The sequence below is a fragment of the Callorhinchus milii genome, unplaced genomic scaffold (genome assembly GCF_018977255.1).
Source record: "Callorhinchus milii isolate IMCB2004 unplaced genomic scaffold, IMCB_Cmil_1.0 Scaffold2, whole genome shotgun sequence".
Classification (NCBI taxonomy): domain Eukaryota; kingdom Metazoa; phylum Chordata; class Chondrichthyes; order Chimaeriformes; family Callorhinchidae; genus Callorhinchus; species Callorhinchus milii.
The window spans coordinates 34,196,102-34,340,280 of NW_024704743.1; the positions used below are offsets into that span (position 1 = coordinate 34,196,102).

The following is a 144,179-nucleotide window of genomic DNA, read 5'->3' on the forward strand; positions in this document are numbered from 1 at the left end:
AGAAAACACAACAACAAAATTACATTTGTATAGCGCCTTTCACATCAGGAGGACGTCCCAAGGTGCTGGACAGACAGAGTTACGGACCTAAAGTGGGGGTCGGGGTGGGGAGCAGGGAGATCGAAGTGTTGGTTTGTGCCTCAAGCATTACAAATTGTATATGTTTTCTACTAAAACAGTGGTGGCCAACCTTTTTGACTTAACTACTGGGTGCCCATCCTGATGTCCTCACCAAACATCAACACTGGCACGTCCTCCAGCAGCAGTCTCTGGTTAAGATTAGCGGTCAATTGTAACATCCTGGCTGACATCAAACAACTGAGCACTGACCAGGGAACAAACTCGGTCTGCAGAGTCCAGCTGTTTAATGAATAAACTCGCTGAGTCATGAGAAGAGCTGACCGCAGCACAGATTTTTTAAAAAAGTAAATGCCCTCCTCTTCCCCCACCCAGGGGCTTAACTTGGTATTCGGTCAAAAGACAAGGAAATCTCTGGCTTTCCTCCTCTAACAGCTAACAATTAAGGATGTGTAGTGCAGTAATTGAAAACAAAGGATTCTCCACAAAATAGAGAATTAAAGTAAAACTCTCAGTCAAGGTCAAGCACACAATCCTTTCACCTCAGAATATCTAGTCTTTCTGAATTTCTATTCTGCTTATAAATTACTGATCTTCTTTCATGCTTTGAAGCCTTGTTCAGTCAATGGAAGAAAATATAATCAGTTTAGTGACCAACTGAAAAAACACACATTAGACTCCAACAGCCAGGTACGGTTGAAATCATCTCCTCACTCCCCATTAACATTATTAGGAGAAATCAGGATATGCCATGTCCAAGTTATCTTGCACGTCTTTTGCATTCCTTCGTGTGACCCTGTTGCCAAACATTCAGTCTAATGCTGCAGATGTCAGAGGTATTGGCAGTTTAGCATCAGTAATGTAAGCAGCTAAACAGAGTGACCTTCTTCCACCTGAGCAAAGCTCAGTAATTGTCACTACAAATTCACAGTAATTACTTGTGAAGCGCCTTGAGACATTTTCAAATATTAGATTACTCTAAAAAGCAGTTATTTCAGGTTATTTCTTTGAAAGTAGAGTGACAAAAGGCCATTTCGTCCATCAAACCACGCATAATCTATCCAATTCACAGGATCTCTAGAGACTTCCTGGTGGCCAAAGACAAGCAAGTAAACCCTTCAGAATATTCAGCCATCCCCTCAACTCCACTAAGCACTCCGAAACCCTACCCCATGAAGGGCAATATATGAATGCAAGTTGTTGTTGTGAGGCACAACCTCCACCCCAGACAAAGGATTCCATCGGGGCTCTTTCTGTGTTTCTCACTGTAAACAGTTCAGAGTCACACAGGTGAAGAAGTGTAAGAGCAGGTGTCTTACACTTTTCTCCCTTTTAGCCACAACAATCCCCCAGATAAGATTAGTCATTCACTTCACGGCTGATTGTGGGACATGCTGTGTGCAAATTGTCTGCAACGTTCACCAAAAAAAAAAGCATAAATCACTATACTTTACAACAAAATCAGGCATCCTCCCACCTCTCATCAAATGCAAGGAAATTTATTATTTTATCTTCATGTCACAGGATCAATGCCTTTCCCTTTTTGATGCATTGTTGTATCATTCTTTTAAGTATCAATAAACAGCAAGTGAGGAAACAATAAGTGTATAACAAGTCTGGGCCTTTCAGACAATGTAAAGCTCCTGTCAACAAAATGAAACAAGTACCAGTCAACACAATATTCAAACCTTTTCAGAAGGCAGAAATATCATACAATTGATTTCATACCAGAAGGCTGAGTTTCATTTAAATGACTCTCTTTATTAGTCATTAGATCCACCTACTCATCAGATTTGTTCACCACACAGTCATAAACTATCCTGCACTTATCGGTCAGTTGCCTAATCCCACCACAATCTCCCATGAAATGAAAAAATGACTAACACATTATGTTTTACCATTTGCATTGCATGTCTGTATCAAACAACACTTTTGTTACAAGATACCTTGACAAGATATCACATCTCAACAAGGATTAGAAAGGGGGAAGGAAATATAAGGGAGAAAAAATCTTTTTTTTTCTTTTTAAAGGATCATAAGGTCTTATATGCAGCATTTCTCAATATCATTGAATTTGATATTTCTCAATTAAATTTTGTCTGATGAAATTCCTCATTAAGGAATCTGAGTCATGCAAACAAGGATTCTTTCCAGTAACTGGAAGTATATCATTCAGACCCACAGGAACTCCAGGGCTGACATCACCCGAGTTCCCCTGAATTGAAGGGAAGTATTGTTAAGAAATACTACTAAGAAATACTGGAAATTAGACTTTGTTCTGTCAGTAACTGCAGAAATTTTTCTGACCTTCTCATCTCAAAAAAGCAGTGACCACAAATGGTCTGTTACCATGGATATTGGTAACTTTTAGCCACCTTGCTCGAGGAGCAACTTTCAGGTTGAGCATCGACAGCAGTAGATAGTTGGGTGGCGACAGTAGGAAAGATTCCAGACTCGAGATCCTGTCCTCACCCAACCTCCACGCACGGACACTTCCAGTAGAGTTTATTTAATGAGGAGTTAGAAACCTGGTTATTTCTCCCATCCTAGACAATGAGGTTCCAAACCCTCAACATGGCTGACAATCAGTGACCCGGTGCCTTCCTGGTCGGTATGCTAGGCAAAGCTTTCAAGCAGCGGTAACACTTCAGAAGCGATACCCTGCATTGATTTCAATCATTCAGATTAACACAGTACATGAAGGGGAAACGTAAACATTCAGGATACAACTCAACCCAGCAGTTATTTGGCTTAACTTTTAAATATACTACATGGGTTAACACTTTGCTATCCAAGCAACCCTTATGGTACAGCACATTACTCTTGTGTTAAAAGCCAATGGTGTTAGAATATAGGTTCGAGCCTTGTGATTCCCTGTGTGCCAATTGCTGAGTCTTCATCACAGCCACTCGAGGTGGTAAAAGGAAGAGGGTGCAAATAAATTTGCAGAAAATAAGTGTAATGAACTATTCTGAGGTTGCTCTAAATTTCAGCCCTTGGAACACAGGTCCCCAAGTCTGAGTGAAATAGAGAGCACTTCTTTAGCTTGGCATGACCCATTTGAACATATGAAAAGCTAAGTAATATAGAGAAGAGTATGATGCAATTTCTTACTAATTTGCAGGGTACTGGATTGGTTATAATGATGTGCTGCTGCTTCCAATGATCAACTGACCGTGGGGCCCAGCATTTCAAAGATTTGTTCCACCAAATAATCAAAGGCATTCATGAGCGAGCCAAGTCGGGCCTGGTCTTATGGCACAGTGCATTACTAGGGGAAAACACATTCACAAACTGTTCGATAATAAACTGGATGTTTGATACGTATTCGCCAACATATAAGAACAGAACAACAATATAATGTCAGTTGTAAACGGTTCCATTACTCCTGCACTTTTTCAGCTGAAAGAAATAGGTACATACCACATAGGTGCAGCTCTTCAGCGGGAACTCATCAGAACACAGCCCTCTGCGGCACGTCCATTTGATCGCAGGCCTGCTGTATGTGTCTCAAGAACGCAAGGCAACAAATGTCTGGAGAACACGAAAAGAGAGAACACTGATTATGCACAATTACTTGGGCGATGATCATTGAGTTACATTAAATTTTCACTATAATACTGATTGTATATTCAACACTGACTTGCACCCGTGCGGAGAGAGAGAGGATGCCAATATTTTCCAAGTTTTCTATTCAAAATAAGAGCAAACTTCTCTGTGTTTTTTTTCTTGTCCACAATATGATGCTATTATAGAGAACTGCTATTATAGATTGCTTAATAAAGTACGATTGAAATTGTACAAAAATGTACACATTCCCGCTTTGCTTGTCCCATGCTAGCCTTGAAAAGATAAATTCCAACCTTTCCCTCCCAAGGGTTTTAGTGGTTAAACATTGCTAGGGCAAATAGACCAGAATCTCACATGGGCTTCAATATCAAAATTTAAAAAACGTGTTAATTAATTGACTTTACAGTATATCCTATGAAGCGCTTTGAACTGTCTCAATGACGTGATGAGGCACTATATCAAATGAAAGGATTATCATTATACTATTATCAGGAAAGAGTTAGCTGATCTCAGTAACTAGGGTTGCTGCAGTTGCTCCCAATGCCCCTGAGTTGATCATTAATTACCCAGCGACTCTACTGGAAGGATCATATTTGGATGAAGACATGGTGGGCTTGGCTGGATTCTCACACGGTCGAATACCCTGTCAACACTCACTCAAGGCTCATACATAAACAATGAGCACGCAGGCGAGTTACAGGAAGGCAGACAACACCCATAGAACCGCACACCAGCAGCAAGAAAAAGTAGGCAAATACCTTCAGAAGAGGAGAGAATTGCTGGAGAAGTAAAGTACCAAAAACAGGGTAAATCTCAGCACCACCACAGAAACAAAATTGTTATACTACCATCCATCATCTTTACAGATGTGCAGCACAAGCTAAACGTTTGGTAAAGAGCTGGATTTTGGTGCTTTACTTTAAACAGGAATGCAGTTGAACCCTGATAAATGTACACGTGGTTTTGCCAAGACATTTTATGCTTGAATCAGAACTTTTAGAAAGTAAAAATCAAACGATTTGCAGTTCTACATAAAACAGCCCATATAATCATTTATTCTGCAATTCAGCCTGAACAGAAGTGGAAAACATCGTTACAGAAGAATATAAAATTCTCTCTCTCCAGGGAAAAGCAAAGAACCAACTACCCTCTTGAGTTCTCTTGAGGTGTGCCCTCTTGAATTTTCTGCTCTCTTGAATTATCTTCCCAAATCCCTTCATCTTGAGCTTTTCATGCTGCCTTCAAAACCATTTTAAAACCTATTTTTGACCATATGTTTTGTCAAAACACTTAAATTCCCCCGCTTCACCTGCCCCCTGTGATACCCCATCATCATTGTGAAGCACTTCAAGACATCTATGCAATGTGAAAGTCCAAGTTTCTGCAGTCTAACCTCAAGGATTTATACTTCACTAAATGGCATATTACCAATCCATCAACAATTTGTATTTATATAACGCCCTTCACGCCAGACGGTAAATGCATATTTCCAATCCAAAGTTCTATATGAACCACAGTAAATATTATTGTAAGGATCACTTACATTTTGCTGACATGAACTCGCACCATTATCTAAAACTAATCTACTAAACTGTCTGATCATTTGTCCACAATATATCCAAAAGCATTGAAGCTTTCTGTACAGAAAAGTTATCCGCTCTGAAAGCAAAGCTGCAATGCCTCACAAGAACTGAAATTCACCACAATATCAAAGCAACACATCTACGAGGCACAGGCAAATTCTACGTCTAGAGCTAGACTTTTTTTTAAATTCTCTGAATTAATCACTTGAATCTCAAGAGTGTGCGGTTTGCTTTGGTTCTGTGCTTCGCAAGTTCCCACTCACTTAAGTTGCCTAAAAGACGGACAGCAAAAGATGTTATCTTATTCTGGCTATTTACTCCAGACACTTGGGGAGGAGGAGGGGTAGGGGGAAGAGGAGTCAGTGCAACTTTTAATTCTTTCAAGAACCCCACACACATCGTCAACCACACAACCCAGTGCTGAATTGCATCTGCCACATAGTCATTACTGGCCGACACCACAAACGACAAACAAAGGGCATGTTCATCTACACCCACTTTAAAAGTTACTTTCTGTCCTGCTATATTTTAAGATTCCAGATAAAAGAAATGAAGCTGCATTTGGGATTAAAAACAGGTAAAATCTTCCACAACCCTTTCAATTCTGCATGAATAAGTCTTTTTTTAAAAAAAATGCGAAGATTGTTATTGGATTGCAGGATCGGTAATCCAATGATAACAACAGCCACCTGCTGCAAGATATTTTATTTAAGTAAAGAGTTTAAGTTAAAACATAAAGTGCCACTGCCCTTTCTTCTAAAAAAAACAATTCACACTGCAGCTGATACAACACTTACTACAGTGTAAGTTTTTCCTACAGACCAATTATAGCAGCAATTGAATTGAGTTTTCAGAGTAAACCATCACAGGAACTCAAGCCTTCCTGTAAAACTTCTCAAAATTGTGTGTGTGTATTTGGTGGGGGGGATACACGGACAACGCCCCTTTTAACCAGTGATCCCTCCTCAGTCCAGGACAAACTTCAAAACTGCAGTGTGTGTGAGATTCAGACAGCCAATCTCCCTGACAGTACAACACTGCTCAGCTCTGAGCAGTGTGTTTACTTTTAATTCAACATTTTAAAGCAGACACAAAACAGAAAGCACTCCGAGAGTCTGCCCCGCGTGAATGCCACTATATAAATGCAAATTGTTGCCCTGGTCAGACAAAGCATCCTGCACTATAAGAGAGGTGTGTGTACAACAACAACAACAAAATTACATTTATAGAGCGCCTTTCACGTCAGGAGGACGTCCCAAGGCGCTGGACTGTCAGGGGTCAGGACCCAAGCATGGGGGAAGGGTGAGGGAGAGGGGAGGGGAAGGCAGAGAGGTGGGAGGGCGACTGAAGGCACGATCGAAGAGGAGGCTCTTGAGACCCGGTCTTGAAGGAGGCAAGGGAGGAAGCGATGCGAAAGGACCATGGGATGGATTCCAGAGTGTGGGGGCAGAGAGGCTGAAAGCCCGGCAACCGATGGTAGGGCAGGTCGGGCGGGAGACACGGAGCAGACCGGAGTCTGCTGAACGGAGGGAACGGGCAGGTTGGTAGGGAGTCAGCAGGTCAGAGAGGTAGGAGGGGGCAAGGCCATGGATGGCCTTGAAAGTGAGGATGAAAGTGTAACAGTGGAAGCATATTACTAGCAAGTCCCGAGCCATGGACATACCCTTAAACAAAGCATGGAAGCTAACACCCTTATAATGAAAGTGGAGCATAGTTTTCATCTGCTTCAGGCATCTGCTTTTATTCAGTTGCAAAGGTAATTTATCTTGTCCTTACCTTTAATCCAACATTTTAAAACAGACATAAAACAGAGAGAAACTGAAAAAAGTCCAGAGGGTTGTTGCAGCACAGGGAGGGGAGGTGGTGGGGGGCACAAAAGTGAAACAGAGTAAGGTCTATTTACTCATTTTTCAGAACTTACTGCATGTAATACTTCAGATGTTTTAGCTTATAACGACAGACTTTAGCTTGGCTGGCGCTTATCTCTACCAATAAGTTTTAAAACACACTTTCACCTCCAGAGCAATAGTTGCTCTTGAAACCCCTTTAAAACCGTTCTGTCCCACACCATAGTCAAAATCTAATTTAAGATCTGCAGAAATGTAGTTATCCACAAACAATTTTTATTGAATAAAAATCACCCCCCCACCCAAAAACAATCTACCACCTTAACGTAAAACAATCTTGGATAACATCCCAAAGCGCTGCACCCTTCCCAATCAGGTTACTCAGCAAAATAGCATGGTTAAGGCCCAGGGATACAACAGAGACCAGTGATTCTCAGCGGCTTCAATAATCTGTACCAAGTCATGAAAAATGGCATGTGCCAGTTCATCATGAAAAATAGCAACAAGTACCAGAAAGTCACTAAAGTAAGACAAATGCAGAAGCAGGCATGGCTTCCTCGGAGATTCAAGCTAAAACTCGAACTTACTACATACAGTACACAGCAGCTCCTTGCAATGATTCATTCTTCACCATAGTACAGCAATCATCTGCTCAGCTGCTGTTACAACTCTTCAGTGATGTAAACCATTTGTGAAAAGTCCACCCCAGAACAGTATTTCAGGACCCGGGAGTGGTGCCTTGATATCTCATTTTAGAATTTCTCTTAAAACTTTCTCCCCGAGCTTTATTACAGCTTGTTGTACGTAGTTCAAGGTCATTTCTAAGGCACTTTAAGTAGCTATTATTTAAGCCAAGCCATCCTGCCAACATTTCTGAAGTTGCACCATTAGAAAACAGCACTTAATTGGGTCACGGAAGTGTGTTAAAACACCACCGATGCTACTCAAGCAACAATCAGGGTGAAAACTAGTTCAGCCAACATTCCCGTTAGGATTTTTGACAGTATCTAAACAGATTTTTCTTTCTGTGTCTTAATAAATGCAGTATATTTGCCCACAAAATATACAATCAATTCACTTGATAATATATTCTGTGAAGCACTTTGAGATGTCTCGAAGACGTGATAAGGTGCTATATTAAATGCAAGAATTAATATTCATTATCATGTGGATTAAATGACTTACTTTTTTACTACATGACCTCAAACCTACCACAGAAGTGAACAGTAAAGAGTACCTCTGTAACAGGAGTCACACATGCGGCTCTCCATTTGTCAGACTGTTACATACACTATAATTTCTCTTCCCCCAACACAGAAAAAATCAACGTAAAACAGTCTCAGATGACTCGTTTGGTTTGGAAATACGACGATTAAATATATGTTTTTCTATGCGTTTTTTAAAAAAAATTAAAAAATCAGACGGTTGATCTTAAAAAAAAATATTTTTCCAGTCACACTACATCTGAATATCGAAGGCAACAAACACTCTGCAGGTCAAAGGTAGTAATTTCTGGTGTTTATGTGGCTGAAATAGCAAAGCAACCTCACTCCCAGCAATAGAGCAATGCAGAGAGAGGTTGATTCACATTGCCCACTCTACATCAGACCATTTAAAAATAACTAACCCCCTATTTTAACGTTGAATTGGCGGTTACATTTCTAAACACGGTCAAATCGGGTTATTACCTCATTTGTAGCATTTAAAATGTGTTTATACTGTACTGCAGAGGGTGGGGCAGTATTACTCAACAACACCTACCTCCAGGTGCAAGACACAATCCACACTGGCTCAAGTCCCAGTGTGTACTTTTAGTTCCAAAGATCACTGTGACGGTCTGCCAAACATCCAGAATAACACAAACTTTGAAAATAACAGGATGCACCTTTCGGGTGCATTGTGTGAAACACCTATACATAGGCATAGGTGTCAGTATGGCTCGACTAATAGCGCTTTTGTCTCTGGCCACAAGATTGTGGGTTCAACCCTTGAACTCCAGTGTAATAAAATGCCATGTATCCTTACGCTATTTATCGGCAGTGTGTTATACTATACATAGTAGTGTGCACTGTTGCCAATTTATATTTTCTACATGTCCTATTACCGACAGTTTGTTTATCTGAAAAGGGGCAGGTCCCGAGTAATGTGGACAGTAGTCTCTGGGAGTGCTGAAACAAACAAACCATTTCTATACTTTTTCTTGGTACTATTTGGCCTGCGTACAAGGGAGAAAACAATCACTGATAGAAGATTATATTGTTTCGATCATTTTATTCCTCGCCCCTGCATTATTTTTCACTCTATACGCTGCAACTTCACTTGAGCAAAATGTTGTTGCCTCCCCCACAATGAGTCAGAACATGCACTGCTATCTATTGAAACAGCAGTGTTAATATGTGTGGGCTAAATGATGCATTGGATTAAGACAATACTTCAGGAAACTGCTGTTCTCTCGTTTCTCTCTATCTCATCTTATTTGCCATTTTTCTGATCAATTGGTCTTATCTTGTTTCATTATTTCCATCTTTACTGCCCTTCATGTCCTTTCCAACACCATGTTTATTAGTATAAATTACAGATTCTAAGGCAATAAATACTTCATGCAGTCTTACAGATGCTTAAGACTCAATTTCTGCCCAAAGATTTAGCTTTTCAAATATATTTTATTTTAGCAAACACCAGCACACGTGACTGCAACCTTTATTCTTCAGGGATTTATCATACTAATATATTTTTTCTGTTTTCTTGTTCTGACATTAGCATATTTTAGCATTATGATGCACATTACCTTCCTTTTAACAATATTAAAATAAATCAAGTCTGCTGTTGGTGAGCATCTCATGCTCAATAATAATAATCCTTGCATTTGATATAGAGCTTTATCACATTGAGAAGTCTCAAAGCTTGTCACAGAATTTATTGTAAAGTGAATTGTCTGTATATTTTGTGGCAGCCAATTGCGCATAGCATTGTCCCGCAAACGTTTGCGCAGGAGATGTAGACCTGTTCAGGTGGACGCCAAAGATCCCCTGATACTATTTGAAAAAACAAGGCATTTCTTCCCGCTGCCCTGGCCAACAATCTTTTAGATTAATTGACTGTCGAACTCATGCCTGTTTGTGAGATTGTACTACAGTATACAAATAGCTGCTGCGGCTTAAGCCGCTAACACTGACAGTAATTACTTATTAAGTACTGAAACTTCTAATGTGATAGGGTGCTTTAAATATACAAGTGCTTTCTTCTTTCTCTTATTAATAAAAATACTATGACCCCAGGACCAACCACTAGAGGATTTTGCTCGTCACAGCCTTGTAATTAGAATTATAATGTTTGATCAAATCATTTGCTTCCTTTCATCCTGCCAATTCATTATCTCATTTACACCTTCCTCTTTCATCCCGAAGCATTTCCTTTAACCACAAACCTTGCTGAAACCTTGTGCATCAATCACATCAACTTCATCCAACAAGGATTGTTACATTCTCAAAGAATTGCCATGCATTTGTTAGGCACAAGCTCTCTGTCTTCCACAAATCCACACTGCTTTGGATTTACTATGTTTCTTCTCACTGGATTTGTGAGTTCCTTCCCTTGCAACAGTCTCAGTCTCTTATTCCCCTCTGCAGTTTTTCAAGGAGCAAACACATTTCCAAGGATAATGTTTAGACCCCTTTTATGTAAAAGAATAGAATAATTTAGCCTTGTTTTGGGGTACTGTTCATGTTGAATAAGCTTTGCAGTTTTCACCACAACACCTCCTTAACAACTACACTTCTTTTAAAACATCCAGATTTATTCTGTTGGTACCTACTCTTCATGAATCTTGAACTTCTTCACAACAAATATGTTTATAAATATAAATCAATTTGAAGCGCTTTGAGACATCTAGAAGATATGAAAAGCGCTATATCAAATGCAAGGATTATTATTATTATTTTTATGACATGCCTCTCTGTCCCTCCACTCCCCCCGCAATAGAATTCAAGATTCTTGTGCCCACTTTCAAATTTTCGACAGCATCCCGTCTGTAACCTGACTGATAAAGCCACTCGCTCTGCTCAGCTAACACCGGTCTTCTTTACATTCCCCCACCTGCTCCTCCCCAACATCAGTGAGTGAGCCTTTAACTGCCCTGTTCTGCAACTTATCCCAGAGTCTCTCCACCTTCAAAGTCCATCTTGAAATCCATCTCTTTGACTGCGCATTTGGCCACCTTCCCCTCCCCAGATATCCTCCTCTCATCTCCATCCCAGGCTACCAGTCATTTACATGAAACGCTATGAGGCATTGGCCCAACGTGAAAGGCTCAATATTATGCTCCAAGACCCTATCCAGCGAAGGGAACTATAAATATGCAAGTTGTATATAAACATAAATCAATTGAACAATGATGTCATATACCTTTCTCACTGTCAAAGAATGTCATTTCCACTTAACCACACACACTCCCGCTCTACCCCCACTCCCCAATAAATTCTTTTTACATAATAGTTATTAGAATTTGGTTTTCCAAGATTGACCCATCCATTCATTAACCAATGAACTACTTTACTACACAAAAAATATGGGAAGTATTCACCCCACTATAAGCTTCTGGAATTTCACCCCTCTCTTTACACGCAGATCAACGTGATTTTAAATGCTTCTGCACAAGCATCTCACAGCGATACGCTTTTTTATGCAATCTAACAGCAGCTGCATTTTTCCCTCAAAATAGTCACACTCCTGATGGTTGTAACATTTACCACACAGGATGAGAAGATTGCAAAGTCTTCCAGTCTTCAGAATTTGCAAACAGAGAACTCTCAAGTCAAAAGGGGGGTGGGGAGGGAGTTAAGGAATTGGGTTAATTACAGTATCCTATCAAGTAATCTCTGCCCAGCTGGTTTTGTTCATGGTGCTGGTGGAAAGCTTTTGGTGGTCATTCCTTTACAATAGAAACACGGTGTGGCTGGGAGTCAATGGAGCTGGATGCTTTCTGCTCACACATGGAAGCATTGACTGGCCATCGCACCCGTTGAAAAGCTGGTTGGTATTTTACGCCCCCCAACTACTGCATTGTAACAGAGCCCGGCTGTACTATTCAAAAAGAAACGTTTCTCCTAGTGTCCCAACTAGCCACCTTGCAGATTCAATAATCCACCTGTTTGTAGGACCTGGCTGTGAGCAAAATGGCTGTCACATTTTCCCCATATGGAACAGTGACTGCACCCAGGTTAAACTCTGCTGGTATGCCATTCAGACACTGGTTTCATTTCCGATCACATGAGATGAGGCGATGTGATGCCTGGCAAACATCAGCATGCAAGCAAGTCATTGTCAGACGCATCCAGGTAACGGAAGGATTCGAGATCTAGAAATGCTTTACTGAATCATCACATATCAGAGATCAATGCACAAAATGCCCTGTCACATTTGAAAAAAATGTCTTAAGATATGGAAGACTAACGACATCAGATAAAATGGTTCAAGGTTGACTAAATCTTCAATAAGCCTTAAAGTAGCATGATACGATCATGACAAGTAGAAACCTGACATTATTTAAGGATATTAACAATTATTGATTTCACTGTTGAGTATTAATGTTGTATTGAGTTACCATTGGTAAAGAAATATAATTGTAAAAAGAAATTACAGGAAAATAAATACAAAAAAGTCTTGAACAACAAAAACAACTTGCACTTTTGCAGCACCCTTTCTGGTAGGATAATGTCACAAAATGTCTCACAACGATAATGGGGAACCCCAACAATAATGGGGATGGGAAGGCGGATTTTGAGGAAAGTGCTCAAAAGCACGGTCGTAGAGATTGGTTTTTAAGAGGGTTTAAGGGCAGTGAGAGAAAGTACAAAATAATTTTGAAAGTAAGTTCCAAAGACCAGGACACACAGCGGTTGAAAGTTCGGCGGCCGATAGTGGGATAGAGGGACTGAGGAACAAGCGGGAGAACAGAGCTGGAGGAGCAGAGGATACAGGCAAAAAGATAGGGTTGGAAGATATTGCAGAGGTGGTGAGGGGTAAGATCATGAATGGATTTGAAGGTTGTGAATCTTGATATCAGTCCACTAGGGAATCGAGAACCGTTGTAATCTGGCGATAAAGGTTGTACGGAACCTGTCATGAGAAAGGTTGAGGGGTGCAGAGATCTGTGAGAGCCAGAATATGCCTCATTGAATATGGCTAAGTTTTGCTCTCTATCAATCATGGTCTATCCTCAATTTGGCAAGAGAGAAACCACAGACATCTATTTCTTAATGAACACCACATTTTAAAATTCCACAACATGTTGAACAGATTCAACAGTTAATATAGAAACTAAAATACATCCTGTGCTGTGCTGAATGTGTAGTACTTTTAGTGGAGCTTATCTTCAAAAAGTAGCATTTGTGACCAGCACAGGATAATGAAGAAGATTTACACTTAAAATTATGCAAACTTACTGAATGAAATCCACACAAATTGAAAACAGATCAGACACAGCTGCTTTCAAAAAGGAACAGGATGGTTGGTGTATGAAACGAAAGGTAGGCCCAAAAAATGAGGCTGGAATTTTAATTTACATGCAGAACAACAACTTGCATTAATATAGTGTCTTCACGCAGGATTGCATCCGAGTGTTGCAAGGTGGCAGGATTGAATGCTAGGGAAACGGAGGTGACCATAGTCTCGGTCAAGGGGCATGTCTTAAGGTAGGATTTAAAGGTAGATAAAGAGGAATCAAGGTGGAGGGATTGAGGCAGAGAGATTAGGGCATAGCGACTGAAGGTATGGGCACCGGTGGTGGCAGGTAGTGATCGGAGCACACTAAAGCAGAATTAATGAGAGCTTTTATAGGGGATTAGACAAAAATTTGAAAAAGAAAAATATAAAAGGGTGTAGGAAAGAAAACTAGGGAAGATATGAGGAAAAGAAAAGGCAGCAATGCTCAGATAAACCTCCTTCTATTCAAGCAACTTTTCTACTGAGTTATTTTACCAGCAAAGATCAACACAGTACAGTTGTTAGAGCAAAAATTGCAAACCTCCAACTCCCACTTGTTAAAGGCAATCTTCATTGCTGGAGTTTATGGTTAAAACAATCAATCCAACAAAAAGACTGAGTATCCAAAGAAAAGTATAAACCACCTTTTGTCAATAACGTCTAGGCCTTCCTTAGAGTCTATGAAAATACAGATAAACAAATGATCAAAATATTCCTAAATAACAACAACAAATTGTGGCAAGAAATATCTGTGAAGCATTTTGAGACGTTTTGACATGATGGGGCTCAATAAAAATGCACGGTCTTGCAAATCATGCCATTGATGTAACATTTATATAATACTTATAAATATATTTATACACAAATTATATAGTCAATTCATATTAGTGTATTCTGAAGGTCTATAATCAAATGCAAAGACTTTTTTTTAGAAAACAGGAGAATTAAAAGGCAATTTCCTGAAATTAAAATTAGATTTGAAGAAACCTAAACTGGCATCTAATTTCTTGGTGCCCAAACAAATACAATTAATCACACTTTAGAAACTCTACCAAATCTTTAAGGAAGAAACAAAATACCTTTTCCCTTTAATTTAAATCCTTCTATTTTTTCTCATCGCAACAGCAATCCGTATCATCCCACAATAGTTTATAAACTGCAGTGCTTTTCCTTTACAATCCATTTGACAGGAGATAAGATAGATAGTAAAATGGTTCCTAACAATAACAAGCGTGGGTAGTGAATTGTTCTTTATTGTTTTGTACAACTGCAGAAACTCCATGAAATTGTGAGTAAAGCCTTAGGCAATCTATAACTTTTTATATAACAATCCTTTATCCATGAAACACAGAAGCAATTAGGGCCATATATGTCAAGAAAAAAAAACACGCCAAGACTCACTGATGGTTAAATTAGAGGGGCGTCAATAAATTTCCACTGAATGCATGACTGAAAGTTGTTTCCACTATGTTTAGGTGCTTTTGAGATTTTATCTTAAGTGAAAGGTACTATATAACAGCAACTTATTGGAGTGTTATAAGGATTACCATAGGAAAATAAATGTGGAGTCCTGTAGCTCAGTGATTAACTGGGTTCAATTCAAGGCAGGGCGAAACCTTGGGCAAGTTTTCTTACTCCACACGCCTAATAATAATCCCTCCAAAAAACAAACTATAATAAATTGGTCATTTTCAATCCACGACTGTTTGTGGGACATTGCTGTGCGCAATTGGCTGCCGCGTTCGCCCAAAAATATACAGTCAAATCACTTTACAGCATATTCTGTGAAGCGCTTTGAGAAGTCTAGAAGACGTGAAAAGCGCTATATCAAATGCAGGGATTATTATTATTATTAAATAAATAATAATTTGGTCACTTAATCAGCAATTGGCTGCCGCATTTTGGCCCACAAAATATAAAAATAAAATAATTCACTTTATAATATACTGTGAAGCTCCTGTCAAAGACACGTCCCAAGGCACTTCCCATATCAGATGCAAGGATTATTATTATTAAAACAAGTACAGGAGATCGCCATTCGCCCCATTGAGCCTGTTCCGCCACCTTATTATATCTTGGCAGATCTTTTAATCCTAATGTCTCGACCTTTCAGTATATCGTTTCTACTACTGAAATATCCATCTCTCTTTCAAACATCTTCCTTCATTCCACCTATATAGTTTCTAGGGCAGAGCATTCCACATATTCGCAACCCTTTGTGTGAAGAAATGCTTCCTGACCATAGTTCTATCAGTTTTCATTTTGTAATGGAGCCCTTGATTAGAGGGAAGAGTCATTCAACTATCCAACCTCAATCAAATCTTAACCTCCTCTGCTATATGGAATATAATCCCAGTCTACCAAGCGTCTCATCACAGCTATTAATCCAAAGTACATCTATTTGTTCAGTTGGGACATTAAAGAACGCATGGCACTCTTCAAAATGAGAAGAGACTTTTTTCTCCCAGTGTCTGGCCACAACTCTAAAACATAAAAAAAATTAATCATTCTCTTCATGGCTGTTTCTGAGGGAAATTGCTGTGCACAAATTGGCTGCTGCATTCACCCACAAAATACACAGTCACTCTGCATTACAGTAAATCTTGTGGAACGCTTTGAGATGTTCTCCTGGCATGAAGGACACAACAACAAATATAAGATTGTTTTTTTTATTATGTAGCCATATGGTCCCACTCCTTTTATACTTTTCTTTTTCAACTACAGTATCTGTGCAATTCTCTTTAAAAATCTATTAACCTCAAAACAAAATCTTTGGTAGAGCATTCCATATCCTCAGAAATCTCCTAACCACTGCCTTTTTTGATGATATGGCATTCATCCCCTCTAGTTAACTGACACACCAAATAGCTAAAATAATTTGTCTCTATTCACCTAATCAAAAACCGTCATAATTCTGAACAACTCTGTCTTGTTTTCTCTCAACCGTCTCTGGTGTCCTCTGGATAAGGATGATTAAGTTATTTTCAAACAGTTTTTCACCAATAAATTATTTAGTGAAAGCCAAATGGTAAGAAAATATTCTCCCATATTTGATTTAAAAAAAACTTTTGAACTAGTAGTGAAGTAGTAGCATAGTAGTTAATGCGCTTGCCTCACTAGCAAGAGGACCCGGGTTCAATTCCTGGACAAGGCAAAACCTTAGGCAAGTTTCCTTACGCCACACGTCTCTGTTCATCTAGCATTAAGTAGGAACCCTGTTGTCAGTCGCTTAGTAGATTGCTTTCCTTGGGTAATATCAAATACAAGTCCAAGTGGCACCGAGAGAGAGCAAGTGGCACAGCGAGAAAGACAAACTGAGAGAGAGAGAGCTACAGCGAGTGAGAAACAAAATGAGATAAGTGATGGCATGACATTAACAATAAAAATGAAAAATACGTGTGATTTTACTTTGTGGATAAAACCTAAGTTGAAAGGGTTCTTACCTATAGGATAAACATTAATCCATCAATTTGCTTTTGGGTACAGATCTTACACAGATGACCGCACAGATACTAGTGCATTACCACATTTTCACACCAGAACTGAATAGAAGGAACAAGCCTCTATTTGGGGAACAAAAGTGCTGAGAAAAGTCAGCACTTCAATTTTATCTCAGGGTTTTTCCTGTCTTTGACAATCTTGCTTCAGCAGCAGCCTGGCCGTCCCATGACGCATTGAGAGATGCACGACTACACTCCAACATATTGGTTTGGATCATCTGAAAAACGTCATGGTGACATTCGCATGATCATATTCATCATGGAGATTGTCAGTTTATGTGGTTAGGAAGTTTCAAAAATTGACTAGTGCGTTTGATCTGAGGAACAAAATGAAAAGATGAGACATTAAACCGAAATCCCCTTGCCTGTTCTGGTGGGTGTTAAAAGACCCATCGCATCACTTGAAAAGAAGAGTTTCTCCCCTTGTCCTGCTCAATAAGCCTCCATATAAAACAACAGCAATGCAGGTATTATTATTATAATAAATAACATATGAGCATTGCTTCTGCTACCCCATCAGTCCCAAACCCATGCAGAGTGCAACACACATTTGCCCTTGACCTTGTTTCTCAAACAATAGTCACTACAACTGATTTGGGAGGTGGGAGAGAATGGGTTAAGAACGGAATGGGTTAAGGATAGAATGGGTTAATATTGCATCAGACTAACCAACAAAAAAAACAGACATGGTTTTGACAGAAATAATGTATGTTTAACAGAATCAATAAAATGTAGAACAAGGGGGGCGAGGACTCAAGCTCAGAAGCGAGAAGGTAAACAGTACAGTTCAAAGTTAATTACTTTACACAGAAAGTGGTGAATATGTGAAAGTCACTAACCAGAAAGTGGTGGAGACTCGAATAGGATTTTTTTACTCCGAACTGCAAAGGCTTTCTAGTCCTGTGCATTCCTATGTAGCCCTCAGAGGAATTGGGGAAATTATTTCATTTAATTTATCTTAAAAAAACTTCTGAATGGTAAAAGTAATTAACTTTTTAAAGATATTTAGAGCATATTTTATCTGAATTAATTTTGGTTACTATTTATATCGAATCACAGAGAATGCACCCCAAAAAAATTATCTTAGTTTAGCATGGCACAGCATTAGCAGCTTTAACTAGTCAGTGCAAAGCAAAGCAAGCACTGTATGCATGCAGTTACAGCACAACAATGAAATTCCCCCTCACTGAGACAGAGTGCACAGAAAGAGGAAATGAAAACTATCCATTTTAGCTGCCCCACTTGCACTACTGCAAGTTGATGCTGTACTGCACAAATGTCACACTTATCAATCGTGGTTTGTTGAAATGCACTAGATTCATGAAATACTGCATTGCGTAAATAGTTTTAGAGTACAATGGCACTAGAACATCCAGCATGATCTATACAAACACACAAAAGTGAATGCAAATAACGTACAAACAATAAGTAATGTAGTCCTTTCTGGGGGTAGAGTTACATACATAGTGATCATCAAAATAGGGGCAAAAAGGGAACTATAAAGGATGGGATTCAGAAACTAACAAAAATGCACTGGAAATGAAGTTTTAGACAAAACTTTAGTCTGCAAGAGCGGGATGGACCATACCTCAGCTGATAACCTTTCGACAGAACTGAAACAAGTGGGCTGGAAGAGTCCCTTCAGAGGATACACAAGACCAAGAAAGTAAAAACATTAGAAAGAACTTAAAATGCATTCTTAATGTCTGTTTTCTAGCTTCTGTTGTATAACCTTCCCAGGAACAGGGGAGCGGGAGAACGAGAGAAAAATTTCACTCACAAAATGTTGTTAATTTACTTTAAAATATATTCTGTGAAGCACTTTGAGACACCTCAACCATGTGATAACATAGAAACAAAGAAACAGGAGTAGGCCATTCAGCCCTCAAGCCTGTTCTGCCATTCTATAAGATCGTGGCTGATCTGTAACTCAAGTCCAATTATCCACCCTTGCCCCACATCCCTTAATACCTGACCTAACAACTGTCTATCCATCTTAGTCTTGAAAATGTGAGTGAACCAGCATCCAATTAAAGTTAGGGGAGCCTTTTGGGGGAGAGTGTTCCAGATTGCCCTTTGAGTGAAAAACTGCCAGCTAATGTCATTCCTAAATTGCCTAGCTCCAACTTTAAGATTATACCACCTTTTTCTGGATTCCCCTACCAGAGGAAATAGTTTATCTGTAGCTACCCAATTGAATATCTTTTTTAAAAACCTCGATCAGATCGCCTCTCAGCCTTCCAAACTCAGAGGAATAGAGACCACGTTTATGCAAGCTGGCCTCGTAATTTAACCCTTTAAGTCTCGGTATCATTCTGGTGAATTTGCGTTGCACCCCCTCCAAAGTCAATATAGACTTCCTGAGGTGTAGTGCGCAAAACGGAACGCAGTATTCCAGATCTGGCGATCTGATTGAGGTTTTTAAAATAATAAAGATGGGGTCTGACCAAGGCTCGATACAGTTGAAGTGCCATTTACTCTCCTTTTATATTCCAGCCCCCTCGAGATAAAAGGCCAAAATCCCATTAGCCTTTTCGATAACTTTTTGTACCTGTGACCTTATTTTTTTAGTGATTTGTGTACGTGGACAGGCAAATCCCTTTGGTCTCCACAGTTCTTAGTTTCTCACCATTTAGAAACTATTCTGTTTTGCTATTTTTGGATCCATAGTGGATGACCTCACACTTCCCCACATTGAATTCCATCCGCCAGTTTTGCCCACTCACTTAATCTGTCTAAATCCGTTTTAACTTCTAGCGCTCATCTACACAATTTACTGTGCCTCCTAACTTTGGGCCATCTGCAAATTTTGTTCTGAAACTCTCTAGTCCTTCATCCAAGTCATTTATTTGGAGTTCTGTAGCTCAGTGGTTAGAGCACTCGCTTTGCAAGCGAAAGACCTGAGTTCAATTCCAGGCAGAGGGCGAAACCTTGGGCAAGTTTCCTTACTCCACACAGAGCCTAATAATAATCCCTCCAAAACCAAAAACAATAATAAATTGGTCATTTTCAATCGACGACTGTTTGTGGGACATTGCTGTGCGCAATTGGCTGCCGCGTTCGCCCACAAATATACAGTCAATTCACTTTACAGTGTGTTCTGTGAAGCGCTTTGGGACGTCCTCCCGACGTGAAAAGCGCTATATCAAATGCAAGGATTATTATTATTATATATATATGAATAGCTGAGGCCCCAGTACAAACCCCTGGGGAACAACACTCGTCACATCCTTGCCAACCAGAGAACGTTCCCTTTATCCCTGCTGTTTCCCGCGAGGTCGCGAGGTCACCTCCGATTCCACGCACAGAACCTCTCGCCCGGAACCTTATCAAATGCCTTCCCGAAGTCCGCGCAGACAACATCCGCGGACACTCTCTTCCTTATCCGCCATGTCGGTGACCACCTCAGAAAGATTCAATCAGGTTCGTCAAGACGCGACCGGCCCTTCGCAAATCCACGCCGATTCCGCTTGATCAGCTCCTACTCAGTCTGAGCGCTCAGTCCCCCGCGACCAAAGTTTTAAGATAACCGGTCTGTCGTGACCTGGTTTACTCCCTCCCTCGCTCGCTCCCTCCCTCCTTTCAAGTAACCGAGTGACACTTGTGATTCTCCAACCCGAGGCGCTGCACCAAATGCAAGGATTATGATGATGATGGTTATTAGGATAGGATCTAAAAATGAGGCAATGGGGGCTGCAGCTGATAAGCGTTTCAAGATGACCCCCTTTTACACACTCGTGTTAATCGAGTACAGCCGCCGCTTCACAGCGGAAATCGCCACGAAGCGCTTCTGTGAGAGGGGTTTTTTTTTTGGTTTTTTTGGTGACACGAGAGCCGCTCCGATCCAAATGCGCAACGTGTCAGAGAGTGGAACTGCGGAGAAGGGACGGACGGTCGGACGGTCGGTGCCCGGCCCCGGGTTTTGGCGGTTGCGAGGTGGGGCCAATTTTATTTTATTTATTTATTTTTTAAAAAAAATTCTTGTAAGAGTTCAATCCCAGTCTGAAGTCGGCTCTCTGTCAGGTGGTCACACGTCCGACGGGTCCCACTTTTGAGTTTGAAAGTTATAAAACTCCCCCCCACTCCCTCCCCCTCCCCCCCCCACTCCCTCCCTCCCCACTCCTCTCCCTCCCTCCCCCCCCCCCCCCACTCCCTCCCCCCCCCACTCCCCCCCCCCCCACTCCCTCCCTCCCTCCTCCCCACTCCCCCCCCCACTCCCCCCACTCCCTCCCCCCCCACTCCCCCACTCCCTCCCTCCCTCCTCCCCACTCCCCCCCCCCACTCCCTCCCTCCCCCTCCTCCCCACTCCCCCCCCCCACTCCCTCCCCCCCCCCCCCCACTCCCTCCCCCCCCTCCCACTCCCTCCCCCCCCCCTCCCCCCCCACTCCCCTCCCTCCCTCCCTCCCACTCCCTCCCTCCCTCCTCCCACTCCCCCCACTCCCTCCCCCCCCACTCCCTCCCTCCCTCCCTCCCCACTCCCTCCCTCCCCCCCACTCGGGCTGCGCATCACATATCAGTGCAGAGAGCGGCTGCGGCGCCTCCCGCGCCCGGACGGCGACCGTTATAATCTTCCCAAACAGCTCCCGCAGCCGCCGCCGCATCCGCGCGCCTTGAAGACCCGGAGCCATGGCAACCACAGCCCGACCCCACCCCGCGGCCCCCGGTACCAACCAACCAGGCAACCAGGAGGCCGCCGCCACTGCGGCCCCTTCCCCTCCCTCCCTCCCTCCCTCCCTCTCTCCCCCTCCTCCTCCTCCCACCGGGTCCGACACTCAACAGCCAGAAAGTTTCGAACCTGCGTCTCGGTTGGTTTCTGCTCCGCCGCTTCCTGCTTCCCCGCGGGGCCACCATCTTCCTCCCCGTGCGCCCTTCAATCCGCTCCGGGCGGAGTCCGAGCGCAGGAAGATGGCGGCCCCCCCCCCCCACCACCGCGCCCCGGCCTGGCTCAGCCCCCCCCCCCCCCTGCTGAGCCAGGCCGGGGGGGGAGGGGGCTGAGCCAGGCCGGGGGGGGCCTGAGCCTGGCCGGGGGGGGGGGGCTGAGCCAGGCCGGGGGGGGAGGGGGGGAGGGGGGGGGCTGAGCCTGGCCAGGGGGGGAGGGGGCTGAGCCAGGCGGTTGGGCTGAGCCTGGCCGGGGGGGGGGGGCTGAGCCAGGCCGGGGTGTGGGGCTGAGCCTGGCCGGGGGGAGGGGCTGAGCCTGGCCAGGTGTTGGGGGGGAGGGGGCTGAGCCTGGCCGGGGGGGGGAGGGGGCTGAGCCAGGCCGGGGGGGGAGGGGGGCTGAGCCTGGCCGGGGGGGCTGAGCCAGGCTGGGGGGGGGGTGGGGGGCTGAGCCTGGCCGGGGGGCTGAGCCAGGCCGGGGGGGATGGGGGGGGCTGAGCCAGGCCGGGGGGGATGGGGGGGGGGCTGAGCCAGGCCGGGGGGGGAGGGGGGGGGCTGAGCCAGGCCGGGGGGGAGGGGGGGGGGGGCTGAGCCAGGCCAGGGGGGGGGAGGGGGGCTGAGCCAGGCCGCGGGGGGGGAGGGGGGGCTGAGCCAGGCCGGGGGGGGGGGGGAGGGCTGAGCCAGGCCGGGGGGGGGGGCTGAGCCAGGCCGGGGGGGGGTGGGAGGGGGCTGAGCCGGGCCGGGGGAGGGGGGCTGTGCTGAGCCAGGCCGGGGGGGAGGGGGGCTGAGCCAGTATTTTTCTTTAATTAAAAATAAAGTCCTTTTTTATTTTACTGCTGGGGTGGGATGTGTGAATGAAAGCCTCGACTTTGTTATTGTTTTCACTTTAGTTTATACAGTATCAGCAGAGCTCAGGCACGGTTGCCCTCGCCACCTAGTTTGGTTTTAGACACAGGGAGAAAGATAACAAATTATTTATAGGTTTCTCACGTGTTACCCAATGTTTTCCAATTGCAAGTTAGCATAACGGTGCTCTGGGAGAGATTGAGAATAGCACTGAGGTGAAATCAAATCCTCCCAACTGGTTCTGAACAGGGACAGTGAGAGACAGTTGGACAACATTTGCAATTCACATGGAGCTCTACAAAATAGTGCAACTTGAAGGAAAGGAACTGGTAATAGAGAGCCTACAATAAAATATTTATGAATCATTTCTTCACAATGGTATTTAAATCGAGTAGTTACTCCTAGAAATGTATGCTTTCATTGAAAAATACAAATTGTGGTAATGTTGCGAGGTCAGCAGCCTGGAGTGCCCAGCCAACAGTTTTGGGTGTTTTGAGATATCTTACCGACGTGAAAGGTGAGCAATAACTGGTTGTAAATGTAACTTCTATTGTATTATGACAATATAAACATTTTGTTCAGAATGGAATAAAATTGAACCCCAAACCAAGAAATTCATCCTACAGCAGCAACACAATTTCTTGTACCAGGCTAATTTTATTTTACTACTTAAGATCTACTTCTTTTACCTTCATAACAGGCATTTTGGTTGCATTTCAATTCTCTTCCCAGCCCCCATATAATAGAGATCTTGAAAACAAGATACATGAAACAACAACAAATTACATCTATAGAGCGCCTTTCGCATCAGGAGGACGTCCCAAAGTGCTGAAAAAACCCATAAAAATTATACACAGATGAGCGAATGTTGTAAACTAATCCAGGTAGGAAAAATGTGTAAAACTCAAAAGTTGTATACAAGCGGGATTCTGTGTAAATAAGATTCATTTTGAGCATCATTTTATTTATTGCTAAAGAAGCGACCTGATATCTGAAGATGCATTCTGACAACAGATACTATTCAGAGATGCTTCTGAAAACACAATACAATTCATGAGTGTGCATTTCATATAGTGCTGTCCTACTTGAACCTCCTCTGATGATTCATTGTTTTCTGATGTAAAACGTTTCAACACTTGACCTAAATTACTCAAATTTATATGAATTTGTGTTTCAAATGTTAGACATGATTACGTGCACTTTAAAGAGTTTACCCCAATAAATGAGTAACAAATATCAATTCACTGCACCACAGAAATCCCAAGTGACCCTTGATTTTACAGTTGGCTCGCGTGTTTGTTGATAGCCTGTGATTTTACAACTCAGAATTCTCATAAATCCTCACTTGAGACAATCCACAGGAGACCTGGAGAAGTAAAACCGCTTTGGTCACCCTACACTCACATGCAAATAGAGAGAGAGAGAAAACAAACACGTATATAAAGTGGTGGAATAAAATTACTACCAAACTTTTATCAGAAAAGCACCTTAGCCATAAAAAAAATTACTTTGAAGCAATGCATTGGAACGTATGAAATGGGAGGGTACAGGGAGAAGTCCAAAACAGTTTACAGAACATGAGGAGGTCATTTCAAAGCCATGCTTTGAAATGAGATGTGAAACCGAGGTCCATCTAACTATTCAGGTGGTTACTAAGTCCCATGACACTATTTCAAAAGAGAAGGGAGTTTCTTTACGTGCAAACTAACAACCTTTACATAAATTGGCCATTCACCTCATGGCTGCTTGTTGAACAAAAAGCTGAATATTTATCCATCCCAAATAGTCAATGTTGATCTGTTTCTCTCTACAGATAAATCTTCTTATCCCTAAGGTGTAGCAACACAGAAATTATCATGTTCCTATGAGTATTTGTTCATCTTAGATTCAATCTGCATTACAACATGGCTTCCGAGCTGATACTCAGTGAGTTTATCTTTGAAGAGATTAACCAATGCAGCTTCAACTGTGTTCACTGGGAATCTTCTGCACATATCCAATACTTTGTGTGTGTGGGGGTGTTGAATGTCTAGTCTTGCTTGGGTCCAATATGTAAACTATTATATTTGCCTGCATTAAAAACAGCTATTATTCCTTAGTACATCTGCTTAATTGATCCATGGGGTTTCTGGCACATGTAGAAATTCACACCATGTTTAACAATATCCAAAGCAAACTACTGAGAGGTCTACCAATGTGGTTTCCGTTTGTCTGATATGGAGTGTGCACTTTTTCCCCAGAGGAGGCACTGAATCCCACAGAGTTCAGGAGCAGGTTGGCAAGAGCCAAGGCTTGGGGACCCTAGAATGTGCCTGAGGGTACTGCTGGAATTTAACCAGCTAAACCCAATTCAACTTGTAATTGCAAACATTGGTTGCAAGTCCAGGATCACTCTACCCATAGGGCTTTGCCTTTGCTGAGTAAACAACAAATTAATTTATAACGTCTTTCACATCAGCACAACATCTCAAAGAGCTTCACATAACTTAACAGGAGAAGATGGGAAGTATCCTGTGACTGGTCTGCCTCTCCAAGTCTTGCTAATCAGCCAGTAGCTCGTCCACCAACAATAGTGATATTCATTCATACAACTTGTTACTGAAAGAAACTATTATAATATTACATGCTCATTTCCAAGCAATTTATGAATGGCAGAAGAAGGTGAGGAACCAGAACAGACCTTTGTGGGGCTCTGCTCACGAAGGAAGTCCAGAAAGAGCTTTTCCATTTATCATCCCCTCCACTTCCTATTGCTAAACCAGCTTTTAATCCAATGACCTAATTTGCCATTAATTCCATTGAGCCTTTCTGAAACAACACATGCATGAGACCACGCAGCTTTATATATTGCTCAGGTCTTGATAGGAATAGCAGCACATATAATATTTGTAAACCAGATTTTTGTTTAAAATAACTTAATTAGCTTGCAATTTTCAGGTACACGTCTACATTTTTACATAACGAACATTAATAAATTAACATCTTCAATATATTGCATGGTGTTGCCAAGTACTGACCCACAAACCAACAACAACAACAAATTGCATTTATATAGCGCCCGTCACATGTTGTAGCGTCCTGGAACACTTGCCAATAACATCATCAATTGTACTGAAGCAATAAAAGTTCTCACCTTCTGTACGCTGGAGAGAGCCTTTACCAGGCTTGTAAATTTGCAATGGCTCGTAAATAATTATAAATTATAAGTTAAAGTTAAAATATTTATAAATTATACATAAACTATTTTTATTTATAGAGCAGTTGATTCTAATCAAGCTTATTAACACTTATCTTATGACTTAGTTGGTAATAACCAGCACCCAATATGTAATGGGGGTATGCTGACTGACAAGGTCCCAGTTTGGATCTCTGAGCAGTTATAAGTTAACTGAGCTACAATTGGCCTGTACGCCTCTGTGTCTCGGGTTGGGCAGGAAGACAAAATACTCCTGATCCTTATGCAGCAACCTCTGCTGGAAAGAATGTTGCATGTGGAAGTCAGATGAGAATAGGCTCAGGCTCAGCTGTATCCTATCCCAGTCAAATAGTTTACTAACTCACCACATCTAACAGACACATGAATAATGGCCACTTGGGCAAGGCAACTCTCAGTGTGCAACTAGGTAGCCCAACAGAGCTACCTAATAACCTAATAATAACCATTATTCCTGGTTTCAAATGTTGACACTTACGACATAACAGCACTGTAAGACCATGACTAAAAATAACTAATGATCGTAGATCGCTTATGCATCAATTTGAGTCATTGTAAAACTTTAATAAATGTCAACTACTAGATACATTAGTATTAAAATATTGGATACAAATAGTGCTATAATGCATATTTGCATTATAGTTCCTTGCAAACCAGTTTCCCTAAATGTCATGAATCTTTAGCCTACTTAAAATCAGAATCTGAAACTGCATTTTAACACATTAAAATATGAGATTAACAGACTAATGAGCTTGGGTAATCATGACAATTGTATGAAGTTAACTGAAAAAGTGAGTAAGATAACTAATAATGTATTCATATCAGAACAAAGAAACATTGTACTTCTTGAGCAACAGTAAGATTAATGGCATTGCAAAGTACATTGATTTTTCAGTGTATAGAAATGTGACATGTAATTACTGCATCGTCAAAAGAATTATATTGAAATAATATGAGGCATGAAATACTTATTTTCTCAGGAAAGCTGCAGTCTACATTATTAGTTATTTAAATCATTGCAGTGATTCATCTCCTCAACAATTACAATGCAACAAAGCTCTTACTTTGAATTACAACACAATGATCCCATATACTGTGCACTCGTCACCAAGTTTCCCAGCAACCAAGTACCAACAGTTTCTTGAGAACCTAGCAGCAATCACATTACCAATTGATCCTGCTGCTCACCACCTTGTGTATCAAACACCTTGAGTGCACTACCAGTCACTCCCGATAGTGTACGTATCAAACAAAAAAAATCCGGGGACCAAAATTCCATCTGGTCTTAACTTCTAAGAGTATTTTGTTTTTACATACAAGATTGTGCAGAATTGTGGAAATGTATTAAAATTTAATTTAGCTTCCAAATTAAGACTGAATTGAATTTTCCACAATTTTGAACAATCTTACATTTTATGGCAAAAATGGCTTTACAGAATAAAACTGGATGGGGTTTTGGGCCTCTGATTCCAAAACCAAACAAAGCTGCATGATCAAATATATCCCATTTAGAGTCATAGGAACATAGGAATTAGGAGCAGGAGGAGGCCATTCGGCCCCTCGAGCCTGCCCCGCCATTCAATAAGATCATGGCTGATCTTCTAACGTAACTCCATCTGCCCATCTTATCCCCATATGCCTTAATCCCTCTATCCTTTAGAAACCTATCAATCTTAGTCTTGAATATGTTCACAGACTGAGCATCTATAGCCTTCTGGGGTAGAGAATTCCATAAATTCACTACTCTTGAGTGAAGAAGTCATAGTACTTCACAGTGCCAAAGAAGGCTGCATGGCTCATCGTGTTAATCAGGTAGACTCTTTGAAAGAGGAATGAATTCATTTCCATTTACCCTCCTTTTCCCCATACCCCTTCAAATTACTCCTTTTTAGATATCTATCTAATACCCTCATGAAAGATAGTATAGATCCTACCTTAAACAATGCTCCACATTTTAATAACTTTCTGTGTAAAAAAAAATCCTCATAATCTCCCCTTTTGCTTCTTTGGTAATCATCTTAAATTGATGCCCTCTAGTCACTGACTCAAATAATTTCTCCCTATCGACTCTTATGAAAACCACTCATAATCTTAAAGAACTCTATCAGGTCTCCAGTTTTCAGTAACATAAAAGTCTCCAGTCTCATACTTGTACTGATAAAAGGTTGATAACAGGGTCAGTGATTCAACCCTGGTATCATCCTAGTAAATCTCCTCTGTGCCCTCTCTATGGGCCTGACATGGTTACCAAAGTGGAATGAATATTTAAACTTTTTTTTAAATATTATGGAATGACTTAAAGGCAATCATCTATCTGGTTAGTCTCAGTGTTCTGTTATAAAGTGTTCGCCTTCAGTCACACGATTTATGGTTTTTATTTGGAACTCTGGATCAAACGTTGAGTAGAAGTCAAATCTGTAGGTAGCTCTAGCTAGGTATAGGAGAGGGAAAGAGGAAAGGTAGGGGCTCATATGGAGTATAAACACAGGCACAGATTAGTTGGCCAAATGGCCTGTTTCTGTGCCGAACCATTCTCTGTAATTCAAGCTCAGTTCAGAAGTCTTGAATTCAGTGCCTCTTTGCTAATATTTGATCTGAACCATTTCAATTTTCCTCCCCCACCCCACAAGCTCAAGCTCCCAGGCAGCTGTTTGAAGCATTTGGAGATGCTATGTAAATTGTTGTTGTTGGATATAATGCTGCCTTTTAATTATTCACAGCTATTCATTGTTATACAATAATGCTTGCATTTGATATAGCGCCTTATCATACCGTCAAGACACTCCACAGGATATAATGCAAAGTGGATTGACTGTGTATTTTGTGGACGAAACACAGCAGATAGATTCACATAGCAATGTGCCACAAACAACCATAGAGTCAGTGACCAATTTTATTTGGCGGATTGTTGGCCATGCACAGGAGAAACACCCTTTTTTTTGAATAGTGCCACAGGATCTTTTAATATAATAATAATAATATAATAATAATATCCACCTGAACATGCAGCCGGGACTTCAGTTTAACATCTCATCTGAAGGATGGCATCTCCAACAACGCAACACACTCCCAGCCTGCATTGGAGTGTTATCTTAGTCTGTGTAAATTCCAAGTCCTGATTTTGGACTTGAAAACAACCTTCTGACTCAGAGGCAAGAGTGCTACCAACTGAGCCGGACTGATGGAATTGTTCTCCATGCAATACATAAAGACACAATGTTTGAGAGATTTATAACTAGATTTATAATTTATAACTGTTCAAAGAGATATTATCACAACATAAAATGGATGAGGCTAATGGTAACAGTACTTGTAAATAATTAAAACAAGAAACCAAAACAATGCAACCCAGTAGTTGTTGGTTTTACGCAGTTCTTTTTATAGCCAAGTACAAACATCTGGTATGTTCTGGTATCTGATTTTACTCCCAGTGTGGGTACAAAACCTATTATCCTTACACTGCAGAATAAACAGGAACTGCATATGGTTGACACAACTAATGCTGTGACAAGCACTATGAAGGGTCGAACAGTCGGCTGCCAGTATGTGAATAGAAACCCAACACTGAAAACTGTTCAATGACCCTTCAGTTTCTCAGATAAAGGAATATAGTAAAATAACTGACTGTCAAGCACAAATTTGTTTAGATAAAATATGTTGTTAGAAATTCAACTTTAGTCAGGTTTGCTGAGTCAAATCTCATTTCAGAAGTCTCGAACTCAGTTCCTCTTTACTAACATTGCTGTGTTGTCAGAGGTGCCATCCTTCAAGTGAGACGTTATACCGAAGTTCCATCTGCCTATCCAGGTGGATGTTAAAGATCCTATGGCAATATCAGAAAAGAGAAGGGAGTTTCTCCTGGTGTCCTGGCCAACACGCCCCAAATAAAATTGGTCTCTCACTCCTTGGCTGTTTGTGGGCATTGCTATGTGCAAATTGCTGCTGTGTTCGCCCACAGAATACACAGCTACACCATTTACAGTATATCCTGCAAAGCACTTAGAGACATCTCATCAACATGGTAAGGTGCTATATCAAATGCAATGATTATTTTATTTGAATTGAAAAATGGGTCAAAAGTCACATATAGAAGATGGTAAAGATAGGACTGGTAAAGGAGAAATGGTCATGGTTTTTAAATGTCCCTGGGTTTTTATTTTCTCTCCACATTTCTTTGGGGCCTAATACTACATACAATTCACCCAGTGAGAAAATAAACAGTCCAGGAAACCTGCCCTTGGGCCTTTCCAATGTGCCTTGTGACCAGGGAACTAGATGGCAGGGCTTTGACTCATCATCTGATTTCTTCATTCTACTGAGGAAGTGGTTCACTTCCACTCAGCGATTTCTCTCTCCCAGCTGCGTTCAGAAATTCATCATGTTGCTTAAGAGTACGTCACTGGTGTTTCATTTTTCTTGTTCTTTATTTGAAATGATGAGACATGATCTAATACAGTCCATTAGAAAACATTAGTTATCCTTCCATTGCATCTAATCAAATCTGCTTAACATTATAAATTTACCCATTGCATAACCTGAATTCACATTCTTCCTAGATGTACAAAATGTATGTTGGCAATTCATAGAATAGTAACTCAAGCACAGAAGGAGGACACTTGGCTCATTGAGCTACAGTTACTCTATTCCTAATTTTCTGCACTTTCCCCAGTACCTTTTTAAACTCTTCAAATTTGAATGACATGAATAAAGATGTACAATCTGTGGAAAGCACTGGAGGCACATGGACACTATTCTACCATTATAAACATTTCTAAGTTTCCCATTCCAGAATTTTGTTAAGAATCGGCGAGACATTTCACTACAAAACTACAAGAACCTGTCAATGCAATCTAAATAAACACTTTGTATATAGCACATTGGAATAGTCAAGTTACAGAAGTTCAAATGATGACACTGAATATGTCTTACGAGCACTTTGACTACAAGGATTTCCAAACAATATGGTGAAATGGATATGGTGTAATATCTACACTTTATCATGTGCATTGAATATACTATGGTACTTAAACAGGAAAACACTCCCATTACTATTTATTATACTCTGCGCTGACTAAGCAGATACTTAAAAGCCATTACATCAAGCTCTTCATCTTGTTTGTGAGCTGCACACTGACATTTATTGTCATGACATCATCCTGCCTGCACAATAGTTAATTGCAGTCAAATAGGTGATTCCTGTGCCAACGGATTGAGTTGTTGAGGTCTTATAAATGGTTATGGATTTAAGACTATAAAGACGGTGGCCCTCACCTCTCGGCATGAAAAGTGGGCTGTGGTTTTGTTGAACATCGTTTCTGAATATCCAGAAATTTCTTTCATAGCCTGAAATTTATCATGTTTTTAGCCTTAAAATTGAAGATCTGTCAGAATTGTGGAAAATTCTTAAAGTTAGTCTTATTTTGGAAAAGGGGTTTTCGTAGTTCTTAACATACCTCTCCCACATCCCTTCTAGCACTCCTATGGATGTACAAGTACAGTCTAATGTTTAAGGCTGACAATTTCCTGGTCTTTATGGCTCAGTGTATTTAACAACAACAACTTGTAGGGTAGCATCCTGGAGCGCTTCTGGAACACGGAGAAAGTAAAAGTAGTTTCAAGTTGGATCAGAGCACTGGAGGTTTTCTAATTTCATTTTCAATTATAGCAACATAAACTGCACTGTATGTACATGGCAGATGTAATAAATAAAAATATTAATCCTCGCATTTGATATTGCGCCTTAACACATCGTTGAGACATCTCAAAGTGCTTCTAAGAATATATTGTAAAGTGGATTGACTATATTTTGTGGGTGAAACATGCAATGTAATGACAACTACGTGCACAATTTCTTTGTTTTGGTTTGGAAGATTTGAGAATTGGATCCTTGGAGAACTGAACTGAATCACTTCTAAAGTTCTCTTACAGATAATGCGATGAAATGCTGTATAATAAAACAAATGAGATATGGTTGTGAGGTTTTAGATTTTACTTTAATTGCATTATGAAGCAAAGAATTACTTGTGCCATGTGAGTTTTATGCTATATATGGGGAGGACAGGATAGCTTGTCTCTTGAGGCACCACATATCTACCTCATTTTAGCATGTAAAATTAATTTTTTCTCTTAAAATTGAAAGTTGTCGAAAATTGTGGAAAATTCAAAAATTAAGGCTTAATTTTTTAGCTGCTTTTCCCTAATCATTTGTAAAATTTTGGCTTCCAAATTAAGACACAATTTCAGAATTGTCTACAATTCTGCACAACTTAAAATTTTATGGCAAAGGTTTTTTGAGACGAGGTGGAATTTTGGGTCTCTGTTCACTCGCATTCAAAGAGCAAATTCCCCCAAGATAATGGAAATAACAGTTATATGTATACTCAGTCAAACAAACAGTAAAATACACAGACTGAAACAGAAATACACACTCAAACGAGTGCTGTAGCTCAGTGGATAGAGCACTGGCCTTGCAAGCAAGACCTGGGTTCGTTAGCTGGCCGGTCGAAACCTTGGGCAAGTTTCCTTACTCCACACACCTGGTAATAATCCCTCAAGAAAAAAAATAATAAATTGGTCACTTCAACTCATGACTGTTTGTGGGACACTGTTGTGCGCAATGGGCTACTGCGTTTTGCCCACAAATATACAGTCAATTCACTTTACAGTATATTGTGTGAGGCGCTTTGAGACGTCTAGAAGACATGAAAAGCCCTATATCAAATGCAAGGATTATTATATTACATACTTAAACAGTGACATAACAACAAACATAACCGTCTGAAAAATGCCATGTGACACAAAAGTTTTATCATTGACTGCTGACTCATTGAAACCAAAACAATTGAGGAAGTGACATCAGTGGTAATGAATAGCGATAAAACAAAGTGGATGAGGCAGTTCATTGTGCTAACGGTTGCCATGCAATTCAAGCCAAATGTAGAACAATGCTATACATGGTTACTTTGTGTTTAATGCATTCAAATATTGCCTCTTGGATTTCAGAAAGAATCTTGCGTGTGTAGTAATGCCCTGAATTTTGGGTACTGTGCACGATCTTAGTCTGGAAACCGATGGCTTGAAATGCAGCCAGTAGCTATGTTGCAGCAAATGCATATGGAATGTAGTTTCCTGGATGGATGTATTTACAATGTGCAATCAGCAGGATGGGTATGGATAAGTCCACCAAGCTCTACAGCTGGAAATCACTGACTTGTCAAATCGCCTACACATTGATACTAGCACTCTGAGACGCTGCCTTGCGTGAATGCAAGTTGTTGTAGTATAGAACCAATCATCTACTTAAGCCAAACAGCAACAGGTGTACTAGTTACTATGCCTAAGCCTTTTATGTCTGCCTCTTCCCCTTTTATAGTTGAATACTCAGTCTAGACTGTGAGCGCAAATTTCTGAAGTTTGTCCTGAGACTTGAACTCATAACCTTCTGACTCAGAAATGAGTACGGTACTACCAACTGAACCAGGTTGTTAATAAGGATAGTATGTTTTTTTGTCAGAATATCACAGTTCAGAGATTGCTGGTGTTCAGTCATTATACTCACCATCAAACTACAACTCACTGTTTTATGAACTGAATGGAGAAAGCATCAGAACGCAAAGAGTTATTTACCGTAAAATTGCAATGACACTGTTCACAATTACAGCAGTAATTGAGATGTTGACTGCCAGAAGCTACTTGAAACGAGCATTTGATGGAATGCAAAGCCTTCCTGTCTCTGTGGAGTTTCAACCAGTTTTGAAACATTTTTTCCTTTTTACAATTGACCTCCTGCAAGTCATCCTAACCTCATTGGGTGGAACTGGATACGCACAATCCTCAGGAGGAACTAAACTTGCATCCCTCCCCCACCATCCCCACACGCACACTATCCTCATGGCTCAAGAAAGTTTTGACTGATGCAGTGGCCTTTTTAAAAAAACATTGTTTCTCGGGATATCTTACAAACTTCCATTCTATGCAACACCCACATGACAAATATTCTTTTCGTGAAGAAATCTAGGATTATCTGATCTCTAATCTCAGGGCATTAGAGTGGGATGGGGGGGGAGGTCACCGTTGAGTTCACCTCAATGCGTTTGGATACTAAGAAGGAAAAACAATTGCTGTTTAGTGACCTCTGTTATAAAATCTGTACCTGTCCAGGACATATTCCATCCTGACCACATACCGTTTCCTCATTTGAATACCCAAGAATCATCACTTTGATAAGTAAGGGACAACCTGTACTCTTAAAGGATAATCTGTGCTCATAGAACCATAACATAGAATGAGTCAAAGTCTTCCGGCCAGCAGAAGGGAAAAGAGGGATAAGAAACGATGTGTGACCTTCTTGGCATCAAGTCTATCGTTGGTACTCTTCCACTGGAGCTAACTAATCTAGGGTGTCAGCTTGACTTCGTTTTTGAGTCAGAAGATCACAATTTAAGTACCACAATAGAACCTTCAGCTCATGGTCAAAGGTGAGATGTTAAATCGAGGTCCTGTCTGCCTATTCAGTGTGTGTGGGGGGGGAAGAGTTAAAGTCCTGGACCCGGTCAAAAATCCCCAGATGAAAAATTGGTCCCTCACTTAATTGCTGTTTGTTGGTCATTGTTGTCTGCCACATTTACCTACAAAAAACAAAGTAACTACTACACTTTAGAGAAAAACATATGCTACACCAAATGTAAGAATTGTTATCACCCCAAATCCCTGCTCTTTTCCCATACCTTATCAGAGTGTTCTTCTTCAAATATCTGTGCTTGTAAGTTCCCTTATAATTGCTGTTTAGCTCCTAGTTTCAATAGACATTTGTGACAGAATATTAGATGTTCTGATAATCTCTGACATACATGGGTATATTACTGACCAATATATATCACAAATGTTGTACATTTAAACTGTTTGTCAGCGTCCAATATATCAGCCAGTTTGAAATTAACCTGTCCTGGATTACAAAGAGTTTTCTAAACCCTCCTTACAATAGTCATTTGATGCAATCATTCATGCTAAAGCCAATTGTAACACTGGCGCTGAGGCGATGTGTTTTCTCTTTCAGTTTCTGTCCCAGTTTACTGCTCAGATTTTAACCTATAGACTTCAGCTTTCATCAGTAATTTTGTTCTTGTTAGCTTTTCTAAAAAGAAACTTCTGAATCTGTCTAGATAATTAATGTAGGTGTATCTCCTACATGAACAGTACTCTGTTGACTACTCTGCACTGAAATATAGGAATAAATTACTGGGCTTTTGGAACACATTATTCTGCACTATGAAATGCACCAGATTTCTTACCATCTGATAATTCTCACCAGGCTGCTGTCAGAGGTGACACCCTTTGGATCAGTTGTTAACCAAGGCCCTGTCCGCTTGTTTAGGAAGGTGACACTATTCGAGAAGAGAAGAGAATTACTTCCAGTAATCTGGCCAGCAATCTTCCAGATTATTATTCACTTCAAAGCTCTTTTGGGGGACATTATTTTGTGCAAATTGACTGCCACTTTTGCCTACAAACACAGTCACTACAATTTACAGCAATTACCTGTGAAGTAGCTTGAGACATTTTGACAATATAGGTGTTATATCAATTGCAAGGATTATGCTTATATTTAATATTTAGTCTTCAGTTGGAATCTTAGCAGGCTCTAAACGTAATTCCTTTGGACCAGTTCACTCGATAGGACTGACAGATTTTTTTCAAACTAAAACTTAACATGACACACATTGCGGTACCCATATTTTAATCAGTTCAATCTATCTTTGTGATTTATAAAGCAAGATGTTTGTGGTCACACATTGGAAGACTGTATTTGGAAGCTCGCCAAAAAGCACACCAAAAAGTTAAAGAAAGTTTTTGTTTTTCATTTTCTCTCCTCCCCTCCTTATATTGTTCTGTGTGCTTCATTGCAATGTTGTGCTATAAACTACGTGCAGCATGGGTGACTTGGAAGAAGGCACAAAAGCACTAGCTGGGAATTGGAATAACCCTGTCATTAACCCATTATCCAAACCTAGCACCAATACGTTCAGACTTGGTCAAATGTCTAACACCAAGTCCATTCTAAACATCCTTTTCTAAACAATTATTTTTAAAAAAAAATTAAAATAAAATCAAACTTGAGATTTGTTAAAGCTCAAATCAGGATGAGACCTCAAAAGTCTTCACTACAAAAACAATTACTTGGGTTTATTTATATAGCGCCCTTCACATGGGGTAGTGTCTCGGAGTGCTGAACTTGTTTTGTTCAAGAGACAGAATTGCACTTTTAGATTGCAATGAGACCCGGAATAGGCTGACCGCACTGCAATGCCCTAAAATAATTGAACATTCTGGTTTAGGGTAGCATTCATCTCCATGTAAAACCTCAGGCTGATATCTGTGTAACACAGCAAGCAGAGGGGTAAAAAAACACTGGACATCTCCATGACTCTTGGAAGATGGGTAAACCCAAAACAAAAAAGCACTGATGGAATATTGCCCCAGCAAGCCATTCTTCCTGAGAAAAGTGGTACAATGCGCACGCTACAAGAGAATTAGACAAAAAGCAAGCTCCTGCTGAAACAATTAAAGCATAAACTTTATGAGGACAAAATACCTTAGAACCAGAAGATAATTAACGTAACTTTGTTATTTGTAGGAATGTTAACTACCCCATGTGAGATGGGTATGAATATCCGAGACTGTACAGTAACTCACATGTGTTTGGACAAACTACATCTTATTTGTGTAATGCAAACCACAATGCAAACATCCAGCAATACGTCCAATACATTATTATTTGTTGTACTTCATCTTGAATCATAATCATAGAATTGTACATGAGCAACAACTTGCATTCATATAGCGTCATTCGTGTAGGATAATGGCTTGGACATTTCACAAATGTCGGGTATATAAATAGAGTGTATTTAAAGAGAGATAGGGAGGGGGTGAGTGAGCAGTGAGATGGAGGGGTGAGACGGAACGAGTTCCAGAGGTTAGGGGCATAGAAGCTGAAAGCACTCAGAGACTGTACCCCTCATGAAGGATGCTAGATAAATACAAATTATTATTGTTGGTGTTAAAAGATCAGGCAACAATAATGGTGTTCATGGGCCAAGCACAGAGCATAGAGGGTGAGCAGGGGAATGGGTAGAAGATTAGTAAGAAAGGGACCCATCATTTGACCCATCATGTCTTTGCCAGTGTTCTGAAAGAATGATACATTTAGTCACGCTCTCCTACCCTTTCCCCTCCTTTAATATTTTTATTTTACAAAAAAAGTGTACAATTCTCTTTCAAAAGCGTTCATGGATTGTGCTTCCAACCACTGATTTTCATAGGCCTTTCCAACCCTGAATAACCCTGTGTAGGTAAAAAAAAACAGTTCCCTTCATTTTCGGCAATGATCTTAAATTTATGCCCTCTGGTTATCGATTCACTAGTTTTAGATTGCACAGGGAGTGATGTATTGCACAGGTGCAGCGACAGCACTAAGGTATGTAAGCATACTAATCTGACCTGGTTAAATCTTAGGTGTGCCGTTTGGAGTAAACTTCAAGTGGGCTGTTGACGTTTTTCATTGTGAGAACAACTAGAAGAGTGGTACATCACTTTTCATAAGGTTATTGCATTGTGATGCTTCTACTGCGCTCATCTCTTTTGACACAAATTTGGTTGATTTACAACAGGTGGTGACAGATATTGGAGAGAAAAATTACGATCTGCCAAAACAGTTTCAATGACGATGACAATAATAACTTGCATTTATATACAACAACAACTTGGTACCCTCCACACCAGACAGCGCCTCAGAGTGCTTCACAGTAACGCATCCTGGGGCCGAGCCAGTGGGGGGGGGGGGGGGGGTAAAAAGGTGACCAAAAGCGCAGTCGAAAAGAAAGGTCTTCTGCCGAGATCTGAAAATAGGAAGAGAGGGCGTGAGGTGAAGGGAGAGAGGAAGGCAGTTCCAGAGCCTCGGGGCATAGTGGCTGAAGGCATGGCCGCCGATGGTGGAACAGAGGATTCGGGAGACAAGGAGGAGGCCAGACCCAGAGGAACGAAGGCAACGGGTACTGTTTTGAGGAGAGAGGAGGTCAGAGAGGTAGGGGGGTGCAGAGGAGTGGAGGGATTTGAAGACAAGAGTGAGGATCTTGAAGTTGATCCTCTCTGGGATAGGCAGCCAATGCATCCTGGCAAGGATTGGGGTAATCATGGACCGGAGTTTGGTGTGGATGAGAATGCAGGTGGTAGAGTTCTGGATGACCTGGATTTTATGAATGGTAATGGAGGGGAGACCGGCGAGGAGGGTATTTGAATAGTCCAGCCGAGAGGTGACAAAGGTATTGACCAGAATTTCTGCGGCTTTTGGGGTGAGGTATTGGCGGAGACAGACGATGAGTCGGAGGTGGAAGAAAGCGGTGCTGGTGAGGGACTGGATGTGGGGGAGGAAGGATAATTGGGGGTCGAACCTGACGCCTAGGTTGCGTACGGGTTCAGAGAGTTTTAGGGGAAGGTCGGGTAGGTGGAGGAGGTGAGAACTATGCGATGTAAGACGTTGATGAGAGCCATAGAGTATGGCTTTCATCTTATGAACATTTAGCCGAAGGAAATTCACACTCATCCAGCTCCCGATGTCTGACAGGCAGGCTGACAGAACATCAGGGGACTGGGGGTTGCAATGTGAGGTGGAAAAATAGAGTTGGGTGTCGAGGCGCCCTTATAGTGCCCTTCACACTGGACGGTGTCTCTGGGGAGGGAATGCTCCCTTAGCATTCATCTTAGATGAACTCATGCTCACTCTTTCCTCTAGTGACGCACAGAATTGTGTAAAAAGAGTTACAATATCTCAGTGGATCTTGCTCCAGTGCTACTGCAACAGGAAGTCACAAAGCTAGTTTGCTTCTGCATAAGTATGTGGTGACAATATTAAGCCAGGCAGTCTTTCAAAGTGGTGCAATCTACAGGCGCAGACTGAAGCGAACGGCTTCCTTTGGTAGTGGGGAGAAGTGTCATTGCAATCAATGGGTGATCCAAATGGATTAATTCTATTGAAGAACCCTTTGAAGATAAACAACAAAACCTTGCATTTATATAGTACCCTTCAAGCAGGGCATCACCTCGGAGCGCATCAATCTGTCAGCAGTGATCCCCCCCCCCACTCTCTCCCAACCAGAATGTCAAACAGGTGTGAGAAAGATGTGAGACATCATATTATCAGTGGCTGAAACTTTCAAGAAGAGACAAGCAACCTGTGAGGAAGACATTAGACAAGACCTCCCATGTCTGTCAGAGGGTTCTGAGGTTGGATACAGTCTGACAGAACCTGCTCTCCTCCGCCTGGGCAGAGGGCACAGTTGTCAACCTCACCACCTTCCAGCAACTGCTTCCCAGCCTGAGGGACTGACGAGAGTCTGCTCTTCTTGGTTGTGCAATCCATCATTCAGTCACTAGTCACCCATTTGTTCCTGTGTTGTCAAGTATGATGTAGAATCCTGGTGACAGCATGCCTCTTTGAATGCAGTGTGATGCAGCCAGAGTAGTTGTCTAGTATTCCTACACACCAGAGAAGTCACTTCATTGGGCACTGCGAGTTGACGGTTTCTGGGGAGCTGAGCTGATTTATTTTGATTCTTTGTTAACAAGTAGCTCAAGCAAAGATTCACTGAATTGATCGTGCATTCTGCAAGATAAGCCTAGTGAATCCTCGTCGACTACCTGAAATGTTAATGAGGTTGCACCCCTGAAAGTGCAATAAAAATAATAATAATTCTTGCATTTGATAGAGCGCCTTATCATGCCATTGAGGCGGCTCAAAGTGTATTGAATGTACAGAATGTATTGTAAAGTGGCAGAAACTGTTTATTTTGTGGGAGAAACACGGAGCCAATTGCCCACAGAAATGTCCCACAAACAGACATGGATTGAGCGACCAAATTATTATTATTATTATTTTTTTGAAAAGATCCAAAGTCACAGTGCACTTTAGCGATGCTATCTGGGTACTGCTCGTAAAAGCACCAAACTGCCCGTGCAGAGAATATTGCTGAAGGCTCATGTGTTAAGATACGCACAGAACAAGTGAGGTTAGCAGCGCAGTGCCCAAGTGACATCATTGGAATGTCAGTCAGGTATCTGGGCGGCAGGTAATCTCAGCCAAACAGCCTCATGCTTCCCTGAGTTGACAGCAGTAGCTGACTGAAGGGGAGGAGCATTCACATCTGTCAAACAATTAAGCTAACAGAGTGCGATGCAGGAAGGTAGGTTAATTTCGCTTGAGCCTGAAATTGTCAGGTAGTTTAATGGTTCAATGTCCATACTGCACAACCACAGTGTAAGTAAGATCATTCCAGTTTTAATTACTCTGAATTTCATTTTTGGTAATAACTAAATGAACGTGAATGTTTACTTGTCAAAACTCAAGAGTTCTTTTGTGTTGCCTGATTGATTTGCTTATCTATAATAATAATAATCCTTGCATTTGATATAGTGCTTTGCACGTCTTCTAGATGTCCCAAAGCGCTTCACAGAATATACTGTAAAGTGAATTGACTGTATATTTGTGGGCGAACGCAGCAGCCAATTGCACACAGCAATGTCCCACAAACAGTCGTAGATTGAAAATGACCAATTTTTTTTTTTTTTTTTGGAGGGATTATTATTAGACGTGTGGAGTAAGGAAACTTGCCCAAGGTTTCGCCCTGACCTGCCTGGAATTGAACTCAGGTCTCTCGCTTGCAAAGCGAGTGCTCTAACCACTGAGCTACAGGATTCCGAGCTCCTGAGCTCCAATAAAGGTTGTTGCAGAGGGAGCTCTTCTCCCCAGCTACTGTGTGAGTGTGGAGATTAAACAAAGTTCCTGTATTTGTGATGGTCTGTCCCATGATTTTACGAAAAGATCAGTATTCAGTAAGTAAATGTCAAATACTTCTAACCTGCAACGTTTTATTGTTACACAAGCTATCGTCATACAAGTCAATCAGACATCACAAGAGTGATTGATTTAAACGTAAAGTGCTCCCTGTTTGACCAGACAGCGTTGCAGCTCTTGATATATATAATAGAAGTGTACTTTGTTCTCGGGGCTTGGTGGTGTAACACCTTTCAAGTGCTCTGGGACGCTACCCTGAGTGAGCAGCGCTATGGAAATGCAAATAGTTGTAACAAGCTGCGTACCCAATACGCCTTAGATTTGGGCCCTCAATAACCTGCATGGTGAGTTCCTGATCTTGGCCATGGAGTGACAGGCTGGGCAGGAGTTGTCTGTCAGGGAGGGAACATCAGTCAGTAGGTGATTACAGACTCACATAAGAGAATTGGAGGTGGGTGACCTCCTGGAACTCTACATCAGATGATGTTTCATGACAGAGTGGATGTAAGTATGAGTGTGTGTGGGGGGGGGGGGGGGGGGGCGAGGGGGAGATAAATAACAGAACAAAAAATGAATGTACAGGTCTTTACAAGTGAAACGAGAAAAGTAATTAACAACTTTGTAAATATGTATTCTATTTATAAATATATATTGACAAAAAACTGAAAAGATATGAGCAAAGTTATCCATTAACGGCTTCTTATTTGCTTGTAATGTTGGATCGTGATGACTGAAAGAATACAGTAAGTCAAGTGTATGTATGTGTATACAATATACGTGTGTGTATGTATGTGTATACACTGCGTGTGTATGTGCGTGCGTGCATGAACCTATGTAATGATGTGCGTGTATGTGTGTGCCTGTATTCATGTGTATGTATACTGTATGTGAGTATATATGTATGCGTGAATGTGAATATAATGTTTATTTATTTGTGTGTGTGTGCATTTAGGTGTGAATGCATGCATAGGGGGGAAAATGTACAGAATGCAATGTGATCACATATCACTTGTAATACTTCCATGCTATCAGACAGAGCCATTGGGTATGAAAGCAATTTGTAGCTGTGGCAGAGGCAGGCAGGATTTTCTACCACACTGAATCCAGCACAGTATTCCAGGACTGCAGGGGTTTAGGTTCAAAGTCTGATATCATTATGGTTTAAACTCAGTGACATTGGGTATGAAAGCAATTTGTAGCTGTGGCAGAGGCAGGCAGGATTTTCTACCACACTGAATCCAGCACAGTATTCCAGGACTGCAGGGGTTTAGGTTCAAAGTCTGATATCATTATGGTTGAAATAGTGATTCAATGCTAAGACGTTTGTAGCATGAACGAGGCTTGAGAAAGCCTCATAATACGTTTCTACGCTATTAAGGTGAAAGGCAAGGTATCTTTATGGATGTACTACATGCATTGGCGTGAGTCCAACATTGAAAGCAGTCACTTATTAAGTTCTCCTGGAGACTGACAAAATTTTCCTAAGTTATTTATATGCAAAGCATCTGGCCACTGAACGGTCCTAAAACCCCCAGTCCCTTTCTGAAGCTTGGAGATTAGAACCCATTTAATAAAATAGGGAAAAAATATTAATCTGGACACGAGGAACATTTCAGACATGATGCTCCATTTTTACTTCCACTGACAGTCACAACCAAAGCACAATAATCTGTTTGAGTTTATAAATCAATTTAGCCTAAGTATTTTGCTTGTAAAATTCTCTCAAATGTTATTGCTTTTACTTACTTTGCTGGGAGATGTGGGCCCTGAGGAGGCTATAAATGGGAAATAAAGTGCAGAAATAAATTATTTGCAAAGTAAAAGTCCCCTTACCAGCTCTGAGCTGCTGTTGGAAGCTGCATCAATGGCCCAGTGGATAGCGGCTGCAACACTAGGCTATACAGATGGTAAGGTCAGAGGGTTCAGCCTCAGTTGGGACCACAGTATCGAAGAGGCCTTTGCTGGTTTGTGAGCCTGTTTGGATGTCAAATCATAGGATCACGTTTCAGTTTGTCTATGACGCCACTCACATTCAAATAGCCTCTCGACATTCATGGTCAAGGCTCACACACAACTACACAGTGCAGCCCCATTATAATACACATCATTACAGCGTGACCTCACTCATAATGTGGTTCGACTGTGGACCTCAATACTGTACATTTGCACACCTGGCCCGCCGACAAGACTTTAGATACCAAAATGGCTGACTTCTAGGTCATCAGATCGCCAAGAGGTTACTTCCTACTTTACGTATATGTGGCACACACACAGGAAGTGGTGTTGGAGGTGACCTAATGACCCGGGTGGCAGCTACTTTCTATTTTAGGGTGAAATTGGCAGCCACACAGTAAACTGGAAGGCACACAGGGAGTGAGTCAGCCGGCTGGACGTTTGTGAGGTGTGATAGCAGGTGTCACTGTAGATGAGGCAGCCAGTCAGCTCATTCACTCTCTGCACGGCCTTTTCCCACGCTAAAGGAAAAGTTGGCTGACTTCTGGGTCTGCGAGTCACCGGCAATGTTTGCTGCACAGGAGCAGTATGATGTTAATATGAGGCTATTTGGCCCCTTTTCTCTTGTTGGTCTTTGTTTTCCAAGAAGTCATCCATCCTAATCCCAAATCCCTGCTCTTTCCCCATAGCCTCAAATATCCTTCCTCTGCATATGCTTGTCCAATTCTTTTCTAAATGCTCTAGCATCAGCAAACAAAATGGGGAACTCCAATATTGTTAACAGTGACTTGTTTTTAAGAAAAAGGCCCATTTTTATTTTTTCAAAGGCCACTATAGGTTGAGATAAGGGACTTTTAGCTGGGAAACAATTCAGTTCCTAGACTGTAGTTCCCCTTTATTATGGAGAGGTCAGCGGAGATTAAAGCTACCGAGAGCCATTCAACATTAGGTCTTCAAGTCGGTGACTAATTCTGCGCTTCCTAACAGTAGAAATTAAAGTTTGCCCTTAGTGATGTCTTGTTCGATTACTCAAATCAGTTCCTACTTAATCGTCTGGGACTCTCTTGTATGTAAATTTTAAAATGCCACTACCATACTAAAAAGGAAACTGCATGTGTAATTTGCCCTTGGGACTCCAAGACGTTGCAATGAGTCACGGCTACTTCAAATACGTCCATCAATATAAAAGATAACAAACTGGTGGAATACTTCATTTTCAATGATAATGAGTATTTTCTCAGACGCCGACAGCATCACCATCCATGGTTACACACTCCATCTTGCTAAACCAGTCCAGAACCTTAGCATCTTGTTTGACCTTCAACTATCGTTCCTAGCCCAAATCTGTGCTATGATCCGCTCTGCTTTCCCCCACCTCCGCAACATCACCCAGCTCCGCCACTGTCACACTCCAGGCCGCCGAAACCGTCATACACGCTTTCATTACATCGAGGCTTGATGATGCAAACTCGTTGTTTGTCGGCCTCCCCAACTCCTCCATCCACAGGCTGCAGATCATCCAGAACTCTGCAGCCCGTGTCCTCTCCCGCACTAGGTTCCGTGACCCTATCACCCCCATCCTGGCCCAACTCCACTGGCTTCCCATCACACAGAAGCCATAGTTCAATATCCTGGTCCCCACCTTCAAAGCCCTCCCCGGTCTTGCTCCCCACTACCTCTGTGACCTCCTAACCCCCTACCATCCTGCTCGCTCCCTCTGCTCAGCGGGCTCCAGCCTGCTTCACGTCCCCCGCCTTGCTCGTCCCACTATTGGCGGGCAGGCCTTCTGCCACTTTGCTCCCACCCTCTGGAACTCCATCCCGCAGTCCCTCTGCCTCGTCCCCTTCCTTGCCTTCTTCAAGACCCATCTCAAGACCTTCCTCTTCGACCATGCTTTTGATCTCCCTGCTTCCCCCCCTGCCCTCCACCCTCCCTGACCCCGACCCCAAGCTCGGGTCTGAAACTCTGTCTGCCCAGCGCCTTGGGACATCCTCCCGACGTGAAAGGCATGATACAAATGTAATTTTGTTGTTGTTTCTACAGTAGACTTTGGAAACCCCAATATATTTTTAAATCAAGCTTTCTTCATACTTCTCCACAACTTTGCATAGCTACAATGGCAAGCTATGTGGTTTTAGATGGTTAGACTCCAGCAGTACCCCAACACACACTCTGGAGTCACAAAACCTTGGCTCTTACCAACCTGTGCATAATTCTTTCCAGAATTAGATAAGATAGATAAATCCCTCCAGGGAGAGAGTGTGCGTTCCAATCCAGTACACAGGAATTTCCATGTGTAGGCAGGATGAATGGAACTCCCAGTTTGCTTTGGATGCATTTAAATACGGTGGTGGGCTTCAGACACCCGACTGACCTTAAAAAAGCTTCTGTCCTCTCCTGCATCAGGCTCCATGAGCCTATCACCCTCATCCTTGCTCGGCTTCACTGGCTCCCCAGCACCCAATGAATCAAATTCAAGATCCTTGCCCTCATTTTTAAATCCCTTCATGGCCTCTTCCCAACCTACCTCCAACCTTACCTCTTCCCTGCTCCCTCGACTCAGTGAACACCAGCTGCTTCATGTTCCGTGCTCCACCATCAGTGAGCCAACTTTCAGTCATTCTGCCCCTGCTCTCTGTAACCTCAGCCCAGAGTCCCTTCCCCTAACCTCCTCCCTCCCCATATTAAAGCCCATCTTAAGATCTTTCATTTCAAAGCATCACCAGCATGTTCATGGATTTAAAGGAAACCTTGCAGCACAGGGGCCCTTTCCTCCATCCATTGTCACAGGTGCTGTGAACAAATTGGTTAGCAATCAACAATCTGAATCATATGACAAATTTAATAGCGATCTTAATTCGATTTGACTTCATGGAAACAGCAACAATAAAAACGAGTTGCAAAGCTGTGGCAGAATTCCTTGTTATTTCTTGCACCTCATTTACATCTTATTTCTATATTTACTACCCATGCTCTTGTTGGCAATGAAATGAATGTAAAGGATTTATAGCATAGCTGAAGTCTGATGGCGTCTCCAGCAGAAAATTGGCTCTTTTCGGACAACACATTGTATTGATGGGTTATATTGTGGAGTCGGGGTGGGGAGTGAATGTGTCTGTTAAGTGTCCAGATGTGATCTGGAGACTACCTATTTTAAACCTATTCTCCAGATAAATATTTGCCAACACAGAGAAGGAAAACAGATGTAACAGTGAGAGAACGAAGAAAAAGGACAAAGAAAAATGACTAGAAGGAACTGTATGTCTAAGCATTTTTTAAGAGCTATTTCCTTGCAAAATATTCAAGTTTATTTGAACTTTAGCCTGAAAATAAATAATAATAATTTGGTCATTTAATCCACGACTGTTTGTGGGACACTGCTGAGCGTAACTGGCTGCCGTGTTTTGCCCACAAAATATACAGTCAATTCACTTGATAGTATATTCTGTGAAGCGCTTTGAGATGTCTCGAAGACGTGATAAGGTGCTATACCAAATACAAAGATTATTATTATATCAAATGCAAGTATTATTAGATGATTATTATTATAGTTGTAGATTTGTACATTGTTTATTCAAATGCATTTTTAGGAAATATTGGTCAAACCATGCGTTCAAAAAATACATTGCAAACAACAAATACATTTTAACATCCTTTTTTTCCCTTTTTTTGAGGATTTCTGTTTAAACAATGAGTGCAGTGCTGCTGATATCATCTGGGGAATCAGCAAGGAGACAGTGAGCCAGACCTCGTGCAAGTGCTGATTTAACACACAGTTGAAATGGTGCGATCACTAAAGCACTCTGGGTTAATGACTGCATTGCTGCAGATGTTAATACAGTTGCCTCTGACTATTCAGCTCAGTTACTCCTCTAAAGCCAGCTTCCCAGGGGATTGAAAGGAGCAATCATAATTGAAAAGAAAAATATTCCAATTCATTATGGGTCTTTATAATGTAGTTGTTGGGTTTATAAAAAGGATCCATTTGGTGGGGTTAACTCCTCAACAGACATGGGGGTGGGGGGGAAAGTGTCGGTAATTCATGATGCGTTCACTGATATTTGTTTGTACTATCAATTCACTGACTACCACAGTAAAGCCCAGATGGCCCACTGTGATTGCCCAAGCAACCAGAAAACATGTTAATAGCAGTTTACTATCTCAGACACAGCGTCACCTGAATTCTATTGAATGTGACTTCATTAGAGTTCACCTTGTAATTGACACAGATGCACCCAAAGCAGGGGAAAGGGACTAGTTAGAGCAGATAGCTCCAGGAAGGGAAGTGAGAATCAGCACTAGACCTAATGAATTGAATAGTCTCTTTCTGTGATCAAAATTTTTTATGAACCTATAAGAGTATGGACAAGTAAGGTTTCTGATTCTTATCAGCTTCTCTCTGGCAATTTTTTTAAAAAATCACAAAAAGTTAAACCTGTTGCCTTAACACAGTGCTGCATTTATCTGCCAGCATTGTCTTCACAAACAAATGGTACTTTCTGTTTTTAACATGTCACTCATTCAGTGGAGTTTTGTTAAAGTCAACACAACCCCCCACCCTGTTGGTTCACATTCAAAGAGAATTGTTGTCCTTTCTGAACTTAATTCCACATAGAGATAAAAATCAAAGTGTAGAATGTCACTCCAGAGAACAGGGGTTGGAGAATGGCTCTGGGGAAATCCCTGACCTTGCAGGAACACTTGTTCTTGAAGCAGACATGCTTTTAAGCAGGATGTGAACCAATGCAGCAATGGTAACATGATGCCTGTAGAACTCTGGTAAGTTATATGTCTGTGGCTGGCTTCCTACCCGCATATACCCAACAGCACACGTATCCGTCCTTTCGATGAGATGTTAAACTGAGGTCCTGTCTGTGCCTGTTGAAGTGGATGGTAAAGATCCCATGACACTACTTGAAGAGAGAAGACAGTTTCTTCAAGTGTTGTAACCAACATTTCCCCCAGATAAAATCAGTCATTCACTTCATGGCTGTTTGTGGGATGTTGCTGTGTGCAAAATTGGCTGCTGTGCTACCCGGCATAATACGCAGTTTCTCCGTTTTGCAATAAAACCTGTGAAGTGTTTTGATACATCCTCTTGACCTGAAGGTGTGACAATATTAAATGCAAGGATTTTTCTTATTATATAAGAAAATTGTAATTGTCAATACAGGATAGGCCTAGGAGTTTGGGAGAGCCTACGCAAAACTAATACCATTCACTTTCCTCTCACTAGTTGCTTTAAGTTTGATTTGGGATTTATTCCTCATTATTTATTTGATTATTAATGATCTCAAAGGTCTCTTGTTAGCGTTAGCCTTCATCACACAGTCAAACGCAAGTGAAGTCAGACTGCTGCAAATGAACTTGGCCCAGTTTCAGGAGGTTATAAATGTATGTGTTACACCTGCCTGGCATGTATTCTCAGTCTCCTACTGCAAGTGAAGCATTTAAGCCTCTGCATTCAGTTCCTCTATATTAACACTAGGACAAGTTGTACAACAGTATTACCAGCTCACAGGATTATACACAAGTTGTCAATTTGAAATAAAGAAAAGCTCAAAGGCACACAATAGCACTTTTGTACCTATTGGGATTCCTTTACAATTCCTATCCTCCAGCTGTTGTATTTCAGAGAACAAAACACAACAAACAAGTGATACAGTTACTGTTACTGGTGACACTCACTTCCTGCTCAAGAGTAATGACCATGAACAGGCAAGGTATTAGGAGGGAATCCGCACCTGTGGAACTGTATTCCAGCACAAGTCGATGCTTTGAGAAGAGAAGAAACTGTGAAAATGGAAAATAATAATAATCATTGCATTTGATATCAGGCCTTAATAATAATAATAATCCTTGCATTTGATATAGCGCTTTTCACGTCGGGAGGACATCCCAAAGCGCTTCACAGAACACACTGTAAAGTGAATTGACTGTATATTTGTGGGCGAATGCGGCAGCCAATTGCGCACAGCAATGTCCCACAAACAGTCGTAGATTGAAAATGACCAATTTATTATTGTTTTTGGTTTTGATGGGATTATTATTAGCGTGTGGAGTAAGGAAACTTGCCCAAGGTTTCGCCCTGCCTGGAATTGAACTCAGGTCTCTCACTTGCAAAGCGAGTGCTCTAACCACTGAGCTACAGGACTCCTTATCACATTGTTGAGACGTCTCAAAGTGTTTCTACAGAATATACTGTAAAGTGAATTGACTGCATATTTTGTGGGCAAAATATAGCTTTGTGCTACAAGTCCTTCCACTTTCAACAATACATTTTAAAATCCTGTAATAAGTTCCATGTAGCAAATGATCATTACCACAGAGCTCCCAGTTTCTTGACTGTGGCAGTAAACGTAATTCCAGATCACCAAATAATCACAAGGCCTGACCTATTTCAACTTGCCTTGAACCAAATTGATTGAATCAAACATTCATGGTGGCATATAAATTCAGAAGCTTGATTGAATTATGGAAAACTAAAGCTATCTACCTGTGAATTTAGCCCCTACGTTTGTGATTTATATGAAATAAAGTCTTGACAGATTTGTGAATGACAGCAGTATGGGCAGTGCATCTGTAACTCAATATCTGGCCAATTGCTTACTCTTTCAGTTGTCTGCACTTTGCCAGTCCTGGCAGCAGAAAGAACCAGCGTTGTGCAATTTGTGTTAGAAAACGTGTCTGCTCATGACCATTAGCCCCTGGTGCACACAGTGCTCGCTGCAGCTGTGTCTTGCAAATACATTCACTTCACATCAGGATGTTGCAATAAACCACATTATTAAAATGTCAGGAATTCTGATGACGTGGGCTACAGAATTACCTAGAAGCCTGTAAATCAGGTAACCAATTCTCCTTTGCCCTCATCAGCAAACTTTTGAAATTCACAGTCAATTTTTAAATTCTCAAAGCCATCTGCTAATAAAAAGCGTGATTGACAATTTAATAAATAAGATTTGTACATTACCAACATGAAGTTGAGACCAAAATAGAAGGCTGATTTTATGTCCTATAAATGCTAATTTATTTTTTAAAAAGTATACATATATGCATAGGTCCTCTGATTTGGGGGCTTAAACCCTTCAAAAACTATTTAATTGCCCTTGAATGTGAGTTCCAAAATTTAGGTTAAAATGATAAACCCTGAAATTATTGCATGCTGATTTACCACATGTGTAAGTCTTACAAATAGCAAAACACATCAGAGAAGGGAAGAAACAGGGAAATTACAGCAAACGGTATGCTGGGAAGATAGTGCGGGTGAAAGGCTTTGCAAGTATCTGCACAAAATACATACAGAATTCTGTGCAGTCTGTGGTTAGCATCTTTCAATGTTATTTCCAGTTTTCAAGTGGATGGCCAAAATACTAAGCCTCATTTAGCTGTCTATTCCACAGAGAATAAACACAATGGCTGCATGTTACTGAATGTGGATTAATTTTTTTCAGTCACTGTCCGAGCCAGTCAAATTAAAGATAGAACACAGACTAATCTTCCTACTGAAGGAAGAAATCCAACAGTGTATAAATTATCATGTGTAAATGACTGAAAAGGAAAAGAAAATGTACCATACATAAAAAAGGATGACAGCTTCCTTGGTGGGCTAACAGATAAGGCAATGCCAGCACCAAAGTTTGAGCTGGGTTAGATATCTCAGTGGTTGGGACACCACAATTGGCCTCAGTACCCCTAGGCTAGTGAAGGTGGGGATAAAAATCAGTGTTTCTTCTTCCCCTGGTTGTTGTTGTTGTTGTTGAGGTCAAATGGCCTGCTAATTGTTAAAGCCCACAAACTCAGATAATGGCCACTGTACAGAGTATTGGAGAGGATGTCTGTACCCTGTTAAACCATACCCCAATGGAACAAAAGTTGATAAAATGCTTAAAGCAGAGGAGAAGGGGAGAAAATTTGCCATAACCGCCCCTCCAAAATCACTTTAGTATTTATACAAAACTTTCCCTCTCGGGAAGGAGGCCAAGGCTAGAGGAACTTTCAACTTCTCATCTTCTTTGGCTCTTACGTTCCTTTCAGAACTCAAGGAGCGTGAATGGTGTTCATATGTCTAGACTCCTCTTTACGCAGACTCCATACAGTTTGTCGATTAATTATTTCTACCCAATTCATTTATTCTCCTGATGGAAAGTTCCACATCCAAATCCCTGTTGTTGTTGTGCACATTCTTTGAACATTCTCTGAAGCATTCATGTCACTTTGAAGGTAAATGACACATACAACCAGAACTCCAAATGTGGCCTCAGCGAATATTTGTAGTAGGTCAGAATAAATTGTCCACTGTATGTAAATGTGTCTATAGTACTTGGGTTCACATCTTGTTTCATTTTTGGATGATCTGAATACAATATAGTTTATTTCTCATTGTGCAACCTCTTTATAGATAAATTATGAACCAGAATATTACCAATTTCTTCTCTTGAAGAAATCCTTACTGAATCTAGGGTAAATACTATCTGGGGTAAATCCTAAACTTCTCTTGAAGAAATCCTTACTGAATCTAGGGTAAATCCAATACATTGACTTCTTTGAGCTTCTTTATAGCGCATGCTTTATTGACTTTTACCCAAGTTCTGAAGTGCTTTGGCACGTCCTCCTGATGTGAAGGGTGTTATACCAAATGTAAGGATTATTGTTGTTTCTCAGCCCAAAGGATCTGGGACTTTTTTTATGTCTTCATTTGGGAGAACAAATTTAACATATCTGGCATTTCTTAATAAATAATAATCCTTTCATCTGACATAGCACATTATCATTTCGTTGAGACATCTCAAAGCGCTTCACAGCACTTTACACTTCACAGTGTAAAGTGATGTGGCTGTGTGTATTTTGTGGGCACAACAATGTCCCACAAACAGCAATGGAGTGAGTGACCAATTTTATTCAGGGTCTGTTGGCCAGGTCACCAGGAGAAACACCCTTCTTTTTTCAAATACTGCAATGGGATCTCTAACTTCCAGCTGGACAGGCAGACAAGACCTCAGTTTAACAGCTCATCTAAAGAAAAGTAACTTCGACAATACAGCATGCCCTAGCACTGCACTGGAGTGTCAGCAGAGGCTACATAGGCTCCAAGTCCCGACGTGAAGCTTGAACCCATAACCTTTTGACTCAGGCGAAAGTGCTATCGACTGAACCAGACTAATACACGTGATCATCTGTAACACATCTTGCCCGACGTCTCCACTTATAGGGTCCACCTGGTCTTCCCACTCCTTCTGCTACATCAGTGAACAATTCTTTGGCTTCTCTCACTGTCTATAATCCACTTTTCTGATGATGTCTTACTTTTCCCGGCTCTTCCACTACCTCACCCCCAGGCTGCTGAAACACTTGTTCATGCCTTCATCACCTCCAGGCTCGACTATGTAAACGCCCTGCTTGTCGGCTTCCCAACTCCTCCCTCCACAGATAATCCAGAACTCTGTAGCCCGTGTCCTCTCCCTCACCAAACTCCGTGACCCCATCTCCCCCATTCTCGCCCGACTCCATTGGCTCCCTATCCTTCAGAGGATCCAGTTTAAGCTCCTGGTTCTCACCTACAAAGCCCTCCATGGCCTCACTCCACCCTACCTCTGCGATCTCCTAACCCCATACCAACCAGCCCGCTCCCTCTGCTCAGCCGGCTCTGGCCTGTTCCACGTCCCCCGAACCACCCGCCCCACCATTGGTGGGAGGGCCTTCAGCCACTCTGCCCCCAACCTCTGGAATTCCATCCCCCAATCACTCCACCTCGCCCCCTCCTTAGCCTCCTTCAAGTCCCGCCTCAAGACCCTCCTCTTCGACCATGCCACCCCCTTCCCCTCCCCTCCCTTCTAGCCCCCTGACCGCTGCTCAGGTCTGAAATGCTGTACACTGTCCAGCGCCTTGGGACGTCCTCCCGACGTGAAAGGCGCTATACAAGTAATCTTGTTGTTGATATGCTTCCTATTACAATTCATTAAAATGTTCTGAACCAACAAAAACAATTGTGGATATAACTGTCTCTGCAAGTGTTTGGGTAACACTCACTCAGTGTGATAAGATCTGTGAAGGCAAAATTGTAGCCGCCAATGTAATGTAACTTGGGAAGTAAGGGTATTAAGAGGTATGGATGAATGCAATTAAAAGATCTGCTGATATAATAAACTGGCAAAACAATGCCCTGAATAATAATAATAATAATAATCCTTACATTTAGTTTAGCACATTTCACACCACAAGACTGTCTCAAAGTTTGCAAGATATACTGTAAAGTGAAGTGACTGTGCATTTTGTGGGTGAATGGCCTCCTGTTTCTATAGTGGCCATTTGCCCACAAAATACACAGTGGCAACACTTTCTACAACAACAAGATTACATTTCTATAGCACATTTCACGTCGGACGGATGTTTCAAGGTGCTGGACAGTTTACAGCATTTTATACCTAAGCTGGGGTCAGGGAAGGAGAAGGGAGGGGAGGTGACTGATGGCATGGTCGAAGAGGAGGGTTTTGAGGCGGGACTTGAAAGAGGCTAAGGAGGGGGCGAGGCAGAGTGATTGGGGGATGGAATTCCAGAGGTTGGGGGCAGAGTGGCTGAAGGCTCTCCCACCAATGGTGGGACGGGTGGGTCGGGGGATGTGGAGAAGACCGAGCCGGCTAAGTGGAGGGAGTGGGCGAGTTGGTAGGGGGTTAGGAGGTCACAGAGGTAGGGTGGGGTGAGGCCATGGAGGGCTTTGTAGGTGAGGACCAGGATCTTGAACTGGATCCTCTGAAGGATAGGGCGAGAATGGGGGAGATGGTGTCGCGGAGTTTGGTGCAGGAGAGGACATGGGCTGCAGAGTTCTGGATTATCTGCAGCCTGTGGAGGGAGGAGTTGGGAAGGCCGACAAGCAGGGCATTTGCATAGTCGAGCCTGGAGGTGATGAAGGCATGAACAAGCATTTCAGTGGCCTGAGGGGTGAGGTAGTGGCAGAGTCACGCAATGTTACGGAGGTGAGGGAAGGCAGAGCAGGTCATGGCTTGGATATGGGAAGAAAAGACAGTTGAGGCTCGAACAAGACACCTAGGTTCCTGATGGCTTGGTGAGTTGAAGTGTGCAACCATGGAGGTTGTTGCTACCAGAGCCTGAGGTGCTGAGGCCCTTTGTGAGCCAATCAGGAGGGCCTCAGTCTTGTTCACATTCAACTATAGGAAATTTCCCCTCATCCAGGACTTGATGTTCGACAAACAAACTGTCAGGACAGCAGTGGTCCTCGAGTTGAGGGTGGAGGCAGAAAGATAGAGTTGGGTGTCATCTGCATACATATGGAAGTTGACCCCATGTCTGCAGATGATGTCACCAAGGGGGAGCATGTAGATATTAAGGAGGAGAGGGCCAAGGACAGAGCCCTGGGGGACGCCAGACGTGACAGAGCGGGGGCTGGAGGAGAAACCATTAGAGGCAATGAAGTGGAGACAGTGAGAGAGATAGGAATCGAACCAGGCGAGGGCAGGTCCGCGAAGATTGAGTAAAGCGGAGAGGCGGTGTATGAGGATGGAGTGGTCAACAGTGTCGAAGGCGGCAGAGAGGTTAAGGAGGCAGAGGGAGCCCTGATCACAGATGTTCAGAATGTCATTCGTGACTCTGACCAGGGCTGTTTCCGTGCTGTGGGCATCGCGGAAGCCAGATTGGAGGGGTTCAAAGAGGGAATGGCGAGAAAGAAAGGAGCGGAGCTGGGACCCGACAACTTGTTCCAGGACCTTGGAGAGGAATGGGAGGTTAGAGATGGGCGGTAGCTGGAGAGGAGGGATTGGTCCAGGGAAAGTTTTATCAGGATGGAGGTGATGACGGCTATTTTTAGGGGGGTGGGAACTGAACTGGTGGACAAGGAGAGGTTGATGAAGAAGGACAGGAGAGGGGCCAGAAGGTGGAGCTGTGAGATGAGGAGAGAGGTGGGGATGGGATCAAGGGAGCAGGCGGTGAGTTTGAGATTTGTGATAAAATCGTGGTGAGAGAGATAGGGTCGAAGGAATATAGGGGGGAATGGGTGGGGGGTGGGTCATGAGGGAGAGGTGGTGTGGGAGTGGCGGTGGACGGGGCAGAGGTGGCTGAACATATCCCCTCGATTTTGGATTCGAGGAAGTCTAGTATCTCCTCACAGTTGGACTTTGAGGAGAGGATGGGCGAGGCATGGGAAGGTGGACGGAGGAGACGGCTTGTAGTGGAAAAGAGAACAACAACAACAACAACAAGATTCCATTTATAGAGCGCCTTTCACGTCAGGAGGACGTCCCAAGGCGCTGCACAGTTGGGTCATGACCCGAGCAGGGGGGAAATGGTCAGGGTGAGGGGAGGGAAGGGAGGGAGAGAGGAGGGGGAAATGGTCAGGGTGAGGGGAGGGAAGGGAGGGAGCGAGGAGGAGGAAGAGAGTCGAGAGGGGAGCTGAAGGCACGGTCAAAGAGAAAGGTTTTGAGACCGGCCTTGAAGGAGGAAAGGGAGGAAGCGGCGAAGGCACTGGGGGATGGAGTTCCAGAGCCTCGGGGCTGAGAGGCTGAAGGCCCGACCACCGATAGTAGGGCGGTTGGGGCGGGGGACGTGGAGCAGACCGGAGCCAGAGGAACGGAGGGTACGGGCAGGTAGGTAGGGGGATAGTAGGTTGGAGAGGTAGGAGGGAGCAAGGCCGTGAATGGCCTTGTAGGTGAGGATGAGGATCTTGAAATCAATCCTCTGGGGGATGGGGAGCCAGTGGAGGCGAGCGAGGGTGGGAGTGATGTGGTCCCGAAGCCTGGTGCGGGACAGTACACGAGCTGCAGAGTTCTGAATGACCTGCAGCTTGTGGAGGGAGGTGCGGGAAGGCCGGCGAGGAGAGAGTTCCCATAGTCCAGCCTTGAGGTGACAAAGGCGTGAACCAGGGTTTCAGCAGCGTGAGGGGTGAGGTAGTGCCGTAATCTGGCGATATTCCGGAGGTGATGGAAGGCGGTGCCAGTTGTGGTGCGGATGTGAGGGAGAAAGGACAGCTCAGGGTCGAACAAAACGCCGAGGTTCCTGACTGGCTTTGAGAGGTGGAGAGTGCAGCCTTGGATGCTGATGGTGTCAGCGCCTGAGGTGCGGAGGCGCTGACGTGAGCCAATCAGGAGGGCCTCGGTTTTTCGCACGTTGAGCTGAAGAAAGTTGTCTCTCGTCCAGGACTCGATGTCGGACAGGCAGGCTGTCAGGACATCGGTGGTCGTGGAGTTGAGAGTAGAGGAGGAAAGGTAGAGTTGGGTGTCATCCGCATACATGTGGAAGTTAACCCCATGTTTGCGGATGATGTCACCGAGGGGGAGCATATAGAGGGTGAAGAGGAGGGGACCGAGGACAGAGCCCTGAGGGACACCACATGAGACAGTACGGGGGGTGGAGGAGAAGCCATTCGTTGAGACGAAGTGAAGACGGTGGGAAAGGTAAGAGCTAAACCATTCAAGGACAGTGCCTTGAAGGTTGAGGTGGGAGGACAAGCGGTGGAGTAGGATAGCGTGGTCGACCGTATCGAATGCTGCCGATAGGTCGAGGAGGACGAGGAGACAGAGGGAGCCCTGGTCACAGATGGTCAGGATATCATTGGTGACCTTGACCAGGGCAGTTTCTGTGCTATGAGCAGCACGGAAACCTGACTGAAGGGGTTCAAAAAGAGAATGGGTGGAGAGGAAAGAGCGCAGTTGGGAGGCGACAACTCTTTCCAAGACCTTGGAGAGAAAGGGGAGGTTGGAGATGGGCCGGTAGCTTGATAGCTGCGACGCATCAAGGGAGGGTTTTTTCAGGGTGGGCGTGATGATGGCAGTTTTTAATGGAATGGGGACAGAGCCAGAGGAGAGGGACAGGTTTATGATGTCAGTGATGTGTGGGGCAAGAAAATGGAGCTGGGAGATAAGGAGTGGAGTGGGGATGGGGTCAAGGGAGCAGGTGGTTGGTTTTAGGGATAGGATGAGTTCAGTGACAGAGGGTGGGGAAACGGGTACGAAGGTGTGTAGGGGAGGATGGGTAGGAGTCGGAGTGTGGGAGGGAAGGGGTGGGTGGTGGGTGGAAGTTGGAGGGGAAGTGACCGCGGAGCGGATTCCCTTGATCTTGGATTCAAGGAAATCCAGCATCTCCTCGCAGTGAAGGTTGGAGGAGATGACCTGCGCGGGGTGGCGGGGGGACGGAGGAGTCGGGATGTGGTGGAAAACAGTAGCCTGGGGTTGTTCTTCGCCTCCAGGATTATCCTGGAGTAGAAGGACGACTTGGCCGAGGCTAGAGTGGAGCGGTAAATTTTGAGGAGGTCCAGCCAGATTTGTCGGTGGACCGTTAAGCCGGATTTGACAAAGGTGCGCTCAGCAGCCCGCACCTGGCATTTCAGTGAGCGGAGGTGGGTGGTGTACCAGGGGGAGGAGCGGGAGTAGGAGACAGTGCGGGAAGTGATGGGGGCAAGAGTATCGAGAAGCCTGGGGTTTCTAGTATATACTGTGAAGCGTTGGAAATGTCTCGACGACGTGATGAGGCACTATATTAACAACAACAAAATTACATTTGTGTTGCTCCTTTCACGTCGGGAGGATATCCCAAGGCGTTGGACAGGCAGAGTTTCGGACCCGAGCTGGAGTTTGGGATCGGGGAGGGTGGAGGGCGGGGGGGAAGCAGGGACCCAGTTGGAGAAGTGCAAAATTCTGAAAGGGTGAATACAGCATGTTGTCTTCAGAATACAATCAACTGAAATGATCTAACTATTTATTATATAACCTTTGGATTCGGATCAAGTTGCTGTTCCTCTTCATTAACTTCTTATAGTTTGTAAAGCACACATTTCCCCTTGCTTCAACAGCATCTCTGCCTTAGCAGTCCTTCCACCAAAAAATTGTGCCCTTTACCTATTTACCATATAGCCTTAAAGTGATTTCTAAACATATTTTTATGACACACCAAGAATCTAATCTTCAAATCTTGCAACTGCCCTTTTCAATGCTCCAGTTGTCAATTTAAGGTCAAATTCATTTCGGTACCTTGGTTGAATAAGAAGCCAGACTATTAATAAACAGCGTGCAGCACACTTTCCACGGTTTAAAGGAAACATAATTAAACAAAATTATTGGAATAACTCTAACAGGATGTAACAGATCAGTCAAAATATTTTCTGTCTTACAGATTACAGCTCCTGAAGAGATACTTTGTCTCTTTTACAACAATAGCTGGAAAATTTTTAACATCTCAATTCCAGTGTCTTAAGCATAAGTATGTATAGAATAACAGGTAGGGACCTGCATAGTCTTGAGTTGGATTTGGCTGAGTATGCACACAAATATTTACATAACTGATACAGGTGCAATTCCAAAACTAGTGAAGGATGGTTTAAATAATTCATGCCTCAATCAACTTATTTTACTTCAGCCCTTGTTTTGCAAATGATCACTATCACATCAGAATGAGCTGACTACACAAGCAAGCAGGCAGTTGATAATAGAGAACCACACACGACTTTTGAGAACCATATTGTACAATAGACATACTGTATGCAGAATGACAAAGGTCAAATATTTAGGAGAATAAATAATAATTATAATCCTTCCATTTGATATAGAGCTTTTCACGTCTTCTAGACATCTCAAAGCGCTTCACAGAATAGACTGTAAAGTGAATTGACTGTATATTTGTGGGCAAAATGCAGCAGCCAATTGCACACAGCAGTGTCCCACAAACAGTCATGGATTGAAGTGACCAATTTATTATTGGTTTTTTTTCTTGAGGGATTATTATCAAGCATGTGGAGTAAGGAAACTTGCTCAAGGTTTCACCCTGCTGGGAATCTAAATAAAATAAAATTAAATAAAATTTATATAGAATAAAATGCTTGTTTTGAAATCAGAACGTGCAAGGTAAGAAGCAATCTATTCTGAAAGGCAATTTGATATCTAGGTATATTACAAGAGAATAAACAACAACTTGCATTTATTCAGCGAGCCTCACACAGGTTCACTTCCCAGAATGTTTCAACAATAACGGGCTGTTTGAATGTTAAACAACTGAGAGGAAAATATATAAAAGGGTATGGCTGGGGAATGGGACTGAACGGGATGATTGGTAACTGGCCTTTTGTGCTGACAATTTCTACGATTTGGGGGATTAAGTTAATTAAATTAATCTTTACATTTGATGTAGTGCTTTATCATACCATTGAGACGTCTCAAAGCTCTTCACAAAATATTCTGTAAAGTGAATTGACTATATTTTGTGGGTGAAATGTGGCAGCCAATTGTGCACAGCAATGTCCCACAAGGGATTATTACTCCCAGAAAGCAATTTGCCAATCGACTAACAACTAGGTTCCTACTTACTAGTAGATAAACAGAGGTGTTTGTGGAGTAAGGAAACTTGTGTTAGGTTTTACCCCGCCCGGGAATCGAACCAAGGTCCTCTAACTTGCAAGGCGAGTGCTCTAACCACTGTATTACAGGACACAATTCAGATGATGTAAAGATCAATTAGATGATAAATATGGCTGTGTTTGTTTGTGGGACACTGCTGTATACCAATGGGATTGCTGCATTTGCTTACAACTGCACAGTCACTACAGTTTCCAGTAAATCCTGTGATACGTTTTGACATGTTTCGATAACACGGTGTTGTCCAACAGAGATCGTTGACTAGCCACAGGTGTGGAAAAACTCCAGAAGAAAGCAAGCCCAGACAATAACAAACAGCTCCTTCAGGGCAAAGGGCAAGCAACATCCAAACAGTTCGGGATGGAGACGAGGAGAGGGTCCTTAATATTTTTATTTTGTGAGATGTGCCATATCCGGCATTTTTACCCTTGTTTTTCACCAGCCTCTGTTTATCTAGTAGTAAGTAGGAACCCGGTTGTTAGTTGATTGGCAGATTGCTTTTGGGGGTAATAATCTCTTAAAATATGCTTTGGTTTCGTCCACAAATATACAATCAATTCACTTTACAGTATATTCTGTGAAGCATTTTGAGATGCTAGAAGATGTGAAAAGTGCTACATCAAAAGCAAAGATTATTATTATTTTAGTAGATAACCAATAACCAGTAACCAAGGATCACACAATGATCAAAACACACTCGTCCACACTGTGTTTCATCTTACCACTTTATCAACAAACGCACAAAAAGGTTAAAGTACACTTGCATAAGCTGTGCGAATACGAGTATTGAGATCACATGCCCAATGATGGTATCTGTTACTTATATTTTATTTACGAATCAGAAACGCAATTTAGTCACATCTGGATTCTCAATTAAGCACATGTTGCTAGTGGCTAATGTACTATCAACCCTGCTATAGCACACGTAAGGATTATTATTATAAATTAGGAGAGCAAAGACTCACCCAATATATTACAAATTGCCAGACTCAGTGCATTTTATAAAGTAGTTGCTGCCAGACTGGAGGCCACTTTCATACCACTGTAATTCTCTGACGACATGATGAGGCTTTACAGTGTTATAAACTGATACAGCTGACAGGATGAAATAATTTCACTGAGTAAAGAAGAATTTTATAGAACTACTTAATCATTTATCCCATAAATTATAAATCAATAATCGGATCATGTCGCTTTTATTTTATTATTACAAATTACCAGCAAGTCATTTTAAGACTTGCAGAAAGGTCACATTATCTGACTTGTATGTAAATTGGATGTGAATCTTAAATGAACAGAACAACCTAGGTCTAGACTGGCCACACACACTTGAGTCAAAAGAAATTAATCACAGACCAATTTAGAAACGAGTGAACAGCTGTCACTCAAACTCTGTACACCTATAAAAATTGGTCACCATTCCCACTCTACCACAAAGCAGCTTCCTTATTGCTAAGTGGCTCTGCCTTCACCCACCAATATATGGTCAATTCACTTTACAGCATATTCTGTGAAGTGCTTTCAGACATCTAGAAGACGTGAAAAGCGCTATATCAAGTGCAAGGATTATAGATACTGGCAAGAGAAATTACATATAAAACTAATAGAACTAGATAAAAACAACATTCAGCCTGAGAGCAGGCAACAGAAGGGGGCAGCAGTAGTCACTTCTTTAGTCCATGAAACTGTCCCATAGTATAAACAGGGAGGGAGGGAATTCTGTGAGTCAGAAGGCAAGTGGATAACAGATTTCTATTCACATCAGGATGAACTTACATTGATGGTGAAAACAAAATTAAACCTTAAGTTGCCAGATAATTTTGTTTACCGGATCATGCCTGACAAAGTGAGACAGGCAAAGCATTGCCATCTGTACAAACCAATATGTTGGGATATTTAAATATTTCATGCAGAGTGCAATAGACTACCACTTGTGGAAGTATGTAAACTATCTTTGGAATGAGGAAGTGTCTACTCTCTTGCTTTTGATATTCATCATTGGATTGTTTTATTCTTAGTTCATCAGATGAAAGCTCCTTAAGCTACTTGTATTTAAACATAATGAGAGGGATACTGGCTTTTTTTTGTTTTGTTTGGGGAAATATGTAATACTTCCAAGGCATAGTTACCATGTCAAGATTCCTACAATTAGGCCAACATATTAAACTGCTGCTTATTTATATGACTTGTCTTTACTCAACAGATCATGCATTTATCACTGCAGGCTCTCTCAAAATAAAGAGTATTACTAGGCCAGCTTTAATAGGCTAAACTTGAACAGTACAACGGAAGTTTCATGCTGTCATTCCAGGAAGTGTAAAAAAGAAACACAACTCTGACTTGCGGTTATGTTACAACATCCATGTTCTAGAATTACGGCTTTTGAATCATGAGCTGCAGCATGCTTTAACTATGCAGTTATAGCTTTACTGGTGTCATCTTAAATTAATTCTTTCCCAAAATAGGACTGGAAAATAGACTGGGAACAGACAAATTAGCATGGGCGGAATGGGGAGAGGCTTTTGGAGTTTACTGAATAATACTAATAATCCTTGCTTTTTTTTGTATTTGATGTAGCGCCTTATTCAAGTCGTTGAGGGTCTCTGCACTTCACAGAATATAGCATAAATTGTATTGTATGACAAAAAACTGGCTAGGAATATTAAGAGCAATAATATCAAATAATTTCTTAAGTACATTAAGAGGTAGATAATAGTCAAGGAATGAGTGGGAGTACTGTAGGGTGAGGAAGGTAATGTGGTAGCTGAACATAACTCAAAGGTAGAAAGGCCATTGTTTTAAATGTTTTGCCTCAATGTTTACAGAGGAGGGGGATGTTGGTAACGTAACAATATCAAAGCAAATATAGGAAAACTAAGAATTTGTAGAGATTATAAAGGATTTGGTGTGAAAGGGGTTAATGTGCTTAAAGTAGATCAATCACCACGTCCTGATGGGATGTATCTAACAATCTTGGAGGAAGTCAATGATGAAATAATAGAGGCTCTGATTATCATTTCCCAAAGGTTTGTAGAATTGAGGGTTGATCCAGAGGAGAGCACCAAATGTCACTCCATTGTATAAGAAAGCAAAAAGAGAAGAGCCAGGTAACTACAGGCTAGTGAGTATCACATCAATGGTAGGACAACTGCTCAAGTGACAACAAGGGGTGATAATAAGGGGTATAATTGTGGTACATTTGTAGTACAACAACAACAACATTACATTTGCATCGCGCCTTTCACATCGGGAGGACGTCCCAAGGTGCTGGACAGACAGAGTTACAGACCCGAGCTGAGGGTCGGGGTGGGGGAGTGGGGAGGGCAGGGGGGGAAGCAGGGAGATCGCAAGCACGGTCGAAGAGGAGGGTCTTGAAGGTGGCGAGGGAGGGAGCGAAATGGAGGAACTGCGGGGTGGAGTTCTAGAGGGTGGGTGCAGAGAGGCGGAAGGCCCGCCCGCCGATAGTGGGGCGAGCAAGGCGGGGGACGTGAAGCAGGCCAGAGCCAGCTGAGCGGAAGGAGCAAACAGGATTGTAGGGGGTTAGGAGGTCGCAGAAGTAGGGGGGAGCAAGACCGTGGAGAGCTTTGAAGGTGAGGACCAGGATCTTGAACTGTATCCTCTGTGTTATGGGAAGCCAGCGGAGTTAGGCAAGGATGGGGTCACGGAGAGTCACGGAGCCTAGTGCGGGAAAGGACACGGGCTGCAGAGTTCTGGATGATCTGCAGAGTTCTGGATGATCTGCAGCCTGTGGAGGGAGGAGTTGGGGAGGCCGACACGCAGTGAGTTTGCATAGTCGAGCCTCGATGTAATGAAGGAGTGTATGAGGGCTTCAGCGGCCTGCGGTATGAGACTGTCAGAGCCGGGCAAAGTTGCGGAAGTGGGGGAAGGCAGAGCGGGTCATGGCGTGAATGTGGGGTAGAAAGGATAGTTGAGGGTCAAACAAGACCCCAAGGTTCCGGACTGGCTTAGCAAGGTGGAGTGTGCAACCATGGATGGTGATACTGTCAGAGCCTGAGGTGAGAAGGTGCTGACGGGAACCAATCAGGAGAGCCTCGGTCTTGTTGACATTCAACTGAAGAAAGTTAGCTCTCATCCAGGACTTGGCGTCTGACAGACATTCTGTCAACACAGCAGTGGTCCTGGAGTCAAGGGTGGAGGCAAAGAGCTAGAGTTGGGTGTCATTCGTATACATGTAGAAGTTGACCCCATGTCTGCAGATGATGTCACCAAGGAGGAGCATATAGATGTTGAAGAGGAGGGGACCAAGCACAGAGCCCTGAGGAACGCCGAGACGGTCCGGGGGCTAGAGGAGAAGCCATTGGAGAAGATGTGAGAGGTACGATCTGAACCAATCAAGGACAGAGCTGTGGAGGTTGAGGTGAGGTGGTGGATGAGGATAGTGGTCGACGGTGTCGAAAGCAGCAGAGAGGTCAAGGAGGACGAGGAGGCAGAGGGAGCCCTGGTTGCAGGTGAACTGAATGTCATTTGTCACTTTGACCAGGATGGCTTATGTGCTGTGGGCGTCACGGAAGCCTGATTGGAGGTGTTCGAGAAGGGAGTGGCGGGAGAGGTAGGAGCGAAGCTGAGGAGCAACAACTCGTTCTAGGACCGGGGAAGGAAGGGGAGGTTGGAATTGGGGCGGTAGTTAGAGAGTAGAAAAGGGCCCAGGGAGGTTTTTTTNAAGGATAGGAATGATGACAGCGTTTTTTAAAGGGGTGGGAACAGTACCAGAGGACAGGGAGAGGTTAACAATGTCAGTGAGTAGAAGGGCAAGGAGGTGGAGCTGGGAGTTAAGGAGGGGGTAGGGTGGGATCCAGCGAGCAGTTGATGGGTTTCATACGGGTTATGGTGATGAGAGAAGGGGAGACAGGTTCAAAGGTGTGGAGGGAGTGGTGGGTAGAGGCTGGGGTGGGAGGAGGAGATGGGGAGGGGGTAGTAGTTGCAGTGGCAGAGGCAGCTGAGTGGATTCCCTCGATTTTGGATTCGAGGAAGTCCAACATCGCCTCACACTTGGCATTTGTGGTACATATAAGACACTGTACATATTTTTGGTACAAATATGGTACTGATAAGAGCTCTTGTAAAGGGAAGATCATATCTGACTAATTTGATTGAATTATTCAAAGAGGTAACCAAAACCAACAAGAACAAAATTACATTTGTATAGCTACTTTCACGTCGGGAGGACGTCTCAAGGCGCTGGACGAGTGCAGCATTTCAAGAACGTGGATAGAGATGCAATAATGTTATTTATTTGGATTTAAGGAAGGCATTAAATAAGTTGCCACATAAGAGACTTGTGGTCAAAATGAAGGCAAATAGAATAGATGAAAAGGTGGTTAAGTGAACAGAGGAATAATTTAATAACTAAAGGACAGATTTCAGAGAGAAGGAATAAAGGGATATGTTTATGATTAGCGGTGTGTCTCAGGGATCTGTCCTTTGGATGAGACGTTAAAACTGATGCCTGTTGCGGTGGATGTTAAAGATCTCATGGCACTATTTGAAAAGAAGGGAGCTTCTTCCAGTGTCCTGACCAACAATCTCCCAGATAAAATTAGTTATTCACTTCATGGCTGTTTGTGCGACAATGCTTTGAGCAAATTGGCTACAATGTTCACCTACAAACTACACAATCGCTACACTTCACAGTAAATTCTGTGAAGCATTTGAGATGTTTTGACGACATGGTAATATCAATGCAACAATTATAATTATTATTTATATTATTTTATGGACTCCTAAAAATTCAGTTAACAAAACACTTTGCCAGCATCTGAGCGCATTGTCTGCTCCCTCAGCTGTATGTAGGACAGGATATGTTAAGAAAAGGAAATGACACCAATTGGGGTGGGAAATATATTTCTTCAATGTGCAGAGTGAGTCATTCCATCACCTGTGGCTATTTCATTAAAAAAACATGCAAGTCATTGATAACGTTTTTACTGTGTTTTAATTGCAACAAACACAAAGTTTTGATAATCTGCATCCTCTTTGTTCGACGTCACAAGATGGATTTTAAATGCTTGTCATGGTGAGAAGCTTTTTTCTCACCTAGCTGGTACTGTGTGTTTTCCCCCCAGTTCTACTGAATTGTAATTTAATCCTGTTGCAAAGGTAGCTAGATCCCTGAACATTTACTAGCGTTGTCTCAGATACTTCACTCCAGTGACGTGAATGAGATCAACGGCCCTCCTTTCATGATGTCACAGACTGGCATTTCACACAAGTTCATGCTCCCAGTCTGCCTCCGACCATCAACAACTTACATTTATGGAACACCTTTCACAAGAAAGACCACCTTGAAACACCTCACAAATGAGAATAATTTGAAATCACCTTAAAACCTATTACTCCAACTGCCCACGTGGTTAACTCCCCTCCTCCCTTGCTCGTTGTCTAACCCCCCCCAACTGTGATGCGCTCTGACATCTTATCCTATGTGAAGGGCACTATATAAATACAAGTTGCTGTTCTGGTTGTTGAGTGACATTAAGGCAAATGCTCCAGCAATGTCTCACAAACAACAATGACCTCTGTGACCAGTTTGAATCTTGTGATGAATTTGGGAAAGGGAGAGATACAAACTGGAAGCAAACTTCCTGCTCTTTGAAATAGTAGCACGAGGGTGTAGAAATTCCACCTGTGTCTAGATTTACTCTGTTAATGCCGTATTTATTATTATTAACTACAGAAAAACAATTTCAAAGGTAAAACTGTTTTCAATAATTTGCCAAATCTGCACTCTGTGAAACGCTACAATAATAATAATCCTTGCTCCTTGCATTTGATATAGTGTCTTATCACGTCTTCGAAACGTCTCAAAGCGCTTCACAGAATATACTGAAAAGTGAATTGACTGTACATTATGTGGGCAGCAGCCAATGGCGCACAGGGGTGTCCCTCAAACAGTCGTGGATTGAGCAACAAATTTTTTTTTTGTGTTAATAGGGGAAATCTAGTCCCAGGTAGAATTTTCCACCAAGTACAACGAAGTACACCTGAAGCACAAGACAAACAGCAGAATCTCAAGTTTAATGACTCATTCAATAAAGGATCACAAATTTTGCAATGAATAAATAATGGCTTAATTTCGTTTGGTCAGCCAGGTGTCTATCACATACAGAAACCCATCACCATGCAGTATCGAAACCAAACTGTGAGTTCAATGCATTCCATGCACATATGGAAATTCCCATGTTTGAAATGGAATTCCCGGGGAGACTCATTCTGCTTACCTAATTCCAGAAAGTATTAGCTGCACGTTGGAAAGGGCCAAGATATGGGGACCCCAGAGTGTGCGTTGGGTATTGCTGGAGTTTAACCAGCTAAAACCGCATGGGTTGCCATTGAGAACACTGTCTGGCAAGCTTTCCCACTGCTTGTCCAGCTAGGATCACACGAGCCATTAGGGCTTTGGCTTGCAGGGTTAACAAGAGCTGAGAGGAAAAAGTCCCTGTTCCTAGTGACAGGTCTGCCCTTCCAAGTCCTGCCAAGGAGCCAGGCTGGCTGTGCTTCATCAGCAGCGCCCTGGAATACAGCAGACCTGCCTGGCTCAGGAACTAAGGAACCTGATTACCAAGAACACCACAGAGAGTTTGCTCGATTCTGACAGTTCATTGCCAAGTATGTCGCCTTGGAGTCAGCTGTGTTCCAAGGAAACCCCGCTTACCTACCACCACCCCAGGAGGATAGTCACTAGTTGGTCATTTGATATTCGACAAGCACAGTTTTGAGCCCTCACTGAATGGAATGCATAGTACACGGTGACCAAAAAGTCTAATTACAATGTCTAATAAGTCTTAAAAGATGATATATTTCTTTTTGGACAATAGGGTAGTTATCACAACTTTTGGTCGCCCTGTACTTACAATATAACTTAATATAGGATTTAATATAGCATCTTAACACATAAACAACAACAACAAATTGCATACAGAGGCTTTCATGCCAGGAGAATGTCCCAAAATACTAGATAGTCAAGGGTTTTCACTTGAACTGGGGGTTGGATTCGGAGCCCGCCAAACAGAGGGAATGGGCAGGTTGGTAGGGGCTTAGGAGATCGCAGAGGTAGGGGGAGCAAGACCATGGAGGGCTTTGAAGGTTAGGACCAGGATCTTGAACTATATCCTCTGTGTGATGGAATGCCAGGAGAGATGGACGAGGACGAGGGTGAAGGGTCACAGCGCCTATCACCCCCAGGTAAGCTAAATGCCCAACAGCTGATGGTGGGGCAGGGAGTGGGGGACGTGAAGCAGGCCAGCGCCCGCCGAGAGGAGGGAGCAGATGGTTGGTAGCGTTTTAAAAGATCACAAAGGTGGGGTAAGGCAAGCCCGTGAGGAGATTTAAAATTGAGGACGAGGATCTGAGTACACTCATGTTTACATATGGTTAAGATAAGTTACATATAATAGACCCTTCAACAGCAAAAGTGACAGGGAACCAATACAATTTTTTTTGCATGATTCACATATCAGCCAATAAATTTAGCACCAAAGCATCAATTTTAATGCTTACAGTATGATCTGAGTGCCAAATACTCACTCAAAGTCCACAAACAGGAGCAAGTGTCGTGACAGCAATTCCGAGACTGAAGCAACATATTCATAAGTCATGAAATATGTGTGAATCATGCATATGAGGAAATATTTGATGTGGTTTCATTTTGCTACAAAGCTGTAAACGAGTGGTTTGAAGCTGGAATAAGTTAACTTAATCTGGAGAAACATTGAGCAATACTTTACTGCCGAAGAGAGAGAACATAGAAAATCACAATGTGGGTTGTAGAGATGAACATGTGCAGAAACTACACTGGAAAATAAGAAAGGTGGACAAGGAAATAAGAACTGAAGAGGCAAATCTGCAGCAGTTTATCTGTTGTGTTATTTTGCCATAGAAATATTTATTATTATCACATTGTCTAGAGAAGAACAAACTACCATATTTAGATCATTTGCAAATGCTTTGAACAATTACTGTATTGTGTCAATTTGCAAAATGTCTATTTTGTTCCAAAATTTATGCAGTGATGGTTTCATCTTCTTGCTTTCAAGATTTTATTTGTTTGATTTTTAACTTCTTTTGTGGTAACATTCTATTGCAAAATGTTCTAATGCAGAGAAAATGTTGATATTTGCTTTTACAATCATTCGAAAAAGATCCTAAAAAATTACAGGCTTGTGTTTTGCATGAAGTTTATTTTCAGTGAACTATATTACCAAACATTAATGTATCTTGAATCTTTTACCATTACTTTTCGAAAGTCAAATCCTGATCAATATTTTAAACAAGGAAATAAAGAGACAGAACCAAGCAAAAGGTTTGAAATAGGTGACTAGGCTTTGGTGCTTTCACCATCTTTAAATTCTTCAATCCATCAAGATAAAACTGGTCATTCATTTCATGGCTGTTTGTGGGGCATTACTGTGCGTAAATTGGCTGCCACATTCATCTACAAATACACAGTCACTACCCTTTATTCCCTGTGAAGTGCTTTGAGACATGCAATGACATAAGACACTATCAAATGCGAAGATTATTTTTATTATTATTGCGTCAGCCCACTTTGTACCTTGTAACTCTTGTAGGGATCATCTCAAACCTTCCATATCTTCAATGGAAATGCACTTGGGGTGAAAGATGCAGTATCATGGGACATTCTGCTTCTGGAGATGTCCCAGACTGTGGTGGATAAACACCATTCCAGTGACTCCCCCTCTTGTAAAATAGTTTCGCACAAAAGCCGTATTCTTCAGCTGTTGAGCCAGCCAGTGGTGCTTTTAATCATGCTTCAGCGCTATTGTGCTATTCTGCAAACCAGTAGAGGGTTAGGGATCCAAAATGGGAATTCGGGCTGATTTATTTCTTCCAATGGCAAAAGATAATAATAATCCTTGTTCCATGTTCTAATGATTCTTTAACTCCTCCACTGATGTCCTATTTTTGGGACGATAATAAAAAAATGTGTACCTCTTTTGAAAGATGAAATTGTTTTTGAAATCTTGTTGGCCTCTGTGATGCATACATTGGACTCAAAGGCTACTTTGCTGAGCCTTTTTGTTTTCGTTTGATTGTAAGCAGTAAATAAGTTGAAAAACATGTTTACACAGTCTACGGTTACTATATTCATGGAGAAATCTAATTTCCATGTATTATCTAAGGATGAATCAATCCAAATGTTATGGATTTGTTTTAAATGTTCTCATCTTCTCACTTGTGCCAGATTATCACAGGATCACAAGATTGATTTGGATGAAGACGGTCTCTCGAGCTATTTGATCTCATCCTTTCAGATGATGCATTCTACCATCCTCCCATCATAGCATCAAGCTGTTTTTTAAATGAGTCCAAGGCCCTGGCCTCAACCTTCCTTCTATTGTAACTCTTTATCTGTGGGAGGGAGGGGGAGGGAGGGAGATCAGATAGAGTTCTCACTTCTAATTATTACCCAGTGACAGCTGGAAAGTACACATGTATAAACCCTGGTGAAATGTTTCCAGTGCCTCCTCCTCCCCATGTTAAGGTAACCTGATAAGATTCACCATCCATGGCCACTCATGAAGAATGCATCCATGGACCTGTACTGTGTACCAATATGAATAATTGACTTAAAGATATGAAAGGTTAGAGGAAAACCTGGAAGGAAAAAACAATTGAGATTGCACAAAACCCTTCACTGGTTACTCAAGCAACTGATTTTCTCAAGTGAGATGTGTCAAGCAATCACTATAGACTACATTAACTAGACTGACAGTGGGAATTAGGCACCCTAGTAATAAGGAGAGACTACAGAGCTGGGAATGTTCACACTTAAGAAAAAAAGCCTCAGGGGAGATCTTATTGAACTACTCAATATCAATATGGGTAAACTGAACCCTCACAACATGTTTAGGACCGTCAAAAAATGTAGGACAGACTTAAGTTCAGAGTTAATCATTTTACTCAGAGAGTGATGAATAATGCAGAAAAAATGGCTCAGGGAGGCAGATTGCAAATGCAAGAGAGATTCTGGCAGCTATTTGGTATCGAATTCCATTGAGAAGTGTGAGAGAAAACTTATTTTTATTACAGTGAGACTGGTTAGGTGGACTGCAATAGTCTTTTCCCACCCCATATTGCTCTGCTCCTATGTTTGAGCTGAGGTAGTTGACCTCAGCTATACAGGGGTTAGACAGGCAAGTCGAAGTGAAGCAAATTAGTGTCAACACCTCCAGGTTAGTAAGGGAAGAATAAAATCCACGGGCCTGAAATTCCTCATGTTCTTAAGACTGTTATCTCAAAATTTAAGATTGTGTGGAATTTTGGAAAACCATCCTAATTTCAGTCTTAATTTGGAAGTGCTTGACAGAGATTTTTTTCACCATAAAGTGTATAGCTCCAATGGAGGAGCTTGAATCAGCATTGATTTTGGGCTGCACAGCTTTCTCCAATGTTGTAAAGTTTTCGAAATGCTGTTTGGGTTACAATTTGGAAATTAACCATATTGCCTCATCCGTTTCCTTTGATTCATTTGAATGTAACTTATGTGCAATTCAATAAATCTAGAGACTACCACAAATATTAAACAGCAAAGCAGCAAGGGTGTTTTTTCGAGGGGGTAGGGTTTAACCCAGTCCTTTCCCTGACTTCACAACAATTTGCAATGCAAATGAAGCAAACTTTAGATATCCGTGCACACAAAAAATAACACAAAACCTTTTTCTATGAAACACAATGCGGCTCAGATAACAAACAAAGAGTCATTGCGCGCAGAAATGCAAAACCTTCCTCCGTTCATGTTGCCTTACATTGTCACTTCTACAGTGAAAACTTGCTGCAGGTAATCAAAAACGAGACTAGCGTGACATTTGCCAATGCTTGCAGATCACAGTATATGAGTAAGCAGTGGCAGATACGAGATTGAGATAATAAAATGGACTGAGACACCATAAGGTCATAGAAGTCTCGTCCAATAGCTGGTGTTACCCTTTAAAGTTGTGGTTGCATTTTTGCGTCATTTAGAAAATATCACCAAAAATTTCAATTTAAAAATGTTTGGGGTTTTTCCCACCTATGGAATATTTGCAAAGAAACTCTATTGTACGGTCTTGGCTTTCTTTCCCAATTGGATATTTAGGATGTAATACTTTTTGATTTGGTTCAATAATAATAATAATCCTTGCATTTGATATTGTGCCTTATCACGTCTACAAGATATCTCGAAGCGCTTCCCAGAATATACTATAAAATGAATTGACTGTGGATTTAGTGGTCGAAACGCAGCAGCCAATTGCGCACAAGTATTTACAACAGCAGGAATTTAGCAGCACTTGTAAACTTGGGAGCCACAAGACCCAAAATGTCACCTAATCTTTGTCTGTTAAGACCATGTCTTGAAAATTTAACATCACACAGAATTGTGGAAAATTCTCAAACGCCATCTTACATAGAATGGCATAGAATGTACAATACCAAGACAGGCCATTCAGTCCAATTAGTCAGTGATGGTATGTATACTCCACATGAGCCTCCAGCCATCCTGATCCAGTTCCCCTCCCTATTCCATGTATGCATCAAATTTTCTTTTAAATGGCTACTTTGGTGCTTTCTGCTTCATTCACGATTCCTGGCAGTGAGTCTCACATTCTCACAACCTCTAGATCTCCTTTAGATCTTATATTTATGTCCCCTTGTTATGGACTCACCAACAAGTGCAATCAGTCCCTTTAATGTTTGCCTTTTCGAACGTTTTCATAATTGTAAACATTTTAATTATTTTAATTATTAATCATAATTCGGTTGTCAGCTTTCTCAACAAGAACCAGAATTTAACAATTGTCTGTAATGCTGTGCAACCATAAATTTTAAGAGAAAATAGTCATACAAGCTAAGACTAGGTGGAATTTGACACCTCAGACTACAGGGATGGGGGAGAGGGAATGCCACAGAATTGGATTAGACTGACACAATTTTACAAAGAGAGCTTGACATGGGGATGGAAGTACTTGGATTGATGGCCGACAATGAGGTCTAATACAGAAATATATAATGAATACTAAGCTTGCTGGAGTATAATGTCAGCCAGTATTATGTCGACAAAGGATTTTTTTAAAAGTTGCTCTAGGGGATCAAGGTGTAGAGAATCAAATGATGTTGCATACGTTCAGCTCCTTCTCCATAATGTAATATCCTCAGGATTTTTTTTCAACAGCAGATTAAATAGCAATAAACCACATATTTTTTCTTGTGTCAGTGTGCTGCTGAATGCCATTACTGTATTTATAGAACTACACTTGACCAGTTAGATTGAATGGTACTACTCTAAGTAAACCCAGATAAGAATCTGTCCGATGGTGTAGAATTCATGAAATGTGTCAGAGTGGATTCTCGTTGTATTTGTATAATGTTTCTTCGTCTGGATAATTTTCAAACGCGACTCTTCAATATACAATACTTTCAGAAGAATGAGCTGCTTTAATGCTCCCCAACTGCCTTACACTTTGCATCTTTAAACAGAGATAAGTGCTTGCTATATTTGGGCATACGAAAGACATGAGAGAAAAATTGCCATTTCCCTCTGTAAGCCAGATATCAGGGTGCACTTCACAGTTCTGTTGAAATGTCACGCATTTTTCAGCACACTAGACAAGCAATTTCTCAGAAGATGTTTAAGCAGCAGATTATCATGTACCTGCAAAGAGTCACAAGAAATTATTCTACATTTGCAGTTTTGGGAACCTGGCGAAACTGGCAGCTGAATCTGATAAAAGGCACCATAAATGTTATTAAACAGAATTCTCTGAACAGTGATGAATTATTGAGAGAAAATTATTGTTTTGGTGGTGGAACTTCTTTCAATGCGGCATCATGAAATTTTAAATTGATATTTAAAAACTGTTTTGACTCTTATAATCGTAATATTTACAACTACAACAACAACAACTTGCACTTTTTTTTGCACCCTTCAAGTGGGGTAGCATCCCAGAGTGCATAAGATTAGGCTGCATTTGTTTGTTATTGGTGTTTAAAGGAGTCTTGTAGCGTATTGGTTAGACCACTCACCTGGCAAGTGAGAGGACCCGAAATCGGGCAGGGCAAAACGTTGGGCAAGTTTCATTACTCCACACGTCTCTGTTTACCTAGCAGCAAGTAGGAATCCAGTTGTTAGTTGATTGGCGGATCTGGGGGTAATAATCCTTCAAAAAAATAATAATTTGGTCACTCTTGCCACAATGTTTGTGGGACACTGCTGTGCGTAATTGGTTGCTGCGTTTCACAGTATATTCTGTGAAGAGCTTGAAGATGTCTCAATGACGTGATAAACCATAATATATCAAATGCCAGGATTATTATTATAGGGATAATTGTAATCATAATATTTACAAATTATATTAGGCTGTATCTGTTTGTTATTTGTGCTTAAAGTAGGTACCTTGTTGAGCAGTAGATGAGATTGGTGGATATCCTTTTGCTTCTGTAACCTGACTTAAATCCAGACTACTTTGGATGAAAACAAGACAAGAGAGCACGGGTTTTGTACTGGAAGGACAAGTTTATAAGAGACACCAAGAATTAAGTCAAGATTTTAGGTCTCCCTAAAGATCTATAAAATACAGTTACAGAAATCCATCAGAATAGATGACATAGGAACATAACAAAACAAGAGAAAGCCATTCAGCCCATCCAAACTTGCCAGATTAGCCCCCACAGTGATTCACTGTCTAACTGACTACCTTAAACAAGTAGTCCATCAAAATTAAAGTTTACTTATTTAATTCCAGTACCAAATATTCTACAAATACTCTCCTGGTGTCGGAGAAACTTGAATGCTAGCCAGAGGCATAAATTCATTCATTCTTGCCTGTCAACGTTAAAGAAAATGGAAAATCAACTTCACACGACTAAAAGTGCAATTTGCATATCACAAAAATATGACATCAATCATAGCAAGTATCAAAGATTCTCAGGTGTATGTTTGTGACTGCCACCTTATCATCATATTGTCCTTCAGCTTCTCTACCTCTGAAGTCACTGGACTCTCTGACAGTTAACAAGGCATCTCTGCTTTTAATGTAGGACGTGACTCTGTCTTTCATAAAGTGAAGCAAACATTTTGGAGTTACAATTTCTCAGAAGCTACAGAATTTGTATGGCCTTTTTCCTTCTTCCTTTGAGCATTTTTGCCAAACAGTAAAACGCCGAGTTACCAGCCTCCGGGTATCCGGAATTTGTATCTGACCAGAAATGGAAAATTTTAATAAAATAACATGCTCATACAGATTCCTGTTGGCCCAACTCTCCAGTCACACACCCGCCTTCAGTGGCCAGGGATATCAACTTTCACTCAGCTCTGAAAAAGCCAGCACTGAAAAAAGCCAGTAAATGCTATACCAGCATTGTAATTACACTTAGCCAGAAATTCTGCTTGCCGCACCGGATATTTAAGTGTACGTGCTGGTCCTGTTTTGCAGTGTGTTACCATACATATTGGGCCAGCACAAAACATGTGAATTTCAGTTTGAAACCTGCTAATTGGCAGCAAGTAGATTAGTTGAACTGAGTTCATCAAATAACACTGGATACTGCAAAACCTAATCAGTGCTGCGTGATCCTATGTGAAAAGACCTCAGTGTTAGAAAAGGCTAATGGAAGGAAACTGACACAATCAGACTAAAGGAAAGAGTAGGACAGGCTGCGATAAACGGGGAGAAATATCCTTTTTCCTGGCTTCCAATAACAATGCTTCACAGTGCGTATCATTGCACAATGGCAAAGCTTCCTGTTCATCTCCCACTGTGAAGCATTCTTTGGCTGCATGTGGAATATCCCTCTGCTACACACAGTAATGACTAGGTAAAAGAAGCACGTTGATGCCATCTGCCAGCTACATCTCCCAGTACAAGATAGGGTGGCTGCAGACTGCTATTTATTGCTTCCACGAGGCTTCTGCTCTGCCAATAGGAGACAAAATAGAATGAAACTTCCATTAACTTCTCATTATGATACGTTGTGAAAATGAAGGTAATTGGAAACCTATCCCACAGGTAAAGTGATTCTTTATATCACCTTAAGTGGTGCCAAATGTGATACAGGAGTCTATTACTATATGCTTGCAGGTGACTTCCTAATAAGTTGATCACAGAAATCAGAATCAATGGCTTTATTAACTAACAGAGAGTGGTGTGAGATTACTGGTGTAGAGCATTCTGTAGCGGCAGAATCGTTCAATATCTTACCTGCACCACATCACTCTTTTTAAAATAAAATAATCCTTGCATTTGATGTCAGGAATACATCTCAAAGATCTTCACAGAACTGTGTATTTTGTAGGAGAATGCAGGCGCCAATTTGCACACAACCATATATCCCGCAAACAGCCACAAGGTGAATGATCAGTTTCATTTGAGGGACTGTTACCCATGACACTGGGAGAACCTCCCTTCTCTTTTTGAATATTGAAACACAATACCATCAAGATGCTGCCCCAAAGGTGACTCCAGTTAAAATTGCAGTTTATCAGCCACAACGCCAATGTCAAGAGAATATTGTACCCTTTGACTTTTTTTAAAAAAATCCATTTAAACCAAATTGTTCAAGGCTCTCTGGCTTTCATGAGTGGAAGGGTTAATACAAATTACATGGTGCAGTTCCACTTACTTACAAATGTAGACAATGAGGGTCTTACATATTTTGGTACATTACCTTGGTTCTGGGAGAGGTGGGACCTGCCCTTGGCATTACCCTCTGTTTGAAAGGAATATTTCAGGACATGATGATTATGGAAACTTATCCTTCAAACAGAACGTCACAAGTTTCTGATCCGTTTATAGATTGTGGCAGCCTTACACCATTTGGAACGTTTATCTCAACTTATGGCTGTCTTTACACAGCTAAAACAAGTTTGGAAAAATCCATTCATTTTTATTAAATCTTACATACTTGACTTGTACTGTAAAAAGCTCGTAGAGCTACGATTCCTTTAGCTAAAGTTAGAATAGCTTCAAGTAAACAAATTCTTACTTGATATTACTGCCCCATAAATGGATAAAGAAACGATAAGACCTCAAATTCCACCTAGTCTTATCCTGTAAAATAATTTCGTTTTAAGATTTTCTTAAATTCAGTTTCAATTTGGAAGCTGGGTTTCTACGGTTCTTAAAAAGAACTGACTTCCTATACTAAGACTGAATTTTTAAAAATCCGCAATTCTGCAGGATCTTAACATTTTAAAACAAAACAATGTTGCAGGTTAAAGCCTGGTGAAATTTGGAGCCTTTTGTGATAAATTAATAATCCTAAATTGATAAGATTTTCTAAATGTGATGCTAAATTGAAAGCAAAAACCACATTGACAAGCTCCAAACAACCCTCTGAATTTTAACACAAGCAACCTGAAAGAAACATATACTTGTAGTCCAGCAGCAGTTCAGCAAAAAGCACATGTTCTTCCCAGAAAGCATGTCAGTCCATAGTTTTGTGGTGCTGGGTGTCAGTCATTTTTCAGTTAGCTGGACACTGCTTCACCTAGGACCCTGGGGCCTGATGTGTCTCATGGTCAAAGCCTTAAGAGTATCTTAAGGTTTAAGCTTGTACAGAATTTGGAACATTCTAGAAATTCAGTTTTAAAATGGAATATGCATGCAGAAAACTGTCCTCCAAATTAAAATGAACTTAATTTTTCAAGGTGCAGCACAATTTTAGATCAATGGATTTAGGCTTAAAACCATCGTTGTGGAGTGCCATAGAATAGTGGTTAGAGCACATACCTTGCAAACGAGAGGACCTAACTTTGATTCCTGGCAGGGCAAAATATTAGGCAAGTTTCTTTACTGCACACGACTTTGTTTACCGAGTAGTAAGTATGAACCCGGTTGTTAGTCGAATGATGCATTGCTATGTGGGGGTACTAACCCCTCCAAAAAATATTTTAAATAATAATTTGGTCACTCAATCCACGACTGTTTGTGGGGCCCTGTTGTGTGCAATTGCCTGCCGTGTTTTTCCCACAAACTATAGTCAATTCACTTTACAGTATATTCTGTAAAGTGCTTTGATATGTCTCAATTACATGATAAGGCATTATATCAAATGCCACCTGTATTAGTACTCTCTACTACTGACCAGCTATGAGTATTAGTACTCCCTAACACTATAGAACTATCGGTATTTGTACTCTCCTGCAATACAATTCTATCGCTATTAGTACTCTCCTTCACTGAACAGATATCAGTATTAGTACTCTCCTACACTATATAGCTATCAGTATTAGTACTCCCTAACACTATACAGCTATTGATATTAGTATCCTAACACTAATACTGCTGTTTATATTAGTACCTCCCTTCCCATGTTTTGATCCCTGGTTCATTTTTTGAGTAAGAAATTGCTACGTGTTGAACAAATTTTGACAAAAGCCGTAGACCAAAATATCCTTTGGCCCACAGCGTTAGTCAAAGTTTTTTTTTTAAAAATGAGATAAATCTCTGCTTGGGTGTTAAAAGTATTTAAGTATCAGAGAAATCGTAAGCAGAACTGTTCCTCAAAAATAAATTGAATGGATGGTATGGAGTCCACAATTAGGTAGGCCACACTTGGTTTGTGAAAGAAACAGCCCTGAAGGAATTAATGCTCTTTCTTCATTCCATTTTTCATGTTCTTACTATTCAAACAGTTAATGTTCAGCTAATGTTAATTTAGCTTCATGCTGGCATGCATAGTACAGTAGCTATAGTTAAATTACTGTACTATTTTGGATCGGGAAAACATACCCACAATACTTAGTCATTCCTGGCACATAGCCTGCCACCACTTTGTTGCCTAGCTTTCTTTGCATTGGGCAGCTTGTTTTTTCCTGCTGTTCTGGAGGTAGATTTCCAGGTTTTAAAGCGACACAGTTCAAGGCTTGAAGTAGTATGGGTCAGAACCCAATGTTCTAGCCTGAAATTCCTACAATGCAAATGGGACACAAATACACCCAAAATGTACATGTAGGTTGAATGTGAATGCAACACAAGCTTTTTAGTATCTAGTTCCTTTCACCTACTAATCATTCTGCTTTTGCCTATAAAATACACAGTCACTACCCTTCACAGAAAATCGTGTGAAACATTAGGAAATGTTTTGCTGTCAGCGCTTCCCGACATGAAAGATGCTATACAAATGTAATTTGTTCTTGTTTGATGACATGATAAGGCGCTATATCAAATGCAATTCAAAGATTGTTGTAAGATATCCACCAAAAGCAATGAATGTGAACCTCACACCAATTTAATCAGTAATTGCTGTACTATACTTCAGTAATTAGATTTTGCAATGCTGTGACCTCTGGAACAATTCACTTTCTTCATATGTAGCATGGTTGCATCTGTACCTAGAAGTAGACTATCACCAGGACTTGCACTCCAAGGCAGCAAGATGACAGTATCAATACTGAGCTTGTTCATAATCTGAGTTTGGAGTCCTATCCACAGTGAACACATGTGCTACTTCTGGTAAGGCGTAACCTACATTGCCCAGAGCCAATAAGATGTCAACCAGATGTCAACGCTACATTGCACTATTGCTGGAATGTGCTGTGTTTGTTCCTTCCTCCTAGAAATAAAGCAGATTTTTATGTCAAATATGCAATTCATTTGGTACAGCCTTATAACACTTGATCACCTAACTAGTATCTAAGCTAACTGCTGTAAGCAATGCCTGCAATAAAATCTAAACATCAGTTTTAAACGTACTGAGGTTAAATATTCACAGAAATACACAACTGCCTGCCAGCACAATTATTTTTGCCATTCCTTGAGCTGCTTCAGACAGGTATCAACACATCTGTTATACAGTATTTTATATAATAAATTACCATATAGTAAAGCCACTGTGTAAGGTGGAACATAACAATGTACGGAAACATGGATGAAAAGGGCCATTCATCCCATCATGTTACACAGCCAACAAAATACACAGTCAATCCACTTTACAGTATATATTGTGAAGTACTTTAATATATCTCAACAATACGATAAAGTGCTATATCAAATGCAAGGATTATTATAATGTTCACTGTGTTATCAGGTTGTACAAACGTTTATCCTATTTGTAGACTCTATCCATCCACTGTTTGTTTTAGCAGATTGTTCTGCATAGATACTTCCTGATCCACAAAGATATTGAAGCAAATAGTCATCCATCAAACATCTCCACTGATCATCTCTGGTCTGCTTCCACTTAAAGCCTATCTTCCTTTTCCTGTTCTCCTTTTGTCCCAACAGCACAGAAACTACTGTGTTCTAGGAGTACAGCAGGGATCCTGAGATCCACACTAACACAGAAATGAAAACAGTGCAGATATGAGGTGATGATGTAATAATAATAATAATAATAATCCTTGCATTTGATATAGCGCTTTTCACGTCGGGAGGACGTCCCAAAGCACTTCACAGAACACACTGTAAAGTGAATTGACTGTATATTTGTGGGCGAACGCGGCAGCCAATTGCGCACAGCAATGTCCCACAAACAGTCATAGATTGAAAATGACCAATTTATTATTGTTTTTGGTTTTGGAGGGATTATGTAAATTGCAATGCACAGAACTAATCAAAACCTTTTCCCATCAGGAATTACACTGTCATTACAACACCACACAACGCCTCCCCTCTCCTCTAGTGCCTGCTCCCTATTTGTCTCTCTAACTCAGGAATGGATGTCAGGTAAGGACTTTGGCTGGGAAGGCCTCACAATGCCAGCACCTTGGGTAGAAATTTCACCTGGGTTTAAATTTACTCTATTAATATAACACTGTCAAATTCTAAAATTCAGTCTTTAATTTTCAAGCGTAAATTACTGTAAATTCTTTTCCAATTTGCCAAATTCTGAAATGCTCGTGAACAGTGTAAATCTAGAGCCAAGCGGAATCCCTACCCAGCTCTATCTTGACTCACACATGAAAAACAGTCATTTGGATGAGTCATGAGAGGATGGCAAATACTCATGGAAGCTTACCCCAGCGTGAGTCAATGCCTTCAAGAGAACAGAATTAGAGAGAGAAAGATACTCTTTCATTTCAATCGGTTTAGATAGTTGTAATTTTATATAATAAATGAGTTATATCGTTGGATAATGAATCCCATTCTGACCATCTATAATAATCTGTGCATTTGATATAGTGCCTTATCATGTTGTCGAGATGTCTCAAAGCGCTTCACAGAATATACTGTAAAGTGAACAGACTGTGTATTTTGTGGGCGAAACGCCGCAGCCAATTGTGCACAGTAGTGTCCCACAAACAGTCATGGATTGAGTGAACAAATTATTTTTTTAAAAAAATTTAATTTTAAGGGATTATAACCCCTGGAAAAGCAATTCGACAATTGACCAACAACCAGGTTTCTACTTCTGCTAGGTAAACAGAGGCATGTGGAGTAAGGAAACTTGCCCAACATTTCGCTCTGCCCGGGATCCAACCCAGGTCCTCTATCTTCCGAGACGGGTGCTCTAACCATTAAGCTACAGGAATCTATAATCAGAGAAGATCTAAAGTGGCATATATAAGATGAATATGAAATAAAGATTGAGGTGTTTATTGTTAAGAGAATGCTGTTGTACAGATTTAGATTGAAGGCATTACAATACCTGCATAGTGCAGCTCCTCAATAGCAACAACAACAACTTGCATTTATATGGCGCTCTTCACGCGGGGTAGCATGTTAGAGTATTACTATAAAGAATGGGTTGTCTTAGCTGTTCATTGTAACAGGCTGGGAATCCAGCGCACAGTGAGCAAGAATGAAGATTTCATTCATCCAATCTACAAACAAGGATCATTTATTTTGTGAAATGGACGCTATTGGAGTCCTGTAGCTCAGTGGTTAGAGAACTCGCTTTGCAAGCGGGAGACCTGAGTTCGATTCCAGGCAGAGGGCGAAACCTTGGGCAAGTTTCCTTACTCCACACGCCTAATAATAATCCCTCCAAAACCCAAAACAATAATAAATTGATCATTTTCAATCTACGACTGTTTGTGGGACATTGCTGTGCGCAATTGGCTGCCGCGTTCGCCCACAAATATACAGTCAATTCACTTTACAGTGTGTTCTGTGAAGCGCTTTGGGACGTCCTCCCGACGTGAAAAACGCTATATCAAATGCAAGGATTAATATTATTATTATTATTCAAAAATTAAAGTACATTTGTACAATGTAATCTAGAATCTGTACAACGGTGATACCTGCAACACTACCTCACTCATTCTCTGAACGACATAAAATATGGAACAAAGTTTATTGTTTCAAAATACTGTTCTGTGGCAGTTCAAAAATTAGACTAAACAAAACACACCACACACATTATATAACCAAAACACTCCATATTTTCACAATCCTAGCATTATAATTATAAGTCACAGTGCCAGCCTGATTGTGTAATCTATATTCTGGTTAAATAAAGCTTTCTATACAATTACAAAGGGACTAGAAACTCCAGTATTCAATGCCCCTGAGCAGCCCTCAGGTAATGTACACTATAAATAGCAGGCGGCCTTAAGAGCTGGTGACGTATGATGCTACTACTGCAGGTGTTCACTGACACCAAGCCAACTCTGCACATCTGGATTATGCATGTAGATCAACCAGAAACACCACAGGAACTTAAACCCTGCTATTAAAATCTTCACTTGTGTTCTGCCAGTGAATGCAGTCACAATACATTGCTAATCTTCATGCTTGCTCAATGTGTGCTGCATGTAAAAGCAGTTCTAATGCACAACTATACTAAACTGCTGGTATAGTATTGCTGAAGCAAATGTATATGGAGTCACAAAATTATTGTAACATGTTCAGTACAAATCAGCATAATATTCTACAGTATAGCCTGCTCCTATAATAATAGCTTATTAAAGTAGAAATGAAAAGGGCACTGCCAATCAAAGCCTTCTGCCACTCTGCCCCCACCCTCTGGAACTCCATCCCACAGTCCCTCAGCCTCGCCCCCTCCCTTGCCTCCTTCAAGACCCATCTCAAGACTCTCCTCTTCAACCGTGCTTTCGATCTCCCTGCATCCCCCTCTGCCCTCTATCCTCTCCAATCCCGACCCCCAGCTCGGGTCTGAAACTCTGTCTGTCCAGCACCTTGGGACGTCCTCCAGACGTGAAAGACGCTATACAAATGTAATTTTGTTGTTGTTGTTATAACATTACTCTGAAACAGCAACATGTATAATCAAGAGTTTCGATTTTCAATTAGCTTCAAAGTGACCGGTGATTGCCAAGATACCACGTCTTGTACTATGGAATACCCCTCATTCTGTTGGCAGGGAAACTCCTTTAAGTAATTCTAATATGACAGAGCCTGGCAGTTTGAAACATATGACCTGTTCAGCAATCTTATTAAAGGCACTAAAAATAGGATCTGTTTGATGCATTATTAATGTTCGAAGTAAAGAACCTAAAATATCCCATTACTATATTCAAACTTTCCCATTATAGAATAACGGATGTGCCAATCATGCACATTCAAGCCCAAATCCTGATCAGAGGCCACACACACATTTGGAATCTATCCCTGACAGTCTGTTACTCCACGCAGTGGAGCCAGTTTACAAGAAGATCTGTTACAAAGCACTTGTTTTAAAGTTTTAATTTATTTTCACGTTAATTTAACTTATTGCAAGTCCTCATGAAGAGGATCTTAAAATAGAGAAGTAACAGGTTAAGACTGAGACGTAAAGGACTTCCTGTGACACAAAATAACTCTTCCCCAAAACTGACCTTTAATTTCAGGGACTTGGGTTCGAATCCAGCCCAAACTAATGTAAGAGTACTGCATGACCAACGAAGGTTAAAGAAAATCTAATTTCAAATATATGAATGATTTTCACAGGGTAAATAGGCAAGTCAGTGACAAAAGGTGCATAATTTGCCGATTAACACGAGAATTGTTTTTACACAGAGGATTGATAGATTGGGGAATGCCTTACCACAAATAAGCCGAGTAAATAACACCATTTAAAAAGAGAAATGGATAAATACTTGAAGAAAATTATGCTGAAGGACATGGTGAAGAGCAGGCAAATGGAATCAGAAGTAGATCACTCCAGCGGGTTGCTATCACCAGCATGACGGTCCGAATGACCTCCTTCTGTGCTGTAAGTTTACTTTGATTCTATGAGATGACTTTGAAGCTAACAAAACTGACACTAACTGAATACTGAGCACACTGAATTGGTAATCATACTGAAAGAAGGGTCACAAAAGCTAGGAGAAGAAAAGTGTTGCACTGATGCTGTAAAGGGGAGGCGTTTCTGATTTGGAGTTAATAATAACAATAATAATAAACCTTGCATTTGGTAAAGCACCTTTCAATTTGGGAGGACATTCCAAAGTGCTTCACAGGATTTACTGGGAAGTGGAGTGACTGTGTATTTGTGGATGAATGCAGCAGCCCAATTACTCACAACAATGTCCCACAAGCAGCCATAAAGTGAACGACCAATTTTATTTGAGGGATTGTTGGCCAGGATACTGCCTTCTCTTTCCAAACAGTGTCATGGGATCTTTAAAGTCCACCTGAACAAGCAGATGGGCCCTTAGTTTAACATCTCAATCCAGCACTGCATTGGATTGTCAGGTTAGAGAGGCTCGAACCCACAACCTTATGACTCAGAGGCAAGTGTGCTACTGCTGAGCTAGGCTGACACACTAAGACACTAAGGAGTACACTGAGAAGGAGCAGAGGGAGCTTTAATGTCTAACCTGACTCAATTTTTTGAAAGCACGACAAAACCCCAATAATCAAGACAGCACAACAAGAGGACATAGGTTTAAGGTTAAACAGGGCAATTCCAAGACACACACCAGGAAGTACCTGTTAAACCAGAGTGTATTTAATGACTGAAACAAGTTATTAGGAAGAGTGGTTGAGGCGAGGACACTGGACTCATTTAAAAATGAGTGTCGATCAATGTTTCAGTCAATTCCCATTCTCTGGAACTCCACCCTGAAGTCCCTATAACTCCCCCACTTCTTTCATGAAGGGTCCAATTTAATTTAGGTTTTAACATATGATCTGCATTGACAGACGCCCCTTTTATACCTTGTACATAACCACTATTACTGTTATCACCTTTTCACACTGTCATTCAGTTTATGCCTCACAACAGTACACTCTGCGAGCCATCTGTTTCCACTAACATTCAGTTCACTTCCTCGCACCCCTTATTTTGGGATAAGATTTATACGAAGCTTTCTTTATCACAGACTCTTCATGCATTGGGTTAATGTTGGAACTGTAGTAACTAACTTTCCACGTGGGTACTGAAATAAACGTTTTTGTTTAAATATAAGTGAGATTTACGCTGTAATTTAGAGGCTCGTGCACTGAAAAGATGAGTTTAAGCAAAATGTCTTTGCCAATATCAACTGCTAATGAGATTTCCCCCATTAAAATCGCACAATGCCAAAGGTGTGACATGTAAAGCCAACCACAAAATCAGGCCATCAATCCATTAAACAATTAGGATAAATTTCTAGATAAATAATTAGATACATTTCTATTAGGAGATATTACCTCGGGCTACAATATATAGTTTGGGACACGACTTGTCAAGCGAATGCCAGGATAGTGGAAGGTGAACTGGATGGACCTAGGTCTTCTTTTGCCTAGCAAATTCTTAGGATCTTATGTTCTTATATGAGGGTCTGTTGGAGTATTGAGTGCAGTTTGTATCAGTAAAAGCAGAATGAAAAGTTAGGAGAAATTTATTGTACAAAAAGGTTATTACGATGAGGAACACATTACCACAAGTCGCTATTGAAGCTACGCCACATGTAACATTTAAAAGGGAATTAAACAGGATACTTAATAATAACAATAATAATATAATATATTTGTGCAATAAAGACATAGAAAGGGACAGGGTACACTGTACAGGGTAAAGATACAGTGGCAGAGCTAACATGGCACTTGCACAATGAGCCAAATTGCTTCCTTCCGTGCTGTAAACTTTTCTCTGATTTATCTGTAACCACTGTATTGAGAGGCAAGATATCTAAAGATAGTTGTACTAAGCAGGCTAGAGGTGAGTGAATAGATGATATATGGCTATAACAGAGGGCCCAGGAAACAACAGATATAACAAATCACATATAGGGATAGCGCCTAGTCTCAGGTACAATTGTCCAGATATGGATTCTCAAATTAAAGATATAATTTCACTCATAACATTCATGGGCACCTATGATAGATTGTGTACAATATAGAGTTGATAGATTCCAGAATCAAGTCCCTGGGAATATGATATACATGGAAAAAAAAGGTGCAGTTCAAAAATCAGAACAAAAAAACTAAAACTAAACTCAGAATTGAACGTATCATTAAAAGGAGGATAATAAATCAATACAAACCAACTCTTTAAAGACTCACAAATTATTTTACTTCTAGATGGATTGGGAGGGAGGGTATTTGAATTGTATACAATTTGACAAATTGCCCCAGGTATGATGATATCAGTTTCAAATACCCTTTCAATCAGTCAGCTGTGTGAAGCACGTTGACACAGCATACTGACTGAAAGCTACTGCATACATGTGTATCGTTGTTCTTGTTGCTATTCCACAATCCACACTGGGAATATTTTCTTCATGATGCCATAATGGCTTCTTCATGAAGTCACAAAGCAGCGATATGGAGCAGGAGGTCCATATGAATCCTTCTCATTTAAGAGTCAGTGTGGAAAAATCAAATAGACAATTGTGGCGTTCTGCATCAATGTAGCACGAGCGAATGTTATTCAGCAGGTAGCAAGTCACACTGCTCCCGATACCACCTTGTCCAGCTCATTGTCAGGGCCAGGGCTCCAGTGTGATTTGCATTCTCTCAGCCCCAATATTTATTGCGATTAGAGTGGCGAAAATCACGAGCAAAATCACAGCGATTCACCACTAAGTGCAGCAGGATTTTACATCTGGAACATGGGACTATTTCCCAAATTCATTTTAAGACCATGAGCTTAAGCCTCAGAACAAGAGAAATTTCAAGCCCCAAGTGGGGGAAGATATATCAGAAAGAGAAGTCCCGCACGTTTGATTCTCACACTCTGAATTTCTCAGAAAAAAATGAAGTCTCTTAAACCCAGGTGGAAATTCTCCCCCAGGTGAGAGCAAGATTGGGCTTGTCTGTGTCCCCTTCAGTTGAATAGCTTGCTACCTCAAGTTCTGGTCAGCATCGATTCTAACACATTAAGAAGACACTAAGACATCAGCACTGTGCTGTCCCCAAGCACCCATCAATATGCTTGGGGAGTGTCAGGCTGAAAATTTTAGATGGGGTATGAGAAAGAAAAAATATATCCTTACCGATGGCTGGTTTCTCAATTAGAAGTACCATTTCCAAGGCCTTACAGTATGAGGCTACAATGCCAGTTACCCCATCCCATCCTTTTTACTCACTGCAGTTAATGGATCGTCTCTCACTTGCCAATCATGCCCAGGCCTGCACAGTTTTCAAGCTGCTTCTTTCTTTGCTTTGCTTACAAACAATTTAAACACGCACTTCCAGGGAGTCCGCAAGATGGAAATTCATCTAAGAAACTATCAATATGTTTGGATGATAATACCTTCAGATACACTGTATTATCTTCAAAGGAGGAAAAGATGGGAGGTAATGTTTTTTTTGAAAAAACATCACTACTAAGTCATATCAATCTGAGATTCCTTCAAAAGTATAGATGTAAAATCATACACACGACTCAAAACTTGAAAGGTTGGTCAAAACTCAGAGGCCCTGAGAAGAGGAAAATGCTGGGATGTTTGTCAAGTCAACCAAACTCATGTCTGGTCCTCTGTGGTTTGGTCCCCTATGGCTTAATGGACAAATTCATTGTGTGGTTCATTTCTGAACAGCACATACCAGGAAGGTCCCAAATTCAAACCCCGGTCAGTACAAAATCAGTCAACAATGCTACTGTGGCAGCTACAATTGGTCTTAAATGTACTAAGTAACGTTTAAAAGAGAAGTAGATAATTATTTGGGGAGCACAAGTTTGCAGGGCTATGGGGAAAGAATGGGGGAGTGAGATTGATTTGGTTAGCTCCTATAAAAGAGCCGACACAGACACGATGGGCCAAATGGCCTCCTTCTGTGCTGTATAATAATAATAATCCTTGCATTTGATATAGCGCTTTTCACGTCGCGAGGACGTCCCAAAGCGCTTCACAGAATATACTGTAAAGTGAATTTACTATATATTTGTGGGCGAAACGCGGCAGCCAATTGCGCACAGCAATGTCCCACAAACAGTCATGGATTGAAAATGACCAATTTATTATTGTTTTTGGCTTTGGAGGGATTATTATTAGGCTCTGTGTGGAGTAAGGAAACTTGCCCAAGGTTTCGCCCTCTGCCTGGAATTGAACTCGGGTCTCTCGCTTGCAAAGCGAGTGCTCTAACCACTAAGCTACAGGACTCCAATCATAATTCTATGATTCTATGAAAGCTAAGCAAAAGGGGAGGGGAAAATAACCAGGGTTCTTGCACTTTATTCCAATGACTCTACATGGTGACAAATGGCCACTCACTTGCCACGTCAGGGAGGAATTGGTCCCCATGGAACTATACGTCAGGATCAGCACCAACTTCTAGCAACGAGGGGAGTAAACAAAGGGAGGGAGGTCAATGAAGAAGAAGCTACATTTTCATTAATCATGACACACGCCAGATCACGTATACCACAGAATATATGCATAGTCACTGTCCCACTGTTTGGCTCCCAACAGTACGCTTTCATAGACCCTTGACACAATATCCCTACTGCACCACGATAACAATCAATTTTTCACTCACAACAGCCATTCTTCAGACCTCGCTGTGGGAGATTTACAATTCAGTACCAATCTAAGTAGACCCATTGAGAATTGGGTTGATACCATCTACAACAACAACAACAACAAGATTACATTTGTATAGCACCTTTCACGTCGGGAGGACGTCCCAAGGCGCTTGCTATCTCATATCATGGAGAACTCTTAGCAAAGAGAAGGCAACATTCATCTCATCGGTTTAAGCTAGAATTTAACCCAGGTCCCAGGAGGTAGAAGAACAGTATTCTAACATTCTTTTTGTATTAGTATGTTTGATGTTCCTTTCATTGTTGTCCCAAACCCACATTTTTAAAGAAAACATCTACACGTCTGTCAAGAAGAGCAGTTGAGAGCAAAGATATCCATCCAGCTGTCTCTTTAATGAGACACAACACCAATATACATGCATTACAACAACGACTTGTATTTATACAGAGCCTTTCACATAAAAGAAATAATAATAGTCCTTGCATTTGAAATAGTGCCTTATCACTTTGTAGAGACATCGCAAAGTACTTCACAGGAATATACTGTAAAGTGGAGTGACGGTGTATTTTGTGGGTGAAACATGGCAGCCAATCACTGTATAAATGGTTGCCATGTTTCCTACGAATACAGTCAGCACAGTTTACAGTAAACTTCCTTGAAGCTCTTTGAGATGTCTTGACAACTTGTTAAGATGCTATATCAAAATGGAAAGATTATTATTATTTGATGTAAACTGTATGTGGTTCATATTTTTATTCATGTCCACACACCCTCTTGAAGAAATAAGAGCTAAGTAAAAAAGCAGTGAAGCTTCAAATGTAATGGGAAAGTCATTTTCATGTTTCTATGGAAAACTTATCTAATTTTATACTCTTCGCTGTGTGAAACATCATTCCTCCAACAGCCCACTGTAATTTAATTTCTATCACTGCCATCACTGCTCCACAGACACCTGCAGTGTGATTAAAGCAGACACTGTGCTGGCGTCATTCTCTCCGTTACTCGAACAAATTAACTGACTTTAAAGTTTGGCTTTTTTTTCCGCATGCAGGATTTGAAATTCGACTTTTATTTTTGTTTGCCTACAAAATTCACTCTCGCAAGAAAAAGAGCAAGTTCTGCTGACAAATTTAAATGTAACACTCAATTTCACAGACATTCAATTTCCATCAGCTTCAATGCAACCTTAATTGTTGCTTTTTGCACCAGTGCACTAACTTTGTATTTGTGCCTTGGTATTTAAAAAGTTGTACAAGGCATTTCACAAACACATAGTCACTACAGTTTACAATAAAATAAATTACAAAAAAAATTGAGTCACTCAATTAATAACTGCTGGGGCACTGCTGTGCGCAATTGACTGCTGCATTTTGCCAACAAAATATAGAGTTAATTCACTTGATGGTATATTCTGTAAAGCGCTTTGAAACGCCTGGAAGATTCCTTGCAATAATCCTTGCATTTAATAAAATGCTATGTCAAATGCAATGATTATTATCATTATTATTTAACACTCCTGAAACCTCAATGGAATAATTGCTATATCAAATGCAAGGATGATTATTATTATTGCTACTATACACATGTGAAGCCCTTTGAGGCATCTTCTCAATGTGAAAGGCATTGTATACTAATTGTTGTATCAAATTTAAAGATTACTTTTATTATTAATTTACTTATTTTTTGGTAAATTGGTTTGACCAACAGTCCTGGAGAACAGAATAGGTTGGGCATTTTTGGCACACAGGGTCACCACTGAGCACTTGATGGTGAAGCCTAACACAGACTGTTTTCACCCAATGTTCCATCCACTTCACCCCTAATGGAACAAAAATCCATCTCCTAATGCACCAACGTCAATTCTTCTATTTCTAGCATCAGCCATCTTTGCAGCCTCTTCAGCCGACAAAGTGAGTTTGTTTCTTTGTGCTACGGACCCGCAGTATCCAGGTTGAGAGGCCCAAATTCATTCCGTGTGGGGCACTTGAGGATTAAGAGAGCCGAGTCTGTCATCCGGATAGTCTGGACTGTAATCAAACCCATGCCCTGGAGGTGAAAGGAAACTGTGATAACCTTCTGTACTAGACAGTCCTCTTGGCATATAAATATTTAGAATGATGTGGAACACAAGGCACTATGAAGTTGAAGAAAGAAAGACTAGATTAAGTACTTTTTAAAAAAAAATGTATTCCCCTCTCCCCCCCAGCCCCCGGCAAAAAAGTATATTGGGATCAAAATCACAACATTCCAAAAACACATTCAATTTCTTTTTTTTTGGAAATGTCTGGTACATATGGATAATAATAATAATCCTTGCATTTGATAAAATGCTATATCAAACGCAATGATTATTATTATTTAACACTCCTGAAACCTCAATGGAAGCTTTCCAGGACATGGCTTCATCTTCCAAATAACAGATGAAACTGGAGCAGTCTTGCCATTAGATTCCCATCTTATTTAACAATGAGGATTTTTTTCCTGCAGAAAAGGAATATTTGATGATGATGGACATTTGCCTATATTTAAGGAGAACAATCAGTTCAAAGAGTTCCCGTGACACTATTCAAAAAGAGAAGGGAGTTTCTTCCGGTATCCTGGCTAACAATCCCCCTGATAAAATTAATCATTCATTTCATGACTGTTTGTGGAATGTTACTGTGCACAAATTAGCCACTGCTTTTGCCTACAAAATACAAAGCATTACACTTTACAATAAAATCCTATGGAGTGCTTTGAGACATCCCCCAGACATGAAAGACTCTATATTAAATCAATCATTATGACTATTTTAAAGCTCCTGGACTTTATTTCCCCTTTATGTATACCGTGGGGCAAAGACTGACTGGAACGCTAAGTCTAAGGCTATCTAGATTTGTTGCTGTGTTAAAAATTGCAATTGTGGTTTACATTAAGGATGCTGGTTCCCTTTTCTCCTCTGCCAATGTGGGAAAAACATTTTTTTTAATATTAAAAAAATTGATTTACCATGGCACAAAACCACATCTCCATTTAGCAAGACAGGAGGAATTTGTGAGCAATGGTAATAACATTAGAAAAACACCATGAAATGATGGGACCCAGGTTCATCCCCCACCCCTCCCCACCCCCACATAAACTCTGCTGAGTTCAGGATCTCAGTTGCTCTGAGCATAGACCAGGCAACTTGGAAGGAGAACAAGGAAAATGAGGAAAGAAAATAAAAAGATTCAACCCCCAAATAACACTATTGGTACAAAAAGCACAAAGGCAGACAGAACTGTTCTGAGGTCTGTTCCTACCAAAATGCTCAAGGCATCTGTAAAGTTGTCTGTTCTACGTGCAACTGTGCTTATCATAAAACAGATCCAATGGTTTCTAAAAGTATAGTCTTCTTTATCAGAACTATTCAACAATTTTAGCCCATTCAGTGCTTCCTCTCTCCCATTCCCTGACCGCTGTCATGACATGCAGTGTTGCACAGGCTTGTATAAAGTGATGTCATGATCATTTTAGCATACCTTGAAGAAGTAACTTGGACAGTATTATGTTAGTGATAACTCTTTTAGTGTTGGTCTACAAAATATTGTTTTGGTGTAATTTCCTGTAGCTGTTATATTTTAATATTTGATGTAAAACTGATTGCTCCCAATTGTCAAAGCTACTTTTATAGCTAACTTGCAGAGAAGCGATGTTCGGGCACAGTAATAGTGTGACGGAGAACCACATCCCTGTGCTCAATTTGCTTTGAATTTCAAACAAGTGTCCAGTGTGTGGACTGAACCTTGTTTTTTCAGGGATAAGAAGTCTTCCCCTTTACAACATACTTATTTTGGGGTTGTAAACTTAACATAACAATAGAAAGGCAAGATGTGAAAAGACCATTTAGGGCATCGTGTTATTAAGGTATCCCCTCTTCCCTTCTCCCGTGCTCAGCGTACAGAACTCTGTCACTATGAAGCACTCTGAGACATTATCCTACGTGAAGGCCACTATATAATATGAGCTGTTGTTTTTCAAATGCTTCAACTAATAATAATAAACCTTGCATTTGACATAACAAAGTGCTTCACAGAATATGCTATAAAGTGAATTGACTGTATATTTTGTGGGCGAAAAAGCCTACATTATCTTCACCGCCAGACAATCTTTTCAAAAAAGGAAAAAGTCTATAATTTATTCCCTATATCCTGTTAAGCACACTCTTTTCTTATGGGACAATTAATTATATTCTCTTGTTCTCTTCTGATACTGGGGGAAAAAACTTTTTACATCCACCCCATAGGTTTAAGTGCATTGTTTCTTCTCTTTAGTCTTTACTACACCAGTGAGCACAAGTTAATAACCCCTCTTAGTCTCTCCACAGATCAGCAACCAAATCCCTGACTGTCCAGGGCCTTGGGATACCCTCCTGACATGAAAGGTGCTATACAAATATAATTTGCGTTGTTGTTTTTATCCTCTCCACACCTCAGCAACTTAAGGCCTTGATCAATTCTTGCTGCCGACTCCAAATATTTCAGATGTCTTCTCAGACTGACTAAAGGTCAGGTGACTAATGGTCCTGGAGCCGTGTCAAAAAAATGATCACCGAAGTTCAAGCACAAAAAATAAGCAGCAACGGTTAGATGTTAGAAATACTGAAAACCAAAACTTGAAGCAACATGTTGTGCCCTTATATATCTTCATGTATATTTTTAAATTGTTCTCCACCCCAAATGCCTGAACACAATATCTTGGATATCAACCTGGCTCAGTTGGTAGCACTCTCATCTCTGGGACAATGGGTTGTGGGTTCAAGCCGCATATCAAAACTTTGAGCTAATAAACTAGGCTTGACATTAAAGGTACTATATCAAATGCAAGGATTATTAGTAGTTCCGCATTACAAATATTTCTAAAAGACAGTATCATATTTTGCAATATGTGCAGCTTAGTACTTCTGAAAGTAATCCCTGTAACTCTAGCTTCAAATGTACAAATGTCCTCAATATATATTAATATTCAAAGGACAAACATAATAATTCTGCAGGCTAAGTGGGAGGTTATAAAAGAACATCTGAAATGTAGTGATTGTCCTACAATTGGCCTCAAATGCCAGGCCAAGGCAGGGAAAAAGGATGAATGAGGCTCCCTATTGCAGTTTGCCATCTACTGACCTACCTTCTGCCTCCTCTCAATAACATCAACATCAATTTACATGGGTAAATTCACGCGAGTAGTGTCTCAGAGCGCTTTGCCCACTCTCCAGCTCACGTGTGATGAATAACCACCTGAGTCAATATGTAGAGGATCATCATCTCCGTCACAGAACAGTTGGTGGAAAACTTTTAGGCCTTGCAGTTCCAAAATCAAACTGCTGTATTAAAATGCAAAAATGAAGCTGTAGATAGATCTTAGGGTCCTTTGTTGTGAATTTGACCTGAAACAGAAGCAATTATTCCAACACGCTTGCTGTTAAGTGTTGTGAGTACAGTATAAATAAACAGCCAACTTGGAATGTGTTGTACACAGGATGGCACATGAGCTGAAGTGTGTTACAAAACAGTTAACACATTGAGGGGTTCGATGATACAAACCACAAAACCTTAGATTTAGCCATCATTAACTCTATGTGACTATAAAAAGGGCTACATCCTTGAAACATGTGCTCTCGGTCTTATTATACGGTTGAATTGGGCCTTCCACTATTGGGCCAACTGGTAAAAGCCACTACCTTGTGAGAAATTCAGATTTCAGATTCAGATTTACTAACCAGTTTTATTTGCTAGTTGTGCTGAGCAAGCTGCTCTTAGGGTGAACTGGGAAAAAAAAGTGCTATATCAAATGTAAGGATTATTATTGACCTCCATAGTCCTGAACTAGATATGCGGAGGTATGGAAAGATATCTGCCAAGGTTCATACTCCTGATCCTTGCTGGTAGACATCAGGTTCCCAATATAATGTCCTGCTAACACTCGTTGTCAAGTTTCGCAAATGAAATATGGTTGTACAGGCAAGGTACAAGGTGATTGATGGCTGTGGAACCACTGTACATGCAGCAAAGAATCCTAGTTTTGCTTTAAGACTTGGAACCCATTCCCTTAAATCCTTAGTTGCTCTAGTGTCCGTTCGGGAGAGAAGCCTGTGCATTTTGGATTAAGTACATTTACTTTAACAGAGGTGGACACCTTGGAACAATACCCACTAACCATCCACCTAGAAAATTCACAGTTACTACGCTGCACTACCACAATCGTGTCATTAACACAATGGGATGAATTGTCTTTTTCTGTACTGTAAATTTGTGTACATATTTCAGTGATTCCTGTGAAGCGCTTTGAAACATCCTCTCAGTAACGATAATAATCCTTGCATTTGATAAGTGTCTCATCATGTCTTCGAGACGTCTCAAAGTGCTTCATACAGTATACTGTACAGTGTATATTTTATGAGCAAAAAGCGGCAGTCATGGATTGAGTGACCAAATTGTTATTTTTTTTAAGGAATTTTTACCCCCGGAAAAACAATCTGCCAATCATCTAGCAACCGGGTGCTTACTGCTAGGTAAACAGAGGCATATGGAATAAGGAAATTTCCCTAACATTTAGTCCCGCCTGGGAATCGAGCCTGGGTAGTCTCGCTTGCGAGGCAAGTGCTCTAAACAATATGGCACAGGACTCCATGATGTGAAAAGCGCTAAATCAAATGCAATATTATTATATAACTAGGATCTGGAGAGGTGCCTGCTCCAATTATGTAAATTACACTCCATGACAACCCCAGCTCTTCCTGTTACACTGATTCCTTCCTGTAGGTGGAACAACAAATATTTAAGACGTTTCTTCCTTCTTATAGTAAGAAAAAGTACTTTAGAAAACAATCCCCTAAATTTTCCATTCCCTTGAAGTCATGTATTAGTGTTTTTAATTAATGTCTGTTTTAAAATAAATTGGATGTTGTAGGATTCAATGGATAATACAAGATGCATGTAAACAAGTTATTCTGTGCAGACTATAACTAGGAGTTTCACTGTGTTGTACATATGAGTCAATTCTTATTAAAACTTGTGTCAATTATATTTACCCAGAGGCATGAACATGCATGCCTTGTAGCTGCTGTGGATTGCACATTTGTGTTCCCTCAACCCCACTGTAATCTAGCAATTTACTGCACAAAAACACATTTCAAAAGGACAGCGAAAGGGAAATTTTGTTTACAATCATTATTTAAAACAAAGTCAACAACACATCATGTATGCTAGTACTATGGTTTACATTCATTTCAAAAATCACTGACAATGCAATTGACATGGAAACGTCGAAAGAAAACATTTTTAATTTAAAAATGAGCCATGACCTTTCCTTTTGCATTTTCAAATAGTATTTTGGTAAGATACAACATGCACCAGGACAAATTTAAACATGTCAAGTTCAAACTGGAGCAGAGGACTTCCCTTTGAGACACACCCCATCTTGCAGCCACACTTCATCACTTTAATTGGACATAACGTCACTGCCTTCATGTTAGTGGTTGCCTGATTTGTATACACTTCTCAGAACCTTTATTTTTATGCCATTTTATGCTAATCTGACCCACCAACAGAGCAAATCCAATTAGGATAATGTTTCATATAGAGTTAGATTTTGGTGTATTTATCTAAATTGGTCCTTCTTGCTCTTAAATGAAAATAGAGTAACCACACAAAACTACTGTGACCAATATCTTCCTTTAGAAAGGTATCCGGTGTCAAATTAACTAAATAAAAAGAACTAATTGAATAATTGCATCATTTAAGTTTCAATGGCAAACAAAGGGAAATTGATGCCATCAAAGTGATTTGTCACAACTGGACTCAAAAACGTACTGTTACAGCACGGCTGTTCATTCAGAAAATGGACTTCCAGACATTTTTCTTTGACATAATGTTCAGTGTAATAATTTGCCACTACACAGTAGAAAATGACAGTGTTTGAAAGCCGCAAACATATTCAGCAGACAGACAGCCTATTACCTATAACACTGCAGCACTGTACTCTAAACAAGGAGATCAAAGTCCAAATGAGCTGGCTTTCACACTGGATAATCCCCAACCGGACAAGTTTGCTCTCCTCAGATGGATCCTCTGGCAAGGAGAGGGAGGGCGAGAGGAATGGAGAAGTAACTGGGGAGGCAGCAAGTCCTAAGGATGGGTCCATTGCATTTCAGATCACCAGCGTTTTCTCATAAGAAAAGTAAGACATGATAGTAAGAATCCACTGATATGTCTTTGGACTAAACCAAATGCACATTGTCCAATACATTACTGAGTGGGAGGATACCCTCTCACTCAGTCCTGATCTGCCCTTCTAAGTCCTGCTGATGAGCCAGGCTGGCTGTGCTATCATCAGCAATGCCTGGAGTACTACGAATCCGCCTGGCTCAGCAACCGGACTACTAAGACCGCCGCGGAGGGCTGGCTCAACTCCAACATTCCAGTTCGAAATATGTCACCTTGGAGCCGGATTGCCAACACCTCCCCCCGCCCTCAACTCGCAGAGACGTACGTCACGGAAGCAGCACCTTGCTGAGGCTGTCAAGGTATTTCGCAACAGCCAAACAGAAACCCACACTGAATCTACCCTCCCACACAGTAAAAACTGTGACCCCACAACGAAAACCACACCCACCCTACACCCCCACACCACAAGCCACATCCACCTACAGCTCACATCCACACCCACCCTCACCCACCACAACAGACCACAGCTCCCACACCCAACACACACCTCACCACTACACCCCGAAACACAAGCCCTACAACCAAATAAACCACATCCACCCCGCAACACAAACCACCCCACCCCACCCCCTCACAACACAAACCACCCCACCCCCTCACAACACAAACCACCCCACCCCACCCCTCACAACACAAACCACCCCACCCCCTCACAACACAAACCACCCCACCCCACCCCCTCACAACACAAACCACCCCACCCCCTCACAACACAAACCACACAGACATATCTACCCTTCACTCCAACACACTAACACCCCCCCCACACCGACCCAAACATTACACACACACAAACACAAAGCATCTCCCACTCTCGACTCCCAAGAACTCTCCCCACCCCATCCCCCCCCCCACACACACACCCCCACACACACACACACACACACACCCTCCACCCACACACACACCCACATACACCCCACCCACACACACCCCACCCATACACACCCCACACACACACCACACACACCCCCCCCGCACCCACCACCCTGTCAGACACACACCTTCCACTACAACTTACACTCGCATGTAGCGTCCTTCACGTCGGAAAGACGTACACGCACCCACGCCCTCGCCAACCGCACCCCCCCCCCCAGACACCGGGGCAGATAAGACAGTCGTGAGACCCAGTCTGCGCTGCTCTCTGCTAAGGGAAAGGAAACACGTCTGCAATACCGTACCGTACGCTGCAGAACATCGATCACCGGGGGACCGGGACTGGAAGAGACGCATTTATTCTCCACTGAAAAACAATACCTGACCAATAGAGGTAATGCGAGTCCATACAGCCCGGAATGTGCTGAAGGGAGACCAGCTCTTACACAGGATAAACACACGCACCTCTCCATGAACAGATAAATAACGTGTGTTGCCCCGGCAACTCGGTCTAATTACATGATTGATCAGGTCCGGGAGAGTGCAGTGAAACCCAACGCCAACAACATGTATCTACGTGCACTGTGGACCCAGAGCCGCGTATCCACCGCTTCTGATGCACATGGAGACACACTATTGTAGAGATATATATATATATATACACACACACACATATATATATGCACAGCCGTCATTCAGTGCAAAAGGGGCAGCTCTGAAGCCGGTTGTGAAACGCAGCAAAATAAAATTTGGACGTGGGATTTTTTTGTTGTTGTTGCAAAACCCACTCTGTTCGCTGACTTGTGTGTGTGTGTGTGTGTGTCAGCACTGATGCAATCGATGGCTTGGAAATCATCATAGTATTATCACTCTCATTCATGATCTGTTGTATCCAGTCGCTCAGACTCCGAAAAACCTCAAGAGTATTAACGGACTCAGTGGAAAACAGGGCACATCGCACACATTTTCGTACCCCACCCCCCACCCCATCCCATTCCCACCCCCTCCCCCCCGGTCAACCTGCGGTATTGTGTGGAAACAACAGCATTCCTGTACAGGAGTGAAGCCGCAGAGGGACGGACGGCAAATGTTTCTTAAAACGTTTATTTTTTTTCAAGCGGCTCTCGTCACCCGATCCCACACTCTTTTTTTTTTGTCGCTCCCTCCACAGGAGTCGGTTCAGACATAAACGAACCGTGTCGTGTGTGTGTGTGTGTGTGTTTTTTTTCCTGTATCAATGCCCCCATTTCTCGCGGGAGGAGCCTTTCTGGGGCGCCTCTGTCTGGCTTTCCACCAACGGGGGCGGGGATTTACCAACCAAGTCCACAGCAGATACCACTCACTCGTTTGGCCATCAGAGAAGTGTGGGGGTGGGGGGTGTGTGTGTGTGTGTGGGGTGTGTGTGTGGGGTGTGGGGGTGTGTGTGTGTGTGGGGGTGTGTGTGTGGGGGGGGGTGTGTGTGGGGGGGGTGTGTGTGGCGGTGTGTGTGGGGGGGGTTGGGGGTGTGTGTGTGGGGATTGTGGGGGGTGTGTGTGTGGGGGGTGGGATGGGGGTGTGTGTGGGGGGTGTGTGTGTGGGGGTGTGTGGGGTGTGTGTGTGTGGGGGTGTGTGTGTGTGGCGGGTGTGTGTGTGTGGGGGGTGTGGGGGGTGTGTGTGGGGGGGGTGGGGTGTGTGTGTGTGGGGGGGGTGTGTGTGTGTGGGGTGTGTGTGTGTGGGGGGGGGGGGAGTGTGTGTGTGTGGGGTGTGTGTGTGGGGGGGGTGTGTGTGGGGGGTGGTGTGGGGGGGATGTGGGGGGTGGGGTGTGTGGGGTGTGGGGTGGTGTGTGGGGATTGTGGGGGGTGGGTGTGTGTGGGGTGTGGGTGGGTGTGGTGTGGGGGGGGGTGGGGTGTGTGTGGGGGGGGGTGGGGTGGGTGTGTGTGTGTGTGTGTGTGTGGGGGGGGGGGGTGTGGTGTGTGTGTGTGGGGGGGGTGGGGTGTGTGTGGGGTGGGGTGTGTGTGTGGGTGTGTGTGTGTGTGTGGTGGGGGGGGGGGGGGGGAGATCCACTTAGAATAACATGTGCTAACCCCCCACTGTACTGCATGTTGTAAACCCCGCACTGAGCTGCCAACTGCGTTTAAATGGGAAATGCATAGACTGTGCGTAGGGGGAAGTACAGCACTGATGCCCTCCCTCCCCAACATCACGATAACAGTCTGCCTCCTGATGCGGTGACTCAACAGCTGAGATGATAAATTGTACAGCGAAGTGAAAACCCGGATTCACGCGGGTCCCGTCCCCCGCGTGTGTAAACACGCCGAGATGTCGCCGAGATGTCGCCGAGTCCACACAAGCGCTCTGCCCCGAACAGCATTACGCAATGCCTGTGGGAGCCGCCAACAGCTCTCCTGGTGACCTGATTAACCGGTCACGGGCTCAGCTCTCTCTGCTCTGCTCTGCGAGATGTATTTATCTCTCTATCTCTCTATCCATCTCTCTCTCTCTCGCTCTCGCTCTCTCTCTCTATCCCCGAGTTTCCCTCTCGGGCGCACACAACACAGTACCACACAACATAGTACCACACCGCACACCAGGATCCCCGGCTTCATTGAGCAGCAGCTCCTGCAAACACACACACACACACACACAGGCAGACTGACTGCTGTGTGTGTGTGTGTGTGTGTGTGTGGGGGGGGGGGGACGGGGGGGACAGTGAGCAGCGCATTTAAAACGCCAGCGTCGCTCGGTTCAAAAACACTACAGTGCGCACCTCGTATTCGCCACAAAATACACACGTTCACAGCTTTTTCTCAATCAGATCTTTCGGATTTGTACTACTGTATGGAGACAACAACCCCCCCCCCACACACACACACAACACAACACAACCCCCCCCCCCCCCGCACACACAACACACACACACAACCCCCCCCACACACACTCACACACACACAACCCCCCCCCCACACACAACACCCCCCCCCACACACACAAACACACACAACACACACCACACAACACCCCCCACACACACACACACAACCCCCACCCCCCCCCCCACACACACAACACACACAACCCCCCCCACCCACACACAACCCCCCACACACACAACCCCCCCCCCCACACACACAACACACACACTCACACACAACCCCAACACACAACACACAACACACACACAACCCCCCCCCCCCCCACACCACACACACACACAACACACACACACACTGTAGAAAAGACCCAAGACACAAGGGGCGGTCAGGGAGAAAGGGTGGGAAAGCTGTGGGAAGAGTTAAAAAGGCATAAAGACTTACAGAAATAAGGAAAGGCAGGAGTCTTTGCTGAAGGAAGTCGAGCTGTAGTTCTGTAGTAATGTCTGTCTGCAGACAGCGCTCTTGCTCTCTGTCTCTGTCTCTCTCTCTCTCCTCCAGCAGCTCTCTGCAAGTGTGTGTGTGTGTGTGTGTAACATAAGCCAAATATGGAGCAGTTGGTTGCGTCTGCAATAGCTCAAGGATTCTACTATATGCAAAGGATGCAAGACAACACATATACTGGCAGTGTGCCAACAGCCCCAGAGATTAATGTGTACACATAGCTAGAGAGAGAGAGAGAGGGAGGGAGGAGGGAGGGAGAGAGAGAGCCAAAAGAGGTTTAAGACGGACCAGAGGAAAAAAAAACACATGTAAATTAATGCTTTTCCAATAGGGCGAGAGAGAGAGAGAGAGAGAGAGGTGGGGATGGGGGGGGGGGGGGTCAGTTCAACAGATTGTGTCATGAGTCAAAAAAAAAGAGCGTGGAAACTATAATATGCGGAGTTATTGCATGTTCTACACTCCCAGGGTGCAAATGCAGAGATTATGGGAGTGAAAGCAAAGCGATGGTAATGGGAAATTAACGTGGACTTGCAATGGCCAGTCCAGACGCGGAAAGACTTTGAAAGTAACTTGCTCCGGGTGGTGGAGTAAAACGTGTGTATTTCACCACTGTTAAAGGTAAAGTCCCAGCCCAAACTCATTGAGTTGAATGCTTACAGATACAATACACCAACCAACCTGCCACCATGACAAATACGAATGTGGGATAGTGTGCAGAATGGTGACTTGCTGGCATAAATATATATGGATCGTATTATATAAGTTTGAGATGTATATTGCCATTGTTTTCAAGTCTTGACCACTTGCCTTTAGAGAATTCGTCTTGTGCTGGGAGAAGAAAGCGAAGTTACCGTAATGTGCCAAACTGCTCATTTTGCCAAATGTTGTGCCTTTCTCTGCATTTTCACCCCCCTCTCTCTCCTCCTTGTCCCCCCCCCCCCCCCACCCCCCGCACCACACAGGAACAAACTAATTCAAGCCCTCTCACCCCTTACACACTCCATGCCTCCAATATATCCCCTTCCATGTCTCTACTGTCCATCTCTCTCCTTCCTATACCAATCGTCTGAACTCCCCACCAAGACAGCCTTCGAGATTCTCACTTCTCGGTTGGATTTCAAAACATGTCTGATCAATGGCACTGCCTCTGACACTCTCCTCCCTGGTTATGTCTTCTCTGTTTTAGATTACCGCCCACCGCCGTCTCCCTCCCCACATACACACTCAATATCCCTATCAGCTCAAGCTTCCTCCCTTTAGGCCATAAACATCATGGGCACTTCCCTTCATTTTCCCAGCAAGGTAGTTACAAAACAATTGAGTGTTCAGTTGCGTACACTGAGGATTCCCATTTTATAGTGGTTGGCGCACTCGCCTCCCAAGCGAAAAGACCCGGGTTTGACTCCCAGGCAGGACAAAACTGTAGGCAAGTTTCTTTACTCCACACACCTCTGTTTATGTAGCAGCAAGTAGGAATGTGGATGTTAGTTGATTACCAAATCGTTTTCTGTCAGTGATAATTCCTATCCCTCCAAAAACAAAATTGTTCACTCACTCCATGGCTGTTTGTAGGACAATGCTTTGTGCAATTGGCTGCTGTGTTTCACCCACAAAATACACAGTCAATCCACTTTACAATATATCCTGTTTCAGACGCCTCAATGACATAATAAGGCACTGTATCAAATGCAAGGCTTATTATTATTATTCAGGTCTTCCAGTGTCCTTAACCTGCACAGAAGTGGTGTGTATATTAAAGGTTATTTATGGTGAAGTGGCCAGTCTGTCTCATTTCCCATTTGACTGGAAGAGATGTGGTCTATCTCTATCTGATAAAGAGAAAACTAGCTGCTACAAGGAAGGAAAGCAGCAATAAGACAGAGGCGGAGTGACTAAGAATGGTGGTTTGAGGTGAAGACATAGCACAGCTGAGAAGAATGGGGAATTGATAGTGGTGGGATGGCACTAAATAGAAATAGCCTATGCGAGCTAACAGATATCAAATGTGTAACCGACTCTTTAAAAGTAGTTGATAATCTTAACACCTCCTTTACTAAGTGAAATATTACCCCGGAAGGGATCATTAAAGAGGATCTATAAGTAAACTTCCCTTTCAAAAATAGGCTTGCCCTTTAACCCTGGAGTACGGGAGTTGTTTGTGAAGTGCGCCCTCACTTCTCGGTGGAGCATCATTGACAGAAGCCTCCCCCCCCCCAACCTTTTTTTTAATTTGGTGCGCGAGTTCGAAAACTGCTCTTGCAAACAGGGCCTAGGCTAGAAAGAGAGAGAGAGAGAGAGAAAAAGTTTTTTCAACAAGAGCCTGTGCCTTTGAAGCCTCCCCTTTAAACAGTCTGAGGGCTAGGACCTCCCCTTTAAACGTATCTGGGCTGGAGCCTCCTCTGTGAAGAGCGAGAGGTGGTGCAGGAAGCAGACTTTAAATGACAGGCTGTGTGCTGCCTCCTTCCCTGAGAGCATCTCTCTCTCTCTCTCTGCTCTCTCTCTCTCTCTCTCTCTCACTCAGGCAATTCTGATTGGTGAGCAATGACATCAGTTTGTAATGCAGTACAAACTTCACATGCTGCTTGCTGCAGTGTGATCTGCCCTCTACTACTGTGTTGCATACACACACACACCACGTTAAGCAGTGGTTACACACTACAAGGAAGCACGACCCAGGGTCCCTCCCCTGGCAATGATTCGTTTGTGGATTTAAATGGCTCACGTTGATCGCCTTTCCAAATGCTCAATGTCAACTCTTTTTTGGGGGGGTGTCAAAACATTCTTTCCCCAGTCAAAAAAAATTTCCAATCAAAATTCAGTCATTTCCCCCCCCCCCCGCGTTCGGATTATTTTTGTCGGAGCGAGGGTACTCTCTGGGAACTCCCAATTCTAACTCCCAAGCTCTGAGGCCCAAGAGTTTTTAAATAATATTATCCTTGCGTTTGATGTAGCGCTTTTCACGTCTTCTGGACGTCTCAAAGCACTTCACAGAATATACTGTAAAGTTAATTGACTGTATATTTGTGGGCGAAACGCGGCAGTCAATTGCGCACAGCAGTGTCCCACAAACAGTCATGGATTGAAGTGACCAATTTATTATTGTTTTTTTTTCTTGAGGGATTATTATCAGGCGTGTGAAGTAAGGAAACTTGCCCAAGGTTTGCCCTGACCACAATCAAACCCAGATCTCTCGCTTGCAAAGCGAGTGCTTTAACCACTGAGCTACAGGATTCCTATGTACTAATAGGGACCTCACCGGCCTCCCCAGCTCCACTATTCAAAAAATCCAACTCATTCAGAACTCTGCTGCCCACATACTGACCTGGACCAAACTCCATACCCCGATCTCACCATTTCTGGCCAGGCTCCACTGGCTCCCCATCACCGAACGTATCGACTTCAAGATCCTCCCACTCGTGTTCAAATCCCTTAATTCCCTGGCACTTCCCTGCCTCTCTGACCTCACACCCCAATCCATCACCCAGCGCCTTTGCTTGACTGGCACCGGCCTCCTGCTTCTCCCTCACGCCCTCCGCTCCACATTTGGAGGTTGTGCATTCAGTTTACAAGTTTGTCAAAAGCATTCACATTAATAATAATAATAATAATAAGACTTGCGTGTGATATAGCACCTTATCATGTCTTCGAGACATCTCAAAGCGCTTTTGTGACCAAAACCATTACTGATGACATATGAAAATAGGTGCCCATTTATTGTGGATTCTGGCTGTTGTTAATCTTTACCCCCAAAACAGGCTTCAAATTCAATGCTCTATTTCATAATCTTAATGAATTGTGAAACAATTTAAACCAGTGAGGGAGCAATGACTTCCTATGTTTATGGTCATTTTATATAGCAGTAGCAGCACATCTCCCAGTCAATCATGCACCAAGTAAATTATATCAAGGTTATAAACTCTACCGAGGAGGAGATTTGTTCATTGTTCACATCAATCTTAAATGCCAGATGGTTTTAGGAATTGATACGTAAGGCAGGGAATTAGCTTACTCATAGTTTACTGGGAGAGGGCAGCTTTAACTCTGAAATGTCTTCACAGAATAGGTAAATTTGTATCTCAAAATCACTCAGTAGCTACTTAAGCAAAATAAACAATTCTTCCAAAATACTTCCAAAAAATAAGTATTTACTTTTTTAATGATAAAATGATCATCTTCAAAACTATAACTATGATAGGAATTCAGCAGAAGACAAATCAGATACAAACTGCAAGGGACATCTTATAAACAAGGGTCACTCTTGTTTATGAGCTTTCACCTCTAAACAGATCCATCCCATCTCCAAGGGAAAGAGATTGTGCAAAGGAGTCTGATTACAGCTGAATGCTCAGACACAACATGACTTCACTGGTTTTAAACAGAGAGAGAAATGACAGAGGCAGACCCACAAATAGCAACAGCCTACACAAGCTGAGATGCATGGAAATGTGTGAATTATTTTCCTCCAAAGTCACAAATTTAAATTTTTCTCCCCTGCAAAAACGTAAGTATTACCATTATACATATCCAGATTTTTAGAAATATATCTAAAATATCAACAGGGAGATGTCCTTTCTGGGTTGACTGTCATCCAATTGAAGTCACAGGCATGGTCCCATAACGTAAGATTGCGTGATCATATGCACTGCAGAGCTTCACAGATAAAAGGAAACTGCAGCACTCTAAGGGTTACGTTAGCCACTGCCTTGACCTGTGAAGCAACAAGTACAGCAACAACCACTCCGCCTCCACACAGACTGACTTCACAAAACCTATCTGCAGCGTGAGTTTCATGTAGAAGTCTGCTAGTCTCTCTCTGACCCAATCATCCATTCTGACAGAATGCAGCGAAGATACTCTCTGAAGCTGTTTTTAATACACATATTCCTACTTTACAATACAATATTTTGTATCTAGGTTAAGGGCTCTCCTTGTGGCACTCTGTTGGAATGAATTCACAGACTCCCACAATTCAGTACAGTGAATCAACTTTCCATTGAGATCCCCTGCCAACTGCACTCCCAAGCAGGTCAGATAGAGAGATAGAACTACTGATGGGTTTGATGCCACCCACCCTGCACCGTATGAAATGACAACAACAACAAATTACATTTGTATAGCTCCTTTCACTTCAGGAGGATGCAGGACAGTCAGGGATCCGCACCTGAGCTGGTGGTTGGGATCAGTAGGGGTGGAGGGTGGGTAGAGTAGGGGTAGGAAGGTGACTGAATGCACGATCAAAGAGGAAGGTTCTTGACTCAGGTCTTGAAGGAGGTAAGTGAGGAGGAGAGGCAGAGGGACTGTAGGATGGAGTTCCAGAGGGTGGGGGCAGAGAGGCTGGCCAATGGTGGGGTGGGCAAGGCATGGACGTAAAGCAGGCCGGAGCCAACTAAGCGGAGGGAGCGGACAGGTTGGTAGGGAGTTAGGAGGTCACAGAGGTAGGGGGAAGCAAGGACTTGGAGGGCTTTGAGGGTGAGGACAAGGATCTTGAACTGTATCCTTTGAGTGATGGGGAGCCAGTGGAGTCGGACAAGGATGGGATTGATAGGGTCGCGGAGCCTGGTGCTGGAGAGGCCACAGCCCGCAGAGTTCTGGGATTATCTTTTCCTTTTTTTTCATTTCAAATCTTGTCTCTTAATAGGTGGAACACCCCGGGGAGAAAAATCCACCCAGAATCCTGCTGCTTATAATTTTGCTTTCGGGGGATAATAATCCCTTCAAAATAAACAAATGATAATAATTTGAGCACTCAATCCATGACTGTTTGTGGGACACTGCTGTGCACAATTGGCTGCTGCGTTTTGCCAAAAATATATAGTCAATTCACTTTAAAGTATATTCTGTGAAGCGCTTTGAAACGTCTTAACGACGTGACAAGGCACCATATGAAATGCAAGGATTATTTATGTAGCATTTGATTCAGAGTGACCAGAATTTGGCAAATTGTTGAAGTCATTCTCAGAAAGCATTCTCATACCAAATCCTTGATAATAAACAAAACCCTCTTCCACGCCTTTGTCACTTCCCGGCTGGACTATTGCTTAATGCCCTCCTCGCTAGTCTCCCCAGCTCCACCATACACAAAATTCAATTAATCCCAAACTCCGCCGCCCAGGTGATCACCCGCACAAAACTTCGATCCTTGCCAGCCTCCAATGGCTCCCAATTACCAAACGGATCGATTTAAAAATCCTCTCACTCGTTTTCAAATCCCTTCATGCCCTGGCACTTCCCTACCTGTCCATAATGCTCACCCCCCCACCCCCCCACCCCCACCCCACCCCACCCCACCCCCACCCATTCCACTATCCGTTGCCTCCGCTCGGCTGGCTCCGGCCTCCTATTTGTCTCTCGTCATCCCCTGGCCACCATTAGTGCCTGCGCCTTCAGCCACTACTCCCCGAAACTCTGGAACTCTCTCCCTCAATTCCTCCGCTTTGCCCCTTCCCTCCCCACCTTCAAATCCTGCCTAAAGACCTTCCTTTTTGATCATGATTCCGGTCACCTACCCCCTCGTTCTCCCCCTGGCTCATTGTCAGACTCCGCCACTGTCAAGCTCTCTGGGACACTACCCCACATGAAAGTACCTCTCTGACCTGCTTACCCCACAACCGCTGCCTCCACTCAACTGGTTCCGGCCTTCTGCAAGTCCTTTGTCGCACTGAAGACCCTTGTATTCAACTTTGCTTATGTTCACCGCTCCCGTCTCCTGGCTCAGCGTGGTGTTCTGCCACTGTCAAGCGCTCTGGGACGCTACCCTTCATGAAGGGCACTGCATAAATGCAAGTTGTTGTTGTTGGAATGTCAGCTTATACTATGTGAGCCACTGAACCAGGCTGACACCCAATCCTTGACTACTGGCCTTACCTTTAACCATGTTAAATATAGCTTGGCATATGATTTGAAGAAACCTGCAAAGATTTGTGCCACTCCTTCCCACCCCATTCCCAATTTCATGAGCTGCTCACCTCTTACATCCTCTTTTCATTTCTGTGTATTTTTTGGTGAGAGAGATCTGAAGAGTTATATTGTGTTGTAAGGCACACCCATTCATACATCACCCTGAAGCCACTTAACAAATTCCAAAATGAACAGAAAGGGGGAATGGTTTTAAGAGCATTTTAATTTCCTTCCGATTTTCCAAGACTTACCGTTCCCCTTCAGCGTCAGCTTCATCAAACAACATTCACTTCTATGCGCTGAATCTTCCAATTACTGTTTGAGGACTGAAGACATCATTTTAAAAAAAAGCATTTTCATCTAAATGTTTTAAGGGAACAGAATACATGATAATTAAATAAATTCATCTAGAATCTTTGGGCTAAGGAGGAGGTAAATTTGCTAGGATTACTATTGAAATTTGATCATCATATAGTAACTCCTACTAGAACAGTAGTTCAGGTCTGGGTATGCGTGAGAACAACATCAGCCTGTGTGTTAGCCTGACTTAGATGGTAGCACTCCTTCCTCTGAGTCAAAAGGTTTTTGGTTCAAGCTCCAAGTTGGGACTTGGAACTCATATAATCTATGCTGACCCTCCAATGCAGTGCTGGGAGATATGCTGTACTTTTGTAGGTGCCCTTTTGGAATACAATTATGTTCACAAGTGTGTGACTTCACTCACTGATACACTTGATGGAGTTTATTACTTAGCGAAATATGGTAGTATCACAGCTGCAGTGCATCTGTACTATCTGGTTGTATTTAATTTTTGAATTTCATGGAAAAAGTACGGTACACATACAAATGATGAGGAACAAAACTACTAGTTGTCTTATGTTTAAAACCAACGTCAACTTAACAGAATATAAAACTTCAGTGGAGGAACCAATACTAGCATAGATTTAATAGGTCGGTTCACCTTCTTCTAAGCTGTGACAGGTGACAAATTGGCTCAGTTGGTAACACACTTGTCTCTGTGTCAGAAGATTGTGGATTCAAGCCTCACGTCAGGACTTTGAACTCATAGTCAGGGCTGGTACTCCAGTGCTGCATTGTTGCAGGTACTGTCCTTTGGATTAAATGTTAAACCAAGGTCTTGTCCGTCTGTTTAGGTAGACATTAGAGATTCCTTGGCATAATTGAAAAGGGAAGGGAGTTTCTCCTGGTGTCCTGGCCAACAATCCCCCAAATAAAAATTGATTACTCACTTCATGGTTATTTGTGAGACATTGATTTATGAAAATTGGCTCCTGAGTTTGTTTACAGTCATTACACATGAGGTACTATATCAAATGCAAGGATCATTATTATATTTCTAAGATTCCTTACACATTATCATATAGGGATGTTCTGGTAAAAGATAGGATCTGGAAATCCTACCATGTCCCTTAGTTCTGGTGAACCTTGACTATAAACTAAATTTTTTTCCGGGGTTAAAATCCCTTAAAAAAAAATAATAATAATTTGTTCACTCAATCCACGACTATTTGTAGTACAGTGCTGTGTGCAATTGGCTGCCGGGTTTCGCCCACAAAATATACAGTCAATTCATTTTACAGATCTTACTTTTCTGTGAAGCGTTTTTATGCTGAACACAGGCACTACATCACATAGTTACTCAATTTTACATGTTAATGTGTATGTGAGGGAAGAAGAGTTGCTTGATTCAGAGCAAGCAGAACACAGATTGTGTTATATTTCAGGCTAAAGCTATGAACCTCAACATGGATGCCAACCTATGTATGGCAGGAATGAAGCCAGCTGGTAAACCAACAAAAGTATGGAACTGGCTCAGCCTGTAAAGTGTAAAGATGCATGGTCATTTTACAATTGGTCCAATAAAGGGAATGGACCCATTTAACAATGAAAAAAGAAACAAATTGTTGCACAAATACTGCACTCAAAGAGGCAGAGTCTGAAAAGGAATGATACATGCAAAACTGTTTTTGTTGTCGTACATTTTTTATAACCTGTCAGCACATGTGCCTCATGTGGAGTTCTGCAAACTACTGCACGAAGTTGGCACAAGGTTGTAATTAGCTCAATCCACGGGCTGACAAGCTTCATCATGTGCTGCCAATTTGTATCTGCTCGGCAAGTTATTTAAATTAATTGCAAATCATCTTCAAACTCTTGTTTTCCCAGCTTGTAGGTAAGGAGCTGCTATTAGGTGCTTGTTTGAAATGTTTCCTCTGTTGATTAAATAGATCTTCACCTGGTTAGAGCAACAAATGCTGTCACCAGTACTTTAACGGTTAAAATGAAGCATTCAAAATTACAAGGTCACAATATTAGTTTGGATAAAGAAGACCAATCAACCCATCTGATCGCATCCCTTTCGACACAGTCGATCACACCATCCTCCTCCACCGCCTTTCCTCCATCATCCACCTCAGTGGGAGTGCACTTGCCTGGTTCGAGTCCTACCTCACAAACCGCCAGCAGTACATCTGCACAAACGGCTTCTCCTCCCGCTCTCACCGGTTACCTGCGGGGTATCCCAAGGATCCATCCTTGGCCCCCATCCTCTTTCTGATCTACATGCTCCCTCTTGGGGATGTCATCCGCAGACATGGGGTACACTTCCACACGTATGCGGACGACACCCAACTCTATTTTTCCACCTCACATTGTAACCCCCAGTCCCCTGATGTTCTGTCAGGCTGCCTGTCAGACATCGGGAGCTGGATGAGCGCGAATTTCCTTCAGCTGAATGTGGACAAGACAGAAGCCATACACTTTGGTTCTCGTCAGCGTCTAAAATCACATGGTTCTCACCTCCTCCACCTACCCACCTCTCCCTAAAACTCTCCGAACCCATACGCAACCTAGGCATCAGGTTCGACCCCCAATTATCCTTCCTCCCCCACATCCGGTCCCTCACCAACACTGCTTTTTTCCACCTCCAACGCATCACCTGTCTTCGCCAATACCTCACTCCAAAAGTCACTGAAACCCTGGTCCATGCCTTTGTCACCTCTCGGCTGGACTATTCAAATGCCCTCCTTGCGGGTCCTCCTCCACTACCATTCACAAAATCCAGGTCATCCAAAACTCTGAGCTCGCATTCGTACCCGCACCAAACTCCTCTCCTCGATCACCCCAGTCCTTGCCAGACTGCACTGGCTGTCTGTCCCAGAGAGGATCGATTTCAAGATCCTCACCCTTGTCTTCAAATCTCTCCACTCCTCTGCAACCCCTACCTCTCTGACCTCTCTCCTCAAAACAGTTCCTGTTGTCTTTGCTCCACCGGGTCTGGCCTCCTCCTCGTCCCCCGAGTCCTCCGCTTCACCATCGGCGGCTGTGCCATCAGCCACTATGCCCCAAGGCTCTGGAACTCCCTTCCTCACTCCCTTCACCTCACCCCATCTCTTCCTATTTTCAGGTCTCGGCTGAAGACCTTTCTTTTCGACCGCGTCTTTGGCCACCTTCCTCCCCTCCCCCTGGCTCGGCCCCGTGATCTGTCACTGTGAAGCGCTCTGAGATGCTGTCCGGTGTGGAGGCCGCTATATAAATCAAAGTAGTTGTTGTTGTTGTTGTTGTCGTCGTCGAATAACCACCTCCCTGAATACCCACCCTCCCATCCTCCCATCACAACATCAAGCTGTTTTTTAAATGAGTCCAGCGGCCTGGACTCAAACATCCTTCATGCTAACCTGTTTCAGTCATTAATTACCCTGTGGGAAAGAAACCTTTCAAGTATTAATCCTAAAATTTCCCTTTGCAACTGTATGCACTCTGAGATGCTCCCTGTGTGAAGGGTGCTATATAAATGCAAGCGGTTGGTGTTGTAAATCTATGTTTCTCTACTGTCTGGGTTTACTTTTTCAATTCCATTTAAAATCTACTGCACCTTTATGAGGTCCCCTCTGAGTCATCTTGTCTCAAGACCGAAGAGTCCTAGCTTGTTAAATCGTTTCACTCATGCACTCATCTGGTGACTAGAGTTGATGGTACTCTTCCTAACATAAAGGAGGAAAAATAAATAATAGAAAGTGTGCCCACAAAATATATTCATTCCACTTTGCAGTATATCCTGTGAGGCTCTTTGAAACGTCTTGACAACATAATAAGGCGCTAGATCAAATGCTAGGATTATTATTATTATTACAGAGGCCCAATAGAGAGTATAATACTGTGCTCTGTGGGCTGTACAATGTACAATGTACTCCAGTGCGTAGGTGACCAGTGCTCAGGCCTGTGCCAATGCTGCTCTGTATCCACGTTAGATTGGATCTCAGTCTCCTTCTCACAAAATTTCACTGTGGAAACTCAGGACATACCATTCTATGTATAAAGCCTCAGAGTTCTAGTATGTTCACTTATGAATAATAAAATAATAATCCTTACATTTGATATTGTAGATTTGGTATTTTATGTCAGGAGGATGTCTCAAAGTGATTTACAGGATTTTACTGTAATGTCTAGGGACTGTATATTTTGTTGGCAAACAATACGCAGTTCCTACAATTTACAGTACACTCTTTGAAGATGTTTTGCTAATGTGATAAGGTGCTATATCAAATGCTAGGATTATTATTCATATCACTCTGAACTACCTTTTTTTTTACCTTATTCAGCAGCTGCCTCATTAAGACTCACTTTTGACTTTATTGAGAACTTCCATCTTAACTATTTAAAGGTCCTATAATAAAATACCAAAATGCACAGATGAGTAATGACCCTGCTCAGGAAAATAAAAGATATTGAAATTAGGCATCAACAACAATGCTTATGAACAAATTTACCCTTTTAAGACGCACAGTAAATGTCTATGTATCTTGCATTTAATGCTTCCTCATTTGTTAACATTATGCAAGGTGTTTGCTCACTCAGTGCAGCCATTATCACTTCAGAGATGTACCCAACCCTTCACCAGGCATGACTTTGAGCTTTGCAAACACATCTATCACACTTTAATAAACACAAATCCATGTTTAAAATTGTGTTTTGAAAAGTGTTAATTAATCGGCTTGCTCGGCATGTGACTTTGAAAGGGAAGTAGACAAGTGTATGTTACAGCCACTCTGTGTCTATTTAGATTCACATCGCAACAGAGGTTAAGGTCAGAATGTAATAATTAAAAGAAAACTCAATAATAATTAAAAGAAACCTTAACGCTTAAACTTAAATCATTTATATTTAATATGCAGAACCTCCTCCGATATATTTATTAATGACCTCTCAAAAGCACTTAAAACTTGCTCTCAGTAACTGGAACACATCACTTTGAAACACAATTTTACTGTGAAGTTGAAATGATAAATGCAAGTATTTCTGAAGACCAACTATTTGAGGCGTGTTCTATATACCAATGATAAGCTGTTTGGAGTAATCAACATTCCTCCTGCAGTGCAATGGCTGAATCGCTCAACCTTATTCTCTGCCATGTCCTTAGATGGAGCAATGATAATTTTGTTTCCTTTCATTCCTCCAAATGGTTTCTTAACGTCTCTCACAAGTTCAACCTACAGCTCTCACTTCTTAGCTTTGATGGATCCACCCTTAATCCTTCTGGATCTATTGACATCTTAATACCGCTACCACTTCCCATGCTCCCACCCCCTCCACCCCCACCATACACACTCTTCTATTCCCTTCAGCCTCTTATATCCATGACCTTAACTTGTTATTTTCACCCACAAAATATACAAGTCAATTCACTTTACAGTATATGCTTTGAGACGTTTCGAAGATGTGATAAGGCCCTATATCAAATGCAAGAATTATTATTATTACAATAACAACAACTTGCACTTATATAGCACCCTCCACGCAGGGTAACGTCTCAGAGCGCATAACAAGAACAACAAAATTACAATTGTAAAGCGTCTTTCACGTAGCAAAGCCTGACTCCGAGCTGAGGATGTGGGGGTGGGGGTGAGGTGGCTGTAAGCATGGTCGAAGAGGAAGTTTTTCAGGCGGGACTTGAAAAAGGGGAGAGGGGGCAAGGCAAAGGGATTGAGGGAGAGTGTTTCAGAGTTTTGGGGCTTAGTGGCTGGGGCCGGGGGTGCGAGGGACGAGCAGGAGGCCGGTGCCAGTCGAGCGAAGGTGCCAGGTGGTGGATTGGGGAGTGAGGAAGTCGGAGAGGTAAGGAGGTGCCAAGGAGTGTCCAACTCTTTTGGTCATGCTTATGTATTCAGGAAGAGCCTTGATCCTTCACACAGGCTATGAATTAAAAAATACATGTTACTATTCAAAGAGATTGCCATATCTCTTCAATCTCTGTGATTGGAATTACCCTTTCAGTGACTGTTGAAATAATGGCACAACTCCTACAAATATCCATTGTAGGCGTGGGGGAGATACTAGTCAGGCTGTCATGGAAATTGCTTAAATATTTGCCTGTATCCTCCAACAGCACCTCCTATTGTTAGAGACATGCATTGCAGTCAAAGAGGGGTCAAATCATAAAACTGGGGTGTAATTTGTGATCACTGGAAATTGGATACTACAGCCATTAAACCCCCATTAATAATGACAACGTGGTGCCAGGATGAGAGTGTGCAGCTGCATGAAATATATACTTCAATGAGATCCCCCTATATCCTCCCCTCCCAATACAGTATAAGCCTTAAACAATTAACGCTGCATGAACATTAGTACTGTCATCAAGTGCTTAGCATTGACTTTGACCTGTGATAGGGATTCTACTACAGCCGCAGCTGTCAGGTTGGCTTTTAACCACAGATTCTTCATTATTACAACTTCAGCCGTTTTGCCAATAAAAGGACATGGTTGGTAAGGCACAGATTGGCCGGAGACTTACTGACTTAGCAAAGCAACTCTTGCAGATCAATAAGCCGTCCTTTAGGCACGAAGATAAATTGCACAATTGACACAAGAAACAAGAAAAGGCAACGTCTCAATGATTAAATGCAACCCAAAGACATTTTATTCAACATAAGCTTCCCAGGCCAGGCGTGCTTTTACAGACCACTTGGTGGCACGGATCCAAGGGTAATTTTTGAACCACAGTTCATGATGTTTTAAGTAGGTCACACACAGCTTCGTCAGGAATAAACTGTCAGCAACAGTGACTGGGAGGGAGCTGCAGGCTGATTGCAGGAATGGCCAATAGCAAAGCCAGCGGAAATTAAGAGCAGAGTGTCACGAAACTGCAGTCTACAAACCAGCTGCAGCGAAGTCCCTGCTTTGTTCAAACAGCTGACAGACAAGCTAGGACATAAGCAGCTTCTTACTCAGCCATTTATAGCAGCACAAGGACCAACTGTCCTGACGGACGTGTTGCCAGCTCGCAGCACTGCTTAAACATTAACCTGAATGAAAATAATATGGAGATTGTAACAGTCCCTGAGTATGTTACTGTGAACTCCAATGCTGCCGGTGGCTTTTTAAGGTCTTTTTTTTCTTATTGGGAAGTTCCAAAGGAAGGCCAGCAGGCTCCCACCACAAGAATGGAGACTTTATTTTCCATTGTAATACAGTATATGGTAAAATGTGGCAGTGTTTTTCCAGTGGTAATTTTTGCAGTGGCAATGTTATTTTTGTTACATAATAATACAAACTGCCTATGGCATTGGCTGAGTGTACGTGTTTGAGAAGGGGAAATAACATGTAGTTAAAAAAGGACTTTTCAAAACAAGTATTACAATTATTGTATTGTAATGCAATAAGAATTTACAGCTCTTACTTTTTCATTGCTAAATGCACCACTGTACAGGAGGGCCACACACTGTATTAAATAAATGTATTAAAATTGCTCTCCAATTTCTTTGGGATTAAAAAGTCAAGTTTATTTATTTATTTTGGTGAGCTGGGTGTGTGACACATGAAGAAGCCCATCACCATGCATAAGAGTATCCAGCCAAAAGAGTTCCACAGGCAAGCTTGTCCAGTTAGGACCACCACCAACAACAACTTGCATTAATATAGCACTCTTTACGCAAGGTAGTGTCCCGAACCATCCTACCCCTGAGGGTAGTGGTGGCCAACCTACAGACTAGACTGTAAAGTGAATTGACTGTATATTTGTGGGCAAAATGTGGCAGCCAATTGCTCACAGCAGTGTCCCACAAACAGTTGTGGATTGAGTGACTAAATGATTATTATTTTTTTTGCGGGATTATTCTCCCTGGAAAAGCAATCTGCCAATCGACTAACAACCGGGTTCCTACTTACTACTAGGTAGATAGAGGCTTGTGGAGTAAGGAAACTTGTCCAACATTTTTGCCTTGCCTGGAATTGAACCCAGGTCTCTCGGTTGCGAGGTGAGTGCGTTAACCACTGAGCTACAAGACTCAGGGTACAGCTAGAGTTTAGAGAAGATACCAAGGAGGATAGATAAAAGTCTGCATAATTCAGCTACTCAATGAAACAGTCACACAGAGACTTAATCAGTTTCATATCACACAATTTAACTAGCCAGTAATGCCCATTTGAAACACATAGCCAGTCAGGATAAAGGTTAAATAATAATAATCCTTTCCTTTGATAACATTTATAGAGCAGCTAAACATAATAATGCCAGCATAACATACCATTAAAAATTAAATATCATTATAAATGAATTCCATTAATAGCATTAAAAATCTAACATTGTTTTTCTGCTGTTTCGTGCACCACTTTCATATGGATTGGTCTGTCCCCGGTGGTGTGATGTGGAAATGCAGTTCTACTTTTTAAATTGACAAACCAATGTGAACGGCTAAGGCCTACAGTACAGGATACATGAGAAGTTTGAATGGCGAGGGCCCTTCAACCTATTTTATCTCATCCTTGCAGAATACCACCCTTCCTGATAACCCGTTCCAGCTGCTGATTGCCTTCTGTGTAAATAAGTATTTCCTGGTGTCTGTCCTGAACTGAACTAGTGCACTTTGTCCTGTTGCCTTGACATATCTGAAAGCATTGTTCTGCATTTACTTTCTCTATTCTGTTAAATATTTCATAGATCATCACTTTCCAAGGTTTACATGACCGAGGCCCTTCTGATTGGCTCCAGCATCACCATCTAAGGATGCACACTCCACCTCACTGAGTCAGTCTGGAACCTTGGCGTCTTGTTTGACCCTCAGCTGTCCTTTCTACCCCACATCTGTGGCATGACCCGCTCTGCCTTCTCCCACCTCCACAACATTGCCCGGCTCCGCCACTGTCTCACACCTCAAGGCGACGAAACCCTCATACACACATTCATAACATCCAGGATTGACTATGCAAACTCCCTGCTTGTCAGCCTCCCAACTCCTCCCTCCATAGGCTGCAGATCATCCAGAAGTCTACAGCCCGTGTCCTCTATGGCACAAAGCTTCGTGAACTTACCTCCCCCATCCTTGCCCAACTCCACTGGTCTTCAAAGTCCTCCGTGACCTTGCTCCCCCTACCTCTGCAACCTCCTAAACCCCTACCAAGCTCACCGCTCCCTCCATTCAGCGGACTCCAGGCTGCTTCATGATCCCCACCTCATCCGACCCACCATTGGCGGGTGGGTCTTCAGTCCCCACCCTCTGAAACTCCATCCCGCAGTCCCCCCGCCTCGCACCCTCTCTTGCCTCCTTCAAGACCCATCTCAAGAACCTCCTCTTTGACCATGCCTTTGGTCACCCTCCTTCCCCCCCTCCATGTTCCCCACCCTCCCCAATCCCAACCATCACCTCAGGTCCGAAACACTGACTGTCCAGCCCCTTGGGACGTCCTCCCAACGTGAAAGGCACGATACAAATGTAATTTTGTTGTTATTGTTGTTGTAAGCCGAAGTCCTGTAGCTCAGTGGTTGGAGCACTCGCCTTGCAAGCGAGAGACCTGGGTTCAATTCCAGGCACAGGGCGAAACCTTTGGCAAGTTTCCTTACTCCACACAGAGCCTAATAATAATCCCTCCAAAAACAACAAAAAATAATAAATTGGTCATTTTCAATCCATGACTGTTTGTGGGACACTGCTGTGCGCAATTGGCTGCCTCGTTTCGCCCACAAATATACTGTCAATTCACTTTACAGCATATTCTGTGAAGCGCTTTAAGACGTCTAGAAGACGTGATAAGGCGCTATATCAAATGCAAGGATTATTATTATTATAAGTAGTACTATTATAAGGGCTAATCTAGTAATTCCGCATAGTTTATCACCAACACTACAGTTCTCCGTACTGTATCCACAACAACAACTTGAATTTATATAGCGCTCTTCATGCAGGGTAGCATCCTGGAGCATTGGGTCTTGGGTCTGAATTGCCCACTCAGGCCGCAATACCAAAATGTACACAGTACATCAGCTGCAATACAATTTAAATTTACAAAGAGGTTTTCACGTCAGGTGGATGTCTCAAAGCGCCTGACAATGCTGGGGGGAAGATAATTGAATGAAGGGAAGCAGGAAACAAGTCAGAGGGATGACAACTTGATCCAGATATGTGTGTTTGTGTGTGTGTTTTGCAGCCAGGTGAGGAAAGTGAGGCCAAGGATCACACATGAGCAATGGCCATTTTAACTATCCTCCTTGGGGGAGAGGGGGGTCTTCTTGGAGCTGAATTGCCTCCAAGTGACACGTTTGGCAATGCAATGTCAGAATCGAGCCATCCTCTGTGTTGGTCTTGGTGGTCCAGTTCCTCAGACAGAAGGTGTCCGTAAAATTCCAGGGCACTGCTGATGACAGCCCAGTCAGGCTGGCTCATCGGCAAGACTTGGAAGGGCAGACCTGTCACTGGGGGTAGGGATTCTTCTCACTCAGCCCATGTTAACCCTGCAAACCAAAGTCCTAATGAGGTTGGGTAATCCTCGTTGGACAAGCAGCGGGAAAGCTTGACAGGCAGTGCTTTCAATGACAAGCTATGCAGTTTTGGCTGGTTAGACACAAGTAATAATAATAATAATCCTTGCAGTTGATATAGTGCCTTATCATGTCTTCAAGACATCTCAAAGTGCTTCACAGAATATACTGTAAAGTGAATTGACTGCATATTTAAGTATCCCAAAGCACACTCTGGGGCCCGCGAACCTTGGCTCTTACCAACCTGGGTCTGATACCTTCCAGAATTATATAAGCAGGACATGTCCCTGCAGGGAGAGAGTACACATTCCATTCTGATAAATATCTCTGGAATTTCCATGAGTAGGTGAGTGAGATGCATGGAAAGCTCAGTTTGGTTTGGATACTGTTAAGAATATTGGTGGGTTTCTGCAAGTGTCAGACACCTGGCTGACCAAAATCAAACAATGACAATTCAGGCTCAGGCCCTGGAGAGCAACCAGTGCTGTGAAACTGCACACCAGCTAAATAAGGCTAGAGACTGGGAGTAGAGACGTATGTCAACAGGGAGAAAAATAGAAAAAATAATTGGACACCCTATGTATAAAAGAAAAGATCAGTTTCATTTATTTCATATTTCTTTACTTCTAGTCTCTGTGATAGTCATTTGCAGAGAAAATTGATTTTAAATTTTTTATTTGTTGTCCTCTGCTTCTTGGCTCCACTCCATTGCTGAATCTGATGCTTAATTCAGCTCACAGTTTTTTTATATGACATCTATAATTATTACATAAGCTTCTTGCTACAATGCCATTAGATTACAGTGTGTGATGGAAGAAATAATTTGAACATAATGTATTAAGAAATTTGAATGGCAGCACCTAATACACTACTATTGTATGTAATGAGCTCCCGTCACTTGAGGCTAATACAAAATGTCAGCCTCATACACAAATAAAAGAACCTCAAAAGGTAATCATGTTGAGTTTCAATTTTGGTACAAAGGCATATGATTGTAAAATAAATAAAATGTAATGGCACCATGTAATCCTCATAAAAGGAACATAAATTAACTCATCTGCTGCATTCACTATTGAGCGGAGATAAGATGAATTGCCTTAATATCTGTACAAGATTAGTACATGTATATGTGTAGTCCTTTTGGTGTCAATCTTGGGATTTCCAATATTTTAAAGTAGTATCCTGGTAATTAGACGTAAAGAAAGCAGTGAACCTGTTTCACATCCCAACTCCTCCGTCCCCCCGCCACCCCGCGCAGGTCATCTCCTCCAACCTTCACTGCGAGGAGATGCTGGATTTCCTTGAATCCAAAATCAAGGGAATTCGCTCCGCGGTCACTTCCCCTCCAACATCCACCCACCCCCCACCCCTTCCCTCCCACTCTCCGACTCCTACCCATCCTCCCCTACACACTTTCGTACCCGTTTCCCCACCCTCTGTCACCAAACTCATCCTATCCCTGAAACCCACCACCTGCTCCCTTGACCCCATCCCCACTCCACTCCTTATCTCCCAGCTCCACCTCCTTGCTCCACATATCACAGACATTGTCAACCTGTCCCTCTCTTCTGGCTCTGTTTCCATTCCCTTAAAAACTGCCACCATCACTCCCACCTTGAAAAAATCCTCCCTTGATGCGTTGCAGCTATCAAGCTACCGGCCCATCTCCAACCTCCCCTTCCTGTCCAAGGTCCTGGAACGAGTTGTCGCCTCCCAGCTGCGCTCTTTCTTCTCCAACCATTCATTATTCGAACCCCTTCAGTCAGGTTTCCGTGCTGCCCATAGCACAGAAACTGCCCTGGTCAAGGTCACCAATGACATCCTGACCATCTGTGACCAGGGCTCCCTCTGCCTCCTCGTCCTCCTCGACCTATCGGCAGCATTCGATACGGTCGACCACGCTATCCTCCTCCACCGCTTGTCCTCCCACCTCAACCTTCAAGGCCCTGTCCTTGAGTGGTTTAGGTCGTACCTTTCTCACCGTCTTCACTTTGTCTCCACGAATGGTTTTTCCTCCAGCCCCCGCACTGTCTCGTGCGGTGTCCCTCAAGGCTCTCTCCTCAGTCCCCTCCTCTTCACCCTCTACATGCTCCCCCTTGGTGACATCATCCGCAGACATGGGGTTAACTTCCACATGTATGCGGATGACACCCAACTCTACCTTTCCTCCTCTACCCTCAACTCCACGACCACCGATGTCCTGACAGCTGCCTGTCCGACATCGAGTCCTGGACGAGAGACAACTTTCTTCAGCTCAACGTGCGCAAAACTGAGGCCCTCCTGATTGGCTCACGTCAGCGCCTCCGCACCTCAGGCGCTGACAGCATCAGCATCCAAGGCTGCACTCTCCACCTCTCAAAGCCGTCAGGAACCTCGGCGTTCTGTTCGACCCTGAGCTGTCCTTTCTCCCTCATATCCGCACCACAACTGGCACCGCCTTCCATCACCTCCGGAACATCGCCAGACTACGGCACTACCTCACCCCTCACGCTGCTGAAACACTGGTCCACGCCTTTATCACCTCAAGGCTGGACTATGGGAACTCTCTCCTCGCCGGCCTTCCCGGCACCTCCTTCCACAAGCTGCAGGTCATTCAGAACTCTGCAGCTCGTGTACTGTCCCGCACCAGGCTTCGCGACCACATCACTCCCACCCTCGCTCGCCTCCACTGGCTCCCCATTCCCCAGAGGATTGAATTCAAGATCCTCATCCTCACCTACAAGGCCATTCACGGCCTTGCTCCCTCCTACCTCTCCGACCTACTATCCCCCTACCTACCTGCCCGTACCCTCCGTTCCTCTGGCTCCGGTCTGCTCCACATCCCCCGCCCCAACTGCCCTACCATCGGTGGCCGGGCCTTCAGCCTTTCAGCCCCGAGGCTCTGGAACTCTATCCCCCAGTGCCTTCGCCTTGCTTCCTCCCTTTCCTCCTTCAAGGCCGGTCTCAAGACCTTTCTCTTTGATCGTGCCTTCAGCTCCCCTCTCGAATCTCTACCCCTTCCTCGCTCCCTCCCTTCCCTCCCCCTAACCATTTCCCCCTGCTCGGGTCCTGACCCAACTGTACAGCGCCTTGGGACGTCCTCCCGATGTGAAAGGCGCTCAATAAATGGAATCTTGTTGTTGTTGTTGTTAGTGCAGACAGTGGAAAAACACATATCTCTCTAACCTTCATGAGATTATGATTAATTTACCAATAGCCAAAGCCTGAGCAATAATGGAATGTACTTATAAAGTATGCCTTACAAGGAATACACTGAAAGAACTGCACAATATTACATTGTATTTGCTGACAAATGCACAGTTAATTTACAGAAATTCCCTGTTAAGCACTTCAAAGCGTTTCAATGTTATAAGTGCTTTGAGACTAGCCCACTCGATTATATTGTGATATCGAATGCAAGGATTATCATTATTATAATAATCATTAGACAATTAGAGGATATCATTGGCCTAAGGCATGTGGACAATTCTAAAACAAATGTTTGAGAAGTTGAAATAAATATCAGTGGAGAATGTTTATGATGCCTGTGTATTAAACCATCTCAGCAGAAGATCCATGTTTAAGCATCATGGACCAAACAGCTCTCTGAGCCATCATCGTGAGAGAGGCTGAGTCACGCACAGCAATAAAGTCCTAAGATCATTGCTCAGCTTGTGCTGATTTCAAACGGAGGCTACAATTGACCTCCAAGCTGTAGTAGTGAGGCGAAGTCAGGCAGGCTTCTCACTTCTGATCAAGATCCAATGAGCCCTGCTAAGGATGAATGAGGGTGTAAATAATAAAAATCTCTGCACTTGATACAGTGTATTTCATATTCAGAGGACATCGCAAAACCCCTCACAGGATATACTGCAAAATGAAGTGTCTGTGTATTTTGTAGGTGAATGTCTACAAAACCATCAGCAGCGAAGGATACTATATTCCTACAGATTTGAGGTGTGGACAAGATTGAGTTTGTCTGTGGTTGAATAATGCATAAGCTCCCATGTCAATGTTTATGCACAAATAATGGGCATTTGGTTTGGATTTTAAAGGGTGACTAGTGACTAGGGAACCATTCCTCACTGGAAGGAAAAAGGAGTTAAATACCTTGAAAAGGGTTAAGAGAAAAAGTGGTGAAAGAAACGCTGATAGTGCCAATGTACATATCTGTTGCAACAAGTCCAATTACACAAGAATTTCACAAAAGTCATGCTTACTTCATCTTCGTCTGTGATATTGATTCTATATATTGAAAAATCAATTTTGAGAAAGTTTTCTTTGTTCTTCCATTACAGTGCTTGCATCTGGAAAGATTACTGGCTGTGAATCATCAAGCCTAACGTCATCAAAAATGATGTGTCATTAGCTGCTTGGATATCCTGACTAATCTCTTGTCTTTGCGACACTGAACCCATCACTCGAGAGAAACCATAACTTTGCCCTTTTTAATCATTGGACAAAATATATTGCAACAGTTATAGAGACAATTCATCTTTATGAGTTATTTTGAAAGAGTATAATATCATATTATAATAAAGAAATCATAGAAGATTTACATATGAGGCCCACGTTTTCTCGTTATCTTAACCTTACATAGACCATTGGCTCATATTTTAAGGTAGTGCCAAAGTTTGGAAACTGGCCACTAAATTAAAAGTGAATGTAAACATTTTCCAAGTTCTGCATGATCTTTGAGGTTAAGATGATGTGGAAAATTGTAGGATTCCTAATTAATTATTAAACATTTTTTAGGAATGTATTTAGGAACACCAGCAGGTGGCACCTTATGTGGATATGGGGTTTGCTCCGTTCAGAGTCACCTTGCCACTATTTCCTTCGACCCTGAGACAAACAATTCTATCTTGTATATTTAAGACCCTTCAGGCTCTTTTTTTTCTCTTTTATCATGTTTCGCAGGGTTTATTTGCCATGCAGGGTTGCAATCCCTGAGTATTAGGATGCACCAAGACAGTAGAGCAAGAGGTTTAGAGTTGCCAAAGACAATTTTAGGACAAACACCAGGAAATCTTTCTTTACCCAGAGGGTAACTAATGACTGTAACAGGTTACAAGCAGGGTGAGGCCAGGTCATTTAAGAAACAGCCTGGGTGGGTATTCTGGAAGGGTGAGATCAGATGGGGTAAAGTGCCTTCTGTATTCAAACTTACTTTGTGAAAATATTAACTGATACCAACAACAACAGCAACTTGCATTTAACTGGTTGCCTTCATGCGGGCAGTATCCCGGAGCACATTACCAATTGGGTAGGATAGTCTAGAAGCCTCCAAGATACTCAGTGAAAGGTAATTTTTAGCCTAGGAGAACACTGACTAAGACCTTCCTTGGTAAATAAACTCTGGGAATTAATGTTATGTAAGATAAAAACCTAGCCTAATGTAAGGCTAAAAATATATAAATTGGTATTGCTTGCTTCAATCCAACAAAATGGCAGCATTGAATGAAGCAAACCTGGCGGTGTTCCTCAACCTAAACTATTTAGGAATAGTTTAGGAATTCTACAATTCAGCTCCAATGACTTTAAGGTTAAGACGATGAAGATTCTAAGCATATAATCATTCAGAAGAGTAGAGGGTAACTGATATACCTCAAGGCCTGCACAAAAATAGTTTATTGGTTTTGCACAATCTTTCAGTTCACATAGCAACAATAACAAAAAAATTATTTGTATAACACCTTTCACGTCAGGAGGATGTCCAGACATGAAAGTTGGGAGGGGGGGAGTGGGGGAGGCAAAGGGTTGGCATTCCAGAGGGTGGGGGCACAAAAAACGGGGGTGGGGAACGTGATGGGGGTTGTTAAAGTTTTAATTGGTCACAGAGGTAGGGATGAGCAAGCAAGACCATGGAGGGTTTTAAAAGTGAGGATGAGGATCTTAAACAGCAAGAATTTTGGGCAGGTCCTGGGAGGATAATGGCATACATCTGAAGTTAGGAAGAGTCTGAACAAGGTCTAACATGAAACTACTTGTAAAATGGCATGCGGTAATTAGGAACAGCATACTGGAGTCGAATAAGACAATATTCTTTTCCTCACACTTTTCAGTATTGCCAATGTTGAAATTGAAGTAGTCAGTCAATGGAAATGCTGACATTGTCGTCGGAAACCTATCCCTCCTCAATACCAACTTTACAACCTTGGAAGAAATTCTTCCTGAATTGGATTGACAGGTTATAATAAATAACAAATATTCATATAATGCCTGAATATAATTCTTGACACCATTAAAGAAATCACTATCGAGTACCCAGGCTACAACAATAAGGAGTAGGCTAACTGAGTTTATTTCAATATTCATATAACCCAGGACACTTATCGTTTAAAATACACAGTGGAATTGCATCTATAAGCATTCACAGTTTCCTATGTAGCCTCAAGCCTCAACTCTCCTCCTCGCTCATGAAACCTAATCAAACAATTAGAGCTAGAATGATTACAAGTGAGATCAGGAAACGTTCTTACACCCAGAGGTTTGTGTAAATGTAGAATATACTGCCCCAGAAAACCATAGTGGAAGAATCAGTCAGGACATTTAAAAGGTAGACAGATTCTAGGGAAGCAAGGCTATAAAGATGCATGGTGGAAAGATGGGGAAATGCAATTAAAAAATCTGTTAAGGTTTTAGATTAAAAATCTAATAAACTTGAGGAACACTTGGACACTCTGTATGGCCTCCTTCTGTTTCTATGAGATTTGTCTATCTTGCAACTTGTTACCAAGTATGAGTGAGCACTGGACATACTTGTGCAAGACAAGGATGGTTTATTAGGGCAGTAATAGTTGAGAAACCAATAGAGGGGGTATCACTCCACACAAAGCAATGGAATAAGGCTTGATCAAATAAATCAATTTTAGTCGTGCAAAATTGTCATTCGGATGCAAAAAGTTACACATAACACTTGGGTTCAATTCCAGGCAGGGTGAAACTTTGGGCAAGTTTCCTTACTCCACACGCCTATTAATAATCCCTCCAACAAACAAAACAATAATAAATTGGTCATTTTCGATCCACAACTGTTTGTGGGACATTGCTGTGCGCAATTGGCTGCTGCGTTTCGTCCACAAATATACGGTCAATTCACTTTACAGTCTATTCTGTGAAGCGCTTTGAGATGTCGAGAAGACGTGAAAAGGGCTATCAAATGCAAGGATTATTATTTATTATTATTATTTCCACTACCAGAATCAAACAAACTCCATTTATTCATTCAGTGACCTCCTCAAGCAAAGCTGTACATTTTTTGCACTACTATATCACATATATTGCAGTTTTACATACTTTACTCATTGTGAGAATTGCCTTGTCATCCCCAGAAAACGTGGTAGTCAGAAAAGAAAAGCTGCGTTTGCTAACATATCTACCTTGGTTTACTACCGACCCTTAAACATTTGGGGCTATTGTAACATCTCTGAAATTGTTTCATACAGAATTGTTGGAGTTGGTTATTGGGCTTGTAATGTTCTGTGTGCAAACAGGATTTGCGAATATTAGAATGTAAGATTCATGCAACATTTGAAAAGTTTGATATTTAATTGTTCTGTTTGGTTGTCAACTTACATTGTTTTGGTTGGCCAAAAGCTTGTGTCCAGTTTTAATACATCCATTTTCCCACAGAGACTGGCAAGAAGGCTGTAGCATATCTGATAATATATTAAGTACTGAGGATTATGCCATTAGGCACTGTAAAAGGCACTCTACTTAGAAATGCCTTGACCATTTAATGCATAGGCAAGGGATGACAGATTTCAATGTGGATAAATGTAATGTTTTGTACATTTAGATAAGAAACTATAATCATGTGTTCAAAATGAAGGCTGTCCGTTGGCAAAGCTGGATGGGATAAGGATGGGATTTTATTTTTTGGTCAGTCGAATGAGTGATCCATATGGAAATCCATCACCGTACTTAAGATCCAAATCAGCCTGAGAGCTCTACATAAACATATGCCACCTATATTTGGGGATTTTCATCTTTGGAATGGAATGCACACTATCTCCCTGTATGGATACTGTCTTCTTACCTAATCCCCAAAATATTAGTCACAGGTTGCTGAGAGCCAAGGCTTGGGGTGCGTGATGTGTGTGTGATGTAGTTACTGCTGGATTGTAATCAGCTAAAACTCCATAACGTGTCATTGTGAGTACTCCCTGGCAAACTTCCCACCACTTGTCCACCTTGGACTACCCTTTAGGAGTAGGCCTGGCAGTGTTGACGGGAATTCAGTGGGAAAAAGCCTTGCTCCAAGTATTATTCTGGCCTTACAAGTCCTGCTGCAGAAGTAGGCTGACTGGTCTGCCATCAGCAGTGCCCTGGAGTACTCTGGACCAGCTGGCTCAGGAACCAGAACTGAGACTACCACAAAGGGTTGACTCAATTCTGACATTTCATTGTCAAGAACATCACCTTGGAGCCAGCTCAAACCCTAGGAGGATAGTTTGGGATTCATATAATCACAGAATGTTATAGCATAGAAACAGGCCATTCAGCATATGACGTCTGCTCTGGAGTTTTTCTCCAGACAAGACATGTTGTCTATTCCCATTCTCAGTTCAGCTCCTCATACTCTTTAATATTCAAAAAACTATCTCATTTCCTTTATAACAACAAAAACTTGCATTTATATAGCATCCTTCAAGCAAGTAATGTCTCTTAAAATAATTTTAATTATGGAGCCGTCAGATTTAAAATGACAAACAAGTATAAATCTGCTGTAAGTAAATTCATAACAAGCACACCTTTGCTCCATTTTATATTTTATCTCATAGTTGCTGGTATTATTAATGTGCAATAGATTTTATGCATATTTCAATTGAGAGTAAAACAAAACAGCTAAGGGATCAAGAAATTTCACAGTGTGAAATGAGGTGTGAGACTCATTCCTACGTGCCTAGCTGTACCTGTAAAGAATTACACGTCTGTGAACTGGATCACTGCGATTGCATTACAGCACAAATCTCAATAATCCTGGTCTGAAGTGAAATGTTAGCTATTTCTACTTTGGTCTCCCCCCCCACCCCCACATAAAATACTCTTTTTTTTAAAATAAAAATCTACGTTAATCTCTGTAGTCTTCTGCTCATACAGTATTGTAGCACTGATGTAGCTCAGCTCTGTGAATTGATAGTACATTAAACCAAGTAAGGGGATAAAATATCCTTAGTGTTTTCACACAGCGAGTAGTTCAGATTTGGCATGCATTGCCTGAAAGGGTGGTGGAAGCCGATTCGATAACAACTTTTAAGGGAGAAGCAGATAATTATTTGGGGAGACAAGTTTGCAGGGCTATGGGGAAAAAACGGGCGAGTGGGATTGATTTGGATAGCTCTTTTAAAAGAGCCGGCACAGACACAATGGGCCTTATGGCCTCCTTCTGTGCTGTAAAGTTCTATGATTCCATGATTCTCTGTAGTCAGAAATAGTGAAGCATTCATTTGCCTTTTTTGCTGACAGTATTACAACATAATATCCTATATGGTTACAATGATGCTGCAACAGCTGCATTTCAAGGTCAGATGTTAAAACTAAGAATATTGTATTAACATTTTTGTGGCCACCTCTGCCACTGTGTCACCTGCCTCCACTGCTACCTCACACCAATGCCACTGAAACAGTCATCCACTTTTGTCACATCCTGCTTAGAGTTTTCCAACACACTCCTCTGATCTAATGTTCTCTCGTATTCCAAATTTTATTGTGAAATAATAAAGCGATCAAAGCTTGATCCATCATCCTATCTGTAGATCAAGTTCAGTGGCACAGTCACATCCCATTTCCCATAGGGAGTCAATAATACCCAAGACTGTGCTTACACACTGCCTAGGAAACAGCTTGGCTAAAGACTAGGCTTTCTTGGGCAGCATGAGTAATTGGCTAATGCAGCATTGTTAATCTGTCTGTGCGCTCACTCAGAATATCTGATTTAATCATTCATTCTCGGATCAGAATCTTTCACTTAAAAGTTTTACATAGTCCTGCTGTGACTAACAGGGAGTCTGTGCATAAATGCCTCTTTCATTTTGGCTTTGGCTTCAATTAAACTCTAATAAACAATACCAAGGTTTGAAAGAAATAACTTTGCATTTTTATAGTGCCTTATCTTGTCAAACTGCCTCAAAGCACTTTACAGGTAATTACTGTCAAATGTAGTGACTATTTTTGTTGGCAAACACTGCAGTCATTTGAATTAGCAAGATCCAAGAAACAGCCACGAGGTGAATAACCAATTAATCTGGAGCATTATTGGCCAGGGTACAATATTAGGGGTATTGCTTTGCCAATTGTTCATTCCTTTGTGCTAAAGCAAACATTTCTGTGGTAAACCCTTCAAAAATACACAAGAATTATGAAGGTATATAAAGGTATTCCCTAAAAACAAACTCTGATATCCAAAAAAATGTCCTCCCATCTAGATGCTGCAAAACTATGATCATTAAACTATTACAGCATCCTTAGGGGCATGTCAAGGGAGGTTCCAAGACTGTTCTAGACCATAGTTATATTCTATTATATTCCACTTGTAATAAAGCCTATCAGATCTCCCGAGCTGCCATTTATTCACGGGCCGGATTCCTCCTTTTTCACCTGGCTTCACTCCACTCCCCCTCTACTTGACCCAGATTACCCAATAGCCACCTAACCGGGCTCCGACCCTCTCCTCTCCCCCTTCACTTGGTCTTCCCTCCCCTCCCCTCCCCTGTTCATGGTCATGGTTCAGCCCTGTTTTGTTGGCAGCCATCTCTTTGTCTTACCAAGACTGCCTGGCTTTGTAAAGACTGCTGAAAATAGCAGCCATTGCTTTTGGGAAAGCAACTTGGGAAAGCATTGAAAAACATGAACAGGAGGAGGCCATTCAGCCCAGCAAGTCTGTTCCATCAGCGGAGCCTCCTGGAAAGTTACTTACAGCAGCCAGTGCTGCAATATTTTAAAAATAGTATGAATGATGTTTCCTTGTCTGCTGCAGTTCCCAGCAAAGCAGTCCAAGTGTACTGAAAGGTGTCTTGTTGCTACTGGTAACATTGGTGATAACGTAAGCCTGTGGCACTGTCTGTGTTGCCACTCTATTCTCAGTGTTTTAAATAAAATCCCACTCTTCAGTCGAATAAGTCTATTGAGTGTGAGGAATGGCCCCAGTTATATTCTCGAAAACTATCTTGGTGAGTACAAGACAGCAGGTCAGCGGTATTGGAAGAAACGTGACGTTTTTCAATTTAGTCAACAGCTCCAAACACGAGAGAATAGCAGCAAAGCAATGTCATTATCTGTAAACTATTGCCATGTGTCAGAGTATATCTAGCACTTGTTAGGGGAAATACAACCTCCTGTGCTGTTTACAAACTTATTTTTCCATGAATTCACTACACAGACATGACTGACAGGATATCTAATATAAAATTATGACTATTCAATGCTAAATAATGTCTTTTTATGTCGGTTCTGGGGGTTTTCTGTAACGGAGAGAGCCTATTAGTTTGTTTCCAAGATAATCTTGGATGCCAAATACAAACCCAGGCTTCTCTTCTCCACCATTAACCGCCTCCTCCATCCACCTTCCCGCAAACTCGCCCATCCTCTCCTCCAATTCCAACTGCGAGGAGATGTAGGACTTTCTTGAGTCCAAAATCGAGGGGATTCATTCGGCTACCTCTTCCCCATCCACTGCTATCCTCTCACCATCTCCCCATCATGCCCCAGCACCCACCCATCCCTCCCTGCACACTTTCGACCCTGTCTCCCCCTCTTCCTTGAAAGCCATCATCTGAGAAATAAAGCCCACCACCTGCTTCCTCAACCACATCCCCACCCCTCTCCTCACCTCCCAGCTTCACCTCCTGGCCCCTCTTTTAACCAACATCATTAACCTCTCCTTATCCACTGGCACTGTTCCCACCCCCAAATCAGCTGTCATCACCGACATCCTCAAAAAATCTACCCTAGACCCATTTCTACTCTCCAGCTATCACCCCATCTCCAACCTCCCATTCCTTTCCAAGGCCCTGGAACAAGTCGTCATCTCCCAGCTTCGCTTCTTCCTCTCCCGCCATTCCCTCTATGAACCCCTCCAATTGGGTTTCCGCGCTGCCCTCAGCATGGAAACAGTCCTGGTCAAAGTCACTAATGGCATTCTGAACATCTGGGACCAGGGCTTTCTCTGCCTCCTTGTCCTCCTCGACTTCTTTGCTGGCTTCACTATCGACATCGTCGACATCTCCACTTAGTTGCTACAAACAGCTTCTCTTCCGGGCTCTGTCCTGGTTCATCTCGTTCTCAATATCTATATGCTCCCTCTTGGTGACATCATCCGCAACCATAGGGTCAACTTCCACATGTATGTGAATGACAACCAACTCTATCTTTCTGCCTCCACCCTAGATTCCAGGACCACTGCTGTCCTCACAGATTGCCTGTTGGACATCAAGTCCTGGATGAGGGCTAAATTCCTGCAGTTGAATGTCACCAAGACCGAGGCCTTCTTGCTTGGCTCCCATCAGTGCCTCCATGCCTCTGACAGCATTCTCCCTACATGGATGCACTCTACATCTCACGGAGCCAATATGGAACCTTGACGTCCTGTTCAACCCTCAACTGTCCTTCATAACCCATCCGTGCCATTACTCGCTCCGCCTTTCCCCACCTTCGCAACGTTGCTGAGCTCCGCCACTGTCTCACACCGCAGGCCACCGAAACCCTCATACATGCATTCATAAAATCCAGGCTCGATTACGCAAACTCGCTGCTTGTGGGCTTTCCCAACACCTCCCTCCATAGGCTGCAGATGATCCAGAACTCTGAAGCCCGTGACTCTCCTGCACCAGGCTATCAGCTCTATCCTCACCCTATCAGCTCTACCTTCACCCGACTCCACTGGCTTCCCATCACAAAAAGGATACAGTTCGAGATCCTGGTCCTCACTTTCAAAGCCTTCCATGATCTTGCTCCCCCCTACCTCTGTGACTTCCTAACCCCTTACCAACCTGTCCACTCCCTCCACTCAGTTGGCTCCGGCCTGCTTCACATCCCCCGCCTCGCCCACCCCACCATTGGTAGGCAGGCCTTCTGCCACTCTGCCCCCACTCTCTGGAAATCCATCCCGCAGTCCCTCTGCCTCGCACCCTCACTTGCCTCCTTCAGAACCCATCTCAAGATCCTCCTCTTCGACCGTGCCTTCGGTCACCCTCCTTCCCCTCCTGCTCCCATGCTCCCCGATCCCAACCCTCAGCTCAGGTCCACAACATTGATTGTCCCGACGTGAAAGACACTATACAAATGTAATTTTGTTGTTGTTGTTGTTTAACAGTGTGGTGTTGAGGAACCATCTGTCAATTGTAACCTGCAGCCATTTGTGTATAAAGTATGAATATAATCACAGTATAAAAAGGAAATGAAGGCATCTGCTTTATAGCACTGAAATTGAATCAAAAATACGATGCAACATGCTGATTAATAATATTTATGAACACAAGATTAAATATTATCTATGATGTATTTATTGTGCTAGCAAAGTGCAACCATCTCTCAATTATTTGCAACTCAATGTCCATCAGTAGAATTCCTTCCTTCAGTTGAAAGTTCCAGATCTTAATAACCAATTTATAAGGCTGTATATTAAATCCTCATCCAGAAATTAGGAACTAGGCTATTTACAGGAAAATGCATGAGCTGGATTACAGTTTTATTGTAGGTGGTTGGTTATGTGACCACACTGACTAGCAAGTACTCAGCTCCACATTTGCTGTGAGTATCTTTACCCAGTGACAGCTTGGCTCAGTTGGAAGTACTCATGTCTAATGTACAGTACGATTATGCTGTGTGATACTATTTTGTAGTAAATAATAATAACCTTTGCATTTGGTATAGCACCTTTTATGTATTTAAGAGATTCACAGGATTTACTGTAAAATGTAGTCACTGTGTATGTTGTAGGACGAAGGTATAAGTGGGTGAGTTTCAATATTAATGAACAAAATGTTCGAAACCTAGGCTCTATTGGGTGCACTGGACAACTCCACAGATCCTACTTGTCCACAAGCAGTTATCAAACTCTTTTGGACTCTCAGCATAATGAAAAAGGCTACAGTAGAAAGTTCCTGTTTTCAGTGGTGAGTGGATATACTTTTGGACTTCTACTCCTCAGAGCTTCAGTGGAAGGGAACTACAATAGTCAAAATTGTGGTATTCTATTCCTTAAACATCACAAGAGAAAATTAACAAAATGTTGTTAGAAATAAGAACAATAACATGCAACATATGACAACAAATACTCTGATAATAATCCTTACAATTGATACAGCACCTTTCACATCAGGAGGGCGTCTCAAAGTGCTTCACAGGATATGCTGTAAAGTGAGGTGACTGTGTACTTTGTGGGCTCATGCCCAACACTGGTTCAGTAGAGGAGGAGTAAAGATGAAATGAAGGAACAATTAGAGAAGTTTATTAAATTCCTCATGTATGATCATCACAGACATATGAACACAATTTAACAACAACCATAACTTGCATTTATATAACTTAAAAGCCCTTAAACCAGATTCTGATTGAAGTAAAGTCATAAAAACTGAAATCTTTTTGGACAATCAAGAAATGATGAAGTTTCTCAACCTAGTTCTCAAGTGCTGTGAGCTTGTATCTCGTGTTGTTTTGTTAATTCAATTTGTTTGCTTATAAATACAGTCACTGCACTTCACAGTAAAATCCTATGAAGCACTTTGAGACATCGCAATGACACAATAAGGTGCTTTATCTCACTCCCAACTCGAAACCTTCGTCCACATTTTCGTCACCTCCCACCTTGACTATTCTACTGCTCTCCTTGCCGATCTCCCCAGCTCCATTATCCACAAACTCCAACAAATTTAGAACTCCGCCTCCCATATATTTAACTGCTCTAAACTCTGTATCCCCATCACACCAGTCCTCTCCAGGCTTCACTGGCTCCCTATCACAGAACAGATCGACTTCAAGATCTTCACACTCATCTACAAATCCCTTCACCACCCACTGCTTCCTTTCCACTAGTTCTAGGCCTCTGCTTATCTGTTGTCCTCTCCTTTCCACCATCAGATGCTGTGCTTTCAGCTACTATGACCTGAAAATTTGGAACTTTCTCCATCAATCCCTCCACCTTTACCCCTCCTTCCCCTTTTTCAGATCATGCCTGAAGACCTTCCTGTTCAATTGTACTTACAGTCACTTTCTCCCTCCCACCGGCTCAGTATCAAACTCCACCTCTTTTAAGTGCTCTGAGATGCGTGAAGGATGCTATATAAATGCAAATCAATGTTATATTTGTTTATCAAGTGCAAGTATTATTACTGTATCATTATTATTTATGTCCAAATGTAACTTAAAATAAACGTATACAATATACTGGGCATCACAGATATCAAATCAAAAGGTACTCATTTCACAAAATGTATGTAACCCCATCCTTTTTCTTGCCTTTCTGTTTCTATGCTGCAAGCCCTGTGCACTCCTTCACTGTATTCACAGTTATATCCATTGGTGGCCCTGCATCGTATCACGTTTGACATTACTTGACAGAGAGCAGACATACCCAATTCAGCACTGGGAGAACAAAAGATGTGCTGATGGATGGGACTGTGTCAGCGGATGTTTCCCTCTCTATCTCAGGGATAAGAAGAATTCTGCTGTCTCACTGGAGGTCAGGATGACTTATGTGCCTTCCTAAAACATGTTCTGACTTCACCATAGGCTTCACCATTTACACTGTTCAGGCAGCCCTCATTCTGTTTATTAATCACTCGATCACTCAGTGCAGATCGTAAACTAACTCTAATCTTGGCCAAACCAACACTGAAAGTTGAAGATATTGGAACCCCTATGTCAGCGAAAACAAGGCAGATTATGGATCGTATTTTGGCATTTTGGCTGCTAAAACCAATAATAAAATGTAAACTAATATTGCCTCCAATGTTGATTACATTAACCAGTATAGCTGCCTGCATTGCTGCACTCCTTTCAATTCCTTAACCTGTAGAGGAGCTTGCAATACTCTGATCATGTTAGGTTCTGAAGTCCATATAGTGGACTGAATGTCTGTCTGGCAGAAATCCAAAGCATCATGCAAGTCTATTAAAGAACTCTGCAAGTTGTTTATGCCTGTCTCAACCTTTCAAAGTGGACTATACTGTATTTCCTCAAACCTCAGCTGCACAAATGATCATCATAGGTCTCTTTTTTGAATTGAGAAACCTAGATGAAGACCCAAGGCCCACAGTAGAGGACAGCACCACCCGGGATGGAAAAGAGTTGGAAAGAAAATGAGATAAATCTAGGATTTAAAGGTTAGGGCAACAACAAGAGGCAATTTTATTGCAACAATAACAATAATAGTAATAAATGAAATAAAGACTAGAAAGATGGCAACAACAACAACAAAATTACATTTGTATAGCGTCTTCACGTCGGGAGGACGTCCCAAGGTGCTGGACAGACAGAATTACGGACCCGAGCTAAGGGTCGGGGTGGGGGAGGGGGGAGGGCAGGGGGGGAAGCAGGGAGATCGAAAGTACGGTCGAAGAGGAGGGTCTTGAGATGGATCTTGAAGGAGGCGAGGGAGGGGGCGAGATGGAGGGACTGTGGGATGGAGTTCCAGAGGGTGGGGGCAGAGTGTCGGAAGGCCAATAGTGGGGCGAGCGAGGCAGGGGACGTGAAGCAGACAACAGAGAGAGAGAGAGGTTGAAAGTTAGAGGTTGGAAAAAGATCATAGAATAGCCTTTCTCCAGAATCGTGTCCAGGAGTGAAAGAATGGTGTTAGAAAAACCTCAACACATGGGGAAGCAGTATTATTATTTTATATTCAAGTCCCAGATGACTTTGACTCTATAGAGAGTGAAGAGTTGTTGAAAGGAAAAGTGTTTGGCACAAAAGTGGACATTTGTTTTCTGACAGGCTGCTTTAGTATTGAAAGAGAAGTATATGGGAATTATAACAATAATCCTAGCCATTAATATGGTGTGTTATCAGTCATGAAAACGTCTCAGTGGATTTATTAACAATAATCTTAGCATTTGGCACCTTTCACCTCAGAAGGACATCTCAAAGTGCTTCACAGGATTTACTTTAAAGTGCAGTGACTGTATTATTTGTAGGCAAACACAGCAACCAATTTGCACAGAGCAGAGTCCCACAAAGAGTCATGGCTTGAGGGACCAATTTTATTGGGGGGGGGGGGGGGGGGGGGGGGTGGTCAGGACACCAAACCTTTAACATCTAATGCAACCTTGGTTTAATGTCTCATTCAAAACTCGGCACCTCCAACAATGTAGCATTCCATACCACTGTATCACTTTAGAAACCTTAGATTGTGAGTTCAAAATCCAACATGGGACTTGAACCCACAACCTTCTAACTCAGAGGTGAGAGCGCTGCAACTGAGCCACATTGATACCTATCACTGAAGTGTAGTGATTAGGATTAGTATGAGTAAATAGTCATTTGGTATGGAGTCGTGTAGCTCAGTGGTTAGAGCACTTGCCTTGCAAGTGAGAGACCTGGGTTTGATTCCCATCAGGGCGAAATGTTTGCCAAGTTTCCTTACTCCACAAGCCCCTTTTTAACCCAGCAGTAAGTATAAACACGGTTGTTAGTCGATTGGCAAATTTCCTGCATAATAATAATGATCTTTGTATTTTATATCATGCCTATAATATTTTGTAAAGCGACATGCAGTGAGAGACGGTGATCGAGATGGGCGATGTTGCGGTGGTGGGGAAAGGCGGAGCGGGTCATGACACGGATGTGAAGGATGAAGGACAGTTGAAGGTTGAACAAGACGTCAAGGATGTGTATTGGCTCCGTGAGGTGCAGAGTGCATCCATGAAGGGTGATGCTGTCAGCCGCCGAAATATGGAGGCACTGACGGGAGCCAAGCAGGAGGCCTTTGGTCTTGTTAACATTCAACTAGAGAAAGTAAGCTCTCATATAGGACTTGATGAGACTCATCCACAAGTGCTGAATAGGGAGCTCCCTGCAGCCTCCAACACCGTTCTCATTTCTGAAGCCAGACCAGCCATTTGACTTACTTTGTAATGTGGTACATTGGGTTGTTTGTGCTTTTTTTTCATAGGAACGATTAAAGTCTTAGGAAAAATTTAAATAAGACAATTTTTAAAAAATTACCCAGGAAAGCTGACATCATTTAAAAGGCTAGTATTGTGTAAGATCTGAAGCTGAGCATTCACACAGCAAGTCAAAACAAGAATTGCTAACAGCAACATAAGAGTAACTAATTCATGGAGACAGGAATAGGCTGGAGTCAGTTTAGTGGTTGTAGTGTAGGGAGAGAGCAAGTTGGAGAGATAGGGGGGGTGCCAGGGTGTGAATGGATAATAATAGTAATAATCCTTGCATTTGATACAGCGCTCTTCACGTCTTCTAGACGTCTCAAAGCGCTTCACAGAATATACTGTAAAGTAAATTGACCATATATTTGTGGGTGAAATGCGGCAGCCAATTGTGCACAACAGTGTCCCACAAATGCTCGTGGATTGAAGTGACCAATTTTTTCTTATTTTTTTTTCTTGAGGGATTATTATTAGGCGTGTAGAGTAAGGAAACTTGGCCAAGGTTTTCCCTGTCAGGAATTGCTTGAGAGGTAAGTGCTCTAACCACTGAGATACAGGACTACACAGGGAAATACAAGAGTGCGATCTTCAAATCGATCTGCTCAGTGACACGGAGTCAATGGAGTGTAGCAAGGACTGGGGTAATGGAGGTACGAAGTTTAGTGTGGGTGAAAATGCAGGTGGCGGGGTTTTGAATTAGTTGAATTTTGTGAATAGTGGAGCAGAGGAGACTGGCAAAGAGGCATTTGAGTAGTCAAGGCTGGAGGTGACGAAGGCGTGGGTGAGGGTTTTGACAGCTTTGGAGTGAGGTATGGACGGAGGCAGGCAATGTGGCGAAGGTGGATGAAAGCGGTCCTGGTCAGGGACCAGATGTGTGGTGCGAAGGATAGCTGGATGCAAAGGATTACTCTCCTTATTCAAGTGGTATATATCATATGCCTCTCTCAGAACATCTCACACCTCTTTATAATGTACTGTATTATACCAAGTTTCAATTGGAAGGACATCTAGCCTTAGGAATTTGCCTCAAGCTACTGTGGAATTGCTTCACTGATTTCTGTCATATTTAGTGGCTTGACTAAGTTGTGGTCTCGTGTGGTAACCAATTCAGTTGTGAAGGAGGCATTCCAATTTGTAAAGGTTTGTGCAGAGAGTGGGAAACCACAAGCTTATTCCTCTCCTATTTTGATGACTAGATTACAAGCTTGTTGTATGATCTCTTTTGATTTCCCGTTAAGTAGTGAAAATGATTTATCCTCTTGATGGTGTGGGCCAATAATCCCTCTTGCTCAACACTAACACAAATACAGATTTATTACTCCTGATTTTCATTGTGTGTGTCTTTTTGTGGAGCAGGTTACTAGAGTTCAGGGAGAATGGCAACACTCATGTACAGTACTTTATTCTCCCTTCAGCCTTTTCCAGTCAAATTCCACATAGCTCAGTCTCTGCTTTCATGTTCCCTTCACTAGTAAAATATATCAACATGCACCCTCTGAATGTGGGATTGCCATTATTAATTCTGTGCCACTCTGTGTGAATAGATCAGGTTCATTCTGCAGAAATCTGGCATAACCTAGGCCTCCTGTGGGGGGAGTGCTCAGGGCCACTTTGGACACATCAGTATGCAAAAGATGAATGTTTGAATTGAGTCATGCAGTCCCAGAATAGGAGAGATTACGATACCAACTGTGCATTCAGCACACTTTTCAAAAGCTCCTGGCTGACAAGGAAATACTAAATTGTGCATTGTCTCTGGCACTGACAAAAAGTTTCCCTTTTTGGGTGTCGCAGTTGCCATTCATCTACCAGACTATGTGGGGGTGCATCCATTCTTTGAAGAAGAAAGTCAGAACAACACGCATTGCATGCGTGGGTGGGTGGGTGGGTGTGGGAGTTTAACAAATCCTACCAGGATCTAGACATAGACCACCGACCTTTTATTAGCATTTTAGAGTATACAAAACTTGGAAAATTCTACATTCGGTCTTAAGTTCGTAGCCGGTTTTCTGCAGTTCTCAAATAATTTACATGAAAACCAGTTTTCAAAATTACAACTGAAAGTCCAGAATTTGAAAAGCTAAAAAAAGAGTCTGAAAGTCTCTGTACCCTTGTAAAGTTCCTCCCCTCAGATGCCTCTAGGACATAGCAGGCTGAATGAACTGGTACATATCAGGATTTAATATTCTCAATGACTTAACGTTAAGCCATTTGGACACAGTACTGAGCTTCAAATCAGTACAAAAATACAATAATAGCCATTATAATCAATCGTACCTTCAATAGTATGACCACTGATCTGAAGGACTGTGCTCATCTTTCTTCAAGGATACCAAGCTCCCAATGCAGGTCAAGCTTGTGGCACATAAGACCTGTGTGCCAACAGTTTTCCTTTACGGATCCAACTTCCTGGGGATGTAATGGAGTTCTGGTCCATTTGCATAGTCCAGATCAAGCAATGAAGTAGATTTGTGGTGAGTAGTGGAAGTGGCTGCAGGGAGACAGGGTTCCAGCCTACTTTGATCTGTTGCTGAGGTGGAGTCGGCTTCACAATGGCATTGTATTCCACCACTGTCAAGCGTTCTGGGACGCTACCCTGCATGAGGGGCACTATATAAATGCAAGTGTTGTTTTCTTGTTGTTGCAAAAGTGCCTCACACGAGGACCTGGATTAAACAGCTGGTGCTGAGTAAGCCTGGTACGCAGCATTGTATTTGGACTTGAGAGCATCAAGGTGGGCTGGCATGTTGCAAGCTGTCCTGTAAAAGTCCTCCCAACATATTGAAGGCAGCTGAATTTCCTCATCAGTCAGAAAGCTGCTGAGGAAACTCTGAGGGTTGGGGTGACAGCTACTGGGAGGCATTACCCAGAATCTGAGGTTGTGAAATGCATTCGTACATCCAGGGCTTTGAATCCACCTTTATTGGTTTGCAGAAAGGTAAGCAACTGCTACTCAAGCTCTGCACCTCAGGCTGGTGAAGTTCTCTGAAGTTTTTTTNCTCTCTCTAAATTGGAAGGGATGTGTGTCCGGGCTGTGGGCAGGAAGATGGTGGAAACGATCTCACATATCAGGAAACTCTTAGGGAGTTCCACCGAGTGAGATCTCAAACCTGCAGTTGTCATATGTCAAATAATCAAATAGTGACTATCCTCCTAGGGAAGGTAAGCCGGGTCTTTGTGGAGCTGAATTGGTTCCAAGGTGATGTGTTTGGTAATGGAATGTCAGATTTGAGCCAGCCCTCTGTGGCGGTCTTTGTAATCCAGTTCCTGAGCAAGGTGGGTCAGTACTCCAGGGCACTACTGATGATAGCCCAGCCAGGCAGATGTTTCCGTAAATGTCCTCCTGACATGAAAGGGGCTGTGTAAATGCAAATTATATTGTATCTTGTGGGACATGCAGAAAATAAAATACAACTGGGATTAAATATCAAATAAAGTAACTCATGCTGTCAAATGACAATCAACTCCAGTAGTCATATGAAGCATTTCCAAATGATGGCAAAGAAATACAACAACAACTTGCATTTACGTAACGCCCTCCAACAACAAAAACAACAACAAAATTGCATTTGTTTAGTGCCTTTCGCATTGGGATGATGGCAGCCACCTTGGCTGATCAAAAGGACTTGGAAAGGCAGGGTCACTTCCCACTCAGTTCCCATTAAACCTTTTAGACAAGCAGAGGGAAAGCTTTCCAGATAGTTCTTTCATTGGCTGGCTAAGTGGTTTTAACTGATTAAACTCCAACAGTCTCCAATTGACACAATAAGGTCCTGAGCCTAGGCTGTGGCCAACCTGTGCCTTATACTCTAGAATTAGACAAGCAGAATGTATACTTCCAGGAGAGAATGCACATTTCATTCCAATAAATATCTCTGGAATTTCCACGTATAGATGGGATGTATGAACGTCTAAGTTTGGTTTGGATTCTCTTAAACATTGTGATGGGTTTTCACATGTGTCAGACACCTGGCTGACCCTCAAAAATCAATAGGACCTTGTGTGAATTGAGAGCCTATTTTCATCTACCTACTGTTGACATGACGTAAGTTTACTCAGTATAACATTATTTGCTGATGCAGCATGTAGTCTGAGACCTGTATGGTCTGTCTGAGCCTAATTTCACCATTGGAAAATAAATGTGTATGGGAGTTCAGATGCCAAGCACTCACAAGCCTCGACATACAGTCTGTTTTAATCAGCACGTCAGATCATGTCTATCCCCTCAACTTCTTTAGGCAGAGAGTGTCTTCCCCTACATTCAAATACTGTTTCTGAACAGTTTTGGGTTCATTCATTCTCACATAGGTGTTGAGAAAGGTGGAGAGATGGCAACAATCTTATATCTTACCTATGAATATCATTTACTGCATGCAGATGAAAATAAATATACCTATCCATCCACTGAAATCTGCCATGGTCACACAAACTGCAAAGGCTTCCATTCGATCAAAGTGCAGGTAATCAATTCAAGCCCCATGGTGGGATTTTGAGTTCATAGTCCTAGGCTGACACTCCAATGCAATGCTGGTAGAGTACTGTATTGTCAGAGGTGCCACCTTCGGATGAGACATTATGGTTGCTGCATTTGCCCACAAAACACAGTCGCCACACTTTACAGTAGATCCTGTGAAGTGCTTTGGGATGTTCTGCCCATGTGAAAGGCTCTTTACCATATGTAAGAATTATTGTTATTATTAATAAACTGAGGCACCCCCTGCCTTTTCAGATGGACGTTAAAGATCCCTTTATTTGAAAGAAAAGGGAGTTTCTCCTGGTGTCCTGATCAACAATCCTGCAGCTAAAAATTATTCACTTCATGGCTGTTTGGGCAACATTGCTGCGTCAAAATTAGCTGCTGTTTTCACTTCACAGAAATTTTATGAAGCTCTTTGAGACATTCATTCTGTAATAGGAAAGCTATATGAAAGCTAGGATTATTATTATTGTGTGATAAACATTGAAAGATCTTTCAAACCCCACTTCTAGGGTCTTACTCCCTCAGATTTCCCTTACCTCCCTAAAAATGCCCACATCCACCACTACCTCTCCTTCCCAGGCTGCCAAGACCCTCATGTTTGAGTTCATCATGTTGAAACTTGACTAGGCCAATACCCTGCTCTCTAGACTCTCCCAGCTGCACACAAATTGCAGGCTATCTGTCTGAACCCAGTAGCTAGTGTCCTCTCCTGCATCAGACCCCCTAAGCTTTTTAACCCCCATTCTTGCTCAGCTCCAATGGTTTCCCCATTCCCCCAGCAGATCAAATTCAAGATCCTGATTCTCACCTTGAAATCATCTCTATGTCCTTGCCCCACCCTACCTCTCTGACATCCTATACCTCTACTGACTCGGCTGCTCCCTTCGCTCAATGAACACCGGCTTGCTTTGTGTCCTCCAGCCTATCCGCCCCACCATTAACAGTCAGGCTTTCAGCTAAAGGAGTCCTGTAGCTTCGTGATTTGAGTACTCGCCTTGCAAACGAGAGGACCTGGGTTCGATTCCCGGCAGGACAAAATGTTGGGCACGTTTATCTACTCCACACGCCTCTGTTTACCTAGCAGTAAGTAGGAACCTGATGCTTAGTCGATTGGCAGATCGCTTTTCTGGGGGTAAATATTCTTTCAAAATAAATTTTAAAATAATTTGGTCACTCAATCCACAATTGTTTGTGGGACACTGCTGCGCACAATTGACTGCTGCGTTTCACTCCCATAAAATATATAGTCAATTCAGTATATTCCATGAAGGGCTTTGGGATGTCTCGAAGACGTGATAAGGTGCTATATCAAATGCAAGGATTATTATTATTATTATTATTATTCAGGCCCCACCCTCTAGAAATCTATCCCGGATTTCCTCCAACTCGTCCCTCCCTCCCCATATTCTCCACGTTCAAAGTTCACCTCAAGACTTACCTCTTTGACAATTTGCCCTTCAGTCACCTTTGGCCTTCCCACCCTCTTCGGCTCCTGCCCCCCAGCTCGAGGGACCAGCCAGAGTGTGTAGCACTTTGAACCATCCTCCTGACATGAAAGACACTGTATAAATACAAAGTGTATTGTATCTTGCATATGCATCTGGAACATGCAGAAAATAAAATAATAAATGAGATTAAATATCAAATAGAATAACTCAGGCTGACAAATGACACTCAACTCTAGTAGCCATGTGATGGCAAAGAAATGCAAACCAACATTTGTAGAGTGCATTTCACATTGAAATGACACCTCAAGGTGCTGGACAGTCAAGGTTTGCACCCAAACTGGAGGATAGTATCTCGGAGCACTGAATAATAATATAGTTTGATGATGAACCAGGAAGAAAGGGGAGGTGACTGTAGGCAAGGTTGAAGAAAAATGTCTCTGACAGGCAAAGAGGGGGCAAGGTAGAGGGATTGAGGCAGGGAGCTCCAGAGGTTCAGAGTTAACATTCTACAAGGAGCCACGCTGTCACAGAATAAATAAAAAAGCTCAAAAGTCATTCAAGTGAATGGCCTTGTGGTAAATAAAGAGTGTGTTGATAATTGCCGTGTTGAAGTCCGTGTCTGACTGTTGGGTTTCTGAGCTTTCCCCTCTCCCCTCCCTTACAAAACGCACACCAATTCCTTTTTTGAAATTGGAGTTCAATGATATCCTAAATAAACTTTAATATCAAGCACAAGGACAAACAACAGTACTGCATCACTTCATCTCCCTTAACTCCTCAATCCCTTTCCCCACTGCCACCCAACCCACCTCCATCTCATACCGCCCCTGGAAAACAATCTCCCCCACCTTCCTCTCGGCTGCCTTAGAGTCATCTGAACTCCTTCCACTCTGAGCGTTCTCCCGCAATGACCTATCCTCCTTGGTCAATCTTCCAATCGCTGCCAAAACCCTCATACATGCTTTCATTACATCGAGGCTTGACTATGCAAACTGATTGCTTGTCGGTCTCCCCAACTCCTCCCTCCACAGGCTGTAGATCATCCAGGACTCTGCAGCCCGTGTCCTCTCCCATACTAGGCTCCGCGAACCTATCACCCTCATCCTTGCCCAACTCCACTGGCTTCCCATCATACAGAGGATACAGTTCAAGATCCTGGTCCTCACTTTCAAAACCCTCCACGGTCTTGCTCCCCCCTACCTCTCTGACCTCCTAACCCCCTACCATCCTGTTCACTGACTCTGCTCAGCGGGCTCCAGCCTGAATCACGTCCCCCGCCTTGCTCGCCCCACTATTGGCCTTCTGCCACTCCGCACCCTCCCTCTGGAAATCCATCCCACAATCCCATCTGCCTCGCCCCCTCCCTTGCCACCTTCAAGACCCACCTCATGACTCTCCTCTTCGACAGTGCTTTCGATCTCCGTGCTTTCGATCTCCCACCCTCCCCCAACTCAAACCCAGCTCGGATCCATAACTGTCTGTCCAGCGCTTTGGGACATCCTCCCAACATGAAAGGTGCTGTATAAATGTAATTTTGTTGTTGTTGTTGTTGTTGATGTAATGTGGTTAATCATGTATGTATAGGCTTTCACAAATGTTTTTTTTGCAGGCACTTAGTTTAGTTCAAAGCCTCTGCATCTGCTTAGACCTGCTGTTCCCTCTGTGCCACTAAAATATTCTACCAAAAGTGGATACAAATTCTGCCTGATTGGTAGATTCATTCATATTGCAGTACAGTTTGATTGGTACAGTTGATACCCCCACTGGAAAGTGAGTGGATTCCAAGTGAGGACAGGGTGACTCTCACTGTGATGATCCCACAAATGTTCAACCGGGATGTTTGCTGATACTCACTGGCTAGGCTCACATAGTATGATGTAGAAGGAGTCAGGGCCTGAGTAAAGGGATATAATTGATGTAAATAATCATTAAAAAAAGCCTATATAATAATCATTGCATTTGATATAGCATATTTCATGTACAGGAAGACATCTCAAAGCCCTTCTAGGATTTATTGTAAAGTGAAGCAAATTTGTATTTTGTCTGAATGAGGAACAAAAAGGCCTGGAAGA

General features: G+C 42.4%; 1 long non-coding RNA gene across 1 annotated transcript; it reads right to left on the reverse strand.

Moving 5' to 3' along the window:
* Positions 1-30,267: 30,267 nt before the first annotated feature.
* Positions 30,268-100,685, reverse strand: LOC103184553. The gene is made up of 4 exons (XR_006084839.1): positions 100,366-100,685; positions 42,675-42,815; positions 35,287-35,379; positions 30,268-30,443 (listed from the first exon to the last, which is right to left on the reverse strand). It is a non-coding gene; the product is annotated as an uncharacterized LOC103184553 (long non-coding RNA).
* Positions 100,686-144,179: the final 43,494 nt, after the last annotated feature.